This window comes from Hibiscus syriacus, unplaced genomic scaffold (genome assembly GCF_006381635.1).
Source record: "Hibiscus syriacus cultivar Baekdansim isolate YM2019G1 unplaced genomic scaffold, ASM638163v2 tig00112864_pilon, whole genome shotgun sequence".
In the NCBI taxonomy this organism is placed as follows: Eukaryota; Viridiplantae; Streptophyta; class Magnoliopsida; order Malvales; family Malvaceae; genus Hibiscus; species Hibiscus syriacus.
The window spans coordinates 547,874-668,020 of NW_024063414.1; the positions used below are offsets into that span (position 1 = coordinate 547,874).

Genomic DNA, 120,147 nt, shown 5'->3' on the forward strand with positions numbered 1-120,147 from the left:
TTTAAAGAATTAGACGTGATAAAGATTATGTTGAGATATAGGTTATAAGTTTAACCAGAAGTAAGAAAGGTATGTCAGGTAATATGAGAAATTGTTTAGTTATGCAAAGTGTATGTTTAATCAGTTATGATGAAGATTTAAGGTTATGTTTCTTGGTCAAGTGAATGTAGTCAGAGAAATGAATAAAGATTTATATGTATTAAAGGAAGTTTTGGAGTCAGTCAAGTAAGGACGAAATAAAAGTTTGGTGATTATTGAAAGACAATTGAAGATTTACAAGGAATTTTGATTGAATTATGAGTTTGAGTAATAAGAATTAATGTTATTGTCTATCTGATAAGTGACATGATAGGAGATATAAAGTAAAAAGGTAGTCGAATAATTGGAAAGATAAGAACCAAGTTATTAAAGATGATACAAAAGATTAAGTTCAGAAAGCAGCATGAGAACGTTAGAAGATATGTCCTTCTCAGGATGTGCAGTGAAAATTCGAGGACGAATTTTTTTTAAAAGGATGGGAGATTTGTAACATCCCAAATTATGGGTTAGTGACCAATTTGTAAAGTTTCAGAATTTGATGACTAAAGTAGAAGAATGAAATAGTTCAATGATTATTGGATATATATGATGAAGGTTATTTAGTAATTATTAAAGGAAATAAAGGGTAAAATGGTCATTTGATCATTTAAGGAATTAAAAAAAATGGAATTATATACGTGGAAAGGGAGAGAATTCTCCAGAGTTCTCTTCTCCTTTCTTCTTCTTCTTCACGTGGAAGCCAAGAGCCAAAGGTAAGTTTCTTTGTTTATAAATGAATTGTTGATTTTAAGGTTGGGTTTTGATTATTAGATGATAACTAAGCTTAAGGAAAGCTTAAATCATCTTAAAAACAAAGGATGGTGGAATTAGGAGAGATTAAAGATTTTAAGTTTTTTGAATGAAATCTTGAAATAAAGTTGATAAGTTGAATTTTAAGTTGAATTCGACTTGTCAATAGTTAAATTAAGAGATTTGGAGTAATAGAATTGGATTTGAAACATATTGCAAAATTGATGTAATTATTGAATTAAATATGGAATATAGGATTTTGAGGTTTAAGATGAATTAAATGAATATAGATTGGTTTAAGTATGTGTACTAGAGTTAAGAATGAAAAAAGAGGTTGAAATAGGAAGTGTTTAAGTTGAAATGAAGTATTTTTCGTGCTGAAAATGTAATTCTGGGCTAGGGGAATCGGTACCCATTCAAGGGGAACCGATACCCCTTCAAGCGAATAAAATTTCCAGAATGTCATGGGGGAACCGATACCCCCACAGGAGGGAACCGATTCCCCCTAAAGGAAAATTGTAAATATTGGTTTAATAAGTTCGTTTAAGTTGCTAGTATCAAATTACAAGGTGTAGGTATCTAATAATTGTCTTAAAAATGTATAATTATGTAGCTAAACGAGTTCCGGAATCATTGACAAGTAATATCGATAAAAAGGGAAGATAAGAGATTGGAATGGACTAGTGAGGCCAGGTGAGTGCAATTTCATTGTACTTATGTTATCGAATAAGCATTGGCTTGCAATGAGCCAGTGACGGAGTTACTATGGTAATAAGTAACTCTTAAAATGTTATTTGATTTGTGAATTTTATGTATGCATGAGTATAGGTGACATGATTTATATGATTCATATGATATGTGATACTGAACTACATTAATATATGAGAATATTATATCAGTCGTGTGATATGTTTGACATGTTATTTTATGTGATACGTGTTTACATGATCACAAGACATGAGTTATATTTAAAGAGAAAGTATATGGGATATGTGAAAGTGAATCCTATGTTTATATGGATATGAACTCATATAAGAATGGACATGAACTACTTGATTACATGTATATGTAAAGGAAACCATGAGCTTATATGAATATATGATATGGTTACATGAAATATGAAAAAGGATATAAAAGATAATACCCATGTTATGTGTCATGAGAGCTAGGGGTATTGTTGGCATGCCAAGAGTCGAGGGTACCTATGTTCTACGGAAAATATGGACAGAATTACCTATGTCTTTCGAGACATATGGATAGTATACCTATGTTCTAAGGAACATATGGACAGTTCACCTAGGTTCTTCGGAACCTATGGACAGTTGCCGAGGATCTTTATGACCTCTGGATAGTTACCGAGGATCTTTATGACCTCTGGATAGGTCCTGCGGGACATTGATCGAGTTGTGGTGACAGCATATGTGTGCACAACCTCAATGTACTCACATAGCTTAAGTTCTCAATAGTGTACATGGGTTAATAAAGAGAGTAAACAAGTATACTAAATGTGATATGCATATGTGACTTGTTATATGGAATAGATTACATGATTTACATAAGGGTGTATTGCTTGGTTAATGCATGATATGGTAAAGACAAATGTTTATATAAGAGTGTTAAATTATAAAGATTAATGATAGTGAATGAGAAATGTTAAACGTGTTGATAATGATATATGTGCATGTGTGTACATGTTGCAGAAATTATATATATGTGCTTTTATATGATATGATTGTAATACTAATTGCTCATGCATTTGATATGAATTATAGTTGTATTACATGTTTATATGCCTCACTAAGTCAACGACTTAGCGTGTGATTGTTTCACATGTAGGTTTCGAGAAGAATAACGAGCAATGTGGAGCAAGACAGGTCAGTTCTCCTTACCAAGTGTCAGATCAGAAAAGAGGTGAATAATACGTATTTTAATAAATAAAGTTCTAGTTGGCATGTAATCAAAAGAATATATATATTGTATAAGTTCTGTATAGTTTTGTAAACGTTTTGAATAAGTTTTAAGGTTATAAAAGTTTTAAATTACTCACTATTTTATACAAGTACATGTGTTGAAAAGTCAATGTGACACCTCGGACTCGTATCCGGGTCGGGTATGGGTTGGGGTGTTACAGATAAAGGGTTGTATATTACTATATAGTTTAAGTTATTATATTGATGTTAACATTGGATTTTGTTTTACGCTTCAATTAAGGTATTGATTAGTTAAATTGTTATTGGCGTGATGATATGGTTGTTTCTTCTTCCCGTTTTTTTAAAAGAACTTCTAAATTCTTAAATCGTCATTATCCATCATTGATAGTCATTCGCAACAAGATTTGTATCAAAATGTTTTATTCTCACTCATTCTTTCCCATCAAATATTTTTTTCATGAAATCCACTCAAAATCGATGAAAATTGATCTAAAGGTCCGACGTTCTAATGCTCCAATCTCCTCTAACATTCGTTTACAAGGTTGGTTTCTAGGTATATTGTTTCATTCACAAAAGAATGTTTTTCTCCTTTCAGATTTTCGATCAAACATCTCAAACTAATCAAATCCAAAGAAACCTAGAACCCCTAAAAGATGATAGACTTTATAAATTTCATATTATGAGTTTTAAAGAAATTTTAAAAAATATAAACCAATAAAATGACATGGGAATATGATATAATTTTATCAGTGTTTTTAATTTTAATCAGATTTCACTGGCAATCATTGCATTGATTTATGTTTTTAAAAAAGAATTTTAAAATTCAATTAGGTGAGAAGAGATGTCATCAGTATATCAAAGAAATTAATGTGAAGAAACATATGATTAATGTGATGAAAGAAGGTTTAGCTGTCATTCCCAAACCGCCAGCCATGGTGGTGGAGTTGTCGACGTATTACGGTTTTATTGTGAATTGAATGCGATTGTGGAGGAGGATCCCACGCTTTTGTAATAAAGCTGCTTTACCAACCTACGTACCTTATGTCCGGTCACTACCAAATCAACCATAATTTTGGATACGAATAATCCTACCTTCTTCAGTTTTATTAATTTTCTAAATTAATATAGTCGTTCAACATCTTTTTAACAATACAATTACGTTGATAATTTTTTTCGTCACACTGATGATATAAACAAAATGTTGATTTGATGCTACTGTTGATATTTAAAACGATGTCTTTTTAAGGATGCATCGATCTTATCACTAAACTTTTAAATAATTTATTTTTTGTGGCACTTAAACATTTTCAGACACCGCTACAGCCTATCATTGTTTGCAATTCGTGGAATGATTTAAATCATAATGTTACATTTCATTCATCTTATTTCTCATCAAATTGGTTTTCCATGAAATTCTCCCAAATCGACGAAAATTCATCTAAAAGTTCAACGTGATAATACTTTGATATCCTCCTATTGTTGTCCAATGAAATTAATTTTGAGATATAGTGTTTGTCTACTCAAAATAATGCATATCACTCATCAAAAATTTGAACAAACACCCAAAAAGATCCTCAAATTTAGTCCTTCAATATTTTATATGGTGTATATTAGTACTTTAATTTGATAATTTATTTGAATTTAGTTATTGTTTTTTATATTAGTTTGTAACTTTTTTAAACTTCTTAAATTTGGATTTTTCGTTAAAACATGTGAGCTAATTAAGTTTGAGGATAAATAAATGATTTTTTTCTATTTTAATAGCTTCTCCCTTTCTTTGGCCATTTTACTCCTTATAAGAAATCTTAAATTTAATCTTTTTATTCGAGTATATAATTTAGATATATTGTATTAATTTTGAAGACAACGTCAATTACCGATTACATAAATCATTATTTATAAAACAACTTGCAAATGGTTGGTTGTGGACCCGTGGTAGCTTAAAGTTTTGTTCTCCAATGCTATTATATAATATCAGATTTTGAATATATTCCCCCAGACAAGGGCTATTAATACACGACAGTCCCACAACACCTTCTCCCAGAGTTGAAAATACAATAACAAATGAAATACCATTTATAAAACGAACAAATTCCAAATACCAGAAAGCATACATGTCTAACAGCAAAACAAAAGGTGCAAGCAGCAGCAGTGGAAGAGTCTAAGAGTTTCAAAGTCCAAAGATTTTTAGAAATATATATATATAAGAAGGTTCCAGGAATCAAGGGCCAAGATCATGTGATCAGACCCATAAGATCAGGAGCAAACCAGAGTTAAAACAAGTTTTTTCCTCACATTTTCTCAAGCTTAAATACGGCCCCTTTTATCAGTTACTGCAAATGAAAACTTCAAGAGCTGTAGTGTTGTTGTTGTGGGTTATCCTGGTTTTCTCCCGGTTGGGTTTTCATTCTGCTGTTCGTGAAGAAAGCTTCAATCCACCGAGGAAAGTCTGGGTTTTTGATACTGCAAATTCTTTTCAAGCTCCTTCAACCTCACCTGTGTTTTCTGGGAACGAAGATGATAAGAGGATAGTTCATACGGGGCCTAATCCTCTTCACAATTAACATAATGACTAAGATTTTTTTTCTTTTTTCTTTTTTACTTTAGTGATTAGTGAATGATGATGAGATCAGAGAGAGAAAGAGAGAGCATTGGCTTTAGCCTTTTCAGTGATGTTTTTAAATGAGAGCAAATGGGTGAAAAAGAGAATGACAATGGGGAAAGGCTAGTGTTAATGCTCTTGTTTCTTCTTCTTCTTCTTCTTCTTTCTTATGTACTGTACCTTTCTCTCTCTCTGTCAATGCTAAGAGATTCAATATTGTCTTTTGAATTAAATTTGCTTCAGTTCCTTTTGATTCCTTCTGCGAAACTGTTGCCTCCTTTCTGCCATGGGAAGAAAGCTTCAAACAATGTTATTGTAATAAATTATAGCAATAAATATAAACGATGATATCCACCATGGAAAGAGATTAAACCCTAAAAAATGAATGATCACCATAACTGGGGTTTTGACCCAGGGTATAGGGTAAGGTTTTAATAAATAATAACCCTATCTTAGTTGATATATGGTATAGTGATTTATAAGGGGACTATCATTAATAATCACACCCTCATCATAACGTTACATGTTGATTAGAAGATTCTCATTCTCCAAACGTAGTATGATATGAAAAAAACGAGAGTGACACGAGATGATCGGACGGTTAATATGATGCCCACGTCTGGTTTTTATAGACTTAAATGCGTCTCAAAGAGGATGCCTGTCTTACAGGGCCAACACGTTTTCTCATGGCTTGGGACACCGCACCCTTCCAACGTATATTAATTAGCATACATGCATTTTACAATTCGGATGTCTCTTACGGAAGCTGCTCTTAATCTGGTATTGAGGGTAGCCTACTATCTTACATTCCCTTACCCCATATATATATATATATGGGAATTCTTTCTAGTTTGTACGTTTCCATTTTATTTTTACATTTAGGGTTCGGAGGATGAAGACGATTCTAAGTAAAAGTCCTAAATGCCCTTAAGAGTACAACTACTCCAAACCCTAAATATAAAATATTAATAATCTACTAAATTGTTTCAGCATTGTCAGCCGAGGACAAGGCATGGTTCAAGCTCTCAAGGGGGAAAAGGTCGTAGAAACTTCCTCGTAATCAGCTTTTGTCAACTAAACCCATAAATAATTTTTTTAGAAAAAAATGGGGAAACTTAACATTGGTTGGAGAGAGGAGAGAGACCTTTCTTCTCCAAGTAATATATTATATTTAGGGTTTGTGAAGTTCAAAAGATTCTATGGGAAGAAGAAAAGCAGATTAATGAAGACATGCTGTTAGTTTTTGTGTAAGGAAATGTGCACCATGAAATGAATGTTTGCTGGGGATCCATTACAGAGGGAAGGCTGTGCATTTAAAGGAGGTTTGATGACACTGCAACTACCCTCTCCTCTCTCTAGTATATTATTGTATTTATTTTAATTATTAAATTTAAAAATATTAATAATTTATATTAGAGTTATTATTGAGGCCCCATGAGAGTTTCAAACTTAGCTGGAATTCTAAATATTTTATCACAAAGACCTTGAATTAATGTTTAATCAATGTAGGTCGCCTTCTTGCAAACCCTTAATGAATTGCATGCTTTGGTTATTAGTTTTCGATGTTCTTGTTCGTAAGCCTAGATCAAGTGATTTGTAATTCTTTTATCTTCAAAAACCACAGCCATTAAAGCTCTGTATAAATATCCTTACAATCTCAAAGAAGACTCAACTGCCTTTCTTCCTCTAAACTGCGAAGATTCCCTCGTTTTCTCTCGAAACCTGCAAATACCCGGATTTTGTTTCTGGTTTTTTCTTCACTTATTTTTCTAAAAAAAGACATTGTTCTTTAAAACAGTTGGGATTAGCAGTAGTTTCATGCTCTCCCTTTGTAAGCCAAGAGCGAGCCCTCTCTTCTCTGTTTCTGCACTCTTTGTTTTCTCTCTTTCTTTTAGATTCTTGGCATAAACAGAATACATTGGGAGAGAGGGCAAATGATATTCTTTTGGGTAAATTACTAGTTTAACTAATCAGTTTTGATCCATTTTACTAACTAAACTTTCAATCTTTTTCAAATCATATTTAATATTTAGTTTTTATATCATTCTAGTACCCTATTAAAAACTTAACGTTAATTTTAAAAAAATTAAAAATTTAGGTATTAAAAATGATCAAAATTGATATTTTAGGTACTAAATGTGTTAAGTTTTTAATGATGGGTACTAAAATGAAACAAAAATTAAACATTAGATATGACTTTAAAAAAATTAAAAATTTAGGTACTAAGACAAATCAAAACTGATAATTTAAATACTAAATGTTTAATTTATTATATTCTTTTTGGTTACAAAATACTATAGTAAATATTAAACAATATACTATTTTTTTATTAAGCTATGGTCATACATGATACCGACAATAAATTATATAATCTAGGGTGAATAACATCGTATGCCAGTCCACTCATTATCAGTAAGATTACAAATTAATCATTTAATTTCAAAAGGTTACAAACAAATCACTTAATTAATTGATTTTTACGGATAGATCATATGCCATTAACAAATATTTTTTAATGATTTTCTTATTGGGTGAATAACACCAGTAATCATCTAATTACTAGTAAGGTGATGAATGAATCACGAATTACTGGTAAGATTATAAATCTGCAACTCAATTTTAAAAAGTCACAAAGTAGTCACTCAATTAAGCCAAAATCCCTGCCTTGACATTCAAGTCTCCCATCAACCTCCATTGACATGAGTTAAACATTAAACCAAAATCATGCCTACCCCTTTTACTAATCATGTTAAACCCTGAACCAATTTAAACTACACCCTTACCCACTATTTGGCCTATAAGACTAGATCAAACTAACAATAAAACCACACTAGAGATCAAGTGGTGGTTCAATCATAAAACGAAAGAACCACTGAAAAACTGTAGTTTCATAAGAGAAGAAGAACGATGATGTTAGATAAAAAAATTAAGAGAACAAATGAGATACCATCTATTAATTTTAGGGTTAACTATACGGGTGATCACTTATGTTTATGTTTTGTCCACTTTTGATTATTGATTTTAGAAAAAGTAATATATGATTATTTTCGTTTTTTATTTAATTAAGATGTGGTCAGCCCGAGTTAACTGTCGTTAACCGCAGTTAAATATTTTGATATAATCACACATTTTGTTTATGTTATTTACATATTCTCTCAATTTAGTCTTACTTTTAATAAATTAAAATAAATTTAATAATCAAATCGAATGATGTCATGTGTCACCATTCAAACTAACTTTATTTTAATTTAATATATTTATTTCTGCCAATCAAAGAGTGACATGTGTCACCCCGATTGAAATAATCAAAGGAAAACAAATAGGGGCAAAAAAGATTCAAACCTTGGTCACTTAGGAAACTAAACATGTATCCAACCATTAAGCCAAGACCAATGCTTGGTCTAAAATAGATAATATGGTGTATATATTTTGTATCTTAGTGTATAAATACTTAAAAATATTTTTTATATTATCTTATTAGATATATTTTATTATTAACTTAATTTAAAAATATTTTATTTTTATTTTCATTTAAAAATATATATTATGTTAAAATCTGTGTAAAAGTATAATTAAATTGAGATGATATGTAAATAACAGATATCAAATGTGTGATTATACCAACTATCACGCGACATATTCTGTTAGTTGTTAACACAGTTAACCCGTGATGATCACATCTTAATTAAATAAAACAAAAGTGATTATATCTATATTTTTTTTAAATCAGTGACTAAAAGTAGATAAAACACAAACACAAGTAATCATTTGTCTAGTTAACTCTTAATTTTAATATGTTTTATCATTATAGTTAACTATAGGGGTGTTCAAATTCGCGTACCTGGGTTTTCGGGTACCCAAAGTTTTGGGTCTCAGAGTCGTCGGGTATTTGATTGGCTAACTCATGTCCTGACCCGAATATTACTGGGTACTCGAATTTTACGGGTGCTCATAATTCAGGTAATCGAGTACATGATTTTTTTATCATTTTCAAATTGTTAATTTTAAAAAAAATATACACAAGTTTAAAGGTTTGAATCCAAATTTCCAATTGAGTGTGTCACTGCTAAGTGGGAGGGACTTTTTTATATATAGATTTTATTAGTTTAATTTAATATATAAAATTATTAATAATTAAATATGTAATATTATTATATAAAAATAAATGTAATCCGGTACTCGGGTAACCAGATATACGAAAATTTCAGGCCGGATATTCGATCCAAAACTTGAATTTTTAAAAAAAAATACCCGAATTTTTTTATCGGGTCGACAGGCCGAGTAATTCGGATCAGGTATTTTTTGAACACCCCTAGTTAACTATACTCAAAATTAAATATCTATTTTCTAATAAAAAATCATATTTATTTTAAAATTTTTGAAAATCCAAAACTTAAAAATTTATTTGAAAATAATTTAAAAAATATTTTTAAATTTTATCCTTAATTTATGATATAACAGATGATTCAAGAAAGGAGACAAACAAAAAATGAAAATGAAGTTAAGTAATCCAAAATTCGGAAACACGTCATCAATCCTCGTAATCTCGTATGAAACAAACAAACACTGTTGGATAAAAGCCCAAACTAGCTATCCCTAGCCGTTGGATTATAGCTCATACCCAATGTTCTTCATCTCCTTCCCCCTCTTCCCTTCGATCCCAAAGCTTTTTCCCTTTTAAATCCTGAAGATCTCACAATAAAAACCAACAAACCACAGTTTCATTTCGTCTTTCTCTCAGGAAATAGAAAGGATTTTTAAAAAAATTTAAAGGTTTGCATGGCGACTGAAGAAAGTAATCATACTCGAGGCATACATGCTTCTCAACAATCTTCTCTTCCAGACTACACTCAGGTAGTTTTGCATGCAATTCGTTGTTTTTTTCTTTGGGTTTTTTTAGTTATGGAGATTTCGTTTCAACTTGTTCCCCCCCCCCGGGTTTATTCTGAGTTTTTTGCTGGGTAGATGATTATGGAAACCATTGAAGCTTTGAACGAGAAAGACGGGTCGAACATGGCATCAATCACGAAACACATCGAGTTGACTCACTCGGATCTCCCGGAGAATCACTACACTCTCCTCTCCCATCACCTCAACCTGATGAAACAGAGCGGTGAACTTGTAATGTCGAACGACAATTACATGAAACCCGACCCCAATGGCCCACCCAAGCGTGGACGTGGACGTCCACCGAAACCCAAGTCCCCTCTTCCGCCCGATGCCGTCGTGTCATCGCCCAGGCCACGCGGTCGTCCGCCGAAGCCCAGGGATTTGTCAGCTCCCCCTAAGCCGAAAACCCCCGTCAGCACTGGAAGGCCACGTGGACGTCCACCTAAGAAAGCCAAGACTACCGCCACCGTCACCGCTCCTCCTCCGCCACCGGGTGTTAAGCGAGGCCGCGGCCGACCGCCGAAAGTGCAACCATTGGTAGTTTCTCAGTAAAGTTGTGAAGTTTAATCAACGAAAAAAAAGGCCGGTATCTTCGCCGCTCCTCCGCTTCCCGGCGTTAGCTAGAGCTTATTTCTCCACTAATTTACGTTTTAGGTCTTTTAATTAATTTTTAGTTAGTATTAGGGGGGAAGTGCTGTAATGTGTGTATTGGAGGCTCTAGATTTTAGTGCGACTCTGTAATTTGGTGATTTATTTAAGACTCTTTTATCACGGCTACACTCTTATTAATTTAAATATTTATTAACATGGTACGTTGATTTTTATAAGTCATGAGAAAGTTTTTTAAAAATAAATTTAATGATTCGGAAATTAAAACTTAAAAAAAGCATGATTTCAGGATTTTATGAATTAGGTAAAGTTTTAGGAAAAGTCTTTAAAATTTAAAAACTAATATTGGCGGTCATTTTAAAAATTTATTTTATTTAAATATTAAAAGATTGAGTGATTGAGAAACTGATTTTCGGTGCGTGGTCCTTCTTACCGAATTTGAGCTACTCTGAGTTACGTGACAAATCCTTTGTCAGCATGGATTTTTGTTTATATTTAGAATGTATTTAGTTCACGGAATGTGAGATTATCAGTGAGAATAAAAGATTATCAAAGAATATGATTACTGAAAATGTTGTATTTTGTGTTTAATTGGTTTAACAGGAATGTAAGATTACCGTGTTTGGTTAAATGAATAAAAGATTATTGAAATGTATATTTGACCAAATTGTTCTTATTATATAATTGTATAATATTACAAATTGTAAAATATTTATATATTTTCTTTAAAAAATTAAATTCATAATATTTATATAATTTTTTTTACAAAATTAAAAATATAAAAAATGTTTAATGAAATGATAAAAAAATTTTAACCCCTGAACTTTATATAAAATTTTAATTATAGATTTTTTTTTGTAAATCTAAAATAATTTAAGGATAAATTTGTAATTTAACCTTCGTAGAATTTTTATTATTCAATGACAGAAGAAGGATATTTTTGAAAAAAATAAAAATTTAAGGGCATTTTAGTCCAAAACGCCGGTAATGTTATAATACCTAAGGGAAGGGAGGTAATGACATTCCCGGTAATATACCCAAAAAAATCTACTATTGGTAATAAAACATTACTGGGAATGAGATTCCCGGCCAACCAAACATGGGAATATGGGATTCCCATCTCATGGGAATCCCACAATCCTTGAACCAAACACCCCCTTATTGGATTCCACAATGTGTATTTAAAATATTAATTTTAATATGTTTTAGTATTTCAATTTTTTTTTAAATTTTAAATTTTTATTTCATTTTGATATTTATATTCAAAATTTAACATTAATTTTTGAAAAAAATTGATTTAATTACTATAATGGACTAAAACTGATATTTTATGTATTAAATGTGTTAAGTTTTTAATGATGGGTACAAAAATGAAATAAAAATTAAACATTAGGATTGGTTTTGAAAAAATAAAAAATTTAGGTACTAAATGAATAATTTACCCAAAAATGGGTTAAAATAAATATTTGGCTATACTATAATACTTTTGTTTAAGTTTTGTACACAAACTTCATTGAATAAAAAAATAATATTTGATTATTCTAGTTTTTATTTAATTAAGATTTGATTACTTTTGTTTTTATTTAATTAACATATAATCACTAAGGGTTAATTACTGATAGATCTTTAATGGATTGTTGATGCAGTACAATAAATTTATAAATTTAGAAAGGAAAACTACAAAAATGATCACTAATGTTTGAGTTAATTATTCTTTTTCCCACTAAAGTTTCAAAAGTAATAAATTTGTCCCTAAAACATCAAATAGGTAAGTGAACAATGATTATATATATATAATTTATTCCAATTTTTTTTAGAGAAAATAACCTCAGTGACCAAAAATGCCTTATAATATACGATTTTAACCAACTTTTTTTGGATTTGCCAAAATGACCAACTAAATCGCAATGCGATCGATAATTCACAACGCGATCTCCGGTATCGCAAATCAGTTTCCAAATTCGCAACGCGATTCTGACTATCGCATTGCGATTTCCCAAATTCGTGTTGTGATTTTCCTAATCGCAATGCGAATACGTATGACCAAAAATGCCTTATAATATACGATTTTAACCAACTTTTTTTGGATTTGCCAAAATGACCAACTAAATCGCAATGCGATCGATAATTCACAACGCGATCTCCGGTATCGCAAATCAGTTTCCAAATTCGCAACGCGATTCTGACTATCGCATTGCGATTTCCCAAATTCGTGTTGTGATTTTCCTAATTCGCAATGCGAATACGTAAATCGCAATGCGATTACGTAAATCGCAATGCGAATTAGGAAAATCGCAATGCGATTACGTAAATCGCAATGCGATTACGTAATCGCATTGCAATTTTCCTAATTCACATTGCGATTTACATAGCGCCATTCGTATTAACGCGTATTTTTTTTTCAAATTCCAAACACGAATATATTAATATATCGAAAACTGAACCGTCCACAGTATATCCCGTAATCGCAACTCATAACCTAAAACCTAAAATCACAACTCAGTCTCATCTCCATCTCTCACTCTCTACGGCGAAATCCGTCCCCATCTCCGAAGATTTTCGTCCCCATTTACGGCGAAATCCCTCACAACCATTCACGGTCAGAAATCCCTCACAATCATTCATAAATGGAAAATCAACCTCCGAGGGTTAGATTTTTTAATTATTTTTATTTTGAAATTTTTGCATTATTTTAGGTTTTTCATATTGAAATTGATAATAAGTTTACTGGTAATTTCAATAATAGATTAACCATTTCACTTAGATTTCTTATTAAATTCATTCGATTGCTGCCAATACTGCTAAACGTTTAGTCTTTAACCCGTGAAGTAGTATTTGTCTTTGTTTGTCTTTTGGTTGAAGTAATGCAGAAGAAGAATAGTTTCTAAACTTAAAATTGCAACATGAAAATGAAAATCGCAACACGAAAATGACTATCGCAACGAGAGAAATGAAAATCGCAACGCGAAATGAAAATCGCAACGATATAATCGCAACGCGAAACCAAAATCGCATTGCGATTTTAATTTCGCGTTGCGATTCTCTCGTTGTGATTTTCATTTCGCGTTGCGATAGTCATTTCCGCATTGCGATTTTCATTCTCTCGTTGCGATTTTCATTTCAACCGAAAGATGTTTTTGGTATATCTAACTTGGTATGTTATTGTTTTTGTAGAAATTTTTTTCGGCTTCATTGACATTAAGGAATAAAGTTAGGCTAGCCACTATAATTGTTTCGAAGCTTTCACCTGCACAAAGAAAATTGTTTGAGGAAACCTGCTTCGGGCCATGGCTGAGAGTACAACATCCGGGTGAAGATGCTAATTTGACCCATTTGTGGCTTCAGACCATGACTAGCGATCTACCCGACAGTATACAACGTGGTGAGGAAGAGATATGGTTTCATTTTCCACCGGCGTATACTTATTTTGGGCGGAATGAGTTCTGCTTAATCACTGGTCTACTATTCGGACACGATGATGTAGGCCGGTACACTCGTCATATCACCCGCCTATCATGGTTATCCAGGGTTTTTCCTGATGAGTCAATAAAGAAGCCGAACTTACACGTCGACGATCTGAAGAAATTGTTTAATAAGAAAGATGGTTTTACTCGGATGAATGACGCCGATGTTGTCCGAGTATGCCTTCTAGTACTTTTGTATGCCGGCTTTTTAGGCAAAGAGGCCAGACAACCTATTCCTCAGGAGCTAATATTATTGGTAGATGACCTAAATGCATGGAATCTGTTTCCGTGGGGTTCACATATATGGAAAGCTACCTGGACTAAGTTGTCGTCTGCCTTTGATGACCGCAAAAGTTTGCGTGGCGATGGGTCGAAATACACTTTGTCCAGGCTTTGTTTGAGCCTTTTAAGGTAAGAATTTCTATAATAATGTTTTCAAAATTATAATTAATTATTTAACAATTACTAATGTTTGTTATTATATTGTTTGTAGATTTGGATATTCGAGGCTTTCCCCAGCATGCGGACATATGCATTAAAAACTTCAAATGATATTCCTAGGGATTCCTGGAAGAGGAACGTCTGTGGGATTGGGAAGAATTAATACCATATGCGACAATAAATAATGTAAGTTAACACAAATACTATTATACAAACAAGTTATTAATAGTAGACGTTAACTTGTTTTGAGTTTTATATTTTTAGGAGGCCAACACTCCATTAATGAGATGACACCCACGGAGGTGAGCTTGCCACTGATTGGTGGCAAGCTAGTCAGCGTTTTCTGATGGCACGAATGATGAGTAGCCTCCACTTCATCTACTTCGAGATAGGCGCAGCAAAGATGCCACGACTCTATCTCCCTGTTCTCCACCTCCCCTCCACGGATGAGTCAAGGGAGTACGTGATGAGGTCAATGCCTTGCGTGAGGAGATCGGTACTCTACTACGCGATAACGATGGTGCATGGCGTGTGGAGGTGTCTACTTTACGTGGTGAGGTTGCCGCTCTACGTGAGATGTAGTATCGTTGCAGATGAGGTTCATACTCTACGCAACGAGGTAAGTTTAAGATTTTCCATATTAAACTTGATGATAAATTTACTCGTATTTCACTTAGATTGCTTAGTAAATTTATTCGGTTGCTGCCATACTGCTAAACTGTTTATTAACATGTGAAGTTGTATTTGTCTTTGTTGTCTTTGGTTGAAGTAAATTTATTGGTTTGCTGCCAATTCTGCTAAACTGGTATTCTTTAACACTGTGAAGTTAGTATTTGTCTTTGTTTTGTCTTTTGGTTGAAAGTAAATTTGTTCGGTTGCTGCCAATTCTGCTAAACTGTGTATTCTTTAACACTGTGAAGTTAGTATTTGTCTTTGTTTTGTCCTTTGGTTAAAAGTAAATTTGTTCGTTTGCTGCCAATTCTGCTAAACTGTGTATTCTTTAATACTCTGAAGTTAGTATTTGTCTTTGTTTTATCTTTTGGTTGAAGTAATGAAATCCATTCAAGTTTCAATTTGCAGAAGAAGAAGAAATAGTTTATTCTTGAAACTATATTTTAGCAACACTGTTTTGTCTTTTGGTTGAAATGAAAATCGCAACGCGAAACGAAAATCGCAACGAGAGAATCACAACACGAAACCAAAAATCGCAACACGAAACTATAATCGCGTTGCGATTTTCATTCCGCGTTGCGATTCTCTCGTTGTGATTTTCATTTCGCATTGCGATTCTCTCGTTGCGATTTCGTTTCGCGTTGCGATTTTCATTCTCTCGTTGCGATAGTCATTTTTCACGTTGCGATTTTAAGTTCCAGAAACTATTCTTCTTCGGCAAATTGAAACTTGAATGAATTGCATTACTTCAACCAATAGACAAAGACAAATACTAAGTTGACAGTGTTGCAAGTTTGAAACGTATTTGTTTTTTTTTATCTGATGCATTTTGTGAACTATGATAGAATAATGACTTGGGTGAATTCAATGCAAGTTTGAAACATATTTGTCTTTGTTTTCAATGTTTAAATATCATGTCTGTTTATTTACTGATTTTTGTATTTAATTATTTAGCGGCCCGATAAGGTGGATGCTTTACGTCGGGTTTTTCTTGCACGACAGAGTTCATGCATCAGACGACGTGCACGTGCTATTAAGTTTCCGTACACCCCAATAGTGCAAAGACACCGCAAGAAGAAGCCCGACTCGCCTGTCATCCCTCAAGAGTCCACTCCTATCGTTGAAGAGGCCCCTATCATTCCCCGAGAGTCCCCTCCCACCGTTCAAGAGGCCACTGTCATCGTTGAAGAGGTCCCTCCCACCATTCAAGAGCCCGATTCACATGGCGTCATATGTAAGATTCTTGAGAAACCCTCTGACGTGCCAGACATGATGGATGATAGTTGGCTCTCGTATGAGTTACCGGCCAGTACCATTCCGGTATCTGAAGTGGAGAGGAGACAACTACCGGACACAATTATGGATAACACCCTTTGGGCTAAGACCGCAGTTGATTTTTATCTACATGAGCGGAGCCAGGGGTGTTTCACTGACATATGCAAGCTCAACGATGATATCTATTTGTTGCTTGATCAGTCTTGGTGGGGCGTATTATTAGGGGTCGAAGACAATGGCTATTTCGATGGAGGGGTAAGTCTTATTTTTTTCTTATATTTCAATTTGATTATTTTTTTTAAATTTATGTAAGTTACTAATATATGTCTTTTTTTGTAAAACAGCATATCAGAGCGTGGGTGTCACGTCTTCTAATAATTAGGAAACTTAAGGAAAATAAAAGAAATACATGATATACAATTATGCCGACGTCTTTTAATGCCGTTCACTTGAAGAATCAACGAGATGAATCATTTGCGTTGGGCAATGGACAAGCTAAACTTTATCCTGCATGGTGGGAAGTCGATAAGGTTAGTATTTATTTTAGATTGAGTTTGAAGGTATTCATAAATAAGTGCGCAAATGAATGAATTATTACTTATGATTGCAGGTGTTTATCCCTGTTTTGGAACGTAAACATTGGCTTCTCGTCGAGCTTCAGTTCCCACCTCTTAAGGCAATAGTATATGACAGCATGATAAATTACATATCATTGGCTGATTTAAGAGATATTATTAAGGGATGGAGCTCTCATTTGGCTAAATTCTTGGATGCGATAAATTATTGGACTCGTTCTGGAAACAAGAAGCCAAAGAAGCTCAATATTACAGTTAGCAGAGACGAGACCGCACCACAACAAACGAATGGACCCAGAGGGGATTGTGGTCTTCTCGTATGCTTGGCGTTGGAGCGTTTGATCACAGGAAGTATAAAGTATCTACCTCCCACCGATAGAGATAGAGCTACAGTAGGCTTGTGGTTTCGGTATTATATGGCTAGATCGATATATACGAGACGCTGCCTACCTGCATCCGCGTTATAAAAATATCCATAAACAATTGGTAAGTTTATAGGCTTTTGGTTTGAAAATGTTTGGTTAAGTACCTAGAATTCAATAATTTGCTGTTTGTAGGTTTTAGATGTGTAGAAAGTGTTGTTTGAGCAAATGTTTGGTTTCTGCAGGTTAATCTCAGAAGTGAGCTGCGTGAAAATGATGTATGGCTGCAAAAGTTGATTCAATAGTATATGAGGAAATAAGAATTATTGCTTATTTTTTTATTGTTTAATTGATTTGTAAAAGATGATTTGTAAAAGTTGATTTGTTTAATTGATGTGAACATAATTCTTATTTGTGCTTGTTTAATTGATTGAAATGTAATGGTTGATTTTGTTGATTTCAATCTGCATTATGTTGAAGGCAAAAATGACTATCGCAATGCGAAATGAAAATCGCAACGAGAGAATCGCAATGCGAAATGAAAATCGCAACGAGAGAATCGCAATGCGAAATGAAAATCACAACGACAAAATCGCAACGCGAAACTAAAATCGCAACGCGAAACTAAATTCGCGTTGCGATTTTCATTTCGCTTTGCGATTCTCTCATTGCGATTTTCATTTCGCATTGCGATAGTCATTTCCGCGTTGCGATAGACATTAAGATGATTGCGAACGTCATTTCCGTGTTGCGATAGACAAATGAATGCCTAATAAGTGATAACAACTGAACAGATCATAGCAATTTTCAAACTCAAGTTACTAATACATGCCTAACTGAAAATGTTAAAAGTTCACACATAAAATCCACATAATACAACGTTTGCATTTAAAAATTACCCAAGTTAACAATCCCAAAAGGTGAAGCCGGTTGTGATTGGGATTTTAAAGATGATTGCGATTTTGATTGCCTTTTGCTTGACACCATATGAGCTTTGGATTTTGATGATGATCCATATTTTGGTAGAGGAAAAGATGATTGTGATGGCATTGGTGATCCACATGTCAACCTTGTATGACCACTTTCCTTGCACTGACTACATGTCGATATCTTCTTCTCTTCACCCTTAGACGATATACGATCGTGACTTTTTGGTCGGCCAGGTAGCCTTTTGTCCATGGCTGGTGGCAAAACTGTTTGTAAGTCATCTGGTATGTCCCACTCAGAAGGATGTGGAATAGGGTAGACAATCTCGCCATAAGTCTGTCGATATACTTCTGTAGTGTAGCAATCCATAGCGTATGCGCTTGAATCATCTTGGTTTAGATGAAGAGAAACTTTTATAACATGGCCACACGAATAACCAGATGTTTGCCATTTCATACAACTACACGTATTTGCATTTAGATCGACAAGCCCATTTAAGTTATTACCCAGTACTTCAAACAAAGTGTTTAAACATGGTTCAACTCTCCATGACGTTGACTTCACAACACGTTTCGTTATCTTTTTTTCTGTCCATGGTGTAACACGATGTTCCAATGTTCCTGTAAATTTAAATAAATAATACTTAGTAAAATATATGATAAGTTACGAATTTAAAGAAATAATACCTGCATGGTTTCTTTTCATGTAGTACCACTGTTGAATAGAGGCTCGAAAAAACTTCATTAACATAGTAATGGGTAATTTCCGGGAATGACGACTTAGAGCGTTGATTGATTCTGCACTATTAGACGTCATGAAAGCATATCTTGCTCCAAGTTGATGTACTCTTGACCATCTTTCAAACCCGACATCTTCTAGTGTTTGAGCACACTGAGGCAAAACACGTCTTAAACAGTTTATATGCTTATTAAAATCCACATCCCGATAAGCTTTTACAGCCTTCCAGTATGTCCATTTATGATATTTTATACCAGCAGACCTTGATTTTAGATTTCTATACAAATGAACACCACAAAGTCTATGAAAAGCATCTGGGAAACACCTTCTAACAGCGTTGTCAATTGAGTTTGCCCTATCGGATATGATTTTCAGATTGCTAATAGGACCTATGCAATCCCTAAGATGCCCCATAAACCATGTCCATGAATCAGAGGTTTCAGATTTGCCAACCCCGTAAGCTATTAGCAGTATCACATTGTTAGCATCCATGGCTACTGCTAATAAGTTTACTCCAAGGTATCGACCTTTTAAATGTGCTCCGTCAACTATAATAACTAGGCGCATGCAATTAATAAACTAACGAATCTACAAAATCATATACACAAGAAATATAATCATTTAAATGTGAAATACATGTAACTAACAAAAATGAGTCAACAAAATTATATTGATTTACTAACCGCAGCACCAATGGCGATAAACAGCAACTCAAAGCGTCCATCTCTATCTGTTTTGATATGAGTTACCGACCCAGGATTTTTCAGCTTTAAATTGTGACAATAAGCCAGTAGTTGGGCAAACGATGCTTCTGGCGACCCCCTCAACAATTCCAAGGCATAATATTTGGCTCTCCAAGCTTGAGAATATGAGATACTAATATTGAATCGAGCATTCATGTCAGTCATAATTTCATGTCCCCGGTATACCCTACCATTCAAAAACATTAACTCAGCCAGAAAACCACCCAACACCTTTTTTGCTTGCCTGTCTATGGTGAGGAAAAACTTGGGTTCTTGAACATGTATGTTTATCAATAAAAGTCCTAACTTGAAACATTTTGTAATCTTTTATCCTCTTTGCAATCATACGCCACATACAGTTTTTGTCAATCATACACCTTGTTTCGAAACGATCTTTGCTTGATTTGTTAACTTTTAGTTGATAGCCATCTTCCACACATTTCGTATACAAAGCTATCTTCAAGTCTTCCTTTGTATCAAAACAATCATCTTTCTTGATACGAATAATTTTTGTGTAACAATCAATTGCTATCTTTACCAACTCTTCTTCCGGTATCTGAAGTAATTCTGGCATATTCCAGTTATACTCCCGTGGCATTTTCTTCGGGGACTTTTCTTTGGGGATTTCTTCTTCTTCTTTTTCTTCTTCAGTGTTATATGAATTACAGAATGGATGTTCAACATGTTCATTTACAGTCGCAACTTCCTCCTCATTATCATCAACAACATCTTCCTCGGCACGGCTGTTTCATCATCAAAATTCGGGTATTGACCAATATCAAAATCATTACACGCATGGTCTGTTTCTTCTTCTAAAAAATCATAAAAATCTGAGTATTGACCAATATCAAAGTCCGGGTATTGACCAAGATCAAATTTTGAATACTGACTAGTACTCACAATTTTTTTTTGTTGGCTCATCATCGTCTAACTGGTCAATACGAAAACCGGAATTTGGTGCTGAAAGTTTGATTGGGATTTGGATTAGGGAAAGGTTGTGGGTTTTGAGATTGTGTTTGGTATTGGAAATGTGGTGAAACAATATTTACTTGGTGATGAAATTGTGGTGGAACCATTAAATTTTGAGCACCATAAACTGGGGTTGAAAAACTTAGTTGATTACTACCCGCTACTGACCCAACTTCACTACTTCTAGGTTCAACAACATACAATGTAACATCATCACTTGAAACACTAATGTAAGCAATGAATCGTTCAACATCTTCATTGTCGGTTAACAAATAAACTTTACCATTTCTCTGATAAGATAGCCTAAATCCACTTAGGGGCTCTAAATTCAATTTATTTGCAACACATAACATTAGAGTTTCATAAGTTAACTTTTTTAATGACAGTTTTAGTTGAAAATTCATAGGTAAAGGCATATATTGTAAAACACCATGAACATTCTCCCATGACCCTCCAAAACACAAATCTATCCAAACATGATTAACATTAGATGATTTCATTATTGTAAATTAATTTACTAAACAAACGAGCTGCGAAACTAAAACCTGTTGCCGGATGGGGAAGGATGTTGTTGGATATAGAAACGGATGTCGCCAGAGAGAGTGATAGATGGAGATGGAATGAGTTGCGATTTAGGGATTTAGGTTATGAGTTGCTGCTGCTGCGTAGTTATATACCCAAAATATTTGTGTTGCGAAATTAAAACCTGTTGCGAATTCAGAAATCGAGTTGCGAATTTGAAATTCAGTATTGCGATAGTCAGAATCTCATTGCGATTTACGTAATCGCATTGCGATTTACGTATTCGCATTGCGAATTAGGAAAATCGCAACGCGAATTTGGGAAATCGCAATGCGATAGTTAGAATCGCGTTGCGAATCTGGAAACTGATTTGCGATACCGGAGATCGCGTTGCGAATTATCGATCGCATTGCGATTTAGTTGGTCATTTTGGCAAATCCAAAAAAAGTTGATTAAAATCATATATTATAAGACATTTTTGGTCACTGAGGTTATTTTCTCTTTTTTTTTAACATTCTAAATATTTGATTGCTTCATGTAAAAAAAGGGTTAATTTCCAAGTTTCATTTTCAAAATTTAATATATACCTTTAAATTGGAAAGATTAGAAAGCTTTCGGCAAAGCATTAAATCCTTGGCTCACATAAGTAAAAAAGTGCATCCCCAAGAGTCGATCCGACTCCTTTTTCAGCGTTGTTGTTTTTGTTAATTCTGCCTTATAACTCCCCAAGTTTTGCATGCATTAAGAAAGTTGGGATGAAGGCAACGTGCATTGTGTCATACTCCACAATTGAAACCCGGAATCTCTAGAAAATAACACTCTTTTTAACTATTGAGGCCGGAATGTTAACCGGTTAAACACGGGAGGAAGAAAGATGATTGGGAGAGAAGCGTTAAATATTAAAGATGGTACGAACATAGAGAAACAGAGCAGCAGTCTCAAACTCCAGTGGACGACCATTCTGCGCCATGTTTTGCAATCGATTGTCAAACAGATATTGTCCTAAAATTTACGTTCCATAGTAGAAACAGAACTCATTGCCCAATGACAGATTCAAAAATATTTTTTAGGGTGAATATACATATGTTAAAAGTATAAAGTTTTTGAATGAGGTAAGCATAGATATTTCAAGGTGGAAATCATCAATAGAATAAGTCACTAACTGAAGAAAATTCAGAGTTCATGGTGGACACAATAAATTTAAAGGTAGACATTATCAATAAAATAAGTGACTAATCGAAGAAAATACGGATGAGTGGATCCGCCACTCCCACTGCCTGTTTTGATAGCCAAGTGTTGGGCAATATACCATAAAAATTGTAATAATTGTTTTCCATCGTTCTTTCTTGGTGCGGATTGGGGTTTCCCTGTTTGATTGCAACTTATGAAGGGACACCACCTCTTGCAATTATGTGATGTAAAATGTAAAATGTAAAATTTATCTCTCTGAATATATGCGTTACCATATTCTACACTCAAATTAATTACCTTAGAAATACTGTGTGTGAACTTTAAATTCTCAAATCAAAATACACAGAAGAATTCATAATGAAATCACAAAATAACTAAACCCTTTTGCTAATCAATGTAAAAAAGCATGGCAGTTGGTTTATTAATTACTCTTTCTTCTTTGCAGCGGCTGATCTCTCCCTCTCCATTTGTTCAAATAAGCTTCCATCATAAACAGCTCTAATGGTATCCTTCCTCAGCAATCCTTGATCTTCTTTGCAGAACAAGTATAAAGTCTTCCACTCCGTCCAGCTAGCAACCCTGCCAGTCCAATTTTGTACAATACTAGTACTAATTACTACATACATACATACAAAATTTATGAATACGTAATGGATTTACCATCCTTTGTAATCCTGGGGTTCCCTGTTAGCCTTGAGCATTGCAGATAGTTCATCTGATGTTAAGGCGTTGGGATGAGTACGAGCGAATTTGGTGAACATTTCCACACACACCAATGCTCCACATATATGAATATATCATTGCAAACTGATTGTTTAATATCATACAAAAGAGATGGTGAGATCTTTACAGGGCGAGTTTTGCGACTGACAGCAACATTGATGAAGAAAGAACTGATCAATGACAACAAACACACATACCCTACATGCACATGCTCCACATATATGAATATATCATTGCAAACTGATTGTTTAATATCATACAAAAGAGATGGTGAGATCTTTACAGGGCGAGTTTTGCGACTGAGAGCAACGTTGATGAAGAAAAAACTGATCAATGACAACAAATAACCAGCCCCGATTGCTCGAAAACCTAAAAAAACCCAGAACTTAAATAACCAGTAGCAGTTCTCTCTAAGAATTAATAGAAGAAATACCTGCAAAAGTCTCCCATGGATAAACAAGGCCATCATGGTTTCTGTCGAAGAACGCAACATGTTTTTGCAGAACGTTTTCGGGCTCAACAGCTCCTATATATCAAACAAAAATTCTCTCATAGTTATGGAAATTCAGTAAAAGATAAGATTTGCAGTATATATGTATACATACCCTCTTGAAAATCTCTGGATGGCAACGAAGAAGCGATTTCTGAAGACGCACAAACGAAGGAGATGGCGAGAAGATGATGTTTTTTTATATATAAAAAGAAAAGGTTGTTAACTGGGAATAGTTTTGATTCTCTAGCTTTCCCTTTTTCCTTTATTCTTTGCAACATGGAGTACACTAAAATCTGAATTTTTTATATTAATTGTTCATTCTACTAAAGATATTTACCTTAAAATTTTATGTGTCCACCCATATGATATTTTTTTATTAGTAATACATATGTGATCACTCTAAAAATATTTATAGATCTACCGCTCCTTTTCAACTATGATTGCAATGGAGACTGAGGGTCCTGGTTAACTGCAACTTCTATAGGGGTTGGATGCACTAAATGAAAAATAAAAGATTTTGATTGTCTTCCTATTTTTAAATTTAATTTACAAGTATAAGCCACCATTATAATTGTAAATAATAAATATACATACTATAATTAATATATAAAAATATTATAATTTAAATTCATTGGACTATTTTATTTGTAAAAAGAAAATGTATTTGTTCTTGAATTTCACTATCAATGAAACATATATATTAAAACCGAAATAGCTTAGGAGCCGAATCCCCTAGCTTACAGAGCTCGATTGAGATCAAACTATGATCAGAAATTCCAGGAGCTAAGAACTCCACAAAAGAAGACGGATACATCACATGCCAAACCGACACTAATCATCACCCTCATCAAGCTTCCTGCACAAAGGTCTTTCCACTTGATGATAGGACTAAGTGAAAAAAGAACCCACACTAGCATGATCAAAAACCTGCAACCCATCAACACACTCCTGAAAATCAATCATGTCCCTCGAAATATCCATCAAAACCGAACTCTCTTGAGGCTATAAAACTACATTTAAATCACCAGCCAAACACCAAGGTGCATCCCCAATCAAATTTTTTATTCCCTGCAAATGGTCCCATAGAACTCTTCTACCAGCGCCATCATTATGACCATAAACTACAGTGAAGTAAGTAGCAGCAGACCCACCCTTAACACCACATGCAATGCTTTAGCTGTAGCAATCGTATCCAATACCCCCTTAGAATACCACAAAATCCAAATTCTACCGTTTTGAGCCTCAACATAGTTATCACAACTCTCTCATCCCCTGAACCATTTCCTAAGAATCAAGTCTTTATTAGGAGCCTTGACTCTAGTCTCTACTAGACAAATAATATCAACTTTCAGACTAACAATTCTACTAACAATACAATCCTGCCTCCTAGGACATTTTAACCCTCTGACATTCCATACAACAATCTTCGATTAAAAAGAAGAATCAAACATTCTCAGAGACAGCCTAAGCTCTCCTGCTACCCTTCTTTTTATCAAGCTTATTTTGCTTACCCGCTTTCAAGACTTTTACCAATTCAGCCACTCCATCAGCAGCAACTCTGTGCTTTTTTGGAGAAACCATCATATCCCCAACTTTCCTATGCAACCCAGCACCCCTTGAAAGAACAGAAGAGACCACAGTGGAAGCCTCCCCAACCCTGCCCGCTCTAGCAACAGTAGTAGGAAGAACAACATCCTGCCTCGCCTCAATCAAACCAAATGGACCTTCCCTTAACCCAGCATCCACAACAGGATCTCGAGAACTAGGAGCATTCCTAACCTCAGCAATCTCTCATTCCTCCAATTCAGACACCACATCACAATGAATAGCAAATCTGTTATCAGAATTCCTCAAAAGCTTCTTATTACCAGAACTATTTCCCTCAACCACAGGCTTCAACAACTTCTCTTTTTTAACCTCAACCAGAGCCTATGGAGCCTTAGCTTTAGCCAAAGCCGTATCAAGCCCCTGAACAACCCCAACATTCACAACTTCCATCTTTTGAACCCCTCCTGCACCGTCCCTTTCCCTGGGCACTTTTGTGATGTATGCCCAAAAACAGAACAAGAAGAACACTTATGGGGCATCCGTGGAATCTCCACAGTTACATCAACAGTCGAACCATCTTGCAGAACAACTGAAACAACACTAGGCACCTCATGAGCAACATCAATCTCAATGCAAACCTTTGCATAAACAAGCCTCGATTTCTCAGCCGTTATACGGTCCATGTATAAAGGTAAACCAAGAGCACTGGCAATGTAACTAATCCCCCTCCGCGTATACAACTCCAAAGGAATACCATACAATTGAACCCAAATAAGAAATTTGTCAAAACTAAATTCCAAAGAAGTCATCCCAGGTTCCCACTTCAGCACCACCAAAGGTATATTCTGAATATGCCAAGGACCGTGTTCAAGAACCCAATCCCTAGCCTCCTCCGAACTAAATTGAACAATGAAAACCTTCCTATCAGCAGGCTTAATAGCAACCGAACCCAATTTACCCCAAAGAATCCCAATCAATTTTTGTAAAGCCCCAAAATTAGAAACTTTATCAACAAATTGCGTAACCAAGGAATTTTGCCATACCTGAGATCTCGCCAAGAAAACCTCTTCAAGGGGAGAAACCAAAAGAAAGCCATTACTGAACACCGGAGGAATGAAATTAAGCTTCTGCTCCTCACACGACTCAAAACAATTGACGCCAGTTTCGCGATGACGACCCATTAGCACCACCCACAGCCGTAGATAACGTCATTCCAAAACCCAAACGCAAAAAGCAAAGAAACCCACCAAAGAATTAAAGAATCACAAAAAAAAAACGAGAAAGAAAACCCAAGAAACATGCAAGAACCCCTTCGCCATTTACCCCTTTTCTTTTCTTTTACAAAGCCATCAAAAAGAAAATTATGTAACAACAATTTTAACTCTCGAAATTTAGGATTATTTCCCCCTTCCTCGAGCTCGAATAAGTCGGTGGTGTTTGATTCTTAAGAAAATGCAAGAAAATTCATTTTCTTCTTCCTTCTTAAAGCGGGTAATGAAATGGTAAAGCAGTTGAAAATATTAAAAAAATAAACTAAAGCATTAAGCAGATAGATCGGAAGGAGAAAGAGTTGGCAACTTGGAAAAGAGATGCGTGTGAGAAGATGACAGGAGACATAAACTAAGGATTAATTCAACCAACTTCCTCAAACTATAGTCAAACTTCTAAATTATTCCCAAACTTTAAAATTAGGATCAATTACTTAAATGTACAAATATTGAAGATCAAATATGAAATTATACCAATTTTGTTAACCGTAACGTAAGCATTTTCGTTAACCGTTAATGGCTAATGACTATATTAAATCCAATTAAATAGTTTAATGGTCAGATTGACGTAAATTTAAAAATAATGATCATTTCGAGATAAAATCTAGTTGGATGGTCATTTATATCGTTTACCCTTGATATTTTAAAAATAATATTTATAATCTACCCGAATTTTACGCCTGCATATGTGTGCGTATCTCCCTCTCTCTCTCTCTCTGAATAATCAACGCATGTACATGTATGGAGATAAAATGTTTTCTTTTATCGAGATTGCAATTACAAATAACACATTAAGATAATTATATCAAAACCAACCATCATAAAAACAGTCATACATATAATCAGAATATCTCTGAATAATCAACATACTTTTGGACATAAACAAGAACAAATTTGAAGGAAAAAAAGCAACTAATTTACGCAGGATAAGACTTGGTGATCCATAAGATCTTTCCATATGAATCACTAATACATCTAACAAAGACAAGCACAAATTGGAGCATGAGTACAAAAAAAAATCTGGGTATACCACCAGATTTCAAAAAATTCGAAGTATACTCGCGCTCCACACATTAACCTTATCCGAAAGCCCAAGCGATTAATTATAAGTGGCTAAAAATGCCCCTATCTACAAACAACTTCTGATATTTTGTTGCTGCAGGGACCCCAGCCTTTCAACCAGTATGTCCAAGGCCTCCTTCATCCACCAATGTTGGCACACATCCCTTGCTTCTTTCACATTCATCTGAGCAAAATTATTAACATGAGATTAGAGATCTCGACCCGTATTCGAATATAGATATGCATACGAGAAACCGGATTTAAACATAGCCGTATCGAACACATCTTCGTACACGGAACAGCTTACCCAAGTTCGTTTTCGGAGACTTTGTTCCGGCCAGAAAGCGAGTTCTTCCTTGACAAGCAAAGGGAACATGTACCCTTCATAGAATGTGCCATGGCGTTTGCTCAAGAAGTCCCATTTGCCCAATTCACGCTGTGTTCAGGGTTAATTTTAGGGTTCTTTTGATTATGATAGACGATTTTGAGAACAGGGTTTAGCAGTTAATTTGATCATGATACGAACCTCAACCTTGCCTACGACACCGGCTTCTTCGATTGACTCTCTTAAAGCAGCTTCTTCTCTAGATTCATCAAGTTCCCAACCACCCTGATGATTAAGAGCAAGGGATTATTACATAAGATTAATTATAGTTTCCTCTTCTAAAAATAAGGAGTAATACCTTAGGGAACATCATTTTCTGGCATTTTTGTGAGGAGATTAGGAGAACCTCCAAGTCATTGCTCAATGTTCCGTCTATGTTACCTTTGTATCTGTACGGGATGCACCTGGAAATCATCAAAATCAAAGAAAATAATGAGCCGTTTTCATGGAAACTATGGATTTATTAGGTTTTATAAGGAAACGAGTCAAATCCCCTAATTCAAAGAACAGATCCCTCCGGCCCAAAGGAGTTTCCAAAAAATCTTCATCGTGAAAAAGAGCGAAGTCCCAAACAGGACGACCCACTCACCCGACAACTTGGCGGCGGCCGAGGCTATCGTATCGCTGCAAGTGCCTTCCCGTGCGAGAAACCAAGCAAACCATGGTCAAAGAAGAAGGAAGAACGAGTCGAACGAAGAACGGTTCAAAACCCAGAAATGTTTAGGAGGATACGAACTTATAAACCAAATTTCTCGAAGCAAAATTGTGAAGAATCTTAAATCTGGGCAAACAAGCTTAACCCCGAGGGAAAATTAACAAGATTCTTGGATTCGTAACGATAGTCCAACAAAGGAGACTTGCTCCTTCGTGTAAAAAGGGAGATGATTTGAGAATTTGGAATACAATTAGTTGGACAAAGCCATAGAAAGGCAAAAAGGAAAATGTATGGCGACTTAGCCACTGAGGGGATGAGCGGAAGATAATGGAACAACACAGTGGTCATTTATAGAAGATGATAGAGACACTATATTAATTAATTAGTTAATCAATTAACTAATTTTGCACCAAAAAATAATTAACTAATTGAAATAATAATCATTAACGTAGTAATAATAATAATTATTATTATCTATGAATAATCTCTGCTACTAAAGTACATTTTCTCAAAGAAAATTATTAATGAGATTTGAGGTAAAAAGCAGTTGACTGTTATGGAATAGTGTCATGTGACCGGGCATCTTGTTTATTTTTTTAAAATGTTAGAGAAATTAATAAATTATTTTAATATATATATATATATATATTTTTATAATATTACTTTTAAATATAATATTTTTATCAGTAGTAACAGTTTTTCGTCGAATTATAAAAGATATATTATGGAAAGTAATAATTTGTTTTCTAAAATTTATTTAGGGTAAACTATGTATTTAGTACATAAACTATCAGTTTTGACCCGTTTTAGTACCTAAGCTTTTAATTTTTTAAAACCAAACCTAACGTTTAGTTTTCATTTCATTTTAGTATCATGCTGTTAAAAACTTAATGCGTTTAGTACCTAAACTATCAGTTTTTATACCTAAACTTTCATTTTTTTTAAAAAAAAAAAACTTACATTAGATTTTTGAACATATACTAAAATGAAACAAAAACTAAATTTTTTGACGGAGGAAAATTAAAATGAAACAAAAAATATACTTTAAGTGTGATTTTGAAAAAAAAATAAAAATTTAAGTACTAAAATGGACCAAAACCAATAGTTTAAGTACTAAATAAGTAAATTACCCATTTATTTAATATACTAATTAATCTCTTCGTCTCATTAAAAGTGTCTATTTTGATTTTTTAAAATCGTGTTATTCAAAATGTAGTCAACAAACAAATAACCGTTATATTTCTTATTTTTACCATTATATGTCTCACTTTTTTAAATTTATCAAAATAAAGCAGTTAATTCTATCAATTATCTTTTAAGGATAATTTTATCATTTTTCATACCTCTAAAAATTATATGCGTAGTTAATATAAGACACAAATTATGAGACATAAAAAATATATTAATAATACGTTAAATAAAATAATATAATTTCCTTAATATTATGTCAAGTAGCAGTGTAGTTGAGATTTCTCCTCTTAAAGATAAGAATACACTGTGAAACAAATACTCCAAAAAGAGTATGAAATGTTTTGAAACTTTTTATTTAAGTTTATACATATATAATATTAAGTGTTAACAATTTTAAAATAATAATGTTTATTTTAAAAATAGTATATTTTAATTTATGAACACATTTTTCACAAAAGTAAATGTTTTCTAAAATAATAATGTCAAAGGAGTCCGTAAAATATAATGTTTATTAAAGTCTTAAAATTTTGAAGAAATTTCATGTAAAGCTCAAAGAACATTGAACCTTGACTTTTATAGGTACACATTTATTTTAGAGGGACCAACGCCCTTCTGTAGGGCTTCCCTCGGTTCTACCCTATATTCCTGTGGGCTGGCTTTTAATGAAATTTTCTCTTTCAGATAGAAGGGCTTATGTTTAATATTAATTTATTTAAATATAAAATTTATTTTGAAAATAAAATTGGACATAACGTTAACGTTTTTGCTTATTTTTATAAAAGGTTTTATGAGAGAATGATTATTTTTATTTTTTATTTACAAAGATAGATTGCTTTTCAAGAAAGATCAATTAAAAAAATTAAAGGTTAAACTACTTACTCAGTCACCTTGAATTTTTTATGTGTTTTTTTTAATCATAGAGAGGATTTTTTTTAATTTAATCACTGAAATTTTAAATTTTATTCGTTTAGGTCAATTATTGTGACGTTAATTTTTTAGTATCGTGATGTTATATCATCAAAAACACTATGGGAGTTTTTGGCAAACGACTGATAGGTGGTTCCAGTAGCTGATTTGACCAACTGGTTTGATTAACTGATTTGATTAACTATTTATACAGAAATGTTTGGTAAAATTTAGCTTATAACTGATATGGGTAAAATGGCAAATAAGGGTATGATACATTTAGTTGTTAAGTACACACATGTATTATAATATTTTAGTCTTTATTACGGTGAAATTATTCGGATAAAATACTTTTGATAAGGAACTAAAAATTCCTTAAGAAAATGAGTGAATATTTTTGACAATTTTGAATATATTTTTTAAATTTAATATTTACAAATATTAACCTTAGATTAATACATTCTATTAACTTTATATAAAAGATCAACACTACATTTTTTTTACTTTCATGTTTTGCTATATTTTTGTAACTAAAATATATTTGAGAATCTAAAACTAAAAAATAAAATAATAAAATAAAATTTCACTAAAATATACTAGGATGAAGGCTATTTAATTAGATCAGGTTTTAAGGCAAGGATGTAATTATGAGGAAAAATAAGGTCAAATATATCATTTAACATCTTATTTTGCAACCAGCTCTTCCAAATCGTTGGATTTTCTAGCGTTTTCATTTTCAGCTTATTTTGCAAAATAAGCTCTTTCATAAAGGTGTTTACCAAACACTAAAAATGGAGGGTTTAATTACCAATCAGTTATTTATGCTAAATAAGCTAAAAACTTTTTAAAAAGTTGTTTACCAAACACCCCTATGTTTTGGACTTTTTCATTCATGAAATTAACCTAATATTTCAGCATTCTTCTTCTTCTTAGCTAAAAATCCTTTTTCATTGCTGTTCGAATGTCGCTTGTGAAATAGTTGGCATCAAATTGACAAAAATATGTGTTTGAGACTTTGAGGGGGAAAGTTCCTTAAAAAATCGAGCATACCTCAGGACTTGTCGGATTACTTCAAGGAGAGGTATGTTAACTTGTACCATCTGGAATACTTCTATAATCTCTTTTTCTTCGGCTCTTTTTTCATGCCTCATCAATCTTGAAGGGAATGGTGGAATGATTTCATGGGAAGGAAAAGAAGGAGGAGGAGGATTTATTGGGAAGAAGGAGAAGAAGGATTAGACGATGAAGATGTACCTTGAACATCGGAATGTGACGCTTCCTTCTCTTTTTTAGATTGTGTGACATTCTCCTATGGGTCTTTAGGTGCAATAACAGTTCCACTTCAGAGGATAATAACACTAACATTCTTTCTCGTATTTAACTTTATTTGAGAAGGTAGTTTACCCTACGACCCTAATCTCCCCACGGTTTGAGCCAATTGGCACACTTGTTTATCCAACTCTTGCAAATGTGCTTCAATTCAGCTTTGGAATTTTTCCTAGGAAATCGTTAGCTTCTTCAGGGAAGTAATTATTTTCTCTTGGGAAATCGCCAACTTCCCCATCATCACCTCCAACGACATCTTTTGCATTTGTTGTTGTGTAGGTGACCTTAACTGGTATATCAACTTCGGGTTTTGTGCATATATGAAATTAGGATGGTATTGTCACCCTGAATTGTACGTGTTTCCATACGGGTTGTATAGTCTTTGGAGAAGTCCTGGAAAGTTTCCTATAATGTTGACTTGTGCATTACCTTCTTCTTGCAACTTTGGGCAGTAATTCATCGGATGATCTGACATCGTGCATATCCCATAGGCTCTTGTTACTCCAGATTTCCCTGCAACAAGTGAATTAACCACTTCAGTTAATTTATCTAATTTATTTTCAATGGAATATGTATTTATCTCATGAACCTGTCGGTTGGGTTCACTTGAAAGCTGTTGAGTATTGGATGTCATTTTCGAAATTAATTTCCTCGTTGCATTTGATATCATATTTACGAGAGCTCATCTGTTTGCAGCATCGATCATCTTCATTTCTATGGCAAGAAGGCCTTCGTAAAAATATTGAAGAAGCGTTTGCTCGGTTAATATGTGTTGCGGACAACTTGCGCAAAGGTTCTTAAAGCGCTCTCAATAGCCATAAATATTTTCTTTGTGCTTTTGTCGGATTGAGAGAATTCTCATTCGTAATTCACTTGTTTTGGCCATTAGAAAGTACATATAAAGAAAAATTCGACTCGTGTCAGCCCATGAATTAACTGAAGAGGTAAGTAAAATAACCATTCCTTAGCCGAATCAGCTAAGGAAAAAGGGAAAGCTCTAAGTTTTATTTGATCTTCGGTAACTCCTTGTGGTTTCATGCTAGAGCAAACCATTTGGAATTCCGTCAAGTGTTTGTGTGGATTTTCATTGGAAATACCGCGAAAAGTGGGTATAAGATAAATAAGGCATGTCTTTAATTGGAACTGAGTTCCGCCTTGAGGAAAGGCTATACACAACGACATTTGAGTGGTAGGAGCTGCAACTAGCTCCCAGATCGTTGTTTATTCCTCCATCGGGATCTGATCTTCGTAATTTATCTTGGTATATACATCAGCTTCATAATCTATCTTTAGATCTGGATTTGTTCTTGAACTCTGCTCTTGTTCTTATTGTCTTTTTCTTTTCTCTCAAAGTGTTTGTACGTGGATTCTTCGGGCTCGTGCTTCGATCTCTAGGTTAAAATCTACTAATTCTCCTGGATTATTTATGGTCATAAATTAAAAACAAATAAATAAATCAGTAACTTGCATTTAGTCCCCGACAACGACGCTAATTTGACATGCGTTATTTTTCATGTCAGAATAACTTTTTTTCTTAATTAATAAATAAAGGAAATTGACGTAGTAAAAGAGAAGTAAGAGTCGATCCCATAGAGACTAAGGAAACTCACTGATTTATGCTTGAATTAATCTTTGAACCAGGTAGTGAGTAGAACAATGTTTAAGTAAATGGAGGGTTTGTAGACGAAGAGAGTAAAATAAAATAAAAACATGAAAATAGGAAGATTGAAAAGTAAAGAAGATTAAGAAGAAGATCTAAAAGAAGTAAATTCAATATGGTAAAGTTAGCCTTGGGTTGTCTCTTTGACTTAGTTTTCTCGGATCATCAAAAATTGTTTTTACTTCGGGATTCACGTCGGCTACTTGTCTACAAGGATCAATCCTTGTGACTATGCTTTGTATATCGAATACCCAAGTGTAACCTTTGATTCCAACTTTGGAAATTGATTTACTCAACATCAATTGTTGTAGATCAATAACCAATTAAATTCGTAAAAGACCGACTCGGATTATGTTGTTTCAATAATAACAAATTCCGATCTCAATTCCCTCTTAGCAATCAATTTGCTAAGTGTGTTCCTAGGAAGTCGAATGTGCTTTCAATAAGTCAATCCTTCATTCCATAATTTTAATCTCAATAACATCTGGACCAACGTCAATCTTTGGTTTTTGAAAATTGTTTTGATTTTGAAAATAAACGCAGAAAATTGAGAGATTTTTCGAAGTTATTCAAGTGCCTTTGAATTCTGACGTTGGAGTTTAATCATCGCTTTAGCCCTCGGCTTAAAAAAATTAGCCAAGCATGACAAAAGTCATGCTTAGCATTTTAAAAACAAAAGCTTTAAAGTAAAAGTAAATAAATAAAAGAAAAAAAAAAGAAATTTTATAAAACTTCAAGAAAGATAAGAACGAGCTAGTTTGAGATGTGTTTGAAGCTTTATCAATGTGGGTATTTATAGCTTCCTAAAACCTTAGAAATGTGTTGGAAATACAAAAGATAATTATTTAAATTTAAATCCTAAAAATAAAAAGATAAATCCTAAAACTTGAATTTAAATTACTTAAAATGTTCTAGTCGTCCGTCCACCTTCTAGAATTGCTGACTAGACATTACTGACTGGACCTTCTAGAAATTGTTAACTCACTGTCACGTCATCATTTCATACCCAAATTCATGCCCATTGTTTCAACCTTGATTCCAGGACAAAAAGTGCGATTTTTAGTCCCTTCAAGCACACTTTCATAAGTCATCGTTCTGAACATAAATTATGTAAAAAAGTCCAAATCAGTAATAATAATGAACAAACGATAAATATTTAATCATAAAATGTAGCACAAAATAAACACTAGTCAAGATACTAAATGCGTAATTTACCCTAAATATAAAGGTATGGTGAGTGACATTGAAGTGGAAAGACTAATAGGCTAGCGAATAAAATAACAAAGGCTTCCTTAATCGACTCTTGAACTCTATTGACGTCCACCATCCATTCAGCAGAAGCATGTCAATGAAAGATTTGGGGGTTCTTTCATATAAAAACGCATAATAATTGTTAAGATGGTACTTTACTTAATTTATTTAATCCCTTTTTTTTATTCAGCAATTTCGTCAAAAAAAAAGTAACTACAACGTGTCGTTGTACATGATCAATATGTTATTTCAAACTTTTATTAATAGAAAAAGACTCCATTATTATTATTATTATTATTATTATTATTATTATTATTATGTTTATTCATCACTTTATTATAAACTATTAAATTTTATTAAGTCGGAACATAAAAATGGTTGAATTATTGATTTTGAATTAAAATAAAGTAGAATGATTATGCATAAAAAAATCCAATTCACAATAAAATATTAAAAAGGTTGGAAAGATTCAAATCGTTTTTATTATATATTATATTTCACTGAACGGACAATAAATAAACAGCGACTTATTTATCTTTAAATAAATATTATTTTGTATTTTACCTATATTAATAAAAGAAAAATCTCATACCAAATACCAATGTTAAAATATTATTTATTTATTTATTTAATAATGTAGCAGTTAGTATTCCATGTGACCTGACAACAACCTTAGTTTAAATGAAACAAATACCAATGTTAAAACGGTTGGGAGTTGGAAATTTTAACGAAGACAGTTTACTAACATATAAATTTTTAATAAATTCCATGTTGGGTTTTTTTAATAAATATTTCATATAATAATTAATATATTTTATTTTTGTGCAGGGAGAGTCGCTAATTTTTTTAAAAAATTAAGAAATATTAGAAATTATAATGAAATTCGTAAATTAAACACATAATTAAAATATTGTCTTATAATCATTGATACGATAAACTAACCACTCGAAATCATATAAGGATCATTCAAGAAAAAATTAAAATTCATCAAAAATAAAAACTCAACACCTTACCAAAACTTCTAAGGGTGTGTTTGGTTGGGGGAATGTGAGATTCTCATAGGAAAGAAATCCACATTCTCCCGTTTGGTTGGCCGGAAATGTCATTCTCGGTAATCTTACATTACCAATAGTGGATTTTTTGGGATATATTACTGTGAATGTCATTACATCACTTTCCTTAGGTATTGTTGGATTACCAACGTTTTGGACGAAAATGCCCTTAATTTTTTTTCAAAATTATTCTGTCATTGAATAATAAAAATTCTACAATGGTTAAATTACAAATTTATCCTTAAACTATTTTAGATTTACAAAAAAAAATCTATAATTAAAATTTTATATGAAGTTCAGGTGTTAAAATAAAATTTTACCCTTTCATTAAGCCTTTTTATATTTTTAATTTTGTAAAAAAAATTATATAAATTTTATGAATTTAATTTTTTTTAAAAAATATATAAATATTTTCCAACTTGTTAAAAAAAACAAATATATAATAAGGACAATTTGGTCAAATATACATTCTAATATTCTTTTATTCCTTTAACCAAACATAGTAATCTTACATTCCTGCTAAACCAACCAAACACAAAATACAACATTCCCAGTAATCATATCCCCTGATAATCTTACATTCCCACTAGTAATCTTACATTCCGTGAACCAAATACACCCTAAGAGTATACCATAATTTCTAAGGTGTATAAAATTATGTTATTTGAAATGAAGATAAAATATGAAAGGATTTTGAGAATTTTAATTCAATTCAAATTTTAAAATTTAAATATTTATTTATGTTGATTGAAATGTTGGAACATTTCCTCTATATTTTGAATAATTTATAAAGTCTTATATGTAGTTGGGTTTTGACTATTTCAAGAGATGGAAAATTATTTTAATTATAAAAAAAATAATTAGATAAACTCTCTCGACCATCGACATTTATAATTGCTAAATTTAAAGTTTTTAATTCCATTTTATATTAATAAGCCAATCATTTTGATACCTAACATGATTTATCTATTTATTTATTTTGACGAAATGTAAAATTAAATGAATGATAAATGTTCTATTTATTTATTTTTATAATTCTTAAATATATCATTAAAAAATTGTCATAATTCTACCACAACATGCGAAAAATATTATTTCAGTGGCAACCCAATAAATAATTTTTTTATATATATTTATTTGAAGTTGATTAATTGTTAAGAACCAAGAGATGAATGTAGACACTATATACAAATTAATAACGGTTCAATGTATAAATATTATTTTCATATAAACAAAGTAAATGAAAAATGTCAAATTGATTTAATCAATAAAGACCTAACTAATAATTGCTAATTTAAGTGTAATTATGAACTTTCCATTGACTTCATTTTTAAATGCTTGTTAAATAATAAAAGGGTAAATTACACAAATGGTCCCTTATTATAAGGTGTTGATTTGTTGAGTCCGTTGATTATTAAAAGTTACGAAATGATCTCTTCACTATAGAAAAATGTTTTGTTGAGTTACCCTACTATTAAAAATTACAAAATAGTCACCTGACTATTTATACGTTACAAACTTATCATTTTCTGTTAAAAAGTTTATAGTAATTTGAGTTGAAAGTTAACTTGTTGACTTTGATATGATAAAATATGATCTCAAAATCTCAAACGACTATCATATTTCAGTCAATAGATTTACGTCCAACTCAGACTATCATCAATTTTTTAACGGAAAAAAAGACAAGCTTTGAACATATGAATAGTTGGATGATCATTTTGTAACTTTTAATAGTCGATAGACTCAACAAAACAACGTCTTATAGTTAGAAAATCATTTTATAACATTTAATAATCAATGACTCAACAAAACAACACCCTATAATCGGAGGACCATTTGTGTACTTTATCCATATTATAAATAAAATTCTCATGCTTGAAATAAATAAAACTAGGAGATATGGTAGCATTGATGAAGTGTTAAATATGAACCTCTTAAATAATTTACTAACGAGGCATAGAATTACATCAAATTATGTTAAACTTAATTTGGCAACAATCGAACCAAATTCAAGTTTATTGCGAGTTAAACTCGAATAGCTTACGAGAATAGATATCTCATATCAAATTACCTCTCTGTTTTTTACTCCTAGTCAAAAAATTTCCATAGATGCAAAAAGTTAAATTGCAAAATCCAGTTGAAAATCTTACAAAGCAGAAGAAAGTGTCAAATAAGGAGCAAGGTGAAGTTGAATGATGCTACACCATAAGAAATTAAGGGGCTATTTGTTTCCTGCTGAATGTTGAACCGTTCAGCATTCAACGTGTTTGATTCTCACCTCTGAATGAAGATTGCGATGAATGATTCAACAAAACAATGTTGAATGATTCAGCATTAAAGTGCATTCTGAATGATTCAGAACCATTATCAAACAGCATGTCACATTCAGAGCTAATTCATACAGAGCCTTTGAATCATTCAGGCCATTGAATCATTCAGCGCTTAATCATTCTGATTTAATCAAATAGCCCCTTAGCCTCAAGCAGTAGTGGTCTCCTTTGATAAAAGAACCTTTACCCTTTTGGTGAGATCTCTCATAACTTTTACAATAAAGGATTTCTTCTACATCCGAAACTGTATCGCCAGCTCAGTTGAAACGAAAACGCCTTGTTTTAGTAGAGACTTGTTGTCCATTATCTTAGTCGGGAAGTGTCCCAGTGCAATCACACAGAGTGCGATGATGGTACGAAAATCAGCTACTTCGTTTGTAACTCCTAGGGGAGCTTCAGCTGATAAAGATTTTAGGACGCTAAAACCGTACCTCTGAACCGTTTCTATGTCATTTGATAGTAGAACTCGTAAAGTGGCCAATAAGCGCCCCTCTACCAAATCAGGACCTCCTATGGTTATCTATTAGGAATAGCCAAAAGGGAAATAAATATTACTATAAATGACCAATGTTTTTTCACAGCAGGCTTTACTTCATTTACAATTCAGGTTGCTGAGATAATTTTCCAAAAATGGAAGGTGGATACTGCGCTGTTGTTCTTTCTTGCTCGATATAGAACTGCTTCTTGGTTTGGAGCTAGATTTAAGGATGTTCTTATTCCTTTCGACTCCTTAGTGGGGGATATAAAATTAGCAGATTTAGCAGGAAGACATAAAAAGGGGTGCTCTCCTTCATCTAGGTGGGTACCTCCTTCGAAAGGGTTCATAAAACTTAATGTAGATGGTGCGATGGCTAAGGGATGGGATAAAGCAGGAATAGGTGGACTGATTAGGGATGGAAGAGGTATACTGCTTGGTTTGTTTTCAGAGAAGGTTGGGGGCGGTCCTCCTATACTTGCAGAGCTATTGGCGATCAAAAGAGGGTTGATTCTTATTGAAGAAGCACGATCTATTCCAAGTCAAAGGATTATCCTGGAATCGGATTCTACAAGTGCTTTAAAGTGGATTAAAAATCCGGATTTATGTACCCTTTGTTTCAATCCTTGGTGAGAGATATAGCTAATCGTGTGGAAGGACAACGTATTATTACAAGGCATATTCTGAGAGCTGGTAATTGGGAAGCAGATGAGTTAGCTAAAGTTGGTTAGGTTGATTAATAGATTATGTGTTGCAGTTCTTAAGGTGTTGTGTTTTGTTTGTATCTCATAAGGGTGTTTGGGTTTAAGTGTTATGTATTAAGTGTTATGTTGTAAGCAGTTAGTGGTTAGGGTCTGGATGTGTATTATTGTTCAGATTAATAAAATTCAGAGGCACTCTTTTCCTCCTTCCTAGGTCCTTCATGTTACTAATGTAACATGTAAGGTATGAAGGGTCTAATCTTCTATCACACAAAAAAACTCCAAAAGAAAACGACACCTTTTGTTCACCTGGAAGGGTAAAATTCACAATCAACTTTGAAGCTAACCATGGATATCAACAAAATATGCAAACAAAAACAAGGGAGTGTACACTCAAAATGGCACAAATTAATGTGAATAGTGACCACTTCTCAAATCACAATTTCTACACAGACCATTATTTGATCTGCCAAACCATTACTGTAGCAATGATATTGGTTTTCGCAATTTTTTCTTTTGTCCCACCAGCATCTATCACATTGGGTTGATTAAAATCCACACAAAGAAAATAAGATATTTCCTACCCAGTAACATAAATGATGAAAATATATACCTGGTAAAGAAGAGGAGCATATTGCAAGTTCTTTATATCCCCCCCAGCAAAGAAGATCGGTACAGTGTATGTTTCTGGAAGATTGCCGATGTAAGGCCACCAAAAGGATCCAACCTTTGCTCTTTCTTGTACAAGCTTCAGTCCCAACTTCATTGCCCATAGCTCCTCTGTCAAATGCTCCCAGAGAGTCCAATTTAAGCCCAATTTACAAAACTTGGTAGTTATTAACCCGTATGATTATGAATAAATAAAATTTCCATGACACCACTCACTAAAATCATTGTAGTACTTCGAGATATATTTACGAATGTTAAATGTTTTTTTTTGGATTAAAGTATGTCAATACACTATGATTAAATGATTGTTTTCCTTATTATAATTTTTAAAAAATGTAAAGTAATTATTATATTTACGAATTGTTATAAAATAATCAATAAAATATTATAATAACTATAAAATTTTAATAAATTTAATAATTATGTATAATAATCAAATAAATTAATAATTATTTTATTATTTTTGAATGATTAACGATCAAAACGATCATTTGAACATAATTTAATGAGATGCAGTTTATTTCATAAAAAAAAATATTCTTTCTAGTCAAACCCTCTCGTGACTAATTTACCCTAACGTTTGAACTGTTCTGAGAATTAGTTGGTATATTTTTCGAATCGGTCATGGTTGAGTTAGACGACGACAATAAATTTTCATGTCAAACTAAGTTTTAAATTAAAAATTAATATGAAAATTATAGGCATATCATATTCTGATTAAATCGCGCGTCATATTAACTTTTGGTATGCATGGGGCAGTGGCGGATCTACAGCTTGGTGAGTGTTTACCTTGAATTTCATATTTTTCGATTAGTTGTTTATTTTATTGATGGTGTGTATCTTAAAATTTTTCTTGCCTAAAATCTGAGTTTTCTTTGATTAGTTACTTATTTACGGATGATGTCCACCCTGAAATTTTATTTGTACTCATTCCATTTAAAAAATTTATGTTGTTAACATCTGTGTATCTACCCTGAAAAATATTTATGAATCCGTCACTACATTAGAATAAATTTTAATGTTAAAACTCTCAAATTTACTTACAAAATATTATCAAATATATCAAAAAGGAATTTAAACCAAAATACGCTATGTAGTATGTACACGCTTGTTAAACAATAATATTTATACTTCTAATAAGAAAAATTTTAAAGCATACGTCGTATAGCGTAACGTACTACTAAAGCGTCGTATTAAAACATATCACAATCATATTTGTTTTTTTACTTAAATATTAAAAAGTATTTTTTTTTAAATAATGCGTTGTGATTTGAGGTATGATGTAACTCCAAATGAGATGATTCCTTATTAATATCTGCATACAAAAACAAATTGTATGATGAGTTTCAAATTCAGTGGTGTTTATCATATAGTACGATGCGTTGTGATATAAGTATAAATTAATGATTTAAATTATCTATTTATCTTTTTTTCATAAAATTTTATCATTTTTTATTTTTCATCTCAATCTCAATTTACACTAATCAAATTACCATAAATTAGTGTAAAATTAAAAATTCTACATAATATACCCAAATATACCAATATACATATAACTGTAAATTACTTATTTGATAGTCCACATATTACTAAGATTTTTTTTGATCATCCAATTATTATTCTTTTTAAAAAGCATACCTAACATTAGATTTTAGTTCTATTTTAATCACATGTTATTAAACATTTAACGATAATACCGACGTATCACTATAAGATAATACAATGTCAGCATTGAAAAATAATTTCAAAACGTCACATCAATATCTCTATTAATTTTTTAATAGTTGACGACCAAAACAAAACCAAAACGTTATATAAGGTTTTTAAAAAATAATTGTTAGATAACTAACACATACACTAAATAATAAATGATTGGACAAATAGATAATTTATCCTATATACAATTGTACATTAAAAATTATAATGTGAGTATTTTATACTTTATGTCATTATCCAGCCCTTAGTCAACTAATTCAAATTAGTAGTCAACTAATTCAAATTAGGTAATATAAAAGTTCATATATCATAAATTTTAAATTCAAGGATAAACTATATCAAATACCACCAAACTATATACGATATATCATTTATACCACAAAACTTTCAATTTTATTAATTATAACACTGAACTTTAATTTTTATTTCAATTATACCACTAGAACATTAAAATGTTAACAATCAGATCAAAGTGTTCGATATATCATGTTGTATGTAAAAATAGTAATACAGTTAAAAGAATCCATTAATTTTGGATGTAAATGAAGAAAAATAAGCATAAGAGACATGGCAATAATACTAAAATAACCATTCAATTCAGTAGAAATTAGAGAAAATATTTTTTCTTTAACAATAATCTTTGAAAAAATATACACAATTTCCATATAAGCAAATAAGAAGGAATTAAGCAGAGATCGAAAAAGAAAAGAAAATAAAATCAGATCAATCGATGTTCGACGGTAAGAACTGACTAAGAAGAATTGATGGAACCATACCTTGTGCCGGCCATCATCATAGTCTTAAACTCTTCGAAATCAATCATCCCATTCCCATCATTATCGACACCACTTATCATCTTCCTACATTCAGAAAGGGAACAACCGTCTCCCAGGCTTTGAAGAACCTTATGAAGTTCCTCAGCCGAAATCGAGCCGTTCCCGTCTAGATCGTAGACAGAGAACGCCTCTTTCAGATCCTGCAAAACCTCATTGGAATCGACCCCCTTGGTGTTCAGCTCCAAGAATTCCTCGAAATCTACGAACCCATCGCCGTCGGCGTCGACTTCTTGGATCATATTTCGGAGTTCTTCGTCGGAGGGTTTTTGGCCGAGGGAACACATGACGGAACCGAGTTCGCACGACGAGATCTTGCCATCGCCATTGACATCGAACTTCTTGAATACCTCTTCGAGCTCTTGGAGATGTATTTGGGAGAAGTTTCTCGACGGGGTTTGCATTGGAGATGCTGTTGAGTTAGGGGATCGTTGGCTCTTTTTTCGACTGAAAACCGACCCAAACCCCATTGAATTTTAATCCAGAGATTCCGGCTAAAAAGGGAAAATGAGATCGAAGAGAAATCAACGAGAAATTTAAGAATAAAAAATGTTTTTTGGATTCCTAAATATGCAGGATGAGTACGGTTCTTTCAGAGGGAGTTCGGGCGTGATTGATGCATACAATTTGCGGGGATAAACAAAATAACATGGAAGCATGTCTTTCAAATTGATTTTGTTTTACAGATCTGATTAAGGATTGGGCTTTGGGGGTTAATTTTAAAAATTTTGAATTTTGAATAAAAATATTTAAAACACGTAATTTTTTTATTGCCTCACAATTTTTAAGGTTTCATCTTGATTAATTTGGATCGATCCGAGTCTCCTAACAAGATTTTTCTGTATACCCAGAGACTCAAATGTTTTAGTTCAAACGACCCATTTTAAATAAAAATTTCCTCTATATATGAAAAGTATTAGTTAGCATACTATTAACACATTAAAATAAAATTATTCTTACACTCAAATTAAACGTTGAGAGTCAAAATCCTCTAAAAAAAAAAATACTAAACTGGGTTTTTTTGTCTTAAAAAAAACATTGGATCAAAATACCTAAAAAATTAAAGATACAAATAATCAATTCAATAAACGTTAAGAATTAATTTTAGGGTAAAGTACAATAATGGCCAATGAACTTTTCAGGCAATTGCATTTAGGACCCCAACTTTTAAAACTTGTAACACAATCCTTAATTTTATTCTAAACCTCAAATTTCTTTTCGATCTCAAATTTCTTTTTTCGCTTCTCTATTCTCATTTCCAGCGTAAATTTTTAGTTGTGGATGCATGAGAAATTATAATCTAACTTTGAATTATGTGGAGGTGTTGACTTGAATAAGGGTCCATTGAGAGAAGACTTGATCAAGAGACTATCAGGACCATCAATAATTCAAGGTGTAATGTTAGATACATGTCATCTCAGGTGAAACATAGATGTTCGATGAAATGTTTGTGAGAAAAAATAGGGTTAGAAATGCAGAGTTGACAAATACTACTAAGATGAACTAAGTATCATTGTTTAAAGTCAACAAAAAAACTGAAATTATTTTGTATAAATGACATATAATAATTTATTCGTTTAAACCTTGTAGTTAAAGATTTTCCAACATATGATCAAATATAACAAAATTCCAAACAACGTATTCACCTCTCAGTCTCTTTCTCTCACATGCACTCTCATTTGGTTTTTGTTCTTCAATTTTCCACCATGTAAAATTGTAAACCCAAGCAGTGTTCTGTCTTTCAGCTTTTTATTTACAAAGAAAAAATGGAGGAAGAATTGCTGGAACGCAACATCGATTACGTTTATTTCTTAGCCTCTCCCCCTCATTTGCAAGAATGTATTTATTTTCTCTTTTTGGCTATCCAAAAGTAAGCTTTTCCTCTTTCTCACTTTCTCATTTTCAGATCACATTTTGTGTTTTTATTGAAATTTTTATGTTTATGGAACTGTATGTCAATAATCTGGATATTCAGTGTTAGTTTTGAACCAAAACCATCTATTTTTCTTTCTTTCTTCTTAATCAAAAATTTTAGTACTCCTTATGAAAGATATTCAATCTATTAGAATAAAAGTGAAAGAGGGTCCTAGGCTAACTTTTTTATCTTCTTATTTGGTTTTTTTTAAATCAGAGAATTGGTTGTGAGTATTGATATAGTGAAATCGCCAGGATCAATCAGAGACTGCTGGTACTAGTTTACTGGGAATTGTATTGATCCGACCTGTGGTTTTCGGCATCCTGTGAGCTCGTATTATTTTTAATAAGTTCATGTTGATTATGGGACTGATATATCGTGAACGAATTGGATTTTTTTACATGTTTTGGAAATTTGACAGTGAATTGTATTGAATTATAGCTTTAGAAGACAATTATGCATGCATATAACTCGAAAGACATCATGAACGTACTAAATGTTAGAGGATTGTATTGTAAGTTTTAAAAGTTGGAGGACCTAAATGAAAGTTTAAAAAAAATTCAGTGACCATTACTATACTTTACCCTTAATTTTAATATCATATCCGTTAAACAAGGGTGGCGCCTATTTGCTAACCCCACCTCTTTAGTAGGGAGGTTGATCCGTGCGAAGTATTATCTAACAGGGAACTTCTTAAACTCGAGATTGGAGTCGAACCCGTCTTACATGTAGCGTATCATTTGGAGCGCTAAGGGTCTTTTGTTGAAGGGACTGTATTGGAAGATTGGTGCAGGCACTTCAGTCTCGGTGTGGAATGATTTTTGTTGTCTTTAAATCCCCTAAGGTTAGTGGAGGCCGCCAGGAATGAGTCAGTTGTCACCGTGGTCGATTTGTCCGAACCATATTCGAAGTCTTGGAATGCTGAGTTAGTTCAGAATCTGTTTAGCGTGGACGAGGCAAAAGCTATCTTAGACATTCCTCTCTCTCAATTTGATAACGAGGAATGTCGCGTTGGGGAGAAGTCCAGTATTTATAGTGTTTGTAGTGATTATCAGCTGTTGTGGAGGTCTTAGGAATCCCTTGGTTAGAAAGGGTTGTGCTTAGGCATATTTGGGCTTGTGCGTGTCAACGAAAGATAAAGATACAACTTTGGAGATTCGTGTGTCAACGAGACAAAATCTTTACAATAAACATATTGCAAATAGCCCATGTTGTTTGCAATGTGATGAGCAGTGTGAATCCGGAGTTCATGTGGTTCGGGACTGTGTTCTTGCACGAAGGGTGTGGTTGCGGATGCAATAACCAGTGGACCCCAACATTTGATCAAGTGCCTTTTACAAAATGGTTGGGTCATCTTTTCCAGTAGTATTCAAAAGCTAAGCACCCAGAAATTATTACAACTATTTGGGCTTTGTGGAATGCTGAGAATAAATTTACACATGGAGGTCAGAAATTTCGAGCGGGTGAAATTGTTACCTTAGTAAGAGCTCAGTGTCTTGATTTTGCCAGGGCCAACACTTGTCTCTGTGGCCCTTCCCCGCAGTTCCCCGTTCACTGGACTTCTCCCCTTGATCAGAGGTTAAAGTCAATTTTGATGCTCGATTTGCACAGGAACAAAATAAAGCTTGGTATGGGGTTTCTAGCTTTCTAGCCTTCTCGGCTTGTTCCTCTTGTACTGAAGTCTTTGTGGTTTGTGTTACCGAACGTGAGAGCTGAGATAGACTCGAGAGTTGTTCCTTTCCAACTTCTTTCAAGTTTCAAAGTGATTCAAGTCGTGGTGACTTAGGAAGTCCCCACAGTACTCGTGCTTCTAAGATCCGCTTCAACCTAAATGGTTTGGATTAGCCCCAGTGGTGTTTTGCTTCCGTATTGTTGCTTAACCCTAACGGGTTTGTTCATCGCTTAGTGAGCCAAAGACTCACAATGACGTGGTTAAGACTGACTTAGGCGCCATTTCGACCTGGAAATCGTCTAAGTGTCGCACGAATCGACTAGCAGAAGTCTAGCCCCGTGACATACTGCATCAGTTGCTCGCTCATAGAATGATTGCATATCATCTGCAGCAAATGTTAAATGTAGATAGCAGTTTAGACAAAATCGTTCCCATTGGCATGGAACATTACAGAACAAGTCCATGGTATTCCCATATCTGCTTATTCCCTGATGTGTTCATTTAAAACTAATTCTTTCATTTTATTTTTCTTTTGGATGTGGTATATATTTGCATATAATTGTGTGGCATTGGAGCATCATTATATAAGATGTAAAATCAGTAAGAAAAACTCCCATGTAGTCACTCAGTATAAATCTTTCAGGTTCTTCAAGGCAGGGCTTCAACATCCTTGGGTTGGAGTTGTGAATCGTTCTCAAGCTGGCATAAATAAGAACGTTGATATGATTTTTGCTCGCCGAAAAGAGCGTGAATATTTTGAAACAAGCCCTGATTATGGACACTTAGCGAGTAGAATGGGATCAGAGTATCTTGCAAAACTATTGTCTGAGGTCCTTTTCTGGTTTTGTTTAGTTGTTTGTGTTAATTTTAAATATTAATAACTCACAAAAAGCTTTGGACATCTAACTAAACGAGTCCTTATCTTTATTGTCTCAATTTTCTCCTATTGTGGCATTTAGAGCTTGTTATCCGGCAGCGCATACCAAGCATCATTTCCTTAATAAATAAGACCATTGATGAGCTCAATGCAGAGTTGAACCGCATTGGCAGGCCAGTTGCGGCTGATGGAGCGGTAACAGCGTAGATCTTTCTGAAACGGTTTGCTTAGTTGTGAATGGGATACTTTTTCTGTCTAGTTCACGATAATTGTATTAAATGTATGTACAGGCCCAGTTATACACAATTTTAGAACTCTGCCGTGCATTTGACCGTGTCTTCAAAGAGCCACCTGGATGGAGGGCAAGGGAAAAGTGCATAAATTTTCGACTCTTTTAGTGCTTAGCAATGAAACTTCTGTACTCGTTCTGTCTTGAATATTTGTGGTCAGATTACAAGAAATCTGATAGTGATGACTAATCTTCCTGATCTCCTTTAATGTAGCCTATAATTCATATTCCAACAATGTGCTTAACTATGCCATTTCCTGTAGTATAATTTAAAAAAGTAAGGTGCTGCTTCAGGCGACCCGGTGGGGATCGGATATTTGGAGTTTTTGACAACCAATTACCGGCTGCTCCGAAGAAGCTACCATTTGACCGCTATCTTTCATTAAAGAGTGTCCAGAAGGTTGTCACAGAGGCTGATGGCTACCAGCCACATTTGATTGCTCCAGAACAAGGGTACAGAAGACTCATCGATGGTGCTATCAGCTATTTCAGAGGGCCAGCTGAAGCCTCCGTGGATGCTGTAGTGTTCTTACTTGTGCTTTCGATTCTTGGTTATGAACTTATTATAGATGCAAACAACAATTTCTTTTAATTATAAACAGCAAATTCTTGGGTCATTTGAGCATGTGTTCCCTTTAATATCTTGTTACTTTCTATTTGCAAGTTCGAGTGATTATTTTCTATTCGTTATAAGTTTGCAAGAAAGCTGAAGTCCATATATTACTCTTATTCTGACTGTTTAACGTCGCATGCTTTGATCTTCAGGTGCACTTTGTATTGAAAGAGCTTGTAAGGAAGTCGATAGCTGAAACACAGGTAAATAGGAACTAAAGTGATCATTCTAATAAATGTTGGGGTTAATTTTAATAATCAAGCATGAAGATTAGTCTAGCTGTATGTATTGGATTTTCAGCATCTTCGGTCGTTCTTCCTAGATCATCAATGCGAATTTGTATCTTCCAAAATGATTCTAAGTTCTAACTACTAATAGGATGAACTGTGGATAATATGCAACTTCAATGCACCTGCAGGAACTGAAGCGAATTCCGACGCTTCAAACCGACATAGCTACTGCCGCAAATGAAGCATTGGAAAAATTCCGAGACGAAAACCGGAAAACAGTGTTACGGTCGGTGGAGATGGAATCCAGTTACTTGACGGCCGATTTTTTCCGGAAGCTTAATGCCGAACCGGAAAAGATAACCGGGAAGAAGTCTACTGCAGAAGCAGACAAGAATGCAAGAACAGAATCGCCCTCCGGTGAACGGTAAAGTGAAAGTTACCTCAGAAGATTTGTATATGATTTCTTTCTTTTAAGCTCAAATTGACACATACTTGGACATGACCCTTGAAGAAGATGAAAAAAGGCTGATAAAATTGAAACACATTACCTGTTTCTTGGTTCAGGATCGAATGTGAATGCTTATATAGCCATGGTTTGTGATACGCTGAGGAATACTATTCCCAAAGCGGTGGTTTATTGCCAAGTCAGGGGGGCTAAGAGGTCACTGCTGAGCAACTTTTATGCTCAAGTAGGAAGAGGAGAGGTAAATTTGTCAAACAGCATTACATTATTGAATATTTTAGGGTAAACTATACATTTAGTACCTAAACTATCAGTTTTGATCTGTTTCGGTACCTAAACTTTCAATTTTTTCAAAACTAACCTGAAATTTAGTTTTTGTTTCATTTTAGTACCCGCAGTTAAAAACGTTAGTTTTTGTTTCATTTTAGTACCCCGTTCAAAATTTAACGTTAAGTTTTGAAAAAATTGAAAGTTTAGATGTCAAAATTGATAGTGTTAAACGCTTTAAGTTTTTAACTGCGGGTACTAATATAAAATGAAAACTAAACGTTAGGTATGATTTTGAAAAATTGAAAGTTTAGGTACTGAAATGGACTAGAATTGATAGTTTAAGTACTAAATGCGGAATTTACCCAATATTTTAAATAAGCCTCCTGTCCTTGTCCGATATATTTGGACACGAAATGGGGGTATATGACACCTGAAGAATATCTAAATTAATGAGAAATTGTAGAGAAATTGGCACTCGTAACATAGAAGGAAAATGAATGTTTGTGATGTTTTTGCAGAAGGGACGACTGAGTGCAATGCTGCATGAAGACCCTCAACTGATGGAAAGGCGAATGCAACTTGCCAAGCGTCTTGAGCTTTACAAATCCGCAAGAGATGACATTGATTTAGTCGCATGGAAATGAATATGATTCTTCACATATGCCACATCCTCTCCCTTTTTTTATTTTTATTTTTTTATTATATTAATGTGCAGATATTATTATTATTATTATTATTATTATTATTATAATGATAGCAATATTTAAAAAAAAATCAAATAACCGGATAGTATCTATCCTAAAATCCAAAATTTTTCCAATTATTTATCTATTTTATTGACTACGTCCATTTTGAATTTAATTTTGTGTCCGACCATTTTGTATTGTTAATATACGTGTGCCCTCAAAAGTCATTGATCATCAGTAATTTATTATTACAATCAAAACACTGAATATACAAAAATAAAAGTAGAAGATGCAATGGCATATGTATACAGGAACCGAAACAGAATGCACCTAGACCAAGCATGTCAAACGTGGAAGGAGCTCAGTGAAATATTGTCAAAGAAATCGCCTCAGATATAGTGTGTCGAAGAAATATCGTGATGATGGATGAGTTTTAAGTTCCGAATCATGAGTCCGAGTCTTGCCTGCTCGCTAAGCACAACTCGTGTAGTTCATTAAGGACCCATTCCTCGCCGGTGCGTCCACCTAATACCAAGACCCTAGTCCCCCCAACAACACAAGTGCTGTGACCCCAAGCAAGTTTCGGTGGTTGCCCGGGAACATTGAGAGTCTTCCATGACGGTTTCTCGTCTGAAGGATTGAAAAGGAAGAGCTGAGAAGGAGAGTGCAACCCAGCAATCGAACCGCCAAATATAGTTATCCTCCCGCAAGGCATGCTAACCGCAACGTGATCTAGTCGAGGAGGAGGTATGACGACATTTTGGTTACTGATGCTGTTGAAAGCACTGCAGTCAAGTTGCCTCCACTGTGGTTCTTCATCCTCCAAATCAATAGTGTAGGCTTCACCCGATCGGAGTTGCAAGTTCCCGCTCTTTGCGAGTCCTCCGAACATAAGAATTTTAGTACTACCGTAAACCGAAAGTGAATGGCCCAACCTAGATGGAGGTGTCCATGTTGTTGGAATCTCTTTCCATATTGGGTTTTCAGTAGTGAGATCCAAGAGGTAAGTGTCACTTAGCAGCACCCCGTCATCTGCACACCCACCAGAAACAACCAACTTAGAACCATCGATTGTGCACGAGCTATGCCAAGATCTCGGGAGAGGGGGGCTTCCACCAAATACTTCTTTCCATGTAGGTTGCTTGGCATCCAAGTCGAGAACAAAGACATCGTTGAGCAATCCTTGCCTTCCACACCCTCCGAATAACACCAACCATGACCCCTTCAGGCACGAGAGTGTGTGACCCCAACGCCCTGGAGGGGAAGATTTCACGCTCAACTGTTGCCACTCTGGATTTGAATCATCAAGGTCGAGAACAAATGTGTCATTCATTGGCTGCTTATTGACTCCCTCCCCTCCAAAAAGCACAAGTCGGTTCCCTGCTGCACACGCGCTAAAGTTGCAACGTGAAGGCTCCACTGCACCTCCGACAGTCAGTTTCTTCCAACAAACTGCCTCGAGAGTGGTCAATTCTCGGGTAAGACGTCCCCACCCCAACTTCTTAGTCATCGTTTCCAATGTACCAGTGACTTCTCGTCCCCAAGCATTTTGACATACCATCTTCCTCACATGCTCGTTTTTTGTTAGTCGGCGTACCCTTCTGCAGACGGACCCAATCGAAGCAACATCCCTTGGTGTCAACCGCGTTAAAATGTTGTGAGCCAAGACTTCATCGGAGAGTTGAAGTATCCCACACATTTTGTGATGATAAATGATCGATGGATTTCCGGTCAAATGAGAGCATTTGGCTGACTTATCCAACTGCTGATCACAAGTCTCTTTGAAAACCGGATATGATACATGGTTCAGATTCGGCTTTGCATCAGAAAAAACTTGAATACCGATAACGTGTGTGACAATACCATCATCATCATGTATAGGTGTAAGTTTTAATGTGTTCACGAATGGAGTGCCGTCCTTCCTGAAATTCACAAGTTCACCTTGGAATTCAATACCTTCTTCGAGACCTCTCCGTATCTCGGAAACAACGAAAGGATCTACCAAAGGGTGCCGTCTTTGAGCACATCTGTCTCTATACTGTAGGAATCGACTAAAACAAAACAAACAAATAAAACATCACACAAGAAGGAAGCATATATGGAGTATTGCTCTAGGGCATATTGAACAAATCAGTTAATATGGCATCCCAACACAAGTTATCTGATAGTCATCAAAGAGTAGACAATCATTGCAATTTTGTTAAACTGCTAATCTGAATCAAGCCAAAAAACTTGTTAAAAGTATCTCAAATTTCTATACATAATCTATTAGAGTTTGTCTAAATCAATTAATCCGTGAATTTGATAATTAGAAACTAGTTGGCGCGGTGAGTTTCACGTACAATTATGAGTCCGGATCATAGCCATACTTTATCAGATAAACAGTCACTACTTATTTTAATCAATATTGGTCACAGAAACTAACGAAAACAAATAAAGCTCCGTCAATAGTCAACTTTCTGCTAAAATTACTCCAAAAACAGATCTGCAAATCTTATGCTAAAACCTAAAAATATTTCTACATCGGAATTCAATTTTCTTCCTTCTCAAGTCTCGTCAACAAACATTATTAGCGATAAAAAAGAATAGCAGAAATCAAGATATGTTACCAGTTCCGGCCAAGGACTTCATCGGCACGATAACCGGTGAAAACCTCGAAGACTTTGTTGACATAAATGAGGGGAAAATCAGGTTCAAGAGCATCGGAAACGACGAAAGAAGTCGGGATTGTAGGGTAAGACAACAGCCTTGGCTTCAAAGGAAGCTCGTTCTTTCCTTCTCTTTCTTCTTCCCTTCGTTCAAGCTTTTCTTCTTCACCTTCCAATAAACGCTGCCGTTTTCCACTGCTTAGCAGCACTTCTTCTACTTTAGACATTTTTGCTTCTTTTTTTTTTTTCTCTTCTCCCTCTTGTTTCTATGGAACTGTTGTTGGCTTTACTTTTCCCACGCTTCAAGCTTTGTTTTACTATGTGCGAGATATTTATGTTTTGGATATTTATTACCCAAAATACCCTTACCCGCCTAACATATTTTCGAACCTTGCCCTGATCGAACTTCAATCTAAAATTTTAGGTAAACTACTTAGACCATTGATCATCAAAATTTTAAAATTAATATAATTATATTATTAAATTCTAGATTTAATATCAATTTTTTATTTAATTTTTTTATTTAAAATTAGGATAAGCTGTATTTTCTCATATTTTAAATTAAAATAAGATTAAAACAAAAATTAATTTAAAATTCAATGATTAAATTGACAGATATATTAAAATTTAATGATATCGGAAATAAATTATTTAAAAATAATTTAAATTTTAAATATAAATATAAATATATTATAATATGGCCAATTGAATGCATATCCCAATTCTAATAAAAATTAATCTGAAATTTAAATAATTTTTATATTACAACGTTACAATGAGATGCATTTTATGTTTATTTTTAATTATTTTCAAGCTAATAAATTAACTTAATGATTATCGTAACAATAATATTTTTGCGAGCAAAATGTGTATAATTTTGCTTTATCTTTATTTTTTTGGGAATAATTACTTTTTTTTTAAGATTTAATAAACTTTTCCCCGATTAAACCCGTGCTTTTTAATCAAAATGGGGAGTAGCAATTTGGTAATTAAACGAGGATCGAGTGGCAAGAGAGAAGAGTGGAAGCCCACGTCGGAATAGTGGAAAACACGTGTCCAAATGAAATCCAATAAAAAAAATATCTGAGCCGATCCTGCCACCTCATCAGTGTTAGCCATTACATGCATACATATATATATATTCTCTAAAAACAGGAGGATATTTAAAAAATATATATATATATATATATATATATATATTTGGCTAAATACCTATTTGACCCTTGTACTTTAGTAGCATTATCTCTTAAACCTTTTTACTATTTTTTAAGTCACTTCACTCCAATGTCATTAACTATTAAAACAAGGTAATGTGATCTAATGAGAGGGCTATGAAAATAATTCCATTCAATATCTTGTATTCATTAATGGTCTTACACACACTTATCATTTTAGTATCTTATGTTAATTCAGTTAAATTAGCATAGATATAAATTATGTTATTCAGATTTAAAAATGAATCTATAAATATAGATAATTCTTGATTTTTAGATTCTATAATGGTATCAATTGATTTATTGACAACGTATACACATCCTATAAACGCAATTACTCGAATCTAATTTCATTGAAAACAATATTTTTTTTACCATTGAAATCATTTAATCAGTTTTAAGTAAATGCATTTTTCCAACATTTACATATATTTTTAGGGTTCTTGTAAGATGTATCATACATCCCAGTGCCTATGTTTAGATATGCGTCGAATATGTATATCGAACATGGTTACTTAAAAAATGAACCTTTGGAGTGACACAATTATATAGTAACAAATACAAATAACTGAATGCTGACTATCATTTGCTCTCTTATATTGGGTAGTTTACTGTACAGTAGCCTAATATAAGGCGTTACCGAAAATGTTAATATATTTTTAACATTTACGGTAGAGCGCTACCTAAAATGTTATTTTTTTTCTACGATAAATGTTAATTTCGCTACCTAAAATAAATATTTCTGATATTAACATTTTCAGTAAAAAAAATAGCATTTTAAGTAGCGCCTGATATTAATATTTCCAGTAGAAAAAATAACATTTTAGGTAGCGCTCTACCGAAAATGTTAAAAAATATTAACATTTTCGGTAGTACCTTTTATTAACCTTATATTAAGCTAACTTTCCTTAGACATCCCCTCTTACATTTTGTTTTTGTGTTAGCTGTACAAAATCTCTTGTACTTTTGGGTCTAGATCGTTAACGATTATAGTTAGGTTTCGGGTTAGGTAAATCCTTTTTAAATTCGGATTGAATCGAATGGAGCGAAAATGTTTAATTTTTTAATTGAATTTGAGTGGATTAAAAATCTCATTACCATTTTTAGACAAAAATGATAGTAGGTCTAGTGGTTTTGTATATTTAATTTAATATCATAATTTAAGGGTTAATATAAAAATAAGTATCTAAACTATACATAAAATTAATTTTTTATGTCTAAAGGATTTTGCTTTAAATATAGGTGGATAATATTTTCTCTATCTTTTAGGTGTTTACCATTTAAAAAGATCATTAAGAGACACGTGTAACGTCAGATATTTTTTAAAAATATTTTATTTAAAAAATATATATAAACATAACACAAGTTACTTACCGATTTTTTTTTAACGGTCGACACCTGAAAGTGTAACGGAAAAAAACATTAGACACTTATTTAAAAAAAATCTTTAAACACTAAAAGTTAAATTTGGATATAGTTTAAGTATTGAATTTTGTATTAAGTCTACTTTTAATATCTTATATATTAATTTTTACTTATAATTTTATTAAAATATAGCTAATAATATATATATATGAAATAATATTTTTGTAATTGTATTGGGAAGTGATAAAATCTCTTCAACTCAACCTAAAACTCAAATTTTATATAAAAAAATCTGAGCAAATATAAATTTATGGGATGGAGTTTTCTAAGACAAGTTATGTGTTTAGTATTTAAACTATCATTTTTCATCCGTTTTACTACTTAAATTTTCATTTTTTTAAATCATACCTAACATTTAGTTTTTGTTTCATTTTGGTACCTAACATTTAATTATATCATTCATCAATTATTTATCTTCTCACTCGTATTTTGGTACTAAAGTTTAACAATTTTTAATTTAACTTATCAACTTTCAAATTGCTCCTATTTTAATCACTCTAATTTGTTTTATTAATAATTTTTGTGACATGATAATTTTTATATTAATATGTAATTAAAAATAAAATATAAGTTTGGAAGTTAGAGTGATTAAGTTAGGAGTAATTTGAAAGTTAAATAATTAAATTGAAAATATTAAATTTTAGTGACCAAAATAGGAGTGAAAAGATAGTTCAGTAATAAATAGTGCAATTTACCCATAAAAAAGGTGTCACATGCAAATCACTTGAAGTTTTAATGGTGAGGTACTTAACAAACAAAAGCTAAATGTTAGATATGATTTTAAAAAAATTAAAATTTTAAGTACTAAAATATATCAAAACTAATAATTTAGGTACTAAACGTGCAAATTACCTTTTTTTATTACCTAATAAACAGGCTTAATATTAGCAGCGAATACCACACTTCAACATGGTGGAGTGGGCCGAAATGCGAGAAGTGAAAGCCCAAAATAGCTTCATAATCAATCAGTCATGGCCATCGACGCCACAGTCGGTCACACTAGAGACCTGCTGCATCGTTAAAACCTAAACCAAAACCCAGTAGAACTCTTTCCTCAGTTCCCAGTTCTCACTCAACAAAGCACAAATTTGTTGTAGAACAGATTAAGAAGAGAGAGAGAAAAATGCAATCTCAGCTTTGAAAATGAAGCTAAACTCTGCAACTATTTCTTCACCAAAATGCTAGTATCTCTCCGCCGTATCTTCCACATCAACCGCAGAATCCCTATCAGAGTAAGCCGCCCTTTCTTTCTATATCAAAACCCTCATCTCATAACGTTTTCCCCACCATACGATAGCTCTCTTGTTGTCTGCCCCTTTGTATTGTTCACTAGTTTTTATTTCGTGATCAAGCTCCCATTTGGGACCAAGTCTCGTTATAATACCAACAATTTTTTAGATGATTTCGATAAGGAATCGTTGGTTAATATCATTCGACAAGACCAATGGAATGACCCAAAGATTGTGAATTTGTTTGGTTCGAGCTTGGCGCCCATTTGGGTGTCTAAGGTTTTGGTCGGTTTGAAACGGGAACCTCGTTTGGCGTTGAAATTCTTCAAACGGGCTAAAACCCAGAAAGGGTTTAGCCCTACTAGTGAATCATATTGTGTATTAGTGCACATTTTGTTTTATAGCAAAATGTATTTTGATGCTACTGCTGTTCTTAAGGAATTCGTTTTGTCAAGGCGTGGAGTAGTGTTTCCAGGTTTCGATTTTTTCGATGTTCTTTGGTCCACAAGGAACGTTTGTCCATATGGGTTTGGGGTGTTTGATGCTTTGTTTAGTGTGTTGGTGGATTTGGGATTGCTTGAGGAGGCTGGCAAATGTTTTTCGAAAATGAAGAGATTTAGAGTTTTGCCTAAAGTTCGTTCTTGTAATGCATTTTTAAATAAGGTTTGTAAGTCAGGGGGAAGAAACCGGTCTCAGAGGTTTCTGGAGGAAATGGTCGGGGCTGGCATAGCTCCGTCGGTATACACTTATAATATAGTGATAGATTGTATGTGCAAAGAAGGGGAATTGGAGACTGCAAGAATGCTGCTCACACAAATGAAAGAGATTGACCTAACACCGGATGTTGTCACATATAACTCCCTAATTGATGGATATGGAAAGGTGGGATTATTGAATGAAGTCCTTTTCTTTTTTGAAAAGATGAAGGACGTAGGGTGTGAGCCTGATGTAATTACATACAACGCCATTATAAACTGCTTTTGTAGATTTCAGAAGATGCATCAAGCTTTTGAGTTTTTTCGTGAAATGAGGAATAAGGGGTTGAGACCAAATGTTGTCACTTACAGCACGTTTATTGATGCTTTTTGCAAGGAAGGGATGATGCAACAAGGGATTAAATTCTTGGTTGATATGAGGCGGCTTGGTCTTTTACCCAATGAGTACACTTATACTTCTTTAATTGATGCAAATTGTAAAGCTGGCAACCTAACCGAAGCACTGAAGCTGGCTAATGAGATGTTGCAGGCAAATATTGCCTTTAACATTGTTACATATACAACTATAATCGATGGTCTTTGTGAAGCAGGGCGAATAGAGGAAGCAGATGAAATTTTTAGGGCAATTCTGAAAGCTGGATTAACTCCTAATGTGCAAATTTATACCACTATCGCTCACGGCTATATGAAAGTTAAGAAGATGGAGCATGCCTTGAATCTTTTCAAAGAAATGAAGGAGAAAAGCATTAATCCTGACCTTTTGTTGCATGGAACTGTCATTTGGGGATTATGCAATCAGGATAAGATAGAAGAAACTAAAATTGTCATCGGTGAAATGAAGGAATCTGGATTGAGTTTAAATCCTGTCATATATACTACAATCATGGATTCTTATTTTAAGGCGGGGAAAATAAACGAGGCACTGAATCTGTTAGAAGAAATATGGGACCTCGGTATTGAAGTTACAGTTGTTACTTTTTGTGTTTTGGTTGATGGTTTGTGCAAAGCAGGATTGGTTCTAGAGGCAATCAATTATTTCAACAGAATGCCAGAGTTCAATTTACAACCTAATGTCGCAGTTTATACAGTATTGATTGATGGCCTCTGTAAAAAGAATTTCATTGAAGCAGCCAAAAGTATGTTTGATGAAATGCTAAATAAAAATCTAGTTCCAGATACAACTGCTTACACTGCTTTAATAGATGGAAATCTAAAGCATGGAAATTTTAAGGAATCTTTGAATCTGAAGAACCGGATGATTGAAATGGGCATGGAGCTGGATTTGCCAGCTTACACTTCCCTGGTTTCAGGGTTTTGCCGATGTGGTCAGTTACAGCTAGCAAGAGAATTTCTGGATGAGATGATAAGCAAGGGTATCCTTCCCGATGAAGTTCTCTACATTGGTGTATTAAGGAAGTACTATGAGTTTGGGCATGTTGCTGAAGCCATTGAGTTGCAAAATGAAATGACTGAGAGGGGTTTAATTACTAGTTCCGTCCATCATGTTGTTCCTAGTGTACAAACTTAAGGCCCAATTGTTCGGTCATCTTGTTCAAGCTGTGCGGACAACATGAATTGGAGGACGGGTGTACCATAATAAAGAATAAGAAACTGAAGGTATTCGTTGTTGTGAGAATGCAACCATATTTGAGTAGATCATGGATAAAGGATCCACGGCGTCACGTTTTAATGATGCAAAATCGTGATAATGGTTCATTTTGGAGTCAACTGAGCATTTGATGTACGGTGCCTAGATCATATCTTCCATACCTTGATGCTGACTGGTGAGATATAGTCACAACTGACAGTTTTGGTTTCTTCAATGTGTAGAAACAGTGGGAAATGTGCATCTTATTGATACATAGTTTTTATTGGATGAAATTACAGTTTATGAACTAGAAAAACTAGATTTGTTTTCCTATACTCTTCCATATTTGCTTTTATTTCTTATGTTATCATATAAATTGAATGTGACTGGGTTTATCCTTACTTGGACAGTTTAAAAGGTTGTGCTCACAGTACTAAAAATGTTAGAGAAACTAAACATTTCAAAGAAATAAAACCAACCTATGTTACTCAGACTCGCGTCTGAGTGTCGGATACTTGTATGTTTCTGACACAAGTTTTCCATGCATTTGGAGGGTCTTTGTATAGTCATGTCTACATACTCATGTCCTGATGTGTCTGGGATGATTGTTGGACACTGTACGTGAAGGAAAATGAAGAGTCAGAGTAACATAAAAACAGCTATGGTAAATTGTGGTTACCTCCAAAAGTTGTTTTGCACTGACAAACTGCCATGGTTACGATATGAACAACAATTGTCGTGAGCTCATAGTTTGTGTTTACATCTATGATACATGGACATTTTCTGAGAATTTCTTTCATCTTTTGTTGAACTGGAGCTTTGTTCAAGAATCTGATTGCCCCTTCATTTGTCGATTAAGATGCCCTTTTTCTTTGTTAGCTTTCTTGTCAGGGTTGCTTTTCAGTTCACCTGTATCATGCTAACTACAATGGGTTCTTCATTTTATTATTTTTTTTTGTCAACATGTCTCATTAGGTTAAAGCAAAGCTGCATTCTCAGTTCGCGTATGATCTTCTACTCTGATTGCCAGTGCAGATAAAGAGTTTTAGACCAGACGATACTGTTTTCTTTATCAAGTAAGTTTTAGTGTCATGTATATATGTGTATTCCTCTATTTTATAGGACGAACAAGCGCCACAAACTGTTAATGATCGTCTTATTTCAGTTTTTGATTCCTTGTTTATCGATGAGTCATTATATCTTAAATATCAAAATTCTTAATGCTAATGATACGTTAATATCGGTTTTTATAGTTACTTTGTTGATTAGAGTTTCTTTTTTCATCAAGTTTGGAGCAGACAGTTATAGTCTCAAGTGCCCATGTTTTGACTTATGAGTTTGGTTGAGGACACCCCCCAATTGACATTCTAACTAATTATTTAACTTAATTTTTTTCCCAGAATGAACGAATACTCCTTGGTACATGACATATAATTACATTGGTTCAGAGCTCTAGGATTGTTGATGTGTTCTCAGTAATGGAGTTGGTGAACATGTGTAAACTGACAACAAAGGCTATGCTTGACCTGCAAAATGGGGCTTTGGAGTTTGAATTCTGGGACGAGCTTTGATGTTGAAACCGACGAAGGAGAATGTAAGTGCTTTGAATTCCGGGACAGGTTTACCTGCTCTTCTATACTTGATTCTGGTCGAGCTGCGGGTTCGACTGATATAACACATGTGCATTAAGTTGGAGGGAGTAGACGTCTGGCTTGTAGAGTTCCGGGTATCACCGGGGTTTGTGTGCATCAGAGACAACGTTCATAATGAAGCAGAAAACCGCACATACAGTAGTCGAAACCCCTCATTGGATTTCGGGGCCCCTCTGCATCGAGTCGTTGAGGAGAACGCTGCAGTGACAAGGCAGGATATGTTTGACCTGCAAACATAGTGTTGGAGTTTGAATTCTTGGACGAGTCAATGAAGGTTCAAAGGATATATTTATCTATCAATCTATGAATCGGAAGAAACGTAAATTGTTTGGAAATGCTTGTCCGGGACAGTGTTTACCTACTTTGTGTTGTACAAGGATTATGTATGTCGAACACAACAATGATTTCGAAGCCGGACCGACAATGGTTGATACTTCTGGGGGCCTTGTGCAAAATTCCGTTGGGAAACTTGATTTTTATCAGAGTTTGAACAATTTGCAGAATCTTGTGAACATTTCTTCTGTATCGTAGCCATTTTTGTGAACACTAGTTCAAGTTTTGTGAGCATTTCATTGTTTCAGAGCTTTAGGATTCAAAAATACATACTTTTTTGTTTAGAAATCACTCGACTTAAAGTTGTAGCCCACTCTTCCACAAAGTGCTATGCGGAAGTTACATAGTTTTCTGAGTAGTTTTTAAAATTTCTTTATTTCAGGGCAGCGGTAGTCTTTTTCGGCCACCATCATGTCATTTTTTAGTTTTTTTTTATTATATTTTCAATAATAGTTTTCTTTAAATTTTTTTAGTAAAGGATATCATGACTACTAATGTTTTAGACTCTCGGTGTAGGTTTTTTTTATTGGTCTTTTGTTTTTCATTGAATACATGGTTGGTTGTTTTTCTGATATCTGGTTACTTTGTATGTTTGTACGAGACGGTTTGTTGGTTATCGCATATATGTGCCATATGAGATTGTTGTCAAGGAGAAATCATTTTTTCCATTAGTCATTTTGGTTCTTCTTCGAGTTTCTTTCCTCCTATTTTGATGCTTAAAGTTGTTAGTGTATTCAATTTATGTACGTTGTTACTCTACTTATTAGTGATCTTATTTATCATATTATTACTAAACGATCATTGTTATATTTTATTGTTGAAGGAGGAGGCGGGCGGAGGGTCGTACTCGCGGTGCTTGTCAAAAACATGGCTGTAATACTTAAATGGGGGTGGCCAGCCAAGTGGATGAGGCGGCGCCACATGACACCATCGGCTCACATGCATGGGATGGAACCAACCAACTTCACATGCTTCTCTTTGCTTCTCGTCTTTCATTATTGTTCGTATTCCACTTTCACCGTCACCTTCACCTTCACCCTTTAATTTGCTTTTTCATCGGGGTACTCATCAATTTGCATTCACTGCCTAGTATAAGACGGTTAAAACGGACGGTGTCCGAGTATAGATCCAGGGAAGGTAGAACCATCTTCTTTTAAAAATTTAAAACTATCATAAATTTAAAAAAAAATTAATATCAAAAATTTATTTTTATATCTTAAAAGTTTTATAAATTCAAATTTAGTACTAACATAAGATTTTGTAATCATATGTTACGGTGTCAGTGGATCAATCAATGGTGTCCCAAATTATTTCGATTTTTGGGGGTTTCGATTATCGAATTCTGTGCTGTGCCCGCCCTTCTTCAACCTCTTTCTGTACGAATTTCAAGCTTCCTTTTTTGGCTTTGCAGGTTAATGTACTTTCACCTCGTTTTCTTCATGCACAAATACATTTCATAAACTTCTCTCTGACTTGAGTTCCAAGACAAGTTATTTCAACGAACGATAAAAACAAAGGTAATCGGACACCCGAGTTCCTTTAGTTTAGAGTGTCTAAAGTATAGATACAGTTCGGATATTTTCTTAGACAGGATGCAAGGCCCTTAAAACTGACTAGTTAAGGCGCAAGGTTCGACACTCGCAAGGGATGGACTAGTCGGGGGTGTGGTGTCCGATGTAGTGATTTTAGGGGCCACATCCTTGGTTGACTAGAGGGATGCATGAGTTTCGAAATGCATAAATCTCTCAGCCGCACCATGATGTCTACCATAGCGTAGAGAGTGAATATCGCAAGGATATTCACTAATAGTAGTAATGATTATATTTATTGTATATTTTATCAGTTGTTACAATATGTTTTTAATATACACATGTTAGTATAATTTAGTTGTTAGTGTGACACTGACCTAGTTAGCTCAGCTTTTGGAATTTGTTTCCTTATGCATATTAAGTGAAGATCTGTAGAGGATCCGGTTGACCAGCAGTGTCCCAAACATAATCCAGAGCAGAGAACGTCTCGAGTCCTTTAGAGGACATGTATATTCAAAATCCCTATTTTGTGTACTTGAGTCGTGAATTGTTTTAAATGATGATCTATATATTTTGTTTACTATTTTTGGGAACTCCCGAATAAAAATTGTTTTGTATAAATATTGTCATTTATTTTATCATGAATGTTTATAGGTAAATGTTTTTAATTTAATTGGTTTAAGAAAAATTTTGGTTAACCATTTCGGTGGTTCTGTGTGGCACTCTCATTGGTCGATTGTATGTCGTACTAGTGTAGGGTGTTACATTTAGTGAAATCAGAACGTTAGGTTTGATGTCTATAACTGTTTGACTTAAGCCTACTTTGATGATGTTGATGGAAGGATTTAGGGTTTTCCTCTAAAGCAATAAATTCTCAGTGTACTTAGGAATAGGCATTGGTTGGATCGGGTCGGAATTTCGATCCACTGACCCGAAAATTATAAATCCTCCACTCAAATCTTATCCAAATTTTCTAGTTAAAATTCAAACTCGACTCGACCCAAAATAATATATTTATTAAAAAATATTATTTTTATTTAATAAAAATATAGATTTAATTGGAAGAAAATAATATATGGGGTATTATTATAATTATCTCTAAATATATAAGGTAAAATTACAATTTTTTCGGGTCAGGTCGAGTCATGTATTTTTCACCCTAAATCCAAACTCGACTCGACCCGAACATAACCTTAACAAAATCCGACCCAACCTGACCCGAACATATATATATTTTTAAAAAATATGACCTAATCAGATTCGGGTCTCATGTCTATCTCAAAGTGTACTTATGCAATGAGTGCAAAATCATAGTCAAAAAGTGATGTTAAAGTTGAAATTAGACTGACTTTTTTTTAATATCTTTTTCTTTCCTATTGTTAATTTTAAATTCAATTTTTTTATCAGATGATCATAAAAAAAAAGATGTAAAACTCTTAATTTACACTAGGTGTAAATGAATCATACCCTTTATTTTTAGGCTAAATTGCATTGTTACTCACTGAACTTTACTCTCTCTCATGTTTTACTCACTGTACTTTTATTTTTTCTATTTTGCTCACTGAACTTTAAAGAGTGAATAATTTTGCTCACTCTGTCGTTAACTTTTTAATAGTGTTATAACATGACACAAGCATCAAAACGATGTCGTTTTGAAAAACTCAACCAAAACGTCATCGTTTTGAATCTTCTTTCCCCTCATTGATGCTTCTGATCACCACATCATTTTTTATTCCGACCATCATTGATGGTGGCCATTCAGTCCCAAAATTCATAGGTCAATTCGTCTCAAGCCCCTGAGTTCAAATCTGATTGTTGTTTCACCGGAAAATATTTCAAAATTCGTGAATCTTGATTGAAATGTTTCATCTTCCTTGTTTTCAATCACTAAATTGTGAACTTCGAAGCAAGTTACAATAAAATGGAGGTCGGATTTTGACTCAAGGAGTCGAGGCGAAGCGACCCGTGAAATTTAGAACTGAACAATCATTATGTACGACGGTCGACGAGGTTGGCGGTTGCATCCGACCACCTTCTGTTTTTTTATTTTATAATTGGGTGAGCAAAATAGGAGAGAGAGAGTAAAGTTTAGTGAGGAACATTGTAATTTATCATTTATATTTTCAATTATTTTATATTAAATAATAATAAAAAATGACACATTATCAAACCATTAGAGAATTAACGGTAGAGTGAATAAAATAATTCAATCTATGGAGTTTAATTAGCAAAAAAAATTAAAAGTACGATGAATAAAATAAAATATTAAAATTTAGTTAGAGATGATATAATATACTCTTAATTTTATTATAAAATCACGTTAAAATTTATCACGTTAAAATTTAACAACTTTATAATATATGTATGTATATATATATATATATATGACACGATGATATATCTAATATCGGAGTGGGGGAAAAGAGATAACAGAACGTAGGCAAAGGAGTAAGGAAAGAAATGACAGAGGGAAAAGTGGGGAAAGAAGGGTTTGTCCTTTATGATGTCCTTTAGGAGGGTATGCCGACAAGGATTCTTCGCGGTAGGATTAGGATTTAGGACCCTACTGTCCCACTTCCCTTCTCTTACCTTCCTTGAAGATGAAAAGTTATGTCATTTTGTGTTGACATCTGGGGGGCTCCTCACTTTCATTGTCACTCCCATGGTAGGGCATTGGGTCCTACAAACCGTCAAGACTCCCTTTATTATAATATATAATTGTGACTCACTGATTTTTCACCCTACAATCCTCCCTTCATTATAAGTATTTAAGATTTTTTTAAATTATTAATAATTGTAAATCCTATATATAGTTATTGAAATTTGAAACTTCCGAAGAAATTAATAATATTTTTTTCATTAAAATCATTTGATGAGTTTAAATTATACATACAAATATAAAGGGTATATTTATGGATGGGCATGAGACCCGAACTCGAAGAGTTCTATTTCGATCCAACCTAATCATGTCGAATTTTTTAAGGTTATGTTTGGGTCGGTTCAGGTTCGGCTTTAGTTGAAAAATAGGCGACCTGACCCAACCCAAAAAATTATAATTTTACTTTAAATATTTAGGGATAATTACAATAATATCTTATATATATTATTTTCTTTCAATTAAATCCTTATTTTTATTGAATAAAAATAATATTGTTAATAAATATATTATTTCGTGTAAGGTAGGGTCGGATTCAGATTTTATATCAAAAAATTGAGCCGGGTTCGTGTCGGGTGGAAAGTGTATATTTTTCGAGTCGTGTTTGGGTCGAGTGGAGGATTTATAATTTTCGGATCAGGTCAGGTGGACCGAAAATCCGACTCGACCCATGTTCATTCCTAACTATATATTTGAATCATAATTAATATATTTTATTTTAAATATATATATATTTAATATATTATTTTTATTAAAAACAATGTGTTAGTTGTACTTTTATTCTCATTTATCAATTTAGGCCATATATTTTTCATATGTCAATTTAGGCCATATATTGGACAATAATTAACCATTGTTGTTAGTCTTGGGTTGTCACTAAAATTTGGGTTTCTTTTGAGAGAGTAATATTTCTGATATCATAATCAAATTTCGATTCAAAGGACAAATAATTAGAGTGAAGAGTAACCCTTAAAAGAAGATTTCAAGACCCCAATACATTTGACCTTTTGGTATTTTATAACACAAAACTTTGATGTAAGAAAGAATTTTGTTTGACGTTATAATTTAATATTATTAAAGGTTTACAGTAACTTCAAGTATAAGCATAATATCTTAATCATTGTTTAATATTCAAATATTTATTAATAGAATAAAATGATTAAATATGCAAGTTGGAATATATGTTGTACGTGGGAACTGGGACGTAAATTTCACATCATTCCCCCAAAAAATTGTAAAATTATTTCCCCTAAAATATAATAATAATAATAATAATAATAATAATATTTTTAGAAAACTACAAGATGTCTACTCATTCAACCTTATTTATAAATTTGGAAAATTAACAATAAATGCTACTAACTAAAAGGATTTTTTTGGGATAAATTACCTCTTATGGACAAAATTTTAACTTACAAGATGCATACAATTAATCACACCTTTTAGGTTACCATTAGTGCTTGGGAAGTTTAGGGTTAACTCGATAATCAATTTTTGCATGAATAAATTCAATTATCTTTCAGTACGGGTGTAAATGAATCGGGTTTGAATAGATAAGATTGTGGTCACGCTCATTTGCTTTGTTTTTGAAAATGTTCATATTTTATTCGTGTTTGTTTACATTTTCAGTGTCGTATTCGTGTTTGTTTGTTTATTTTTGAAATTTTTCATGTTCGGTTCATTTAGCGTTCACGTACGTGTTCGTTTAACGCCACTGAATATGTTCATTATATGTTCACTGTCATGCTCGTTCAGCATTCGTCAATGTGCTTGTTTATATGATTTGAGTCTCCTCCACAACCAACATTCTCTTTCTATTCTTTTATTTAAGCCCAAGTAAAAAGGATGAAATTATGACATTAGTCCTTAAGCTCATTAGACTTCACAGTTGAACTCCAAAGTTGACTTTGTATTCAGTTTAACTCATACCTTCACCAATATTTAAAATGTAAAAAAAAAAAAGGAAAGGGAGAATTGTGTAAACAAGCTTATAAATGAGTTAATAAATGAGCTTTTGAATAAACTTGTTCGTGAACAATATTTATTAAATCAACATAAAAATTTTATTCATACTCATTTATTTACGTGATCTATTTACAATTAAACTTATTCATCCTACCAATATACAAATAATCATAATGGTCTTACCTATCATACCAACACTAAAAATATATATTTATTAGATAATGAGGCAAGGTTTATTAAATGATGACAGAATGGCCAAATTGTCACTAGAACAATTTGAATCAGCAGCAGTGTCTACAGAAACTAGTATTCTGTAACTTGAAAAAAAATATTGAAAATTGAAAAATATTTTAGAATCATCGTTGGTGACGAAAGAGGGACTTGTCTTGACGTGGCAAGAAGATACGAAACAAGATCGAGTTGAATCGAATTATAACAATTTTTTTACTATTGGTGTCATTTGATTCGTACAAATTATAAAATAATTAAATTACTATCTAAAGATCAAAATTATGTGATTTTAAAATTCGATTTTTCAATTTTTACAATTGATATAATCTGAACTCAAAAATCGACTATTCACTCAAATAATTTAAAACTATAATTTTTTTCCAATCAAATCAACTCACTGTTTTGTGCAAGGGATGAACATGTGTGTATTTCTTTTATATATATAGAGACATGAAATGAGAGTAAAGTTTGCAAATGTAAGTCATAGATATTTTATAATAAAGAAAAAAACAACAGATTGAGGAAGAATTCATCAGGAGAGTCTATAATTTTGATTGTTTTCTTTCTCTTCAGCTTCGGATTGTTGCTGTCTCCTTATATGCTTCCTTGTTGGTATTTTGTGGCCTTTTTTATCTCTACTTCTTCATTTCTTTTCCTTTCTCTCTGGTTTTTGTCCTCTTGTTTCTTATTTTATTGATTTCTTCGAAGGTTTCTGAAAAGAAAACCAGAGGGGATGCACAAAACATCCTCCCCCTCCTATGGCAACAACAACCCTTTAATTTGCTCTTTAATTATTAGTCGAATTTGATGATTTTTTCTGGGTTCTAGGTTTGCTGGTTTTGAAGAAGCTTGCTGTTAGTTTTTGCCTATTGAAAATGGCCGCCGCTTCATTATCGTCAGCTCCACCTCAGATGAAGAAGAAGAGAAATCAACCCGGAACACCAAGCAAGTATCTCTTAACAATATACACATCTGTTTCTGTTTTCTTTTCTCTGATTAATAAAACTGGAGATAATTCAATGAACCCTAATAATCCAGGGTTTATTCTTAATTTATTGTCTGCTCCACCCAATTTTTGTTCTTGGGTTTTACAGATCCAGATGTGGAAGTTATAGCACTGTCTCCCAAGTCTATGATGGCAACGAACAGGTTCATTTGTGAAGTGTGCAACAAAGGGTTCCAAAGGGAGCAAAACCTGCAGCTCCATAGGAGAGGACACAATCTGCCATGGAAGCTGAAGCAGAAGACGAATAAAGAAGTGAAGAAGAAGGTATACCTTTGCCCCGAGCCCACTTGCGTCCACCACGAGCCGGCGAGGGAACTCGGCGACCTCACCGGCATCAAGAAGCATTACTCGAGAAAGCACGGCGAGAAGAAATGGAAGTGCGACAAGTGTTCGAAGCGGTACGCCGTGCAATCTGACTGGAAAGCTCACTCGAGGACTTGCGGGACTAGGGAATATAGATGTGACTGTGGCACCCTTTTCTCAAGGTAAAGTCTTCAATAATTTACATAATCATTTAGGGTTATCAAAGTTGACAAACCATGTTAAAATAAAAAGGCGATTCATGAAGATTTGGGGACTGGGAGTTGTGCAGTGATAAAGCCTGTTCTTTTGTTTCACCTTTTTGGATTACTTTATCTTTTTTACATTAGATATCCCTCTCTTCTTCTTCTTCTTCTTCTTCTTCTTCTTCTTCTCCACTTAAAAAAAAACTGGTTTTGCGCGTGAACAATAAGCTGCGAAACTGCCATGACCGATGAGGATTCTTTCTTGGCAACCAAACAAAACAATTAGTAAAAATTTTCCCTTCTTTCTCCCTTGGTAACATCGCCTTACATCTTTCTCATATTCACGTGTTGTTAATTCATAAGCTGTCACCAAGTATATTGTTACTGGATTTGTTCTCATGTGGTGAGATTTTTTATTTTACTGCCACTGTTTTAAACGTTAGGGTTCTTACCTGTGTGGGTCACTTGTGTTTGCTGAAAACTCATTGGTCTAAGCCTGAAACTGTTTTTGTCATTTGTTAATGGCTTTCATAGTTATGGAAAAATATTCTTTCTATGAAATAATGGAAAACCTTTTCAGAGTTTTCCTTTTCTGTGTTTTTTACATTTACTGCTTCTCTGGGTATTTTTCATCAAAAGGGAAATGATTCCAATACTTCATTTATTGAACACCTTCTTCTCAAAATGGTAAAAATGATCAATCAATGGAAAGTTTTTTATTTTCAACTCCTTCGAGTGTGGGTTTTCATTAATGGAACTCTATTAACAATTTTCATTTTTTTGTTTGTTGCAGACGTGATAGTTTCATCACTCATCGAGCCTTCTGCGATGCGCTGGCTCAAGGAACCACCAATAACTTAGCCACAATGGGAACTCATCATCTCTTTGGAAATAATCATCATCAAATGAGCTTAGGATTATCCCATGTGCAAGCTCAGCATCAACCATCGAGTAGTATGTTGCGGTTGGGAGGCGGCGGGGCCGCCAAGTTCGAGCACTTCATCGGCTCCCCTTCAAATCCTTCTTCATTGCAGAACATGCCCGGATCGGCGTTCTTCATGGCGGATGCGGCGAACCAAGGTTTTCATCAAGATCATCAATCTCAGCATGGGAATGGACCTTACGCCAACAAACCATTTCATGGTCTAATGCAACTTCCGGACCTTCAAGGCAATACTAACAATCCGGGGGCCAATCTTTTCAATTTAGGCTTCTTCCCAAACAATGATGGCTCCGGTGAGAACGACAGCGCATCGGCCGCCAACTTATCGAATTCCGGGTTTTTAAGCGGTAACCAGTTTAACCTGGGTGATCAGGTTGGTTCGGTGCTGTCATCTCTTTACAGCACTAGCTCAATGCAACATGAGAACAATTTGTTGTAAATAAAACACTCACACAAACAACTTTTATTGAAACTCAAACAAATATTACAAGAGTACTCTCACTCAAAAACAAGAACTACAACTCACTCTTATAAGACTTTGCTTCTTCACTCACTTAGAAGCTCTTAATTTTTCTTGATGCTTAAAACTAAAATGGGAAGGGGTATTTATACTACTCAAGAACAATCCTACACCACACAAATAAACTAATTTAAACCATTACAAATTCAACAAATATCTAACTCTCACCTAACTAAATTGATGTAAGCAATGACATCATTAATTAAATGATGTAAGCAATGACATCTTTAATTAAATGATGTAAGTAATGACATCAATTTAGTTAGGGTTTGGGTTTAGGCTCCCATAATGGATCAAGTTTATGATCCAACACCCTCCCTTAAACTTGATCTCGTGACCCCTAGTAAGTTCCTTAATCTTAAGAAGTCTTCGCTGGTCAGTGGCTTGGTAAAAATATCAGCAACTTGATCTTGTGACTTCACATATTCAACTTCTACATCTTTTCTTGCAACACACTCCCTTATATAGTGGTAGCGAATATCAATGTGCTTGCTTCGATCATGGAATACTGGATTCTTTGCTAAGGCAATGGCTGACTTGTTGTCGACACAAACCTTGGTAGGCTCTTCTTGTATCAAACCAATCTCCTTCAATAGATTTCTAAGCCAAATTGCATGACAAACACATGAGGTAGCAGCAACATATTCCGCTTCACAAGTGGACAATGTGACAATCGGTTGTTTCTTTGACATCCATGTGAAAGCAGTATCTCCCATGAAAAATACGAATCCAGTAGTGCTCCTTCGATTATCTATGTCTCCACCCCAATCACTGTCGCTATATCCAACAAGCTTGTAATCATTAGAAACTGAATAGAACAAGCCAGAGTCAATTGTACCTTTCAGATAGCGAAGAATTCTCTTTGCGGCTTTAAAATGGGTGGTTGTTGGAGATTCCATGTAGCGACTAACCAATCCAACTGCGTGAAGAATATCGGGCCTCGTGCAAGTTAGATAGCGTAGACTTCCCACCAAACTTTTGAAGAATGTTGGATCTATACTTTCACCTTCTTCATGTTTGGACATCTTGATCCCGTATTCTGTCGGTGTGCTTATTGGCTTACAGTTCTCCATCTTGAACTTCTTTAGGATCTCCTTTGCATAGCTTTCCTGTGAAATGAAAATTCCATCCTTTTGTTGCTTAACTTCAACGCCAAGGTAGTACGCCATGAGCCCCATGTCTGTCATCTCGAATTCCTTCATCATCACATCCTTGAATTCATTAAACATGCTTGGGTTGCTTCCGGTGAAGATCAAATCGTCCACGTAGATGCACACGATCAAAATATCTTCATCTTTGATCTTGATATATAGAGCATGCTTCGTGCCATGTCGAGGATTGTTCTATTCTTTCTTTCTGCCACACCATTTTGCTGGGGCGATCTAGGAACTGTCATTGGTCGACGAATTCCATTTGCTTCACAGAACTCTTGAAACTCCCTGGAAGTAAATTCTCCACCTCGATCGGATCTCATGGCTTTGATCTTTCTACCGCTTTCTCTCTCTACTGCTGCTTTGAACTTCTTGAAGACTTCAAAAACTTCTGACTTTTGTTTCAAGAAATATACCCAGGTTTTTCTTGAAAAATCATCAATGAAGAGAAGAAAATAGTTATTGTTACCGAGAGAGCTTGGCTTGATTGGTCCACACACATCGGTATGGATGAGCTCAAGTGGCTTCTTAGCTCTTGTCTCTGACTCCTTTGGAAAGCTTTTCCTGAATTGTTTCCCGACTAGACACCCTTCACAGAGCTGGTCAGGATGGTTGATGTGAGGTAGTCCTTTCACCATCTCCTTCTTAGATAATAGCTCTAGACCTCCAAAATTGAGATGCCCAAATCGAAGATGCCAAAGCCATGATGCATCTTTGTAGCAAGCTTTCAGGCACTTTGCAACATCATTTTGTATGTTGATCAAGAACATTCTATTCTTTGACATCGGCACTTTAGCAATGAAGTTATTCTTATCATCTTTTATAGAAAGATTATAATTATTTATATGAATATCATAACCTTTCTCTACCAGTTGCCCTAAACTTAAAATGTTACTTTTCATATTGGGCACATAGTAGACATTTGAAATAAATTGATGTCTCCCATCTTTCAAACGGATAAGAATGTTACCTCTCCCTTTCACTGCTATTGTGGAATCATCTCCAAACGAAACATTTCCACTTACTGACTCGTCTAGCTCCACAAACATGTCTTTCCTTCCACACATGTGATTGCTTGCACCACTGTCAAGATACCAGGAATTTGCTTGGCCACCATCAGTTTCCTTTCGTGCTAGAAGAAGAGTTTCTTTGCCATCTGTCTTTTCCTCCACGTAATTGGCATTCTCCTCAATTTTGTTGTTGGGAGCTCTACATTCTGAAGCATAATGCCCAAATTTTTGACAATTATAACATCGAATTTGAGATTTGTCATACTTTGAATTTGGATTAATTCTTCCACGGCCTCGTGTTGAGCTTTCTCCTTTCTCATAGTTATTGTTGGAATTGTTATTGTTGTAATTCCAGCCTCGTCCACGACCTCGACTTCCACCTCGTCCATGGCCTCTACCTCTGCCTTGGCCACGTTGGTTTATATCATTGCGTTGGCTCTCATGCATATCCTTGAGTTGCAGCTTGAGGAGTTGCTCAGTAAACTCATGCTTCTTTTTATGCTTCTCTTCGTATGTTTGCAATGATCCTTGGAGCTGTTCGATCTTCATTTCTTCCAAGTCTTTAGTTTCTTCAATCGTCACGACGATGTGCTCAAATTTGGGATCCAACGAACGGAGTATCTTCTCTATTATCCTCACATCGTCTAACTTTTCACCATTTCTTTTTAATTGATTAGAAACAGCTACTACTCTTGAGAAATAATCTGAAATAGACTCAGATGCTTTCATGTTTAAGGATTCGAATTCACCTCTTAATGTTTGGAGACGAACCTTCTTCACTTGCTCGGATCCTTTGTAAGAGGTTTGCAGCTTCTCCCACGCTTCCTTGCTAGAGCTTGCACTTGAAATCTTTTCAAAACCATCATCATCTAATGCTTGATAGATGAGGTAGAGAGCCTTCTTGTCTCTCTTTCTTAAATCCTTCAAAGTTGTCTTTTGATCTGGTGTAAGAGTAGCAAAAGCATCATCATCCGCAGGCTCGTTATAGCCTTTCTCTATGATATCCCACACATCTTGTGATCCAAGAAGTGCCTTCATTTTGATACTCCAATTGTCGTAGTTGCTGTTGTTGAGTGTCGGAACTTGGAATGGTGCCATACCATTTGCCATATCTCTCAATATAATGAGATTTTGTAAAATCCGATTGCACGGATGAATCCGGAACGATGAAAAAAAAACTTTGGAGGGACTTGGACAACTCGGTCAAGGGCTCCAACTCGGCTGACTCGGCTCAACTCGGTGAGTCAACTCGATTTTCTGGCAGCAGTCTTCCGGCGGTGCGTGGCGGTGCGTCAGAACTCAGATTGAGAAAATTCTGGCGGCGTCGTATTCCTCTCGTCGAGACCTTCGATCTTTCCAACTCGCTCTGATGCCACTTTGTTGTAAATAAAACACTCACACAAACAACTTTTATTGAAACTCAAACAAATATTACAAGAGTACTCTCACTCAAAAACAAGAACTACAACTCACTCTTATAAGACTTTGCTTCTTCACTCACTTAGAAGCTCTTAATTTTTCTTGATGCTTAAAACTAAAATGGGAAGGGGTATTTATACTACTCAAGAACAATCCTACACCACACAAATAAACTAATTTAAACCATTACAAATTCAACAAATATCTAACTCTCACCTAACTAAATTGATGTAAGCAATGACATCATTAATTAAATGATGTAAGCAATGACATCTTTAATTAAATGATGTAAGTAATGACATCAATTTAGTTTGGGTTTGGGTTTAGGCTCCCATAATGGATCAAGTTTATGATCCAACACATTTCTCCAAACACGTCGGCAACCGCATTGCTTCAAAAAGCTGCTCAAATGGGTTCAACTACAAGCAACAACACTTCCTCAATGCTAAGGGGAATAGGGAGTTCATCGTCGAGCGGGGTGAAATCCGATATACAAGTTTTCACCGCTAACTTCGGCGGCGGTGAAGGAGGAGGAGGAGGAGAAACAGTGAGATCACAGATGGAGAACGACAACAACAATCTTCAAGGACTACTGAACTCTCTTGCCAAGGGAAACTCCTCCATTTTCGGTGCCATTCATGGACAAGATCAAAGCAGCTTCGTCGGAGAATTCACCAGAAGCGAGATGCAGGTCGAACATCATGGCAACAACACCAACTTCTCCAACGTTGATGAAGCTAATAAGTTCGCGGCAAGCATTGGCGGGACTCACAAATTAACATTGGATTTTCTTGGTGTCGGAGAAATTGTGAGAAACATCAGCGGCGCCAGTCAACATGGGATCAATATCGGCTCTTTGAACCCAGACATGAAGTCATCGGCTCTGCAATTTGGTGGTGCAAAGCTTGTCTAAGAGGGCAAGTAAAGCTTTTGTAGGGTTAATAAGTAGCGGGAAAAACGATAAACTTATGCTCTATTTCTTCTTGGAATTGAACTTCATGAATTAGGGTTTCCATTTCTAAAGCTAAAAGTGTTTTAAGGGTTAATTTGGCTGATTTTTGCCATGAAACAAAGATGGTAAGAATTTTTTTAATGCTTCAATATCCATATTCGGACAACCTTTTAACCCCGACACCAAAACTATCTTCTTTACTTTACGTAACTGGAAACTGTAAATTTCTCCCATTCCAAAGCTACCATTTTGAAGGTAGTACGTAATCATTTAATTACTTGGAAATTTCGTGGTCTTTTCATTTTGGTCCCTGAAATTTAGAATGACTTTCATTACAAGTGTACTTGTTTTGAAGAAATAAATTATAATAAAATATTATCATTTTTAATATTTATTTTAAAAAATAGTCAATGAAACATGACTTAGTAAATCAACGAAAATGATATTACTTTTCTGATGAAATTCAAAAGCTCAATATAATCAGTTTAATAAAATCATTTACATAGTTTAACAGCATTACGTTTTTTCTAATGAAAAAAATGACAAAATAATGAAGTTTAAATGTAGTAAAAAAATTAAAAATAAAATATTCTTATATTTTTAATTATTTTAAATTAAATTTTAAGTGAAAATTACACATCGAACAGAAACGAATAACCTGTCCCATTTATTTTTCTTTTGGATAAAATAGTAAAAACAATTAAGAATTAGGTCAACATATCAGCGACGACATGAAGAATCTCAACATGCTTACTACATTCCAACAGAGTGGACAAGAGAATAATTATTTTATTTTATTTTAATTATTTTTTAATATTTATATTAATCGACCATTAATTATTCGATGCAGGTGATTACTATCTTTAATACGTTCATATAATATAATTTCAGAGAATTTATTTGGCCACCTAATACCTAACCCCAATGCATCTGAAATTAATTAGTTAATACTAAAAAATATTTATTTACTGAACCTCAGGTCTAATGTTGACATTCTTTGGACATTTTCTCCACAATTTTCTCTTTTTATTGGCTACTAAAATAAAAATCCATTATGTTGACTTGGTGAGTTTATTATATTTGACGGAATTTAATTAGTGTTACATGTCGCATTGAATCAGTAAAAAAAAGTTACATAAAAATCAAGGATTACGCACACACGTGTATGAAGTTATGAATTATGATTATCATACTATAATAGCCAAACGTGACATATTTTTTTATTAATCTGGGTAAGTATAATGTATTATCTGTTTAGAAATAAATTCTTAATCTTTTAACGTTGAACTCTCATATTTCCGACATCTATAGTGCTCGAACACGAGTTGTCTAGGAATAACAGTAATTATTTTTACTACAGAGACCAAACGTGATCTTAAATTATCTTTATGGGGTATTTTACGAGATTGAAAAGAAAATATACGATAGTTGGGTCAGAAATTTCTGAAATTAATGACAATTAATTGATTTATTAGGATGAGGTATTAGATTGTTTAAACAATGTCAAATGTTCGAATTCTAGAGTTTACCGATGGAATAAATTAGGTTAGGAGGGTAGTTTTATAATAGATTTCTACAAAATCTGATATAGATTAATTGGTTAATAGATCGAATGTAAGTGATTAATCTAAAAAATATGAAATTCAGACAGCAGCAGTGAAAGCATCAGGAAACTTCAGGAATTGTTCGTTATTGGAATTATCGGGGAAGTGTACGATAATTGGCACTTTTGTCGCAATTGGTGTCTCCATTTTCACTTTATGGAATCAATGAGTCCGTGACTCACAATACTCATTTTACAAAATATTTTAAATATAATTTATTTTATTTTATCTTTATTTCGTGTCAATTTTTTCTTTTTATCTTTAAATCCAACTAAGCTACCTTTCAAAGCTAAGATTTTGGTTAGGAAATTCAAGTAGTATAGAAGCCATTCGGTTCTCGGCTGTAGCCTTAAAAGTTCCAAGTATTGTACCCAGGACATTCCTCGACTCCTAATTATAGGATATTGTTTTGTTGAGTTATTTTATTATCAAAAGTTACAAAATGGTTATCTGATTATAGGGTATTGTTTTATTAAGTCACTCAACTATTAAATGTTACGAATAGTAACATCTTATGATAAAATTCATTATGTTCCAAATTCATCATTTTCCATGAAAAACTAACAATAGTTCTAGCTGGATGTTAATCTACTATTTGAGATATGATAAAATATGATATTAGAATCTTAAAAGACTATCATATCTCAAACGGAATAGTAACATCCAACTCAGACTACGATCGACTTTTTAACGGGAAATGACGAGCTTGAAGCATAATGAATAGTCGAGTGAACATTTTATAACTTTTAATAGTTGAGTGACTTAATAACGAAACGTCTTATAGTACAATGATCATTTTATAACTTTTAATAGTCGATGACTCAACAAAGTAGTTTATTATAGTCGGGAGACCATTTGTGTACTTTACCCTAATACTTAACGAGTCATTTATAGTTAACATTTAACGGATGAGTTGACTTGGTAGTTAATAAAAGTAGTATAATTGTATATTTGATCCTTATTATTTTTTTATTTTATAAATTTATTCTTGATTTTAATTTAATGACATGTATTATCATCAGGTTAGTTGTAAAGTAAAATGAAGAATGATATATAGGTAAATTAAATTTGATAATTATAGGCAAAAAAATCTATTTATAAAATAACTTCAATCTTGATTTTACTTATGAAATTCGATTTAGTTATAAACACATTAAATCCACATATGATAGAAAATTTATCTACAACAATTTTGACTTAATTTTTATTTATGACATGTCACTAATTTTACTCCCCCCATGGAATATTTACAACTACAAGAGGACATGGTACCCTAGAAATTGTACAAGGTAGGACCCTTAAAAATATAAAGAATCCCATGCATTAAGGATTTGGTCACCATATACAGTTATAGAGGTCACATGTTTATTTGCTAGGAAAACTTTATACCATACACTTGTTGCACATTTTGCCTATGCACTTATTTTTCTACAAGAGTTTGTGATATTATTTGTAATAATATGAAACTTATTAGGATTCGCCAAACCCACCTAGAATATTTTCAAAATATTATTTTATATGTTAATTAATATATTTACAAAATACCATTATATATGTTAATTAGGATGCACCCCGATGCAGAAAAGAAACGACAATTCGACCCTTATTCTACAATGGCGGCTGCCTAATCATACAACTAATGTAATAAAAAGTAGTTGAAAATGTAACAAGAGAATGTTCTTTGGGGGCTAAAGTCACAATCTAAAGTAGGGGAAAAAAGATTGTAGCCTGGGACTGATTGGAAACTTACTAAACAAAGAAGGAAATGTTTCATACAATATCTAGCTTGGATTTAGGGGTTCATTAGTTGCATTTTTGTCGATCGATGATCGAAACCCGATTCTGTCCGACCTCATATTTTTCCCGGGTCGTTTGCTTGAAAGGCCTTGCCATCGAGCAATTATCTAACATAAAAATGAAAAGATGACAATTAATATCACGATGACGAAATATATCTAAGTTTATCTACCACGTTGAGAATCTATTGAGTGGCCTCTGTCCTAGTGAATGCTCTATCTAAATGATTTATGTTCAAGTAGTTGTCTCAAGGCAGTGATTAATCCAGAAATAATTTTAAGGTGTACAAGTTAATAATACAAATTTTTAGTATGTCCAAATAAAATTTCTAGTTGAACACAATAAATAAAACATATATCTAACCAAAAAGTTTTAAATTGAATGGTGAACATTTGTCTGTCCTGAATATCATATGCATCCGTCACAATTATAAGGTGTGTATAATTATCTAAAATGTATTATAAATAAATATTATCTTAAATTATTTAAATAAAATGAGATACTTTAAGTAAACCTATTACGTTAACAATATATAATATAATTTCCCCACGAAAAAATGGTAATAATTAATAAAATAAGGTGGGAATGATGAGTGATGCATGGCAAAAGAAGAAGAAAATAGATATTCTGGTTAGGGAAAGTAGATTATTGAGGGCAATACTCGTGACATTGTCAGCCCATGATTCTTTTTTCTTCTAAAAATTGAAATAAAAACAAATAAAGAAAAATAAAAACAAACAGACAAGAAAAGAAACAAAACACATATGTACTATACAACTCACGACTGTCCCTGCAAGACAATGTGTCAGAGAATTCAAAGGAACACGAGAAATATTATTTTATATATAAAAAAGTTAACCTAAAAGCATAATTACTGATGAAATTAAAAAGTAAAACTTTGAAAAATCATATTTTTTAGTTTAGATTACATACCTTTGTATTTTCTTCGTATCCTTTTCCTTTTTTTGTGTTTTTGGATTTCTTTCATCACTGGAGATTCCCACGTCCTCCGAAAGAGTGGTGGCTTGTCGGCGCCGTATTATTTGTGTTTCTCTCGGAAGTCAAGCTGCTCAATCCGATTCCTTCTTCTTGTTGTTGTTGTTGTGTCGCTCCTCCGGTCATGTTTCGAACAATTTGCCCGACTCCGAGGAAGTCACGAGTCAATCTATCTGACCCGCCGCCGCTAACATGCAAACTTGGCTGTTGCGGCGGCGGCGGCGGTGGCTTTTCATGTTCCATGCTAGTTCTGTTTGCATAAGTGTTAAATGTATTGACTCCACCGGAGCTTCCGAAAATGGGGGAATTACCACTGGCTATGGAGTTCATTAGTTCCTGTAGGTTGTTGCCGGAGGCGGTTTCCCCGAAAATGCTGCCGAAGTTTGAGGTTTTGGTTCTGGTTGAAGAAGATGTTGGGAAGCTTAAAAGAGAATTGTCTTTGTTGTTGTTGCCGCTGCTTGAACTCGAGCCCATTTGAGCAGCCTTTTGTAGCAATGCGGTGGCTGACATTTGCGGCGCCACCATGTTATTGTTTTGAATCGATGAACTAAACAAAGAAGGGATGTTTGAAGTGATTTGATCACTCATTAAGCTGTTCGAGAAGAGATTCGAGGATTCGTTTGCCCCACCACCGTTCCCGCCGTTATCGTTGTTGAAATTATCCGACATCAACAAACCCGAAGTCATATTATAATCTGCACCGCCATTGTTGCCGCTGTTCGAAAGGAAGCTAAGGTTGAAGAGACCGGCCGCCGACGGAGCAGCGCTCGTGCTGTCGCTGTTGTTCTCCTGAAACTGCATTAACCCATGGTTGAAAATCTGGTTCGATTCTTGCATGACGAAACCGGGCGAAGTAACCATCGGTTGTTGCTGTTGTTGTTGTTCAGGTCGAAACGACGAGGAAGAAGAACCCATCGACGGCGGAAGTAGATGATCAAACCGAGAATTCCTCGAACCACCGCCAAGTATTAGAATCTCACCGGTTTGATTATTAGTGTGGTCTTGAATAGATGAAATCTGGGTTCCCACTTGAGATAACCCTAAGTTCATGTAATTATTACTACTACTTCCATATAAATGGCTGCCGATGGAGTTCAAAGGCGTCGGGTGCCTTGCAGTTTCTTGAGCCAATGCATCACAGAACGCCCTGTGAGTTATAAAGCTGTCACGTCTGCAAAACAAAGAATGTTGAACACATCACTGGTCTTGCCTGCCATGTTTTGAACATCAAATTATAGGTTTTTTTTAATGTTTTTCTTCTCAAAGATAGAGAATTTTTCACTAAGAACTTTGAAAATGATTTAATAAATTTTGAACATAAACTACCATTTTTAAGAACTGGGTGTTCAATAAATGCAACGAGAGAATGTATTCAAAGCAAGTGAAAAGTGATCAATCAATGCAAAAACTGATGGGAATAATGCAACTGAATTTCCCAGTTATGAACATCTCATTTTCTAAAAGAGAATATGAAAAACAAAATCAGATTTTCACTAATTCTATCCCTTCCCCATGTTTGAGACTGCAAATTTCCTACTTAAGAAAGCAACGAGGTATAACTGTGTTTATGGTTCTGTTTCGACTTAATATTCACCGTAATCGACACCAGGACCACGATAAATATTCGTAACACAGTGTAACAGTCTTATCGTATGGGTAAACACTACATGGTTTAAAACGATATCATGAGAGAGTGGATAACTGCAAGAGCACAGACCTGAACATGTATAGCCAACCCACAAGAGAACAAATATGGTAACAACAACACATAGAAACTATACATGGCAAAGCATCACGTGAATAGGAAGGAAAAAAAGTTAAAAAAATGAAAAAGGCGGTGGTTCCAAGTACAATCAAAAGATGAACTGTTTCAATTTCCTTCTTTCTTTTTCGTTTTTGAAGATGGGTTTAAGCTTTAAATTGGATTGACGAAATTGAATTCGGCATACCTTGAGAAGAGAGTGCCACAGTCACATCTGTATTCTCTGGTGCCACACGTCTTGGAATGAGCTTTCCAATCCGATTGCACGGCGTACCGCTTCGAGCACTTGTCGCACTTCCATTTCTTCTCGCCGTGTTTTCTCGAGTAATGCTTCTTGATGCCGGTGAGGTCGCCGAGTGCCCTCGATGGATCGTGGTGGACGCATGTCGGTTCGGGGCAAAGATAGACCTTCTTCTTCACTTCTTTATTCGTCTTCTGCTTCAGCTTCCACGGCAGATTGTGTCCTCTCCTATGGAGCTGTAGATTCTGCTCCCTTTGGAACCCTTTGTTGCACACCTCACAAATGAACCTGTTTGTCGCCATTAAAGTCTTGGGAGATAGTGCCACCACTTCCGCATCTGGATCTGTCGTCATAAACACAAAATTGTCATAAAAAAACTATCAGAACGTAGGGTTTTCTGAAACTGGATACTTGCTTGGGGTTCCGGGTTGGTTTCTCTTTTTCTTCTGCGGCGGAGGGGACGGATCAACCGGCGGTCCGGTTGATGTAATTGTTGTTGAAGAAGAATGGAGGAGTTTCATCTGGTTTTGATTTTCTTCTCTAACTGCAAAAAAAGGACCTGATGAAGATGGTGCAACCGCCCTTTTTAAACAAAAACCTGACCTTCTGGAGCTGCTGTTTATCTTCTTCTCCGAATTCCAGTTCTCAGATACGATATCTCCTCGAAAAACCCATTAATCTAACACCAAACCCACTTTGGAATCTCATCTGGAAAAAGCCAAAGGTTTATCAAACTCAAAAGAGAGGAAAGGAGGGCAGCAGTAACAAGAAAAATCTGCCGCTTTTAAATGCCAAATTGTTTTGTTTTTGCTTTCCCTTACATGGTGTCATGCAGAGATACTCGCACATATATCATCATCTCGAACCAGATTTTCCCTTGTTTTAACTTCTAGCCGATTGGCTTTGGTTATTTTCTTCCTCAATTTGCAAAATCAAAATTAAATGCAAGTTTGAGAGATGAAGAAGAAGGGTGAGGGGGTAAAAGAGGGTCGGTGGACCCAATCCATTAGACGGAAAACGACATGGGATGGTGCCATCACCATTTCTCCAACTGTTAGAATTATATAGAAAAAGCAAAATTTAATTATATTGTATAAAATACTTTATTAGTCTTATCGAAATCGTCTTCCAATGGTTCGAATATATTAAATCTACGAAGAATTCATCTTATGATTAAAGTCGTTATTGATCATTTCGAATAAAATTATCGAAAATCATGATAAAATTTGATTATGATTATTATTTTTTTCATTTGAATATGTATGTATTGTAAGATACTTTTAGAACTTAGGGTAATATAGGTAGGAGAGCTTAACACAAAATCACAAGCAATAGATTCCAACTTTTTTCAGGTGAAACTAAAGCTCTTGAAACTGAATATAAAAAAATTAGCTACCCTTATTCCCATATGTAATGAGGTAAGGGGGAGGTATGATAGTAGGATGCCCCCAACGTCAGGTTAAGAGCAGCTTCCGTGGGAGACCTCCGAATTATGAAATACCCTCCGAATATAAAAAAACTGAATATACTTTTGCTATTGTTTTTAGGGTTAAATGTTCAAAAGGTACTAAAACTATTTACTATCATCATTTTGGTACATGATGTTTTTATAATAGGAAAAAAATCTTGATTTGTGAGATAAAATAATAAAAATATGGACCAAGATGTCACATCAAGAATTGAGAAACGACATTTTTATCATTTTATTAAATTTAGGAGATTTTCACACACAAAATATGTGGAGCAAATGGAAAGACCTAATCCAACCACTAGAGATAAATAAAATTTGTCAAAAATGGTTTTAAACTTTAAATAATAATTCATTATCCATTATCAAAAAAATTGGATGATTTTTAACTCTCATTAAATTTATGATTTTTTATTTAAATTAAAAAATTAACTCAAAAAAATAACAACTAATTATAGAACCGAATTCTCAAAATTACAGAATTTATACCATGACAGCTATATAACATTTATTTATTTTACTCAAAAAGGAAAAATAATAGCTTTCATTCTTTAAATTAATGACAGGTTAACTACTTATTACTCAAATGATTTGATGTGGCTTTAATAATATTTTGGGAGGATGGTAATTATTTTAATTTATTAGGATTTAAAGCTCTAATTAATTTCAACCCCAGATATTAAAATATGATTTATTAGGAAATAAATTAAGGCTGCTTTTTTATATATATAATTTTTCATTTCCATAAAAGAGAAGCGATATTAAAATATAAAAGTACAGTTAACAAGTTACCTTTTAAAAATAATTAAAACAATTTTCTATTAAATGTAAATATCTAACATTTAATCATTGATGGGTTCTTCAAGCTCTGTAATATTTTTCTTACCTAGCTCGCCATTACAACCACAAAAAATAAAAATCAAAACTATGGGAACTAGAGATTTGATCTTACTCCTCAATAGATGAGTTCTCGAAATTAAAATATTTAATAATAATTTTTGGATAATAGGATTTTCGATTTCGTAGAAGAGAGAGAATAGGCATAAATAAAAAAATTAAAGTGTTTAGAAATAATTTTGGGACATAAAATTTATATTGATGTCACGTGTCATACATTTATCGGGTAAATTTTTTTAATAAGTGTAAGAGACAAACATAAAAATATGAATGAAATACAACATTTAACACATACTTTGGCCCAAAAGAAATAGGTATATAAAAATATAATTTGAGTACTTATTTTATAATTAACTCAAATGAATATCATGATAATAGTACATTGACAATTGATCATATTATAACTCAAACAAAACTTATCTTAACAAGTTGAGATGACTATACAAGCATCTGTCTAATATAAGAAAACTAACTCGATGACCCAAATTAGTTGTAGATCAATAAGATAATCAATTAAACACTAACTAGAGAAATGATATCGAGTTAAACCATAAAAAAAGAGAAGGTAAATGTAATACCCCAAATTTTAGATAGTGACTAAAATGTAAGTTTTGAAAGTTTGGTGACTAAAGTAAAAACTTTGTAAAAGTTTAGTGACAAAAATATAATTTTAAAATTTTATATATTTTAGCCCATTAATGAACAATTTGGCTTAAAAAAGAACTTTCATAGTTATCAGATTTTTGGTACGAGATTTGTGTTAAAATCTATAAAGCGATAAAGTTTGGCATCGAAATCAGATAATCAGAACAAACTGGAATTTTACGAAAATTTGAACGATGTTAGATAATGGTTGGAAATATTATTTCTATATTTCAGATAAGATAATTTTAGCTTAGATCAATGTAATTTTATAGATTTGGTCGAACAGTGGGATTTTAGTGACTAAAATGTGAATTTCAAAAATTACATGACTGAAGTAGAAATTTGAAGCCAAGTTGATTCATCTTTGACTAAGGAATATTTTAATGGAAGATAATGTAATGACATTTGGTAAATATCAAGTTTCGTTAATGGTATTGGGGGAATTCTCAATAATTAAATTTTAAATTCAATTATATTAGTTTAATGAAAAGTGTATTAGTTGTTAAATACTAGAAAAATCAAGAAATTAAGCATACTTTTCAGCTCTTGAACAAACCTTGGCCGAAACTTCATTGCTTCATAAGGTGAGATTTTAGTTTTGATTTTTGAAGTAATATACTTGATTTTTGGATTAAGTTATTAGATAGAGAATTAATCTACATGAAATTCTCTATCATTTGGTACCAATATTTCATGGTGAAGATGCTTATATGTTGAGGTTGAAAGTTAGGGTTTATGGATTTTGAAGAATTTATGAAAGATTTTTATGTTTTTGATGTTGGAGATTAGTTCTAAAGCATGTATGATAATTAAAATTATTTGTACATGCATATATAAGGTTCGACCATACCTAGGTTTTTATGAGATTGATTGATTTTGGTTTAATTTGATGTTATGATGATTGGAATAGCATGAATTTGGTGTTAGGAGGTTGGATTCATGCTTGAAATTGATTAAAAACCTTGTCCTGAAGTCCTATGTAGGTTCGGCCATAGGGAGGAATTTGGGGGGGGGGATTATTGAAAAAAAAATTATGCTCTAGAAATGATATTAGAAGTGTTCTATGTAATTTGGAGATCAATTTGGATCAATTTGGAACCTTGAGATAGTAAAAGGGCTAGTTTACAAGTTTTAATAATTGCGGGACATTATTGTAAAAATGTGATAATTGGGGTGTCCGATGTTAAATGTTAACATTGAAATGCTGGAAATTTAAGATGGAAAGTTGTTTGGAACCCAATTTTCGAAGTTAGTAAAAGTTAAAGGTTGAATTCGAAAGGTCCTAGAAAATAGGGACTTGATTGTAAGTTTTTAAATGTGAAAGTATCATTTGGGTAAATTAGAACAATTCTGGAAAAATTTAGGAGCATGCAAATTTTGGGTTTAATTATTTAAGTTTGGATCAAATTGCAAGTTTATAAAGATTGGAGGTTGAATTCCAAAAAAAATCTAAAGAAGTTTAGGGTGAAATTGTAAGCTTTTGAATGTTTAAGTGTTGATTTGAATATTGTATTAAGGTTCTGGAAATTTTATGTGATTAATGTGATATGATCGTAATAGTGAAGGGCTATTATGAATTTAATGGAAAAGTTGAGGTGAAATCTAGAAAGAATTCAAAATTAGTGATTTGATTGTGTAATTGGAAAAAGTCGAGGGATTAAAGTTGAAAATAAATATTTATGAAAGTTAAAGAGTCTTTTTGAGAAGTTTTAAATTTTGATGAAAGCATGACTTAATTTTGTATCGATTAAGTATTGATTTTTATTTTATAGACTTTTATATTTTTAAGTTTATATTATGTTAATTTGATACTAATATATATCTTGAATATGTTATTATGTTATGTTGTCAGACTACGATAAATCTAGTGATTCAAATAACCCGAAAGGAAAGGACAAAGCACGTGATTAGAAACATCGCGTAAAAGGTTTAATAATAAGGCAAAGGTGAGTGCAGTTTATTTATTTAATTACTCTGATCGAGGACGATTTGCGATAAGTAAACCTCATGTTATTTTATTTTAAAGGTATGACTTATGTTTTAATTATGGATTATTTCCATAATATTTTACTAAGTTTTATGAATGGTTTCGGTATGAACTGCCCATGTTATATTTTACTACTATGATTTGAAAATGATTATGATTTTGAGATAATGTTTATTAAATGATTATGAAACGAAATAATAGCCCATTGTATATTGCATTGAGAGTTATAGGTACAATTGACATACCATGAAGTGGAGTAAATATGGCTCTGATATGATACATCTATGTATAATATGTGTAGCATAGTGGGTGCAAATGTTATGATTGCACTTGGAGTGTATAGTCTGATTTTAATGATAGTATTAAAGTACTTATTGTGCACACTTGTATGACTCACGTACCTTGCATTCTCTTAAATACACTTTGGGCTATGAAAATGAAATATGAAAGTTCTAAAATGTGTCATAACGAAAAGGAGCGTTAAATGATTATTCTGCTTGATATTGTTTATTATGATTTTGAGAAAATCATAAGATGGTTCTTTACAGGTTTCTTATGAAGATATAGAATTAGATGCTCAATTTGAACGTTTTAAGATTTTGTCCGAATTATTTTAAATGTTTTAATATATTTACGATATTTTATATATTTTGTCTCACCTTTAATTATTACAGTCTCAGTGAGTTATACTTAGCGCGTGATGATTTTTATGTCTGATGGAGATACGGACGTGCAGTGAGGAGTCTTTCGAACATCTTTTTGAAGATCATCTATAATATTAGTATCAGTAAGACATCTTCATTGTTACTTTTGACTAGTAGTGACATATATATTTATGTTATCAGTTTTATTTAAATGGTCTGTAATAGTAAATTAGGACTGTTTTATTTTGACTAGTCTAGTTTTATCAGTAACTATAAAATGGGTATATATATAAGGTTATATTTAATGGGTAGAATATATATATTATTATGTTTTAAATGGTTTGAAAACTTAAGCAGTTCTAAATAGTTTACGATAACACACTAAACCGTCTAATCAATGCTTGAAAATGAATTTGTTTTCTATTATAAAATATTAACTTATAATTTTTATGCTAATAAGAAAATAGTTTTAAAATTGAAATATGAATGTTTTAAAATGAAACAAAATTTTAAGCATTTATGTTCAGTAAATGTTGTTAAGTTGATGTAACATCTTTAACTTACATATCGAAACGTATATAGACTATGAGTGTTATAGGAAAAATATTACATGAGCATAGAAAACGTGCTACAAAAGCAAAAAAAAAATCTATTATTCTTATTAGAAACGAGATTTATTAAATAAAATAACACAATAAATATTCACATATGTACAAACAAAAAACTAAAGACATACAAAAAAACATAGAGAGAGAAGATAAAGGAAAACGCAACAAAAGTGAAGATAAAGTATGAATGACAGCTTGGTTAAAGACTAAAAACGTTTTTCTCGTAGATAATAAGAAAAATATTAAAAGATAATTTCGAAAATATTTCTCTTACGAAATCAAGGATTAACTTTATTTATTCTGCCCTAAAACTCGATTCTTAGGGGTTATTTGTTTGCCTCTTAATGGAATCATTCAGTGTTGAATGTTGAACCGTTCAACATTCAGCGCGTTTGTTTTGTACCTCTGAATGATTCAGTGCTGACTGATTCAGCAAAACAATGCTGAATGATTCAGTACAGAAGTACATTCTGAATCATTCAGAGACAATTATTAAACAGCATGTCACATTTAGAATCAAACCATTCAAAGCTTCTGAATCATTCAACGTTTAATCATTCTGGAGTAAATAAACAGTATCTTAATTGTTTTTCTAGTTGAAGGCTTAAAAGATTTTTCAAACTCTCTTCAATCAACAAATGTTTAACGTAAGTGATAAAATAGGCATAGTGTATGTAAGTAGGTATCGACCTAAGCGGATTAGCGGAGGTAATAGTCTGTTTTCTTTATTATAAAATTTTATTTGTCCCCTTAAAGTTTATAAGTTTAAAAATTTTATTTGTCCCCTTAAAATTTATAAGTTTAAGTTCGTTCTCTTTAACATAAAATCTTGAGTCCTTACTCGCATACATGTATGTATATTATGGTTCCCTTCCATGTATGAGGAAGAATCCTTCTCCTTTTCCATGCAAATTTCCTGCTACCTTTTAACCTATTTTTACAATAAAGCTAGTCTTTTTACGGGGTTTTCTTTAATTCAAATATCACCTTTAAAATATTATTTTTTAAATTAAGACTTAATGCCGAAATAAATATATAAATTATACTTTTTTTTGTTAAATAAGTGTCTATATTTTTTAGCTCACATGAGTGTCTAATGTTACAAACGTTAGCACTTTAGGTATCCGGACCGTCAATGTCGTTAGTTTTCTCCGTTAAGGGATACGTGTCACAACATGATAATTTTAAATTTTTTTATATAAAATTAAAAAAATAAAATTATAGTTTTAAAAAGAAAACACATAAATTTTGAAATAACCCTTAAACTTTGAAAATCTTCATTTCAACTCCTAAACCCAAGCTGACTGTTGCCCTTTGCCATCGAAGAAGCTCTACCCAACCTCCCCTCCCCTCAGCGACCAAAACCCTATGAAATCGTGATTGGTTGACGGCAGATCGATGTTTTAAATCCCGCGAACCCTATAGTAAAAATCGTGATCCCACGCGATTCCGATGATGAATCGGCAACAACTATTGTGGTATACAACTAGGATGATGGCAAGATTATGTCGACGGTGGTGGTCATGGCCAGAGAAGGCGACAACGGTGGATTAAGGTTATGATTTGAGATTTTGGGGTTGTTTTATAATATAATAAAAGTTAAGGTTTTTTATAAATATAATAATATTTTTAATATTTAAAAAAATAAATTTCAAAATTACCAAGTTATGATACGTGTCACTTATAAAAAAAAAACTAATGCCGTTGACGGACAGGACACCTAAAGTACTAACGTTTGTAGCTTTAGGCACCCAGATGGACAAAAAAATATAGACAATTTGACACAAAAAAATATAATTTGGGCACTTATTTAGACATTAAGACTTAAATTAACATTCATTAAAACTTTTAAAAATTAAACTAAAATGAAAGAAAGAAAGAAAAGATGGTTCAAAAAATATATAAATTATACGAATTTTGTCTAGAGAAGAATAAACATGTGGTGTGTATCAAAGACATGTATTTATATGAGCATAGTCGAACGAAGGCAGTGTCGCACATGTGTAGGCTCTGTCTTCAATCACTCTTTGAGTTCAGGTTTAAAAGGCTATATTTAAATTCTTGAAAAAAACTCATATTATAATAATGTGAATTTTGATAAGCGAATGACCAAACATGTTGCTTTGAATAATCAAAGACGTCTTAAATTTGATAGATTTATTAGGTGATTGAAGACAAGGCTATTACACTCATGCTCAAGCTAGTACATATGGTGACATGCGTATTCATGGACCACACCTGACCTTTTTCTAAGGGTTTTAGGTTCGAACTCCATGATTTACATTTCATATTTTTTGTGTATTAACTTACCAATAAAATGATGATACGTGCTGTCATTTTATTATCACATCAATTTTCTTATCGTGCCACATTACAATGTCTTAACCTAATTAACTTTAATGTCAGTGGTAAAAAAAACAAATTTAATTATATGAAAAAGTAATATGATTTTTTTAGTTGTTCTTCCGATTCTAAGATTTCGTCCTGATAAATCCTGACCCACCTGCATCCCACATCTAACCCGAAAAAAAACAGCCATTGATGTTGAGGAAGACACGGATGAGTCATTTGTGTTGGGCCAAACTCGGGTGTTTACCCAGTTCACTAAAGATCAAAGAGAAACAAGCCATTATAGCCCAAAACCAAACCCAATTTTGGAGCCCAATGGTAATGTTGTTAAGTCCAATCATTTTAATTTATTTAAAATTAGATTAAAATAACAAAATTTAATAATTAAAATTCATTTAGCGGTATTATTGCCTCCGTGATAGTTGAATTTATTGTATATAAAATATAATAATTAAAATTCAATATCATAAAAAAAGTTTTGGTTGCTCGTTTCAAGGATTTGTCCTGATTAATCTTATACGGATCTGGATTGTACACCTGATTTTGGTAGGCGAGTCTCCCAGCGAGCATTTTTTACATACACAGAGACTATTCCGAGACTTTACTTAAACGATATCAAACTGGTTACCACTGGAGCCAACCGTTAGATAAATTTTCAAATTTATGTTTCCCAACCAGACTGAAATGTGCATATGTTATAATGAAAAGAATACATCAATGTTTAAACAAATCAAGGCTTTTTTCAAGCACTAGATACACTTGCACTGATGAACATTTCTCGTGTAGACGATGTACAATTAAGACCACTATCATGAAATCAACATATAGATGACAATTATAATGAAAATTCAAAGCAACCAGCTTACGCCTTGAATATCTTTTGACGGTATGCAGCCTACACATATGTGCAATTCCGATCAATCTTTCCCCGGAGAATCGGCATGGTGGACGGATTTAAGACTGCGAGACGATAAAGAAGCTAGATAAATTAACCATTTTGAGGACAATGAGTGTGAGTTCAAACGCGGGGGGGGGGGGGGATTTTGATTTTTCAACTACCTGCAATTGCGAGGAACTCTCCATGAGATTATGGACTGGTTCTTCAAATCCGGAGGCAACAACGTGAAAGCTCTCCAGTCTTGAAGCATGATTCTGAGATCAATGAGCTTTCTATCCATGCCGGTACAGCAATTCACATGCATTGTGCAAACGACATTCAAGTCTCTGCTCGGTTCGCAGAGACCGCCGAAGTAGGCGGTATCCAAGAACCGAATCCTTAAACCGATGTTAGATATGAAAGGATCGAATTTGATCTTATTGAGAACGTCCTGGTCGTGATTTTCAGGATATGTTTCCCGGGAAGAATACCAGAACTTATAGAACGCTACCGTCCTGTTATTAGATTTCACATAGTTAAATCCCCCGTTTGGTCTGTTATTCATGTCATCCGATCTGCCTAAGAAATTGTCACATGCTATCTGGAAATCTGCATCCGGAAAGAACCGTGGGAACGGATCCCGGAACCACATGATATCGGCATCCTGGAGACATAAACCGACAGAAAACATTCGTGAGAACAACAAATCGAACAGACTCGGTTTGAATCGGCGAGAAAAAGAGGAGTCGGATACCGTGAAAACGAAACTATAACCCAACTCGAGGACGGTCCGGAGGAAATGGATCCTTCTCCACATCATCTTCAAGTAGTGCGGGGTCATGAAGTATGCTTCCTGATGAAAATCAACGCCATTGGTGACAAGAGCATAGCAATGCTTATGTACAGTGCGACAACGAGTGTATGCCCTCTGATCCAAGGCAACAATCACCAAATGGTCCAAAAGCTTATGTGTTCCATCTCCAAGCTTAAAGCTTTCAAGGAACAGGTCAACAATGGATCCCGGACTCGCCCAAGCATCATTTAATGTCGTTAAAATAACAGTCTTATTTACTGTCGAAGCGTTCTTCAAAATTTCTTCCAGTTCTAGCGTCGAATCCTGCAACAAAGCAGCTTTATATTGTGTGTGTGTATATATATATACATATATATATATTCAATGATATTTTTTGGCTTGGTTTTGCAGCTAAGCACTAAGAACAGAACATACGAATATTATGCGAATTTGTAAAAAGAAAATCAGATACCTACAAACAAACGGATAGGCACTATCCATTGTTATTCCGAGTAATTCAAATTGATTCATAATTTACACCAACATGCTAGATAGTTAAGAATGTGTACTCTACTTGTAACAAGAATAGAATGACTTTTTCAAATCGAATTGATCAGGAAATTATACAGTTAATCTGAATTTAATTTTCATTTATTCTATTTTTTTAATTAAAAAAGGATAATTAGGGGTGAAAAAAGAGAACTAACCGGACCGGTGGTGTAATTAAAGTAAGAAGGGAAAATGTTAGCGAAAGAAGAGGAAGAAAATGATCCGGACGACGAACGGAAGGAATTGATGCCGGCGTAAAGAAGAAAAACGGAGAGAGAGACGGCGGTGAAAATGAGAGCTGCACGGGGAATTTTCATCGGAGTTTCGGGAGACATATCGCCGGAATAAGTGGAAAAAGAAAGCGCAGCGACGGAGCTGAAGGTTGGAACGGCGCCTGTGAAACCTCAAAAAGTTATTTACAATAATAATTTCAAAGTTCTGTACTGTTTTTTGTTACATCTAATGAAGCCATTAAAACCGAGAATGGAAGAAGAAGAAGACGCAGCATGAAAGAGATTTGCTATCCCAGAATTTTCCGACTTCTCAGTTTATTAAAATTAAAAAAACAAGACTGGAGGAGCCTAGTCAACTTGAGTGAGTGGGACCCTACCTGATTATTTTATTTTTAACCTAATCAGTTATGTTTAAAAATATTGTTTAATCCACGCATTAGACGAGGAAACTGTAATATATTCACAATTTATTTATTTTTATTTGTTTGTTTAATATTAAATATTTTGAAGTAAAAAACCATACGTTTTATATTAAAATATAATTAGTATAAAAATTATTATTAGTATATTGAGATAAGGAAAAGTCTTATACTTAGGGGCTGTTTGGCAAAAGTGCCCCGATAATACTATAGGGAGTGTTTAATTCTTAAACTAACGTGCTTCCAATATTATTTTCTCATCTAACGTATTTTCTACAGTAATCACCTAAAGGCTCAGGATATCTCGACGTCTTTGGGCTAAAATTTTCATACATAGATTACTCCGTGTCTTTAGTTAATTTTTTTCTGCTTAATGTGCATTTTTTTTTACTAAAAAATCACATTTTCCTTAAATATTTACGTTTCAGACACCATTTGAGATAATATTCCCGATCTAACACCCTTTGCAGAAAGGCGCAGCCCATGCATCGCTTTTAAACTTTTTTCTCGACTATAAATACTCTTTCAACTCGTAAACATTCACATCAATCCTCTCAACTAGAAGAATATCGTCGCTTCAGTACAAATATCTAACATCATTGTTTCCGTTAACTTATACAGATTTCCATCCAAACGAAGCAGACCGCTTTCCATTTTATAATTGCAAAAAAATAAAATATTTAATTAAAATAATAAAAAATTAAATAATACAATAATTAAATAAAATACTAACAAAATATTAAATATAACAAAATATACCTTATAAATAAAATTTGAACGAGGTTTGGTTTTTGATAGGATTTGAGAGAATTTAAGAATATTTGGTCTGATGAAAATAGTTGAGAGTGAGGTATTTATAAGATGGGATAGATAGTGTGAACAGTCAGTTAGGTCGGTGGGATGTAAGGTGCATGGGTCGCACCTTTCTGCAAAGGGTGTTAGATCGAGAATATTATCTCAAAGGGTGTCTGAAACGTAAATATATAAGAATATTTTACGGATTTAGTAAATTTTTAAATATTTTCTATAAAATTATTCATGCATTAAATTACACAATATAATTATGTCTACCAATTACCACTTGACAATTTCTGATGCGTTTTTAACCCTTTCAAAATCCTATACGTATACTATATTCTAGGATTTTGAAAAATAATTTTGTAGAAAGACGCGACACATTCACCGCATAATATTTTAAAAAATAAATATTAGCTATAAAACTTTTATAAATATTTTTCAAAATCTTATGCGGTGCATGTACCGCACCTTTCTATAAAATTATTTTCAAAATGATGATGATGATGATCCGTAATATTTTATAAAATTATTAATATTTTAAATTACTTACCCTCAAAGTTTTCCTAGAATATACTACATGTATAGGATTTTGAAGGGTCAGAAACGCATCAGGAAGTGTCAAGTGGTAATTGATAGATATAATTGTATTATGTAATTTAATGCATGAATAATTTTATAAAACGTATTTAAAAATTTGTTAGATCCGTAAAATATTCTTAAACAGTGCCTAACAAGTAATTAATTTATGTTAATGTGATATTTGTATAAAAACACCAATTTTTTTCTTGGATTTCAATTGAAGACGCCTAGAAATCTCAAAAAATAATCAACACCATTGAAGACGTCGAGAGATCCCAAAACCTTGTAGAAAACACCCTAGATCAGGAATTAATCGGATAAGTGCATTAGATTGGAAATTAAACATTCCCACATACTTATTTGGGCACTTTTGCCCTGTTTGTTTGTCTCTTAATGGAATCATTCAGTGTTTAATGTTGAACCGTTCAGAATTCAGCGCGTTTGTTTCGCACCTCTGAATAATTCAGTGCTGACTGATTTAGTAAAACATTGCTCAATGATTCATTGCTATTATCAAATAGCATGTCACATTCAGAGCTAATTCATACAGAGTCTCTGAATCATTCAGTATTTAAATCATTCAGTGCTTAATCATTATGAAATAAACAAACAACCCCTTAATCTAGAAAAGAAATCCTACACGAAATTTCTAGTTTATAAATCACTACATTGGAAATATAATTAATTCATCAATTATTTAACCGAATAAAACATTAAAATCTTCAGATAAAATTTAAAAATTCGAAATTTTAATATTATAAATAAATTTTAAAAAAATTAAAATAACATCTGCTGTGTTTGAGAACGAGGATTAAAAAAACGATAAATAGAAAAGGCGGCTGATGGAAATTAGAGGAAATTTTAGTTTTTAAACGGCCGACACTCGTCAAAAAGTTACAAAACCTTGAGCTGCCTGTTCTTAACAATGACTGCGGGATAATATAAAGGGTAAACTACGTATTTAGTGTATAAATTATTAGTTTTTGTTCGTTTTAGTATTTAAACTTTTATTTTTTTAAACTATACCTAATGTTTAGGTTTTATTTCATTTTAGTATCCCACCTTTAAACTTAACATGTTTAGTACATAGATGATCATTTTTTTGTCCGTGTTAGTATATAAACTTTTAATCTTTTCAAAAGTTAACATTAAATTTTGAATCAAGTACTAAAATAAAATAAAAACTAAAGTTTTTAACGACGGGGTACGAAAATGAAAAAAAATAAAATTTATGTATGGTTTTAAAAAAGATAAAAGTTTCTATAGTAAAATGGATCAAAAATGATAGTATATATCCAAATGAACAATTTACCCTAATATAAAAATCAATTGTTTTTAGTGGTTTTTTCTTTCCCTATTTCTAAAATCTTTTGTTATGTAGGATAATTCATCTATTTATGTCATCTATTTATTTATTTTTATTTTAATCATTTAACTATTTTTTTAAAATTATATCTTATGTTATGTTTTATTTTTATTTCGATCACATATCATAAAAAGTTAATGATAATATTAATGTTGTGATTTTTTTAATATAATTTTATTCGACCAATCACAAAAAAAAATTAAATGTTGAGGATAAGAATCGATCCATAACCCTCTTATAAAAAGTCAAATATTTAGCCATTCAACTAAACATATAATTGATAATATTTTCACTAAATTTGTGTTTAAGCTATACAATACAAACTTATCACTTTATTGGTTGAATGAAATTAATTAAAAATGACTAAAATAAAAATGAAATACAATGTAACGTTAGGCACTTAAATAATCAAAATGAAAATAAATGATTAACGAAAGAGATCATGTATTATGTTATTTATTATTCATTTACTTTTTCCTCTTATTTATTTTTTTAAAATTTAATATGTTTTTCTATATAAGTAATTAATTCTATTAAAAATAAAATGTCATGAATTAAAATAAATATTTACAATCATAATCATAAATTAATCATGTAATTAGGATATTTTTAAAATCATTGGCACAAAATTAGCAATTTAAGATCACAGAAAGGGTCATATAATGAAATATTAAAAAACATAACAAAAACTCAAACAAATATAGATATAGACAGATCTGTTTACATCGGCAAACGAACCGCAAAAGGGATCAAGCTATTGAAAGACTATCGATAAAATCACAAATTAGAGTCGAGCGACGTGAAAGAAAAACACTATCCAGAAGCCCAAATCAAGTATCCAAATCCATTTCAATGATCCAAAGTAGGGAATATCAGCATGATAATATATAAATGTCATTTTTATTAGTCGTGACGATGTCAAATTAACCCTTAAAAAGATAAATGAAAAATAACTGCAAAACAAAAAAAACGTGTCAAGAGAAAGAGAAAATTTTGTCATAAAGGCATACTTATTGAAAATTAAAAAAAAAAAATTTGATATCAAAATATAAAAACAATAAAAAAATATCGACTATCAGCAATCAACATCAATGTCGGTATCATTGTCAATCAACACAGATGAAAATAAGAGATATAAATGACACACCACAAAAAATAAATTGAATACATATAAATATAAGTGTGTGTTAATTATGATTAAAAGTACGCTAGAGAGTTCAATTACTATTTTCATTGATAAGGGGTGTTCAAATTCGGATACTTGATTTTTGGGTATCCGATCTTTGGGTATTTGATTTTTCGGCATGTATCCCAACCTAGATGTTGCGGGTACCAGGGTTTTATGGGTACCCGTAATTCGGGTAATTGAGTACCTTTTTTTAATTTTTAGATTATTAATTTATTTTAAAAAAATAAAACTTATATTATTAAAAAAATTATATTAAGTATTAAACATACAATTATTGGGTGGGTGTTTTTTTTTAATTTTATTAGTTTAATTTAATATATAAATTTATTAATAATTAAATATGTAATATTATAATATATAAAAAATAAATATAATCGGGTATCCGGAAAAATGTAATTTTGTGACTCGAGCCTAACTCGATATTTTGCGAGTCAGGTACCCAACCCGTTCTTGTATTTTTTTTAGAAAATACCCATTTTTTAATTCAGATCAACGGGTCGACGTATCAAACCAACCGAGTTTGGTATTTTTGAACACCCCTATTCTTTGAGGTTTCAAGTGCATGTTAACTATGATATTTATTCTCTCTCTTTAAGTTTCATTAAATGATTCTAAATAGTAAATACATTAAATCAAAGAATTAATTACTAGGAACCAAATAGAGTGAAGTTAGAACTTATTTTCGAGCAATTGAAATTAAATTATATTTTTCTAATAAAAGTTAAAATATAATTTTGTTACCACTACATGTTATCATTTCTAAAAAGATTATATAAAACATTTATCAGTTTAGAACAATAACATATAATTTTAATATGCATTGATCTAAAATTTGTGATTTCCACTTATAGAAGTATTAATGAGTTATACGTTACCTCCGAGAAAAGTATGGAGAAAAATAAGAAACCATAGAAATTGAGATTTTACATTTATTGACTAACCATTAATGTAGAACATTAATTGAACGACTGTGACATCTACCCAATCACTTCCCCTAATCATATTGTCCAAGTTATAGTTTATTATCTATAAAATACCTTCCTTCCTTTTTTTGGCATAATATCAAAAATAACCCCCAATGTTTATTAAAATGGTCATTTTGACTCTTATTATTTTTTGGGAACATTTTAGCCTCACATTTCACTTTGGGGTAAAAAAAACTCATTCTATAGATAAAAGTCATTAGTTAATACACAATTAACACTTAAAAATAAGAGACTTTTTTAACCCAAAATGAAATGTGAAGAGTTAAAATGCCCAAGAAAAAAAGAATTAGAAACAAAGTGATTATTTTATCAGATGTTATAGACTTTTTCGCCCTAAAATAAAATGTTAGGGACCAAAATACTAACAAAATAAGGGACAAAATGACCATTTTGAGAAACGCTGTGGGCTAATTTTTGCATTATGCCTTTTTTTTCAAGCGTTATTTCCCCCTTTTGTGGTGAGTTGATATGTAACTTATTTTGGTAAATAATGCAAACATAATTTCGAGGAATAATAATATGAGATTTTTTTTTAAAAAAACATATAAAAATTATTGGTTGTCATTGAAGTGTTAGCACGAACATAAATATAAATATATCAGACAAACAATAATAATAACGTGTGTAAACTTTCTTAATCTTTAATAATATAAAGTTATTATACGATATAAATTAGAACCATTGACTATTATATTTAAAATAAACTTTTTAATATATTTATTACAGAATAAAATTATTAAAAGCATCAGTGTCTAATTACGACATCACGTATAATAATTTTCGTAGTAGCAAGTGGAGGACCAACGGCGGCTAGAATGGTGACGGGTGTTGGACAAGCTAGTTCAAGAATAATGAAATTCCAAAGCAGCATAATTCCAATTTCCCAAACGAAAATACCAAATAAACCCCTCAACAACAGTGACTTGGGTACAAAACCCTGAGATTTCTTAACTTTAAAGCCCTTAATCTGGAGAAGAAGAAGAAAACCATGGAGCCATGTTGTTTCAACTAGGCCTCTTCTTTGCTTTGATTAGTGAAAATTTGGGTTATGAAAATGCTAGTCTTGAACCCTTTCCCCTTTGTTATTTAGGCCGAATTTTACCATTTATATTGGGGCTAAGTTCACCCTATTGGGACGGCCCGAGGGTGGAGGCAGGGCCTTAGTCCCTTGTTTCTCAAACACTACAAATATTTCTAAATCGGGTAAAGTGTAAATTTGATAACTGGACTTTATTTTCTCCTATTATATTCGTTGTATTTTATTTTTTAATTTCTTCACTAAATTTAATACGTTAGGTTTTTTTGTCACTCAGTCGTTTCCTTGTTAATGACGTTGTGACGTGACTTTTTTCCTTATAACAAAGTAACCAAGAAATCCATTGCATAAAGTTTACTTAATAAATTGAAAAAAAATTAAAAGTATAGTGAGTGAAAAAGAAGATAAGATTTAAAGTCCAGTGATTAAATTTGTAATTTACCCATTAAAAAATAAAAATCCAAACGCCGTCAATGAGGAAACAACTGAGTGATCGAAAAACTCAATGTATCAGAAAATTGAATAAATTAAAAATACAATAAGCGAAATAGAAGATAGAGTAAACTTCGGTTATCAAATCTGGAGTTTACCCTTCTAAATTTATATTCAACATTCATTAGTATTAGAAAAAATATTTCTGCCCTCTTAAATTTTTAATTCAATTTTAATTTCCTAAAACAAAAACTAAGCCTTTGTAAATCAAATCAAATCGTTAAAATAAAATTGAAATTTGAGTTTATAAAATTTAAAGCAAATTAAATTGAATTAGGTTTTAAATTTGGTCCAAATTTCATTGTAAATATTTATAATGTTATAGTATAAATTAGTCCAAAACAATTTTCTAAACATATAAAATATACATATATTATTTTGTATCATGTTATTTTCACATTGCAGTGTTATTTGATAAATTAAATGTTATTAAAATTATAAAATATATTTATAATTTTATTTTTTAAAAGAAGGTATTTCAAATATAAAGTATTGAATATTGATGAGAGTATAAATAAGTTAACAAATTAAATTAAAGAAAAATGTAAAAAAATGTTTGCAGTAGTAAACTAAATGAATGAAATATAAAATTAAGGAATTAAATTATGAAAAGAGTAAATTTATTGTTGAAAATAAGAATTGGAGTTATATAAATATTTCATAGTGGTAGAGGGATATATGATTCAAATATGATAAAGAATAAATTTAAAATGAATAAGAAATCAGGGATAGCAAGAATTAGGGGTGAATATTCGAGTTGAATCGAATTAAAATTTTTTAAGTTAATTGAGTTAATGAATCATCGTTTCTCATTTAAACTTTATTTAAAATTCTTCGAGTTTTAATAAAATCCTTTTGGATCAGTGAGTAACGATGATCAATGATTACTTATGATTTTTTATCAGATAAATAATTATCTATAATATTTAAATAAGATAATTAAAATTAGAAAATCTACAAATAAATAAATGAATTTACCTACAAAATATTTATCCTCGTACTTATAATCTTTCGTAATATATAAAATATATCATTTTACTACGCTATACAAAATTAAGTCATTATTTATTACAAACAACAGTCTACATAGCCTAACCTATGAAAGAGTTGCAATTGAAAATTTGTGGGTATATGATGCGTTTAGTACTTCACTGTTAAAACCTTTAGTTTTTTGTTATATTTTAGTATCATCGTTCAAAATTTAAGACTAAGTTTAAAAAAATTAAAAGTCTAGTTACTAAAACGGATAAAAATTGATTTTTTAGGTACTAAACGCGTTAAGTTTTTAACCATGGGATATTAAAATGATATAAAAATCAAATATTATGTATGAGTTTAAATTTTTTGAAAGTTTAAGTACTAAAATAGATCAAAACTGATAGCTTAGATACTAAATACTTAATTTACCCAATTTTTCATTAATAAAATTATGAAAGATATATACCTAAGCAAAAGGAGTTCAATGAAACGTGCTTTCTTGCGTTGAAAAATAGGTTTGATTTTGATCACGACGGGTATTCAATTAAAAAATCCTTTGAATTTTCATCTACTCGTAAGAAACTAAGAATTGGTATTTGGGTTCATTTCGCATTTTACAAATCAATCCATGAAAATTACTATTTTAATTATTGTCAATAAAAATACAACAGATCCTAAATAAATAAAGGGTAAATATATGTTAAGTGCCAAGACTATCAATTTTAATCTATTTTAGTGCAAACATTCAATTTTTTTATAACCGTACTTAAAATTTAGTTTTTGTTTCATTTAGTACCTTTCATTAAAAACATTAATTTTTGTTTCATTTCAACACTTCGTTCAAAATTTGACATTAAAATTTAAAAATTGAAACTTTATAAAATAAAATGGACCAAAATTAATAATTTATATCTAAATAGATGTTATATCTAAATAGATGTTATATCTTAATTGTTATGTATTATTAATTTTGAACGTAGACACAAAATAGATGTTATATCTTAATTGTTATGTATTATTTTCAAACTTTATAGATGTTATATTTAAAAAGTGAATATATTGTTAATGATTAAAAATATCTAAATAGATGTTATATCTTAATTGTTATGTATTATTTTCAAAGAACGTAGACACAAAATATTTCTTAATTATTAATAAAGCATACATATTATATAATATTAATCTTTAATGAAAATAACATTCATTTTCATCTCTAAGGAGATTACTCGATGATTTCCCTCTTTCTTTCTGTATCAATTGAGACCAAGTTAAAAGGGATATTATTTTTCTTTAAGTCTCAAGTTCGAACATTACGTATAATACATGTATATTATCAATAACTAAAAATATATAAATATATATTATTTTATGATTGCTATATATTATTAAAAAACAATTTATCTCTTTTAACGTGTACATGATATTAATATTCTTTTTAAAATGTAACTCTTCCAACATGTAAAAGATATTATTATTTATCTCGAGATTCGGGGCATAATTTAATATCATGATTTGGATAAGAAAATTATTAACGAGCATTGAGATGTGAGAATTTATTCTCTGAAATAAAATAGTAGATATCATAATTCATTTATCGTCTTGTGGTACATATATTCACTAAGACCGCTTTTAATTAATAAAAATTGTAAAAATAGGTTTAAATATTTTTTAAAATTAAGTATTTCATTCATAATAAAAAATTTGATAACATAATAATAAATAAATGAATAAATTATAATTCTTAAACCAATAGACTGCGAATAATTAATATTTCACCGGATCCAGAAAAATAAATTGTGATTGTGACTACTGTTGGAACCGCCTTTCGGTTGGGCTCTAGAATTGGACTCCGACTTGAATGAACTGGGTTAGAGTCACCACCGACCATTTTAAAACGAATTTAGGTGGGCCGGGCACCATCTTACCTAATCTACGTTGCACCAGAAACGTGTCGGGTTCGGGAGTCGGTTACGATCAAGGAAGGATTAGCACCCTTGAATCGCCCTTTCGGTACCAATTAATTTATCGGTTGTCTTAATTGCGAAAATTTAAAAAAAAATTAAATTAAAATTTAACAATCTGATTCGAATTACTCACCTTTGATTGAGTAGAGTTTCTCAGGAAAAAAATGTTAGACACAAGATAGTAAATAAATGTTAAATAAAAAATTACATAAATATAGATCAAAGGAAAAATATTAAATAAATACAAAATAATAAAGGAAAAGAAGTGAAAGAAAAAAATAAAATAAAATGAAAGAGGAAAAAATAATTAAAAAACAAATGTTAAATAAATGAAAAAAATTAACTTAAAAATAATAGGGGAAAAACAAATGAATTATGTTAGTAACTGAAATAAAATACGTGTAAAATTAGGAGTCAGAATTAAAGATAATGAAAACTAATAATAGTGATTACAATGTAGATATTACAAGTTACAAGGACCAATAACATAGTTTACCTGTGAACGAAAATGCGCAGATGGTCCCCGAGCTAAACAACGCCGTTTCAATCTTGTTATTTAAGGCCAAAATATGGCCTCCCTTCCCTTATTTCCCCTCATTTCTCCATTTACGTTCTCTCTTTACTTAAGAGAGAAAAGTTTTCTCTATGGCTTCTCTCTAAGAGTTCTCCCGCCGGAGGAATGGTCGGCCATCGCCGACCGCCGTGCTCTGTTGTCGGCCACCGTCTCTGGCGACCGGGAAAAACCCGAACCTACCAAAATGTTACTTTTAAGCCCGTGAACCCAAATCCAAATTCTAAACGCTCTAAAAGTCCCCCACCGTTGTAGATCTACCCTTAAAGCTTCAGCTTTTACCTTAGTTGTCGGCGACCGTTTGCCTTCCGGTGGCTTCTTCTGTTGAGGCCTCGGCTTTCGGTTTTCTTTATGTATTTGCTTTGTTTTTCTTGCTGTGGGGCTTCGGCATTTGGTTTACGTTCTGATGTGCGTTTTTATGTTTTTGATGGTGTTGTTTTGTGATATTTAGTTCTCTCTTGGTGTACTATGTGATGTTCTGATTCTCGTGTGATGGTTCTATGTGTTCTGTCGATGATACTTTATTGGCTCTCGGTTTACTCTCTTTATTCTGTTTGGTCGTGCTTCGACCGTTGGCAGTATGTTCTCGTGGGTTCCCCTTGCATGGCCTCTTTGTTGTTGGTGTTGGCCGTTTTGGTTCTGAGATGAGCGGGATCTCTTGGTTGTTCGTGCATGTGTGAGTTGTTGTTTGACCGGATACCCCGGGATGGTTCAGTCCTGGGGATCTCGGTCGGAAGTTCTGTTGGCCGTTGGCTTGATCTGTGCGTTGTTCTCCCATGCGGCGCTGACTTGAGGCAAATGGAAACCCTGGTTTCCTTGTTAGGCTGGTTCAGGCCCCAAGACCCTTTGGACTACTGTTTGGACATGAGAAAAGAAAAAAATAAATTGAAATAAATTAAATGAATAAAATAAAATAAAATAAAATAAAATAAAAATAATATACTAAAAATAATATATATATATATTAAAAAACATTTTATTTAAAATCATATATTATACTTTTTAAAAAAGTTTTCAAAAATGGTTTTCAAAAATGATTTTAAAAAGTATTATATGTGTTTTCGAAAAATGATTTTTTAAAACCATATATTATATAATTTTTTCAAAAAGGTTTTTTTTAAAATTATATAATATTTCAAAAAATGTTTTTAAAACTATATATTATATAGTTTTTTCAGAAAGATTTTTTAAAAACTATATATTATATAAGTTTTCCAAAATGATTTTAAAAACTATATATTATATAATTTTCAAAAATGTTTTAAAAACTATATAATATAAATGTTTTCAAAACTATATACTATATATATTTTAAAAATGTTTTCAAAATTATATATAATATATATTTTCAAAAACTGTTTTTTTAAACTATATATTATACCTTGTCAAAAAAACTATATTATTATATATATATATATATATATATAAATATAAAAAAATAAAAAGAAAACAAAATAACTCCGGGCGAAAATGAGTGTCTACAACTGCCTCTCTTTGTCCTTTTTCGTGGAACTAAAAATAGGGCAAAGACAAAAGGACACAAATTTTCGTTCGATGGAGTTGAGAATTGATTTGAATTAGGAATAACTCCCTGTCAAATTTGAGTTGCGGATGGCTCCTCCGTCGCGAAGTCGAGTCTTTCTTGAAATAATATGGAATTTGAAACCGTAGTTCGAAATTTGAATCGAGATGCGGCTTTTCGTTGCCAAAACGTAGTCAACCTTGGTCCTCATCTCGATTTAAAGACCTTGGTTAAAAATTCGACTGTAAAGTAGTTCTTTGACTCCGTCATGTGGTTGATAAACCCTCGAGATGAATGAAATCGAACTCGAAGGATCTTCGTTGACAGATAACTTTTCTCGACTTAAGTTATGCTGCCGGGAAACGGTTTATTGTCACTAAGGCACGGTTAACCCAAGTCTTCTTCTCGACTTGAAAATCTCGATTGCAGTCGAACAATAGTGTGATTGAGGTGTCATCGAGCTGAATGGAACCGAACTCGACAATTTTATTGACAGATAGCCCTTCTTGCCTTGAGCTATGCTGCAAATGATGTGCTCTCGAAGCTGAGTATAATCGAACTCGGGGGTCTTTGGCAGATAACTATTCTCGACTTAAGCTATGTTGCAAATGATGTGCCTTGGAACTGAGCGTAGTCGAACTCGAAGGTCTTTGGTTGACAGATAACCCTTCTAGCCTTGAGTTATGCTACAAATGATATGCCTTCGAAGTTGAGTGTAATCGAACTCGGGGGTCTTTGGCAGATAGCCCTTCTCGACTTAAGCTATGCTATAAATGATGTGTCTTGCAGCTGAGCGTAGTCGAACTCGAAGGTATTTGGTTGGCAGATAAACCTTCTAGCCTTGAGTTATGCTGCAAATGATGTGCCCTCGAAGCTGAGTGTAATCGAACTTGAAGGTCTTTGGCAGATAGCCCTTCTCGACTTAAGCTATGCTGCAAATGTTGTACCTTTGAGCTGAGCGTAGTCAAACTCGAAGGTCTTTTGGTGACAGATAACCCTTCTAGCCTTGAGTTATGATGTAAATGACGTGCCCTCGAAATTGAGTGTAATCAAACTCGAGAGTTTTTGGCAGATAGCCCTTCTTGACTTAAGCTATGCTACAAATGATGTGCCTTGAAGCTGAACGTAGTCGAACTCGAAGGTCTTTGGTTAGCATATAACCCTTCTCGACTTAAGTTATGCTGCAAATGATATGCCTTGGAGCTGAGCGTAGTCGAACTCGAAGGTCTTTTGGTGACAGATAACCCTTCTAGCCTTGAGTTATGTTGTAAATGATATGCCCTCGAAGCTGAGTGTAATCGAACTTGAGGGTCTTTGGCAGATAGCCCTTCTCGACTTAAGCTATGCTGCAAATGATGTACCTTGGAGCTGAGCAAAGTCAAACTCGAAGGTCTTTGGTTGGCAGATAACCCTTCTAGATTTAAGTTATGCTGCAAATGATATGCCTTGGAGTTGAACGTAGTAGAACTCGAAGGTCTTTTGTTGGCAAATAGCCCTTCTTGCCTTGAGCTATATTGTAAATGATGCACCCTCGAAGCTGAGTGTAATCAAACTCGAGGGTCTTTGGCATATAGTATACCATCCTCGATACCGGGTTAGTGATTTAAGTGTAAGATATTTTTTTTATTCAATGACCAAATTAAATAAATCGAAAATTGAAGGAATTAATTGAAAGATGTTGGTATAGGATTAATTTTTAAGTGAAGGAGAAATAAGAGGGTAAAAGGGTCATTAAGCAAATAAATGAATAAAATAATAAATTGTGGGTATTATAATACCCATGTGAATGAATTGAAGAGATAAGTTCCAAATTACTCATCCCTCTTTTCTCTTCATCTTCTTCCTCTTCAACGTGAAACCCAAGCTTAAGGTAAGAATCTAAACCTTGGTCTTTTCTTTGATTTTTAGCTTGGAAATTGAAGTTTGGATGTTATATAAGCTAAAGGAAAGCTTATATGGCATTAAAACAACAAGATAAATGTTTTAGAGATAGATTTGAAAAATGGGTTTTAGATGAAATTTTGATATGGATGAGTTTTTGAGGTTTGAATAAGATTTTTGACTTGTCAAGAGGTTAATTAAGGAATATAGAGTGTTAGAATTGATTAATAACATGTTTGAAATTTGGGTATGATTCTTAGTTTTAAGAATTTGGATGAAATATTGGAAATAATAAAGTGTTGAAATGATGAAAGTTAGTTAAAATGGTTGTAGTTAAGTTTGGTAGTATGAAAGGAACTTTGTATGAGAAAATTTAGTGAAGGGTTGATGATTTTCGGGCTTGAACAGTAAAATTTACAGATTTTGCAGAGGGAACCGATACCCCCTGGGGGGAAACGATTTCCCCTAAAGGAAAAGTTGAAATTGGTTCATTAAATTTGTTTAAGCTTTTAGAGGTTAATTGCAAGGTTTAGGATTTTGATAATTGTCTCGAAAATTATGTTCATGTATATATCGAGCCTAAACGAGTTCCGGAACAAGGGACAAGTAAGATCGATCGAGGGAAAGGCAAAGAGATTTAGGTGAGTGCATATGCATAGCATGAACATAGTGTTATAATCAGTTCTAGACTTGTGATAAGTCTAGATTCAATATTTTGATACATGATCACATTCCATATTATGATACATGACATGAATTTATATTATATGCATTATGTGACATGAATATGCAAGAAAAGTTATATGAGTGCAAATTTAATTTGTACTTATTTTTATATAATAAACATTAACTTGCGATGAGTCAGTGACGGAGTTATTACAGTAAGAAGGGACTCCTAAAATTGTTTTACATGAACTAGTAACCCGTGCCCACGCCTTAACTAAAGACCTTTTCTGCGATAGCTTAGAATGAATAAGCCGTGCCCACGCCTTAACTGAAGACCTTTTCTGCGATAGCTCAAAATGAATAAGCCGTGCCCACGCCTTATGCGAAAACCTCTTCTGGTCTTTTCGTATTTGAATATATGATTCCATAAGTACAAACATGTGAATGATATGATACTTATATGTGCATGAGTACCTGAATGTGAGTATATGTGTCATATGTTATTATATGTGACATGATTTACATGATTATATGAATATATGAAAATATGATATGTCTATGTGATAAAGGTATGTAAATAATATGTCTATGAGATACACTACGTGAAATGTAAAAGCCCATGTTATGTAGATGAGAACTATAGGTATAGTTGGCATGCCAAAAGTAGAGGGTCTACGCGGTCTATCGGGACAAAATTCTACGTGGTCCTTCGGAACGTATATGTATTCTTTGGAGCAGGTATGATGTCTTTTGAGACATTTACTTGATCCTTGGTATATGTATATGATTCTTAAGGAATTTCTATGTGGTCCTTAGGGACATATTATATGGCACTACGGTGCAATTCTACGTGGCACTTCGGTGCATCTCTACGTGGTCCTTCGGGACAAATTCTACGTGGCACTTCGGTGCAAATTTATATGAGCTGTGGTGACAGCATAGTGCACAACCTCACAGTACTCACATACCTCGGGTTCTCAGTATTGTATCATGGGCTATTGAATCTATTGAACTTACGGAATTTATTATATGAATTTATGATGATTAAATTGAGAAGATTATTGGTAAGGTACATTGTTATGTAGCTTACATTGATTGCATAGATGTTTTCGTTACGTTTCATTTTATTATAGCATCATTGTTATATTTTATTGTTATTGTTATTATGCCTCACTAAGTCTATGACTTAGCGTGTAAGCGATTTACACGTAGGTACGAAGAACCAAGATTAGCAGAAATAGAACAACAACACTGCTAGAAGATCAGAAGTAATTAATAAAGTATGTATTTTGATTATGTATAATATGTTGGTATGTAAGAAATGTAATGAGTTGTTAGTACTAACGCTCTGATCGACTTTTCTAATGTTTTGAACGTATTTATATAAATGTAAATGTATAGTAATGAACGGTTAAATTTTTACGAGTTTTATGTACGTTTTACGAGTACTGTAGCAGGTTACTATAGCATTTACTGTTCACGGTACTGTAGTAGATTTTTGTTCATAAGTATTTTAATGTACACAAATACATTTTTACCTAAAATTTTATAATAAACATAATTCAATAATTTATTAGAGTATTTTCTTAAAATAAGTTTAAATGTTTTGTTATTTTGTAAGGAAAAATGTTTTAAAAAGACAATGTGACATCTCGGACTCATATTCGGATCGGGTACGGGTTGGGGTGTTACATTTAATGGCATTAGAGCTAAGGTTTAGTCGATTCTCGGCATAAACCAGAGTTTAGAGTGTCGTATAATGTATGCATGCCAACAAATAGTGAAAACTTCTGATCTGATGGAATAGTAAGTATGTTGGTTTGCTAATAGAATTATATGGTTGTATTTTTATAGATGTCCGGACAAGGTAGTTCTAAGAATAAAGCGAGAGATGATAGACCCACTGAAAGCAGTAATTCACCTGCCCTGGCCAGGCATAGTGAAGAACATACACCTTCTGGAGTGCCTGTAGCTGATCAAGATGTGTTTTTTAGAACATTAGATGCAATATTGACGAGTTTCTAACCTCCTGCTCCATCAATTCCCAGAGTAAATGTAGCAAAGAAGTTGAGAGGATTAGGAGCTCCTAAATTTAAGGGAGAAGCCGAGGAAGGTCTAGTTACAGCGGATCTTTGGCTGAATGATTTGAAAATCATGTTAGATGGTCTTCACTGTTCTGAAATAGAGAAACTGGATGGAGTTGTGTCATTACTAAGGGGTCAAGCGAGGATATGGTGGACGAACGTCACCATGAGGATGTCAAGTGACCAGTTGACGTGGTCTCTGTTCTTGGAGGAATTTAAACACAAGTATATTGGAGATCAATTCAGCGGACAAATAAAGCAGGAGTTTATGAATTTGAAGCAGATGAATCGCTCCGTATACGAATATGAATATGAATTTAATAAGCTGAGTCGGTTTGCTTCAGAGCTTGCGACTACAGAAAAATATGCTTGTGAATGGTTTGTGGAGGGCTTGCGCCCTAGATTGAAAGAGATGCTGATAGTACTGAACTTGTCCTCATTCCAAGAGGTGATTAATCGTGCTAAAGCTCTTGAAAGAGCTTAAAATGAGAGATTTGGGGACTCAAAAGTTCAAACATCTAAGAGGATAGGTGCTTTTTCAAGAACAACACTACCAAAAAGAGGAAGAGATTCCCTCAAGCTAGATCAGAATCAATTGCATCTTCTGCTAGAGGAGCAAGTCAGATGAGAGCTCGACAGACACAATCAGTGGGATATGGTATTGGGAGATCTACTTCGGGTCAAGCAAGACAGTGTCAGCATTGTGGGAAAAATCATTTTGGAACATGTCGAATGGCTTCTAGAGTATGTTTTCGATGCGGTGAAGCCGGACATTTCATTCGGGATTGCCCATTAATGGTTGGTGAGTCTACATCATCTTAAAGAAATATTTCTGCCACACAAAGAGGACGAGGAAGAGGTAGATGAATGAATCAATCTGAATCCTCTAGACAACCTAAAATTCGCTCCACTGCACGAGTATACAATTTAAAGACAAGTGACGACCGTAATGATCCCGATATTATAGTAGGTACTTTCCAACTGTATGATAAATTAATATTGGTGTTGATTGATCCGGGTTCCAATTATTCTTATATTACCAGTAAATTAGTAAAGAAATTGAGAATTCCATAAGAGGCTACGAGTAATGAGGTGATAGTAACTAACCCTTTAGGGCATAGTGCTCGGGTAAACAAGGTTTGTAAGGGGTGTCCTCTAAAGATTCAGGGAATTAAATTTTCTGCTAATTTAATGGAACTACCTTTTGATGAGTTTGAAGTAATTCTGGGAATGGATTGGTTGTTTCGTTATTATGAAAATGTTGATTGTAGATTGAAAAAGGTAAACCTGAAGAGTCCAGAAGGGATAGAAGTAAATGTGATTAGTGAAAGAATTAATCCTTTAGCAAATGTAATATCGGTAATGGCAGCAAAGAAGTTGATGTTACAAGGATGTCAAGGTTTTCTTGCAAATGTAGTAGATACAAGAGTTAAAGAGAAAGGGTTAGATGAGGTTCCGATAGTCGAAGAATTTCCTGATGTGTTCCTTGCTGAGTTACCAGGATTACCACCAGATAGAGAGGTAGAGTTTCAAATTGAAGTTATACCGGGAACAACTCCTATTACAATGGAACCTTATCGTATGGCTCCGAAAAAATTGCAAGAATTAAATAAGCAATTGCAAGAGTTGCTAGAAAAGAGATTTATTAGACCAAATGTCTCACCATGGGGAGCTCCGGTTTTGTTTGTCAAAAAGAAAGATGGTTCAATGCGTCTTTGCATAGATTATAGGCAACTCAATAAAGTGACCATCAAGAATAAGTATCCTCTTCCCCGAATTGACAATTTATTTGATCAGTTAAAGGGAGCTTCAGTGTTCTCGAAAATTGATTTACATTCTGGTTATCATCAATTAAAGATTCAAGACAAGGATATTCCAAAGATGATATTTAGAACGAGATATGGCCACTATGAGTTTATTGTGATGCCATTTGGAGTTACAAATGCACCAGCTGCTTTCATGGACCTCATAAACAGGATTTTTCAGCCCTATTTGGATCAGTTTGTTGTTGTCTTTATTGATGGCATATTGGTGTACTCGAAATCCCAAGAAGAGCTTGGCACACATCTAAGGATCGTTTTGCAAATTCTAAGAGAAAAGAAGCTTTATGCCAAACTCTCCATATGTGAATTCTGGTTGAAGGAAGTGACTTTCCTTGGACATGTGATTTATGCAGAAGGAATTCGAGTGGATCCCCAAAAGATTAAAGCTATTTTAGAATGGGAAGTTCCAAAGAATGTGTTAGAAGTTCAGAGTTTTTGGGGTTAGCTAGTTATTACCGAAGATTTGTTAAAAACTTTTCAATAATAGCATTACCCTTAACCTAGTTATTGAGGAAAGAGGTAAAATTTGCTTGGACTCAAGAATGTCAGGAAAGTTTTGAAAGACTAAAGAAGATTTTGACAGAAGCTCCTGTATTGGTTTAACCAGAATCTGGCAAGAATTTTATAGTATTCAGTGACGTATCTCATAATGGTTTGGGTTATGTATTAATGCAAGAAGGGAAGGTGGTAGCGTATGCATTGAGACAGTTGAAACCACATGAAAAGAATTACCCCACCCATGATTTAGAATTGGTTGCGGTTGTATTAACTCTCAAGATTTGGCGTCATTATCTTTACGGAGAGTGTTGTTACTTGTATACGGATCATAAGAGCTTGAAGTATCTGATGACTCAAAAAGAGCTTAATCTGAGACAAAGAAGATGGGTTGAGTTCCTAAAAGATTATGATGTGATAATTTATTATCACCCCGGAAAGGCTAACGTGGTAGCAGATGCCTTGAGCAGGAAAACGTTTGTAGCCTTACGAACTATGGATGCAAGATTATCTTTAACTGGAGACGGTGGTCTTTGTGCAGACTTAAAACTTAAACCAACATGACTGGAACGAATAGGAGAATTGCAAAGTAAAGATGAAACGTGTTTGAAAAGAATTGAGCAAGTAAAGAATAAATAGATTAAGGATTTTGAGGTTAAGTCGGATGGAAATTTGTTTTATAAAGGAAATTTTGTGATACCCGACGATGAGGATTTGAAGAAAGATTTATTGACTGAGGCTCATTGAAGTCCATTAACGATGCACCCTGGAGGAAACAAAATGTATATGGACCTCAAGAGTCGATATTGGTGGTCTGGAATGAAGATAGACATTACAAAATTTGTATCTAAGTGTTTGACTTGTCAACAAGTCAAAGCCGAGCATCAAGTTCCGTCAGGATTATTGTAACCGCTTTCTATTCCACAATGGAAGTGGGAAAATGTGACAATGGATTTTGTTTCGGGGTTACCCTTGACTCCGAACAAAAGAGATTCAATTTGGGTAATTGTCGATCGTCTGACTAAGTCAGCGTATTTCCTTCCGGTTAGAACATATTTCTCTATGAAAAAGTACGCAGAAATGTACAATAGAGAAATTATACGATTGCATGGTGTACCTATTTTTATAGTTTCTGACCGAGACCCTCGCTTTACCTCGAGATTTTGGAAAACCTTGCATGGAGCATTAGGCATACGACTGAACTTCAGCACATCATTTTATCCCCAGACTGATGAACAATCTGAGCGAACGATCCAAATCCTAGAAGATATGTTGAGAGCTTGTGTAATTGAATTCAAGGGATCGTGGAAAAAATATTTTCCACTTGCCGAATTTGCTTACAACAATAGTTACCAGTCTAGTATCAAGATGGCACTCTATGAGGCTTTATATGGAAGAAGATGTCGTACGCCATTAAACTGGTATGAACTCAAAGATCGATGTGTTCTTGGTCCGGATTTGATTCAAGATGTGGAAGAGAAAGTTCGAGAAATTCAACATAATCTCAAAGTGGCATTTGATCGACAAAAGTCTTATTATGATCTCAAAAGAAAAGAAATTGAATTTGAAGTTGGAGACAAAGTTTTTTTAAAAGTTTCTCCTTGGAAGAAAGTATTGCAATTCGGTCGGAAAGGAAAATTGAGTCCTAGATTTATTGGACCTTAGGAGATTGTAAAGATAGTAGGACATGTGGCATATCAGCTAGCTTTACCCCCTGATATGGAAAAGATACATGATGTCTTTCACGTTTCAATGCTTCGAAGATATATATCTGATCACTCTCATATCGTGACACCAGAAGAGATTGAGGTTCGATCTGACTTGACTTATGAGGAAGAACCTGTTCAAATATTAGCTCAGGAAGTGAAACAACTAAGGAATAAGACTATTCCTTTGGTCAAAGTGCTATGGAGAAATCATAAGGTAGAAGAAGCAACGTGGGAACGTGAAGAGGATATGCGGCATCAGTACCCCTATCTATTCGTGCAATAAAAATTCGAGGACGAATTTTCTTAAGAGGGGGAGATTTGTAACATCCTCAATACCGGGTTAGTGATTTAAGTGTAAGATATTTTTTTATTCAATGACCAAATTAAATAAATCGAAAAGTGAAGGAATTAATTGAAAGATGTTGGTGTATGATTGATTTTTAAGTGAAGGAGAAATAAGAGGGTAAAAGGGTCATTGAGCAAATAAAGGAATAAAATAATAAATTGTGGGTATTATAATACCCATGTGAATGAATTGAAGAGATAAGTTCCAGAGTACTCATCCCTCTTTTCTCTTCATCTTCTTCCTCTTCAACGTGAAAACCAAGCTTAAGGTAAGAATCTAAACCTTGGTCGTTTCTTTGATTTTTAGCTTGGAAATTGAAGTTTGGATGTTATATAAGCTAAAGGAAAGCTTATATGACATTAAAAAAACAAGATAAATGTTTTAGAGATAGATTTGAAAAATGGGTTTTTAGATGAAATTTTGATATGGATGAGTTTTTGAGGTTTGAATAAGATTTTTGACTTGTCAAGAGGTTAATTAAGGAATATAGAGTGTTAGAATTGATTAATAACATGTTTGAAATTTGGGTATGATTCTTAGTTTTAATAATTTGGATGAAATATTTGAAATAATAAAGTGTTGAAATGATAGAAGTTAGTTAAAATGGTTGTAGTTAAGTTTGGTAGTATGAAAGGGACTTTGTATGAGAAAATTTAATAAAGGGTTAATGATTTTCGGGCTTGAACAGTAAAATTTATAGATTTTGCAGAGGGAACCGATACCCCCTGGGGGGAAACGATTTCCCCTAAAGGAAAAGTTGAAATTGGTTCATTAAATTTGTTTAAGCTGTTAGAGGTTAATTGCAAGGTTTAGAATTTTGATAATTGTCTCGAAAATTATGTTCATGTAGATATCGAGCCTAAACGAGTTCTGGAACAAGGGACAAGTAAGATCGATCGAGGGAAAGGCAAAGAGATTTAGGTGAGTGCATATGCATAGCATGAACATAGTGTTATAATCAGTTCTAGACTTGTGATAAGTCTAGATTCAATATTTTGATACATGATCACATTCCATATTATGATACATGACATGAATTTATATTATATGCATTATGCGACATGAATATGCAAGAAAAGTTATATGAGTGCAAATTTAATTTGTACTTATTTTTATATAATAAACATTAACTTGCGATTAGTCAGTGACGGAGTTATTACAGTAAGAAGAGACTCCTAAAATTGTTTTACATGAACTAGTAACTCGTGCCCACGCCTTAACTGAAGACCTTTTCTGCGATAGCTCAAAATGAATAAGCCGTGCCCACGCCTTATGCGGAAACCTTTTCTGGTCTTTTCGTATTTGAATGTATGATTCCATAAGTACAAACATGTGAATGATATGATACTTATATGTGCATGAGTACCTGAATGTGAGTATATATGTCATATGTTATTATATGTGACATGATTTACATGATTATATGAATATATGAAAATATGATACGTCTATGTGATAAAGGTATGGAAATAATATGTCTATGAGATACACTACGTGAAATGTAAAAGCCCATGTTATGTAGATAAGAACTATATGTATAGTTGGCATGCCAAGAGTAGAGGGTCTACGCGGTCTTTCGGGACAAAATTCTATGTGGTCCTTCGGGACGTATATGTATTCTTTGGAGTAGGTATAATGTCTTTTGAGACATTTACTTGATCCTTGGTATATGTATATGATTCTTAAGGAATTTCTATGTGGTCCTTAGGGACATATTATATGGCACTACGGTGCAATTCTGCGTGGCACTTCAGTGCATCTCTACGCGGTCCTTCGGGACAAATTCTACATGGCACTTCGGTGAAATTTATATGAGCTGTGGTGACAGCATAGTGCACAACCTCACAGTACTCACATACCTCGGGTTCTCAGTATTGTATCATGGGCTATTGAATCTATTGAACTTACGGAATTTATTATATTAATTTATGATGATTAAATTGAGAAGATTATTTGTAAGGTACATTGTTATGTAGCTTACATTGATTGCATAGATGTTTTCGTTACGTTTCATTTTATTATAGCATCATTGTTATATTTCATTGTTATTGTTATTATGCCTCACTAAGTCTATGACTTAGCGTGTAAGCGATTTACACGTAGGTACGAAGAACCAAGATTAGCAGAAATAGAAGTGGCAAAAACAACAACACTGCTAGAAGATAAGATCAGAAGTAATTAATAAAGTATGTATTTTGATTGTGTACAATATGTTGGTATGTAAGAAATGTAATGAGTTGTTAGTACTAACGCTCTGATCGACTTTTCTAATGTTTTGAACGTATTTATGTAAATGTAAATGTATAGTAATGAACGGTTAAATTTTTACGAGTTTTATGTACGTTTTACGAGTACTGTAGCAGGTTACTATAGCAGTTACTATTTATGATACTGTAGCATATTTTTGTTCATACGTATTTTAATGTACACAAATACGTTTTTACCTAAAATTTTATAATAAACATAATTCAATAATTTATTATAGTATTTTCTTAAAATAAATTCAAATGTTTTGTTATTTTGTAGGGAAAAATGTTTTAAAAAGACAATGTGACATCTCGGAGTCGTATTCGGATCAGGTATGGGTTAGGGTGTTACATATAGCCCTTCTCGACTTAAGCTATGCTACAAATGTTGTAAAAAATGGCTTCCCTTCACATGTCTAAGCCAGTCATAGTTCTTCAGGTGGTTCCTCTGAGCGGATCTGAACCAAGTAATATGATTTTTGGGATGACTCCTCTTCACGGGAAAGTCCACTGATAAATTATGTCCGCCGGATATCTTCTGTCGTGGAATTGAAATCTGGCTTGAAAGTGTTAACTGGAAACCTGCTACTCATTGTTGAGCTTATCCGAAATGAATTTCTTCCAAATAAGTTCTCGAACTCATCTGAAGTTGATTGTCAATCTTGCAATCTGTCGAGTTAGTTGAGGGGTAGCTTTTCGCTGCTCAGTTAAGCAACCACCATTGATATTTAAATGTGCTTTTGAATCGAGTATCATTCGTCTTGAAGTCAAAACTTGACTCTAAAAGCTGTAAAAAATCATGTATGCTACAAATGATGAATGTGATGCACCTAGGTATGTCGAAGATGCATGCAACATGAATGAATTATGTGTTATCTCCTGGATGTAGTCTCGTGCTTTGTCTGCCAATCTAGTCCATGGAATCGATCGTGCCCCATCCTCTTTTCAAGCTTGGGCTTTATAGACCTTTCATATCTGAGACTATTCTGTTTGAAAATGTTTTTCTCTTTTTTCTTGTTTTAGGAGGGAAAATGATAAAAATGTTGTAAAATATTGTTCGCAATTGAATCAAATTGTAAACGTGAGTTCAAAGAATATCAAAGGAATCAAGAGCTCTTTTAATGCTTTCAGAGTTACAGCTCTTTGAAAAATGTTCAAATAGATGAGTTGGCTTTAGGTTGGCCTCCTTTCTAAGGTTTTGGTAACCCAAAATATCATTTTTTGCAATATCACAACATACTTTGGCATTTCAATTGGGTGCGGACAAAATGGCGCAACTAGCATGATCAATTACTAGACATTTTATTTCGGTCCTCTAAAATATCCCATTTGTTCAAGCTTTGTAGGCTCCTATAACAAAGGCAGTACATAAAATATCGGCCTAAAAATGAAATTTTTGAGTGCTCATGTGTAGTTGACTATAATAGGTGTTCCTTAACTCCCTTAGTCCATCATTACCGAAAATTTATTGATTAGATAAATTTGATTTAATTTGTCGTTATCTGGCTAGCTGAATCCATAAAGCCGGGGAGTTTAACCAATTGCTTTAGAGGGACAACTTAACATTATAATCAGTTTTATCAAGTTCACTGAAGGGTTCATCTCATCACAAAGTCTTCGGCCGAACAGTAATAGTGGAGAAAACACCGAATTGCCAAGTGTTCGAGCAATGTCATGGTTTGAACGTAATCTATTAATAAGGCCAGGGCTTTCAAGTTTCCTTTATAACCAATTGCCTTAGTGGAATAGCTTAGTTTTACGGATTTAATTTCTTAAGATTGTCAAGAATAAACTGTTATAGTCTAGGTGTTGTTGTAAGTAAAAAATTTCATCTTTAGAGTTCAATTTTCAAGCAACTAACCTAAACTAGATTCACTTACTCGACTATTCCATCTGTAAAGATAATGATCATCATTGAACGTCTTAAATACAAAGTATAATAATGTTATATGCAAAAGGATGCCCCATGTTGTCCGCACCTTATCAAAGGAAAAGGTTGTATTGGTTAATTGCAAGAGCAGGGTACAGTGTTTGAGGGTATATTCTGGGTAAGGTCAAGTTCCTTGTTTTAAAACATGTTATTTTGTCAAAGATCTGTAACTTTGAACCATTCACAGAGTTTCTTGATTCAAATGATATTCAAAGAATTACAAGTTTGCAAATGTGATTCATTGCTCGTCATCATTAAAGTAACATAAATTTATTCAAATATTCTTACAAAAACTTGAAAAAGTAGAAAAAACAAGTTCAAACAGAATGCCTCAAATGACGAAATGATCTTTCTCACTTGGATGCCCCCAAGTTGTTGAAGTCGATCCAGTTCTGGTTACGCATCTTCTGTACGACTCTTTTGAATGCGTAACAGTTCTCAATTGTGTGCCCTGGGACACCACTGTGATATTCACAATGCGCATTCTCATCATACCACTTGGGGTATGGGGGCTTCATGGGTTCCATCGGGAATGGCGACACTATATGGGTGTTAAGAAGTTGATGGTAAAGCTCTTTGTAGGTCATGGGAATAGGGTTAAAATATTCCCTTTCCCTCATTGGTTCTCTGGAATCTTGTTTAGAAGTACCTGACGGTACAATTGCAGTTGATTTTGATTTGGAGATCGTAACACCTTTACTGGCATGGTTGATGTTGTTAATATTTCCATCCCGCTCTCGTATAGGAGGTTTCCTACTGGCCTTCTCATCCTTATTTTTGCCTTGCTTTATGGCCAACGCAATCATTTCTCCGACCATAACCAAGTCTTAAAAGCTTCCTAATGTGATCGCAACCAGGTTCCCGAAGTATAGAGCCTTCAGGGTCTGTACGAAGAGCTTTCGGGTTTTCTTTTCATCCAACGGTGGATGAACTTGCACAACCAAATCCCTCCATTTTTGTGCGTATTGCCTGAAACTCTCATTATGCTTCTTTTCCATGCTTTGTAGCATAACTCGATCTGGCCTTATGTCATTGATATGCTTGTATTGTTCCAGAAATGACTTGGCCAGGTCCTTCCAGGTCTTGATATTTGATCGGCTTAACTGGTTGTACTACTGAATTACTGAGCCCGACAGACTCTCCTGGAAGCAGTGGATCAGGAGTTGGTCGTTTCCTCCATATTATGTCATCTTTCGGCAGAACATGGTGATATGAGCGGATGAACAACTGTTCTCGTTAAACTTCTCGAATTCCGGGAACTTAAATTTCGGAGGAAGAATCAAGTCTGGGACTAGACTGAGTTCCGCGACATCGATTTCATGGTAGTCATGGTCTCCTTTGACTACCTTCATTTGGTCCTCCAATTGTTTGATTTTTTCCTCAATCTTCTTCGCTTTGTCCTCTTCGTCCAAATCCGGTACATGGTAATAACCTGGATTGTTCTTAGGGTTAAATACAGAGGCCGAGGGCTTCGCTTTTGCAGCAGATGAGTCTCCTTGAAGTTCTGGTAAGATTTCAGGTGAGAAAACCACTTGCGGGGTAGGTTGTATAGTTACCCCTTCCGGTGAACCTGTCCCAGGCGTACTGGTCTGTTGTAGGCCAACTAACTTGGCAACGATCTGATCAACCAAGGACTCTTGGTTCTTTGTGATTGTCTCCAGAGTATTTCAACTGCTCTGGTTTATCTTGTCTTCTAGCTCTTTTTGTAGTTTCAACATATTCTCCTCGATTTGTGTAATTCTGGTTTTCATCCTCTTCTTCTTCAAACGGGTGTTATGCGGATGGGGTGTGTCCAACGCTTGAGGTGGTGTATCCAGTATTTGCTCCTTTTGATGAGACATGTATATGTTAGTTAATGCGAATGTAAAGAAAAATAACAAAATGAAAAATATGTCTAGATGCATAATGCATGCAATGTTCGAGGCATTAATCCAGAAAATGTGTATGTTATTATAAATAATCCTTATTGGGGACAAAAGTGTTTTATCTTTTAAGAGACACAAATATCCTGACTGCTTCTGACATGTTGACTAGTCTTCCGCCTTCGTCCGTCATCGGTTGAATAACCTATCGAACCGCTCTGGCCACTCTGGAAGGACCGTGCAAATGAAGAGTTGTTTGCCCCAAAAAAAGTCCCGAATAACTGCACCTCCGACTTCCACTCTCTGCTGAGTTTGTTCCTAACGAAAGCGCCATTGGAGCCCTCCATCCGAAGTTTATCGGATTGTTTCTTGAATTCGTCAATAATGGTCTCCAACTTAGCTAGGATTTTGCCATCTTGTTATCGTAGTTTTCGAAAGGAGCATCCGGGTCTGTAACATTTTCCTCGTTTTACTCTGTAACTTTTTCCAGTTAGTCCTTCAAAGATAGACTTTCATTCTGCTTGATGTAGACTCGGTTCATCCTGAGTCCTTTATAATGCTACAGAGTGATATACTCTTCAATTGTGGGTACCACGTCTTCTGGATTGAATGTGAAACAATGTCGCCTTGTAGACTGTCCTCTGCTTTTTCATCTCTTGTATTACAACCCATTTGTCCATTAATGCAAATTATTCATGTTTAACAAACACGTTTTTGGTGGATCAACACCTCGTTTTAAATGATGCGAATGATGAAAACAAAAAATAAAAAAGGGTTAGTGAGGTAAATCAAAACAATAATAAAAATGAAAAAATCCTACCCCACATGATATCTACCCCACATGCTTTAATTCTTACCCGGACATGATCTCTATCTCGCATGCTAATTTCAAACAAATCCTAACCGCATATTTGTCTAGTTCGCATGCTTTGAACAGAAAATAAAACAGGAAACAAAGCAGCCTAGGGTTTGGAATGAGGTATTGGGGTAGACTCTAATTCCCTGTACTTTCCCAATTTAGGTTCTAAAAAGGTACTCGAGTTCTCCTTGTTGGTGCCCCCTTG

At 33.4% G+C, this 120,147-nt stretch overlaps 9 protein-coding genes, 1 long non-coding RNA gene and 1 pseudogene across 13 annotated transcripts; 4 read left to right on the forward strand and 7 right to left on the reverse strand.

The window, feature by feature from the left end:
• Positions 1 to 5,524: 5,524 nt before the first annotated feature.
• On the forward strand, positions 5,525 to 11,022 carry LOC120184313 (HMG-Y-related protein A-like). 3 transcript variants are annotated; one of them, XM_039188811.1, is made up of 3 exons: positions 5,541 to 5,555; positions 6,426 to 6,430; positions 10,312 to 11,022. In XM_039188811.1, exon 3 carries the CDS (start codon positions 10,327 to 10,329, stop codon positions 10,801 to 10,803), a length of 477 nt encoding a protein of 158 aa, XP_039044742.1. In that variant the 5' UTR covers positions 5,541 to 5,555; positions 6,426 to 6,430; positions 10,312 to 10,326; the 3' UTR covers positions 10,804 to 11,022. The 3 variants fall into 3 exon arrangements, with proteins under 3 accessions (XP_039044743.1, XP_039044742.1, XP_039044740.1); XM_039188812.1 differs by lacking the exon at positions 6,426 to 6,430 and having other exon boundaries at positions 5,525 to 5,555; XM_039188809.1 differs by lacking the exons at positions 5,541 to 5,555; positions 6,426 to 6,430 and adding an exon at positions 10,082 to 10,215 and having other exon boundaries at positions 10,327 to 11,022.
• Positions 11,023 to 23,553: 12,531 nt separating this feature from the next.
• LOC120184316 lies at positions 23,554 to 24,143 on the reverse strand. The gene is made up of 3 exons (XR_005522004.1): positions 24,068 to 24,143; positions 23,896 to 23,988; positions 23,554 to 23,831 (listed from the first exon to the last, which is right to left on the reverse strand). It is a non-coding gene; the product is annotated as an uncharacterized LOC120184316 (long non-coding RNA).
• Positions 24,144 to 24,625: 482 nt separating this feature from the next.
• On the reverse strand, positions 24,626 to 27,069 carry LOC120184314. The gene is made up of 2 exons (XM_039188813.1): positions 26,547 to 27,069; positions 24,626 to 26,400 (listed from the first exon to the last, which is right to left on the reverse strand). Exons 1-2 carry the CDS (start codon positions 26,597 to 26,599, stop codon positions 25,941 to 25,943), a joined length of 513 nt encoding a protein of 170 aa, XP_039044744.1. The 5' UTR covers positions 26,600 to 27,069; the 3' UTR covers positions 24,626 to 25,940.
• Positions 27,070 to 27,625: 556 nt separating this feature from the next.
• LOC120184315 (nudix hydrolase 18, mitochondrial-like) lies at positions 27,626 to 29,178 on the reverse strand. The gene is made up of 6 exons (XM_039188814.1): positions 29,046 to 29,178; positions 28,808 to 28,920; positions 28,517 to 28,622; positions 28,360 to 28,443; positions 28,141 to 28,269; positions 27,626 to 28,017 (listed from the first exon to the last, which is right to left on the reverse strand). Exons 2-6 carry the CDS (start codon positions 28,879 to 28,881, stop codon positions 27,901 to 27,903), a joined length of 510 nt encoding a protein of 169 aa, XP_039044745.1. The 5' UTR covers positions 28,882 to 28,920; positions 29,046 to 29,178; the 3' UTR covers positions 27,626 to 27,900.
• A 13,694-nt stretch (positions 29,179 to 42,872) lies between these two features.
• On the reverse strand, positions 42,873 to 43,584 carry LOC120184322 (probable calcium-binding protein CML25). Its single transcript, XM_039188816.1, has one exon. The coding sequence runs from the start codon at positions 43,451 to 43,453 to the stop codon at positions 42,902 to 42,904; it is 552 nt and encodes a 183-aa protein (XP_039044747.1). The 5' UTR covers positions 43,454 to 43,584; the 3' UTR covers positions 42,873 to 42,901.
• Positions 43,585 to 44,105: 521 nt separating this feature from the next.
• On the forward strand, positions 44,106 to 49,956 carry LOC120184272 (annotated as a pseudogene).
• A 273-nt stretch (positions 49,957 to 50,229) lies between these two features.
• LOC120184284 (adagio protein 3-like) lies at positions 50,230 to 52,937 on the reverse strand. Its single transcript, XM_039188783.1, has 2 exons — positions 52,608 to 52,937; positions 50,230 to 52,049 (listed from the first exon to the last, which is right to left on the reverse strand). Exons 1-2 carry the CDS (start codon positions 52,871 to 52,873, stop codon positions 50,444 to 50,446), a joined length of 1,872 nt encoding a protein of 623 aa, XP_039044714.1. The 5' UTR covers positions 52,874 to 52,937; the 3' UTR covers positions 50,230 to 50,443.
• A 3,319-nt stretch (positions 52,938 to 56,256) lies between these two features.
• On the forward strand, positions 56,257 to 59,327 carry LOC120184273 (putative pentatricopeptide repeat-containing protein At2g02150). Its single transcript, XM_039188774.1, has 2 exons — positions 56,257 to 56,274; positions 56,383 to 59,327. Exons 1-2 carry the CDS (start codon positions 56,257 to 56,259, stop codon positions 58,756 to 58,758), a joined length of 2,394 nt encoding a protein of 797 aa, XP_039044705.1. The 3' UTR covers positions 58,759 to 59,327.
• An 8,732-nt stretch (positions 59,328 to 68,059) lies between these two features.
• LOC120184274 (protein indeterminate-domain 4, chloroplastic-like) lies at positions 68,060 to 74,829 on the forward strand. Its single transcript, XM_039188775.1, has 4 exons — positions 68,060 to 68,133; positions 68,238 to 68,675; positions 69,490 to 70,064; positions 74,099 to 74,829. The coding sequence occupies exons 1-4, from the start codon at positions 68,060 to 68,062 to the stop codon at positions 74,650 to 74,652; spliced, it is 1,641 nt and encodes a 546-aa protein (XP_039044706.1). The 3' UTR covers positions 74,653 to 74,829.
• A 3,072-nt stretch (positions 74,830 to 77,901) lies between these two features.
• On the reverse strand, positions 77,902 to 82,028 carry LOC120184290 (protein indeterminate-domain 5, chloroplastic-like). Of its 2 annotated transcripts, XM_039188792.1 has the most exons (5): positions 81,913 to 82,028; positions 81,507 to 81,799; positions 81,038 to 81,434; positions 79,026 to 80,259; positions 77,902 to 78,199 (listed from the first exon to the last, which is right to left on the reverse strand). In XM_039188792.1, the coding sequence occupies exons 2-4, from the start codon at positions 81,610 to 81,612 to the stop codon at positions 79,080 to 79,082; spliced, it is 1,683 nt and encodes a 560-aa protein (XP_039044723.1). In that variant the 5' UTR covers positions 81,613 to 81,799; positions 81,913 to 82,028; the 3' UTR covers positions 77,902 to 78,199; positions 79,026 to 79,079. The 2 variants fall into 2 exon arrangements, with proteins under 2 accessions (XP_039044723.1, XP_039044722.1); XM_039188791.1 differs by having other exon boundaries at positions 81,507 to 82,028.
• Positions 82,029 to 90,366: 8,338 nt separating this feature from the next.
• Positions 90,367 to 92,402, reverse strand: LOC120184283 (uncharacterized protein At4g15970-like). Its single transcript, XM_039188782.1, has 4 exons — positions 92,067 to 92,402; positions 91,321 to 91,683; positions 90,749 to 91,230; positions 90,367 to 90,649 (listed from the first exon to the last, which is right to left on the reverse strand). Exons 1-4 carry the CDS (start codon positions 92,241 to 92,243, stop codon positions 90,607 to 90,609), a joined length of 1,065 nt encoding a protein of 354 aa, XP_039044713.1. The 5' UTR covers positions 92,244 to 92,402; the 3' UTR covers positions 90,367 to 90,606.
• Positions 92,403 to 120,147: the final 27,745 nt, after the last annotated feature.

Bases quoted from the DNA above. Each gene is read 5' to 3' on its own strand.
- LOC120184313 (XM_039188809.1), top strand. From the start codon at position 10,141: ATGGCGACTGAAGAAAGTAATCATACTCGAGGCATACATGCTTCTCAA. The intron at 10,216-10,326 runs GTAGTTTTGCAT...TTTGCTGGGTAG, and splicing joins CTCTTCCAGACTACACTCAG to ATGATTATGGAAACCATTGA.
- LOC120184314 (XM_039188813.1), bottom strand. From the start codon at position 26,599: ATGGCTTTCTTTTGGTTTCTCCCCTTGAAGAGGTTTTCTTGGCGAGAT. The intron at 26,401-26,546 runs GTATGGCAAAAT...TGTTCAATTTAG, and splicing joins TTTTCTTGGCGAGATCTCAG to TTCGGAGGAGGCTAGGGATT.
- LOC120184315 (XM_039188814.1), bottom strand. From the start codon at position 28,881: ATGGTTTGCTTGGTTTCTCGCACGGGAAGGCACTTGCAGCGATACGAT. The intron at 28,623-28,807 runs GTGAGTGGGTCG...GATGATTTCCAG, and splicing joins GGCCGCCGCCAAGTTGTCGG to GTGCATCCCGTACAGATACA. The intron at 28,444-28,516 runs GTATTACTCCTT...CTTAATCATCAG, and splicing joins AGAAAATGATGTTCCCTAAG to GGTGGTTGGGAACTTGATGA.
- LOC120184322 (XM_039188816.1), bottom strand. From the start codon at position 43,453: ATGGGGTTTGGGTCGGTTTTCAGTCGAAAAAAGAGCCAACGATCCCCT.
- LOC120184284 (XM_039188783.1), bottom strand. From the start codon at position 52,873: ATGTCTAAAGTAGAAGAAGTGCTGCTAAGCAGTGGAAAACGGCAGCGT. The intron at 52,050-52,607 runs GTAACATATCTT...GTTTTGTTTTAG, and splicing joins GAAGTCCTTGGCCGGAACTG to TCGATTCCTACAGTATAGAG.
- LOC120184274 (XM_039188775.1), top strand. From the start codon at position 68,060: ATGGCCGCCGCTTCATTATCGTCAGCTCCACCTCAGATGAAGAAGAAG. The intron at 68,134-68,237 runs GTATCTCTTAAC...TTATTCTTAATT, and splicing joins CAACCCGGAACACCAAGCAA to TATTGTCTGCTCCACCCAAT. The intron at 70,065-74,098 runs ACAATTTGTTGT...TTATGATCCAAC, and splicing joins TAGCTCAATGCAACATGAGA to ACATTTCTCCAAACACGTCG.
- LOC120184290 (XM_039188792.1), bottom strand. From the start codon at position 81,612: ATGAAACTCCTCCATTCTTCTTCAACAACAATTACATCAACCGGACCG. The intron at 81,435-81,506 runs GCAAGTATCCAG...TTATGACGACAG, and splicing joins AAACCAACCCGGAACCCCAA to ATCCAGATGCGGAAGTGGTG. The intron at 80,260-81,037 runs GTATGCCGAATT...TTTGTTTTGCAG, and splicing joins TGTGGCACTCTCTTCTCAAG to ACGTGACAGCTTTATAACTC.
- LOC120184283 (XM_039188782.1), bottom strand. From the start codon at position 92,243: ATGTCTCCCGAAACTCCGATGAAAATTCCCCGTGCAGCTCTCATTTTC. The intron at 91,684-92,066 runs GTTAGTTCTCTT...GCTTTGTTGCAG, and splicing joins TTAATTACACCACCGGTCCG to GATTCGACGCTAGAACTGGA. The intron at 91,231-91,320 runs GTATCCGACTCC...TTATGTCTCCAG, and splicing joins GTTATAGTTTCGTTTTCACG to GATGCCGATATCATGTGGTT.